At 39.1% G+C, this 144,179-nt stretch overlaps 5 protein-coding genes across 5 annotated transcripts in view; 2 read left to right on the top strand and 3 right to left on the bottom strand.

Moving 5' to 3' along the window:
* Positions 1-3,595: 3,595 nt before the first annotated feature.
* Positions 3,596-15,410, bottom strand: cep126 (centrosomal protein 126; the record flags this gene model as incomplete). Its single annotated transcript, XM_083913327.1, has 11 exons — positions 3,596-3,679; positions 3,777-3,841; positions 4,433-4,642; positions 4,912-4,987; positions 5,324-5,439; positions 7,622-9,584; positions 11,754-11,925; positions 12,040-12,151; positions 12,251-12,396; positions 14,507-14,626; positions 15,376-15,410. The coding sequence occupies 11 exons, from the start codon at positions 15,408-15,410 to the stop codon at positions 3,596-3,598; spliced, it is 3,099 nt and encodes a 1,032-aa protein (XP_083769453.1).
* A 3,856-nt stretch (positions 15,411-19,266) lies between these two features.
* trpc6b (transient receptor potential cation channel, subfamily C, member 6b) lies at positions 19,267-25,288 on the top strand (the record flags this gene model as incomplete). Its single annotated transcript, XM_083913328.1, has 11 exons — positions 19,267-20,010; positions 20,176-20,358; positions 20,516-20,680; positions 21,474-21,690; positions 22,222-22,449; positions 22,905-23,169; positions 23,314-23,509; positions 23,679-23,897; positions 24,107-24,163; positions 24,966-25,041; positions 25,140-25,288. The coding sequence occupies 11 exons, from the start codon at positions 19,267-19,269 to the stop codon at positions 25,286-25,288; spliced, it is 2,499 nt and encodes an 832-aa protein (XP_083769454.1).
* Positions 25,289-28,596: 3,308 nt separating this feature from the next.
* pgr (progesterone receptor) lies at positions 28,597-33,826 on the top strand (the record flags this gene model as incomplete). Its single annotated transcript, XM_083913329.1, has 9 exons — positions 28,597-29,106; positions 29,254-29,465; positions 29,791-29,900; positions 30,868-30,984; positions 31,275-31,580; positions 31,910-32,054; positions 32,200-32,330; positions 33,412-33,569; positions 33,671-33,826. The coding sequence occupies 9 exons, from the start codon at positions 28,597-28,599 to the stop codon at positions 33,824-33,826; spliced, it is 1,845 nt and encodes a 614-aa protein (XP_083769455.1).
* Positions 33,827-35,642: 1,816 nt separating this feature from the next.
* On the bottom strand, positions 35,643-114,022 carry arhgap42b (Rho GTPase activating protein 42b). The gene is made up of 24 exons (XM_083914541.1): positions 113,859-114,022; positions 91,487-91,582; positions 88,507-88,568; positions 65,810-65,881; positions 55,134-55,235; positions 54,796-54,906; positions 53,430-53,534; positions 52,495-52,624; positions 52,045-52,145; positions 50,848-50,957; positions 46,311-46,389; positions 45,960-45,999; positions 45,592-45,654; positions 45,356-45,430; positions 44,125-44,209; positions 43,877-43,935; positions 43,209-43,314; positions 42,800-42,959; positions 41,253-41,403; positions 40,578-40,967; positions 40,120-40,276; positions 38,625-38,687; positions 38,460-38,539; positions 35,643-37,604 (listed from the first exon to the last, which is right to left on the bottom strand). The coding sequence occupies exons 1-24, from the start codon at positions 114,010-114,012 to the stop codon at positions 37,516-37,518; spliced, it is 2,640 nt and encodes an 879-aa protein (XP_083770667.1). The 5' UTR covers positions 114,013-114,022; the 3' UTR covers positions 35,643-37,515.
* Positions 114,023-142,104: 28,082 nt separating this feature from the next.
* The window catches only part of cntn5 (contactin 5), a gene marked incomplete at its 3' end in the record, with an annotated part of 89,254 nt that continues 87,179 nt past the window's right edge, over positions 142,105-144,179 (bottom strand). Inside the window, exons 22-23 of the mRNA XM_083914608.1 lie at positions 142,730-142,898; positions 142,105-142,208 (exon numbers count right to left, since the gene is read on the bottom strand). Coding sequence (XP_083770734.1) covers positions 142,105-142,208; positions 142,730-142,898 — 273 coding nt within the window. The remainder of the gene's footprint in view (positions 142,209-142,729; positions 142,899-144,179) is intronic.

Below are 144,179 nucleotides of genomic sequence, written 5' to 3' on the forward strand. Positions count from 1 at the left end.
ACAATAATTCAGCCCCACACTTTCTCCCCTCAGTATAATGGCACTATTTTTCCCCTTTTTTACAGTGCTCATGAAAAGTAGATCCATGCAGTTCCCACAATTGTTATGGTAATGAGGCCCCTCTTCCATTGAGAAATCATTTTGTCAAGATCCACTCTCTTTGGATACAGAGGCTCTGTTTCAACTCTTTTTCCCATACATCCACTGAATGAATGATTATGAAGCCCCATTAAATACCCGCAGACACTGTAAAGCCCCGCTGCACAGATTAAAGAGCTTTGCTCTGCCACTCACATGCTCATGTGTGTCTTAAAACATAGGCTGCACGTCTCAAGTTGAATTCGTCCATATTCTGTTATTTACGTTACCCTAGTTTCTTTTTATTTAAAAACTTTGAAACATCTAGTATGAGCAGTTTTAAATAGCAGCATGCAACAGGTGCTATCGTGGCATCCATTCGTTGTGGACCTTAAACACATTTCACTCCAGTCCTCTGTCACTGCTGCATCCATATTTTGCCCAATAGGAATTTATATTCATCCCCTTATTTATAATCTCTCAATTCAAGGCGCACAAAAAATTCCCACAACATCTTTCTGATAACTTTTTTTTTAGCTTGTGAAAAACGTAATGCCCGTGCTATAGTTGGATGTATGGATGATAATTCCTTGCACACATGCTGCCAGTCAAGAGATGCCCATTGTTTGGGCGAAAGTGGTCATTTTCACATCATTGTAACGCACTCAGACACATTAAAGAGATGAACTGCAGTGTCCCGGCGCCCCGAAGGGACCACCCACTTAGCAGAGTTTGGTCACTTTTGGTCAACATCCCTTCATCCCTCTGAAGCCGTTCTCACTGCGGTTTGGTTCGATGTTGCGGATATCAGGAGGAATGGTTTTCTAGGCTCTATTGCACTGAATATAAACTCATGAAAGGCAGGGCGGCTATTACAGTCCTCCATGTTTAAAACGCTTTGGTCTGGTGTTATTATCAGACACGGTGACGAACGGTGTTGCTACAGACAGATGGGAGCTTGAGTGCCCCCTAGAGTCTCTAATAGGTAGGCCCTACATACAGGCTGTGGGCATACTAGATAATAATAATAATAATAATAATAAAACACAGGCAATCTCTCGCCTCTCTCTCTCTCACATACACCGCACAACTTTATGTCTGATATGAAAATGAATGAATCAAATACAACCACCCAGGCCCACCAATTTAGCTTTTAGTGCTATTATCATATTTTATTTTTCAGTTTTATGTATACAATCTTGATTTTCTTTCCTACCTCAACTCTGTCAAACGTGTGCAGGTGATGTGATGTGTAAAATCTTTTTATGATGGAGTGAAAACAAACCAACCAGTTTCAACCACACTTCAGTATTTTGTCTACACATGCAATCATGTCAATAATAACTGCCTGCTATCAAGACAGTTTTATCTTTTCACATGCATCTAACTAATTGTTCCATTCACAGAAACTGAGCCAGACCAGACACTCATTCGTTGCATGTGACATGGACTGTAACAGAACATGAGATTAAGCGTCACAGCGGACCAAAGCACAAGCTTGAACTTGCATCTGTGAAAATGTCTTCCCTTATTTTCAGCACTCTTGCCCTTTCTTGTTGAGTTTCTGGGTGTTGTGCTGGTTAAGGCTTAAATGCCATTAAGCTCACAATTGTGCAGGATAATGACTCAAGTGAACAAAGGGATTCAAAGAAATCCTGCAGCATTGAGTAGAAGTTTTTAGGTGCTGTGGAGATAGATTTGCATTGATAAACTCTACTGTACATTATTGGAATGTGCATTCAGATCCATTCAATCACTGATGCAAGTAAAGGGGGTGGAAGCAAAATCATGATATTTTCTTTACTTTAGTAATATTTATATATACACACGTATGTACTGTATATGTATATATATATATATATACACACACAATATATATTGCAGTGAATCTTTGTGCAGACCTTTTTATCTATCTAGCACTTTACAATTTGTTTCTCATTCACCTACAGATGCAAGACACTGGCCTGCCCATCGGGAGCAACTTGGAGTTCAGTGTCTTGCTCAAGGACACTTTGACATGCAAACAGGAGAAACTGGGGATCAGTCTGCTAACCTTGTGATCAAAGGACAACCTGCTCTACCTCCTGAGCCACACAAAAGCTGTATACAAATATAGTAAATTGTTTTGAGATTCAGTTGATGAAAAGAAAGATGAAGATTTCTCTCTAATCACCTTATGCTTATTGGCTTAGAAGTGACATTAATGTCCATCCTCAAATAACAACAGTGGTCATTTTATATTACTGGAGAATATTTTTGCACACAACTCCTCAAAGGGCCGCTGCTGCTGCAGGCATCATTATACACCAAAGCTGAGTACATTTTATCTCCTGTTCTCAGTTTTCGTGTAAAGTGAGACACCACATTCACATCATTGTTTACAGCTTCTTGTTGAAACACTCAAGAATGTATGCATGCATAGAACCAGGAACCTGCAGTTAAACCAAAGAAATGTCATCATGGTGACTGACTCTTCAAATGAGCTTGGGGTTCCTCCACCTCTTGGAGCAAGTCCTAGCAGGTTGACTTAGGGGCAAAACCAGACATGCCAGTGAAGGAGAGGCAACTAAACTCACATCAATTATCCCTGCAGCTTTTCCCCCCTGATGCAACTATTTTCTGCCAAGGGAGATTAATTGCAGTAGCTGACAACTAAACTCATATAAAAATAGGCTTTAGTGTACTGACATTACTCTAATTCAAGGTCACTATTAAATGAAATAATACCTAAAGTAAGAGTGAAGTTCAGGATAGATGCAATTGCAACATAAGCCTGGAAGGCCTCTAGCAATGGCTCACCTTGTTAAGCCAGTAGGTTGAGTCTACTGCTCAAGATATAATCGCCATTTCTACAGCCATGAAAGAAAGACAAACACACCTTCAATGTCGCAATACCTCTCTCTACAATCCATTTCCTGTCCTAAGTCCCCCCCCCCAGTCAGTTTATCTGTACGTCGACAACAAGCTTTATTTACTTTACTGCCAAAATGTTCCCAAAATAGTTTCCATCACATCATAGTTTTACTATATTCAATAAATACACAATAAGACAGATTTTAACTAAATCTAATCTTGTACAAAACTACGTTATATATTTTGCAATCAATTCTCTCCATGCATCAATTATAAGAAGGGACTTCACTTATTTGTGAATAAAAAAATTGTTAGAGCCAGAATCATTTTCAAAGGCACTTAGAATGTGATTGCTTATAGTTAGTGCCTTAACAAAAGCAAAATATTATTTTTGTGAAAATGAGTTGTTGTAGCAGATGGCAAAAATACAGAACTAATTTCAACTAACCAACTTAAAACTTCTGTTTGGTCTAATTTTACTGGTATGTCTATTTCTATCTTAACAATCCATTAGATCTTGGAGATACTTGAGCGGGCATATCTCATTTTACAGGGGACTAAACTCATTTCACAGGGCAATAAAGTGTTTGGTTATACAGTGTGACAGGACAGGTATACTGCACTGCTGGGGGAGAAGACCACTGTGGGCCACACATGCTGTAAGTCAGGATTTCTTCAGGTACCGAGAGTGGTTGTTAGCTGAGGATGCTCGGTGCTTGTGATGGTTTGTGACTTTCACTTCCCTGGTCTGAAATAAATGAAATGAGGTAAGTAATAAAACATGTTCAGAAAGGCATTGTATGTGATTGAGGCAAGCAATGACTCTCTTAGAAATTCATACTTACAGAGGGTGCATCAGTAAGTATGAGGCCACGCTTGCAAGTATTACCCCCCACATGTTCCCGCACACCTACAAATAGAAACGGACAGGAGTGGTTATTCTTTAACACTTTAAAGGGATCGTTTTTTTGAAGTGGGGTAGTACTTATTCATAGTCAGTGTGTTAACTGCAGTGCACGCCATATATTTAGAATATTTTCACAGCTTTATCTTGACGTCAGACAGCCATGTTTATGTTTACATGGGGGGACTGAAGCCATTATCTATGCTCTCGTCAAAGCCACCAGATGCCACTGACAAGAACAGTAATTTTACCTCACAGAACACGGGAGTTCCTGGTCTACTGCTGCCTCAATGGGTTAGTTTGTTTGTGTTATTGTGTGACTTTGGTGTTTTAAAAAAGTTAGGAACAAACAAAATTACAGCCAAAAGAACCGATTGAGGCAGCAGTAGGGCAGCAACTCCTGTGTTCTGTGAGGCAAATTTATATTTTTGTCAATGAAGGCTGTTGGCTTTGAAGAGAGCCTTGATAATGTCTTCAGTTCTCTTAAAGGGCTATTTGGCAGCAAGGTTAAACTGTGAAAATATTCTAAATATTGTACACTTCATATTATATTGATATTGATATTTCTTATACAAACAGCCTTTACGAAGTGCTCACAGTACAGCTGGTGGTTAAGTCTGTCCAGAGAGAGGAGGATTTTCTGCTCTTCCAAGGAAATGGCAGTGAGTGCCTGCTGTTGGCTATGCTGCTGCACCGTGCCAGGCCTCTGTGTTTGGGCTGTTTCCATGGCAGCAACAATATCTGTTTCTTCCAGTGGGCCTCCAGCATGAACTTCAGCCAGGTGTAACTGGGCTGCACTCACCAAACCTGAGAGCACAAGTTTCATCAAAGGCGTCCATTTTCACCTGTTTCCATTTTACTGTTGTTGTTTTTATGCATTTATGTGTAAAATATAGCTGCAATGTTGTACTGTAAAAATGATTTAGTAGTATTGGCTCTACAGGATGGAAGTCCTATGAAATGTCAAACTCAACAGAATATGGACAGTTTTGTAATACTGCCAAGTTAGTATTAACTGCTAAAGTTAGTAATAACTGTCTACAAACATAAACACAGACACACAGTGAACACAATACCTTCATCTGGAAAGGCCATGTTGTAAGTACTGGTGTAGTAAGACGGTCTGACTGGCTCTGTGATCTGTTTAGTTGGCTGCACAAAACAAAATAAACACATTTAAGTCTTAGAATAATTTCAAGTAATATTTATGTGGCATAAAGTACACTCCCCTCTCCTAGGTGATAGGCATAAAGCACAATAACAGGCAAGGAAGTTGTAAACAAAAACATTATGCCTCAACACTGACAACTCAAGTCCATCCGGAAAGTCTTGTCTCGAGAGGCATAAATCATGGCGTCTAGTCAGTTTTACAAACTCTAAGGACAGCATGAAAGGGACTGAAAAACTGAATCAACAAGTTCAAACACGGCCATTTACTGATCTTTGGCAATTATTCTCACTCTTCCTCCCCACAGGGCAACTGCGTACCTGGGAGGGCTGAGGAAGCCTTCTGTTCCCTGAGCCAGGAGGCTGTCTGCTCTGCTCCACGCAGGGTTTCCTCACAACTCGTCCACTGTGCAGGGCCTGTTTTCCAAGAGTAGTTTCTGAGAGACGATATGTTTGCTGATATCATTAACAAAAAATAAAAACACATAACTACAACATACAAGATAATGTTAGTTGTGGGATGCCCAGGCTATGTGGTCCTCTTAAGAGGATAAATAACTAAGATGGAAAATTTGGCTTGGCTCCAACGTTTGATTCCAGAAGAGATCTTCTGTGATGGCTTTGACACGGCTGTCGGGACTATCACCGCTGAGCCTGACAAGGGACAGATTGGCACTGGTTTGAGGCAAGGCAGACAACAGGCCATTGTAAGGCAGGAAGTTTTTAGGGTCGACTAAGTCCACTTTTCCGGTATAACTGGCTTCCTGTTCTCAAGATAAGTAAGCAAGACTTCATTTTCACTAACTTTTTAATGTCATAATATTAGATGACGCAAAAAGAACAGTATGTCAGTGATTACATGGATCAAATTCAATAAATTGGTAATAGTGGTAAACACTTAGTGGACACTAAGAGGACATGGCATATTGATGCAAATTATGAAATATAGCTTATCACGGGAAAGGAATATCTTTGGTATCTTAAACTTTGCATAGTGGCGGTTACACAACACGTTGCAGCTCATTCACTGCATTTTACTTTCAATTTGATGTGACAGGAGGACAGTTATACAAAAGAAAAAAATATTCAAAGGATCATAATAGTATTTTGAAGGGGTAGTTCTGATTTTTCCTAAGTGGTGTTGTATGTGATACTTATTCATAGTCAGTGCATTACCTACTGTAGATAGCACACTGCACGCTCCCAGTTTGGAGAAGCAGGGAGAAGGACAGGCACGGAAGCTAAATGGTAAATGGACTTATAAGGCATCTTTCTAGTCTTCTAACCAGCCAAGGTGCTTTTTGCACTACTTGTCACATTCACCCATTCACAAAGACATTCATACACTGATGGCAGAGGCTACCTGCCCATCATCTAATCTAGCCATTCAACCCCTATTCACACACCCATGCCAAGCACAGGGAGCAATTTCGGGTTCAGTGTCAAGGACAGTTCGACATGCGAACCAGATGAACAAACCAAAGATCTTCTAAATGGAAGAAGACCCGCTCTACCTATGAGCCACACCCGTCGTGTACGTGTTTTTAAAATGTATTTTAGACACCAAAAAAGGACCACCTAAAAAAATCAATAAAAGTTTGAGTGTATGCCATATTTAGAATATTTTCACTACTTTACCTTGTCCTCAGATAGATTAGGTTTATGAGGGGAGATCTGAAGCCGTAATCTGTGCTCTTGTGAAAGCCACCACACTCTTGACAAAAACATTATTTTTATTTACAGAACCTGGGAGTTGCTGGTCTACTTCTGCCTCATTTGTTTAGTTTGTTTGTTAGTACCCAATATCTGAACCCACTGGCTATTGGTCTGACAAGATCTGACTAAGCCTCTGGTGGCAACGGCCAATACTTTGGGCCTTCCTGTGTAGCCAGCGGATATCTGGACCAAGACTTCCTCTTCTGAGCGGCAGTCATTGTTAACGGTCTATATGAAGTTGGAGTTGAGAGACAACAACAACGTTATAAACAGATATAAATGAATGCAGATAAATAATAACAAAGAGCAAATGAAAAGCTAAACAGTCGTCATTAAAATGCAGAATCTGTTTATTGAAATAAATTAGTTCCTAACCCTTTAAAATCACCCAAATCATACAATACAAACAAACTAACAGTGGTAGAGCAGCAATTCTGTATTTGTCAAAAGAGGTGGTTTTGAGGAGAGCATAGAACAGCTTCAGTTCTGCCCTGTGTAAACTTAAACAGGGCTGTCTGACAAGGCAAATGCAGCCCAAAACTGTGAAAATATTTAAATTATAGCGTACTTAAACTGATATTGAGTGAGTTTAGCTGCTGCCTCCATCCACAGCAGTACATTGCTTAGCTTCTGTGCCTGTCCTCCTGGATAAGTACCGCATTCAACCACACATCATATAATCCGAACTATCCCTTTAAGTATAAAACATAAAAGGGATCAGAGTATAGTACTGCCGGTATGCCAGTACCCACATTATTAATTTTAAACTTAAAGTTGGTTAGCTAATAGTTAGAAACAAATAGGCTTTCTAGAGACTGCATGTAAATCTGTATGACACATCTTTGCAGGCACGCAAACCAAGCCTAAACTGTGTTAGGGGCTGTCAGCCAAAATATACATTACCGTCCTTGGTGGCTAAGGCACTGCGGACACCGTGCCAGAGCTGTGAGATCTCCTCATCTGTAGGAGTGCAATCTAAACAGAGGGCTTTTTCATTCAACACCATCCCTCTTCTTCTGCTGCAGCCCTGAGTTTCCTGATGACCTGAGCTGAATGGGCCCTTCATGTTGCCCTTTGAGACGAGGCAGGTATACGAGGGTAGCAGCGGTGTGTACATAACAGTACTATCTGTTCTAATTACATCATGTGTGTAAGGAGAGAAAAATCCTTCTGAGTTGTCCTTGTGCAGGATTTGCTCTAAAGTCAGAGCTTGTTTACAGTTGACACTAGCATGATCCGTGCCATATGGAGTCTTAGCAATGCATGGCGTCTTTTCTTCCACCGACACCATTCTAGGAGGTGGGCGGGGCACAATGATCTTCCCTTGGGTTTTAGCAATCTGACACACCTCGGTGGCAGATTGAGGTCGAATGACAGTGCCCTTTCTAGTCCGCGAGGAAACAGGACCCGCTCCAGCTCTGGCAGAGCGCTCTCTCCGAGGGACCTTGAGGCCACCAGTTCTGGTTCTGCTCTGCACCACCTTGACCTCATCTGCTCTTTCCTGGGGCAAGCTGACTTGAACCCCAACATCTGCCCACGCTTGCTTTGTAAAATGATAACCCGTGGAGGCTGGAGGGGTCATGCTAGGCCCAGGCTTGGAAGCCCTTGAGACTGTAGTGAGACTTAGCTGGTGGTCCTCTGCGTTGTTATTTGACTGAGAAAAAATGCCTTTCCTTTGTTTCATTATGTTCTGTTCTTTGGCCTCTTTTTCCTCATGTACCTCATCAAACCAACGCAGCTTCTTTTTGATGGTATTGTTGCCCTCCATATCCTTGGTTTTTGTCCTAGTCAATTCAACACTATCTCTGATCGCTAAAGCTACTTGTTTTGCAAAAATCAAATGTCCTGAGTCATACCCACATGTGGCATCTCCTGACATATATCTGGACTGCTTTTTAAGGATTCCTTTAATGAATCTGACCTCACATACTGAATGAGAGGTCTTCACTGAAACAGGCAATTTCTGTACTTCCTCATTAGGACACTTAAGGCACTTAAGACCATCTGACTGAATGTTGGACAAGCATGTGTGTTGCAGGGATGCTGCATCAATGGACTTCTCAGTTTTCAACTTCTCAACCTTATTGAGGTCGTTTATAGAAGCACCAGGCTCCTGGTGGGATGACAGATAGTGGTTTTCTTTTCCTGTTTGCTGAAGAGTTTCTTCTTGTGAGGCATTATTTGTTGTGCTATCATTCAACAAAATATTGGGCTTTGGGGGAGCCTTCCAAAAAATGTCTTTGCTGTTGTCATTTTTGGAAGGTAAAAGGATTTCTGTAGCTACTGGTTGTTTTAATTCTTGTCTTTCATCATGGACCCCCTTCTGACTGAGTTCCAACGGAGGCTCTTGTTTAGGGCATGAAGACTCAAATGATGCGTTGACGGGAGCAACTCTATTTGTAACAATGTTGCCATCAGGACTGTTTTTTGAGGAATTTACCTCAAGGTTTTCTGGGACCGCATTAATAATTTCACAAAGAGTTAATAAGTTGCAGTTGTGCAGAGCAGGCTGGTTCTCCATTTTAGGTGTTTGCTCAACAGATGAGAACCCCCAAGAAGCTTTGGAAACATGCATCTTATTCTTAGGCCCCTCAGAGTCCTCTTGTTTTTTCTGCTTAGGTTCATGCAGTTTTTTTGATTTTGGTAAGTTGTCACCAAGAAGCATCATTGCTGAGAACGAAGTCAGGTCTGATGTTGGACACAACTCATTTTGCTTTCTCGGGTCTGGATGGGGCTTCTCTGTGTCGAGCAAGAATGATGAATAGGAATACTGTATATTTTTTGTGCTGTGGTTGGAAACCTCATTCTCCAAACTGTCCTTACTTGAAAGGAGTTCAGAATTACAGCAATCAGACAGTTGGCTGTCCTGAAATATGCAAGAAAAAGAGAGGTGATGAGTAGGAAATAATGATGTGATTTACATTTTCCATGTATACCTAAGGGCGGTTTGTGTTTTAGAAGGTGAAAGTGGAAAAGAGAGATTGAGGGCTATTGTGTTGATTGACCAGCTGTTTCTCTAAAAGTGCACTTGTTTGTTGTGGTGATGCTAAGGTACAGTAGGCAAATATTACATTTTATTTCCCAAATGTTTTAATTTTTCCCTACTTACTCCTTACTTTCTTTACTGTCCATGGACAGCCCCCTCATTCTGACATCTCTCCATTTAATGCACATGTGTGTATTTTGGGCCTGTGAATTTGTAATGGGATTCATTATGTATGCTTCTGGCACAAAATGTGCACTTAATGCCAGAGTTTGTTAGCAAAGCTGAGATAGTGTGACACCTTGTTTGCCTTGTTGAACATGGCATGTAAACAGTTTTTGCTAACATAATGAAACAGGTCACAATGATAAAGAAGTAAGTACAATGGCATAAATGACACCATACTTTTTTGAGATGATACAGATATTAGTTCAAGCATATCAATTCAAATCTATAAGTATCTATTCTGCCTTTAAGAATAGATGCAAATATAAGTATGCATCTATTCTGCCCTTTGCTGTATCTGTAATTAATAGAGGCAGACATTTTTCACAAAAGCAAATCAAGAATCTCTGTTACAAATAGCACTTTTTTTTTTACATAATTAACACACACACTTCACCAGAGGGAGCTGAAGGTGTTGGTAGTTAAAAGGCCTGTTCCTGATGCAGGAAAGGAATTATGCCACACTGCTGCCCCCTTCGGGGCTATTTGTGAAAATCTGCATTTTGAAAGCCCAAGATGGTAGACAAGCAAGACATTAACATCATTAATAATAAAGACTACCTGATAAATTCCAGTCTGGTTTTAGAGCAGGTTATAACGGTATAGAGACTCTCTTAAACAATCTTTTAGCAGCAGACAATGGTCACTCCATTGCCATACAATATTAGTCAGTTGTGTGTAACTGAGAGACCAAGCAGCATCTTGCGTCATAGGGCACATAGGGAGGGATGAATTTACATAAATTGATAAGTCAGATGTTTTGAAGTGGGTTTGTATGAGGTACTTAACCATAGTCAGTGTATACTTACAGTAGATGGCGATCAGCACGCCTCCAGTTTGAAGAAGTATGCAAGAGGACAGGCACGGAAGCTAAGCAATGTACTGCTGAGGGCAGTAGCTAAACATCAACTTCAGCCACCTAAAAAAAACCCACCTGAAGAAAATCAAATCCGTTTAAGTGCACGCTATATTTCAAATCTTTTCATAGCTTTGCCTTGCCGTCAGACAGCCCTGTCCGGGAGGAACTGAGAGCTGTTCTCTATGATGCTATATGATGCTCTATGAGCTGATCTATGCTCTCTTCAAGCCACCTGACTCCATTGATAAAAACAGTAATATTACCTCTCAGAACATGGAACTTGTTGGTTAGCAGCTGCCATGATCAGTAAGTTAGTTTGTTAGTGCCTAACCCTTTAAAACACCAAAGTAACAAAACCAGGTATCCAGTAAATCAGCAACTCCCATGTTCTATGAGGCAAAATTACAGGTTTTTCAATAGTCTGATGAGAGCATCGAATAGTTTCAATTATCTTAAACAGGGCTGTCTGATGGCAAGATAAAGCTGTGAAAATGTTCTAAATATTGTGTACACTACAGGTAAGACTATGAATAAGTACTTTATACAGCCCCACTTCAAAAAACTGATCCCTTTAATGTGTTGTCACGGCTGTATGATGGTGGTAAAGCAGTGACAATAACTAAATCTAAATATAGCGTACACTTCAACTCAACTGATATAGATTTTCTTTAGGTGGTCCTTTTTTTAGGTGGCTAAAATATGTTTAGCTGCTGCCCCCGTCCACAGCAGTATATTGCTTGGCTTCCACGCTCAATACCCTGCCTGGCTCTCCAGCTGGGGACATCTACTGTCTACCATCTACTGTAGGTAATAAACTGACAATGGATAAGTACGTCATACAATCCCACATCAAAAATCTGAAATATCTCTTTAAAAAAACTAACCAGGGGTGAAATAATACTGTGAGAATATGAGAATACCAGTTGTTGTTTGGTTTCCTGCACATTCATATAAAATAACCAACATACCTGAGGACTGTGATGTTGTTGCTTCTCGTGTGTCTTTTCAGTTTGTTGACTGTTCTTGAAGCAAGTCATGCTGTGCTCCTGAAGCAGTTTAGTGTAGGCCTCCACAACAGAGAGTGCTTGGCGGTGGGAGGATTTAGAAACTGTAGGAGGCTTAGGAGAGGGAGTGAAGCTTCTTTAAAGGAAAACCAAAATAGAAAAAAGTTACAAACCTAAATATCACCAGAATATGAGGTTTTGTCATGTTGGAAACGTGAGAATAATAAAATTATTAATATGACTTTTTCACCTGCTAATGTTAGAGTTGCTGGATAAGAAAGAGGATTGCCGGGTATATGAATTCAAGGAGCCTTGAATTTCATTGAGTGCATCTTCAACGTTTGGGACATTTATTCTAAAGGCTAAAGATAACATAATGGAAAGGAGACAAATAAACTGAAATGTGTTAAGACTGTTGTGCCTCTTAGTTCTAAGAGGCATATATAAGATACATCACTAACATTGTCTGCGTCTCTGAGAAGGAGGTAAATGGGCTCTTTGGAAGCGCTCAGTTGCATCCTGTACTCGCTGTCTGCGTTGCTTTAGGATGTTCTCTATCAGCCGTTGCTCATGCACGTCCCACTGCTTCCGTCTTTCCTCCAGAGCCCTGAGCCATGAAAAAGAGCAGACCATAAACCGGAGGCACCTTTTAATTGATTAAATGTAGATTGGCCATGTTTTAGATACAGAAACCTGAGTCTGTTCATCGAGATATGTTTTCAGCAGTCATTAATTAATCAAAGCTATCATTCACTACTGGGTTCACAGAGAAAGCCAATCAACAGGGTTAATCAAGTTCAGCATTAATGTGTTATTAATAAGCAAAAATGGTTGGTGGACAATGTCAACAAAAAGTGTACATTTTCAAACAGTGTTGAGAACTAGAAAAAATAACTACAGATTTTAGTTAAACCATGTCTGTTCTAGTAAAAATAAACCAAACCTTTATTATCTTATATTTATTTTCTAATATCTTTATTTATCGATCCATCTCATTAAAGCTGCAAAGTTTCGAACTCCAACATTTTGAATATATGGCATTACAACTGTGACTAATAAGGCAAACAAAACCACACATCAATATTATTTAGACATGCAAACATATACCTAATAACTCCTTGTTTACACTGGCATGAAAGGAAGCAAGCAAATATTGCTTAACATTAAAAACTTTTTTGTTGACATGGTTCAAGAATTAATCTTCAATTTAAAGGTAATTTTTCTAAATGTTCTGCTTATCTGATCATTCATCACCGATTATCTTTTTCTATTATATATATTATAAAAACCTAGGCACTATCATCACTGTGCAATTAAAAAAAACAGTATTTTAAGTTGGGACAGTCTTCACACATTTGCAGACTTAAAACTGACCTAGAAAGTACTGCATAAATTGGCGAGTTCATCGCCAAAAGAAATAGCCTTGAGCGTGTCACTCGAGGCTCTGTCAGAGGTGACTGTTATATTCCTCTATGCAGGAGCATGTTCAGTAAGTCGGCCTGGTCAGTAAGGAGTGCAAATGTGTGGAACTCAGTACCTGAGGAGGTTAAACTGCTCACAACATACAAGGCCTTCACAAAAAAAATGAAAATGTGGGTTATCAACACTTACAGCTGCCGACACTAAAAGATAAGCCTGGTGTGATGTTATGATAAAGTGTTATGTTGTGATGTTGTATTTTTTCTTAATTGTATAGTAAGTGTTTGCATATGTATTTTGTATTATATTGTACATGTATTGTGTGTTTTTTCTTCTCTCTTTCCTTTTCTTTTCTTCTTTTAAATTGTAATTTTTATTGCCTTTTCACATCATGGCCAGGGGACTACAGATGAAAACTAGCCTTCTGGCTAATTCTGGCTTTTTTAACCATGTGTAATCATGTGTTTTATGAAATTGCACTCTCCCCTTTTAGATAAACTAATACCCAATACCTATTGTTTTAGTGCATACATACGTGTTGTATGAGGCACTTATCGCCCACCTAAAACAATCAATCAGTTTAAGCGTACACTTCAAACTGATATTGATTTATTTTGGTGGTCCTTAACGTGGCTAAATATGTTTAGCTGCTGCTTCCATCGACAGCAGGACATTACTTACGCTCCCACGCCTTTCCTCCTCCCTTCTTCTCCAAACTGAGGATGTGTCCATGCCATCTACTGCACTGACTATGTATAAGTACCTCAGAAAAAATATTTTTAACTCTTTAACTGTAAACCTACATCACCTGTCTCTGATATTACACAATAAGTCTGGCCTTCACCTACAGCTATCCCTCTATTAACATACTCTTTCAACCTCTTAGTTTAAAAACAGTAACACTCACTTTTAGCCCCCGATAATACCTATGGAAATAAACATTTAGAAGATTATTAATATCTTTAAGGGATTTGAACCTCATATGGTGTTGAATTTAGAAGCTTTAGTTATCAGTCACTGCTGTGGCCCAATGGGTCAGCAGATCTATTTCCATGACTGTAAACTCCTGTCAACACAGCCCATCCATCAAAGGGGCTAATCTCAGGACAGAACCATAAGCTGTCCAGGAGGTGCATGTTGTACACCAGCAAAGCAGCATCTGTTTACAGGAAATAATGGAAGATGCTGCTTTCATTTGATAAAGAACTGGCTCTATGCGCAGGTTTGAGCTGCAGAATGCCGTTTGAACTGAGATGACACAAAACAACAATGCATAATTATTATGCACTAAAACTGACTTCCTGCGTCGGTTGGTTTCCAGGGAGAACTTGCGAGCTCGGGATCTACATAACTTTTGCTCCTCAACCAAAAGTTGTCTCTCATCTTCAAGGCCTCCATCAGTTCCCAACCTCGAATTTCTGGAAGTGAGCAGCTAAGGGGAGCACTTTTAAATGGCGTGTAGATACTGTACGTGCAATAACCTTTGACTTGAGTCAGTGAAAACTGATTAACGTTAAGTTCTCATGAGTTATACAGGATGGTTTTCAGTGGGGGGAAATAATGTCGAGGTACTTGAGCATTTCCATTTTATACCTCTACTACATTTCAGGGGGAGGGATGTATTGAATTTTTTACTTAACCACATTGATAAATTTAATTACTAGTTCAGATTATAAATACAAAATACAATCAACAAATAATAAATTATGATGTACTGTTGTGAATAAGGATAATAATTTATTGATCCCTTGGTGAAATTCACAAGCTCCTAGACAGTGTATAGACAAATAAGTCTAATCAAGTCAAATAAGTTTTTGCAACATTAAAGTAAGGTACCTTTACATTAATGTATTAGAAATTATAATTTAATCACATAATAGCCTATACACTTTTATGAAACTGACCACTTTGTATAACGTTATTACTTTTACTTTTCTTTCTTTAAGTACATTTTGATGCTATTGCTTTTGTACTTTTACGGTTGAATGCAGGGTTTTGAACGTTAGGCTACTTGTATTATTGCTACACTGTGATATTGTTAGCTACTTTAGCTTCTCAGTAACACAGGTGTAGGCCAACTAAGTTAACGTTAGACGTGTGATAACGTTACACGTTTATATAACGTTAATAACTCTACAGGATAAATAATTAAACGTTTGTAGGATACGAGTGGTAGAAGAAGTTGCCCTGAACAACTTGCATCCTCCGAGGCTGCTGTTTCTTGTCGACACCGGGCAGACATACAGGTTCAGCTCCCAGCTAACTGGGCTCGTCGGGTCCTTTTTAGCTCACGGTACTCCGTTCAACTCCTTCAACCATTTTCAGGGCGAAGATAAACTTGGCAAATTAAATGTTGGAATCCACATCGCAGCGTTGTTTTTCGTTGAAAAAAAAGTCAGAAACAACTCGGCTAACTTGTGACTTTTCTAGCCGCTTCACCTGAGTCTGTCTGCGTTCAGTCCTTCATAGCAACCGAGGACGCAGCTCCTTGTCAACGGGGACAGTGGTGGTCATACCCGCCATGTCCAGCAGGGGGCGCAGGCTCACTATGTTCATGTTGCCTTCAGGTACACCTGGGAGTGTCGTAAAATATAACTATCATCGGGATGAGAACAGATAGCTGTTTTGCAGCTTAAACATATTTCAGCCATGACCTCTTGCTCTGCATATTCTTTTACGTCATTTTAGACAGCCGATATATATTTGGAGAACTTAATCATTTGAAATATTTTATATTCGATAAAATGTTTTGCATAGTTTAGGCTGTCTGCTCATGAAATACAAAGGTGTGTTGCTGTTACACTTGATGGCTCCATGGGTTAAGAGGATTTAGTAAAAGCTTTTTTCCAGATTGTTTTCGCTTTCCTATGAACAGGGTTACTGCATCAAATAATCTATTTTCAGTGTGCCAAACGCCATAGAGTATTAGTGGGGGAATATTACCCTGCAGCACACTGACAATTGCAAATAGTTCGTAATAAATATTATCTTAGTGTTCCACATTAATTTAGGACACAACCTGTTATGCTGTGCTTAAATCCTCTATAGTTTGACAAAATGCTTTAATAACTTTTTACCGGGTTTATCGGTCATATCTGTGGAATATCAAGGAAATAGGTAAACTGAGATACGAACAGTTTGTCTTTATAATCTCCAATATATGACCTAAATATGTCCGTTAATACACCGCGTTATAAAAACACACCTAAAAAGCTGCTAGAAAACCGCCCACTGGGCGTGCGGAGGCAGCACCGTCAGCATCCAGACCCAAGGTGGGATGAAGGGTGAGAGCCAGTCAGACAGGTGGTCAGGGGGCGGACAGGATTCGGGTACAAGTGGGCTGCGGACGGTCGCATTTGGACGTAGTTTTTCTGGTCGTATAACGACTTAATGAAGTGCAAGTGAAGTCATTTGGCACATCAGGCTTTTGTGAAGGTGAGTGCACCACCCTGTTGATATGATGCTTTGAAGGTGAAGTAGTTCTGTGCTTTATTTCCAAAAAAAAAAAAGGTAAATCAGTGTTCAGGTTAAAGGAAAAGCTTCAGACCTATGCTATTCCCAAAAGGACCATCAGTATGAGGGGAGAGTACTCAGTGATCTCATCCTGCAGTGTGACATGTGCTAATAACACTGATGTCTTCTTCTTCATGCTGAGAACAATTTTAGAACATATTTTTCCAGTTAGCCTATTATACATGTTTAGTGTTAATATATCACATGCAGACGCACAGATTTCCTCTGAAGACATAAATTGCAGAAGAATCTCTGTTGTGTATCATGACGTTACAGCCAGTGTCAGGATGTCCTTCAGCTTGACAAATATATCTCTACAACGGTTTACGCTTCTCCTTGTTTTTCCTAGTGTGTCTGCATTGTCCATGTGAAGTGATGGAGTGTGGGTACATTTGCCCAAGTAGTACTTGAGAGTACAGTTCTGAGGTACTTGTGCTCTACTTGAGTGAGCATATGCTACCTTTTGCTTCTGCTCCACTGCATCTTGGAGGCATTGTGCTTGTTTTACGGTTTCTTTAATATTTTGCTTCTGGTGTATTTATGTGTTTGGATAAGAATTTTCTCATACACTTTTGCTGTATAACTAATTTTGATGTATTGTGTTTAGTATTGTGTATTGTGGGGCTCCATACAAAATCGAGTTTTGTACTCCATCATGCCAAAGCAATGTCTTTTTTCTTTGCTTTTTCATCTCCCGGTAGTACCCAGTTGTCTGATGATGAAGAAGGGCAGCAGAACGAAAACAACAATGTATTCTCAGGAAACCAGGCAGGTAAATCCACATTTTAGTTGTGATTTTCACACCTTCCCTGGCTGAACAGCAAAACACCGTTTTCATTTTATCCTGTCTCAGCTAATATAGACTAGATGCCAAAGATGAACAATGTGTCTGTATTAGAACAAATCTGCATACACTGCATGCGCTCATCAGATTGCTCAGTTAACACTAATTGTGATTGAATGAAGGGACGTTGTCATCATCTGTCATCATCTGTGCTGAAGCAATTAGCTCCTGAGATAACCACGTTATTCAAATGTAATTACTGAACAGAAAGTAGATTTTCTCGTTTGACAATGACAGAAATTAGAATTAGCATTAGAGATAGTCACTGTTTTATGGTTCTTTCATTGTCTAATGAATGGAGTTTACTTGAACCAGTAAATAAAAGTTTACCACTGCACTAATGGTAAAACACTTGACAACAGTGTTGTATAATGCAAAATAGATTTGGTCAACTATCATGTAGAGTTGAGAGTGGATGGACAATGTTAGGCCATATAATGAAGGAGAGCAGATGATGAGTCTGTGGGTGGTGTCACACATGTAGAGCCAGTTATAATCCAGTCGAGACCAGCTCTCCATTGCACACTGTAATCTAGTCCCTCCTGCTTTCTTATTCCCAAGGCCTTTTTTGGAAAATAAAGACGGAGCTGATGGTAATTTACCTACGACAGTAGTAACTATTAGTAAGTTCTCCTCCAGACAGTATGTAAAACATACTCTTCTATGATAAGTATTTTGTTTAACATGGTTTTCCCACTTATAAAGAAAAAAAAAAAACTCTGAAAAGGGTTTGGAAGCATATCTGCTGCATCTGAAATCACATACTATGCACTACTTAATATATATTGTTCAACATAGTTTTCTGTATGTAAAAAGTAGTATGTATCAGTTCCAATGCCCTGAGCTGTAGGCTACCATGTCTCTTCCTGGAAGCCATAACCATGGTAACCCTTGCCAACCTCAGCTCTGCCAGCATCATCAGATAATGCTAAAAATGACTAGAAATGGTAAGCGACCAGTCCAACGGTGGAAATAACTGATGTGTAAATGCAGATTGAAACATTATTGATGTTACAGAGCTGCCTTAGTCCATTTGTCTGTTATGGACGATGCTGTCACTAACACATTGCATCATGGGATATTTATACCGGCGTAGTGTCCAGTGTTTGCCTACTGTAATATTTGACAAGAAATATTATGCAATTTACATTCTATTGGTTTCATATTAAGGTTTCAGACATACTAAAACATCCCACATACTGATTTAACCTACTAACATGTAGTATGGATTTTCCCTACTCTACTCTTCCATTGAGAAATTCTTGATCTGGCCTCGAGCCCATCACACCACTGCTGCCATAGTTACACTATGGAATGACCCAGCCACAAGTTGAGGGGATTGGTTCTCTGGGTATGTGATGTAAGAATCCCTGGCTGTCTGGATACAGAATTTAGGGACTGATGTCAATACACTGCAGGTAGAAATCCTCAGCCATAGTGCTGACTGCTTTTTTTGGTCATGGTATTTCTTGTAGCATATAAAACACACAACACCATATAGATGTATTAATAACGTTGAAACTTTATTTCCATTGGAGCGGATCTTTAAAGTAATGTGTCTGCTTAGTAAGAATGTAATAGTAAGTCTTACTCAATCGGAATTTGTATGATTTTGAAATTTGAGTATTGCGTTAATACATTTACACATTGTCAGCCATATATTTACCTGTGTTTAGGTGGAACGATGAAGGGAGACTCATAATGCTGCAACAGGCTGTGGCCAAACCCCGCAGACAAGCTTTACGGGGAGCTGGTTACCTGTATCATGCTCAGTCCTCCTCCAGCCTTTCCCTGACAGAGGAACTTTTCTTAGATGCTGCAGAATATGGCAACATTCCTGAAGTGAGGCGGATGCTAGAGGAGCTGCAAGACCTCAACGTCAACTGTGTGAACTACATGGGCCAAAATGCACTGCAGCTGGCAGTTGCCAATGAGCATTTAGAGGTGACTAAGCTCCTACTTAGGAAGAAAGACCTCGCAAGAATAGGGGATGCTTTGCTTTTAGCCATCAGCAAAGGCTACATCCGTATAGTGGAGGCCATACTGAGCCATCAGGCCTTTGCAGACGGTCAGAGGCTGACTAATACCCCCAGCAAGGCAGACACACGTGACGACTTCTTTGCCTATGATGAGGATGGGACACGTTTCTCCCAAGACATCACTCCCATCATCCTGGCTTCTCAGTGCCATGAGTATGAAATTGTGCATATACTTCTTATGAAGGGCGCCCGTGTAGAGCGGCCCCATGACTACTTCTGCCAGTGCAGGACCTGCAGCGAGCAGCAGAGGCATGACTCATTTAGCCATTCACAGTCCCGCATCAATGCATATGAATGTCTGGCCAGTCCAGCGTATCTATCCCTTTCCAATGAAGACCCAGTGATGGCAGCACTGGAGCTGAGCAATGAACTTGCAGTTCTGGCCAACATTGAAAAGGAGTTCAAGGTGCAGTATTCAAGTTTTTGTACTATACTTACAGAGACAATAGCTTTACATCATGCTGATTAAAAATGCAGGCTGCAGTTACACCATTATGGCTGCAGTGTGCTGTTAGTGACTCATAAAAGTACAAGAATAAGGATCTTTATATGTTGCCTCTATCTGTTATAGAATGATTACAAGAAACTGTCCATGCAGTGTAAAGACTTTGTGGTGGGACTTCTGGATTTGTGTCGAAACACAGAGGAAGTGAAGGCTATCTTGAACGGGGACACTGAATCATGTCAAAGCGAGACCTTGGGCAGGCAAAACTTAATCAGGTTAAAACTGGCAATAAAATATGAAGTTAAAAAGGTAAGAATGTGAGAAAAGCACTTTCATTTTATTGGATTAGAATTGATGCACTTGTTTTCAGATTCAAACTTGTGTTTTTCTTGCACTCTGGTGTTCCCTAATAATTACTTTGCCTCTCCCTCCCTCTTTCTACTTGCATATAATGCCAATGGGGCAGTTTGTGGCACATCCAAACTGCCAACAGCAACTCCTTTCCATCTGGTACGAGAACTTATATGGACTACGTCAGCAAACCACAGCAGTAAAAATCCTCCTTGTCCTTGGTGTAGCTGTTGGGTTGCCTGTTCTGTCCTTTATGTACTGGATAGCACCATCAAGTAAGGTTAGTTTCAAAAAAGTCCATACATTGTTTTACTGAATAGTTAGATTTAGCATTCATTGTCTTGACTTTTCTTTTAGGAAATATTTTAGATATTTTTTTAGATTTTAAAAGAGCTCAAAAGAGAGTGAAGATTGGACTTGGACATAATGTTGCTGTGTGTCCTGGATGTTTAAATAGGCCAATGTTGCAGTCAATGTAGATATGGTTCATATGTCCAAAACACATAAAATGCAGGCGTGGGTCGATTTATTTAATAAAATGGAAATGTAACTGTTCTGTGAGATTAGCGAATCACGGTTGTCACAAAACTTCTTAACGCGCTCTCTGTGTGGAGCATTACATTTCCATATCTTATCCAATTATAAAGCAGTTCTCTGTGTTATGTGCTCTATTTATCAAAATGCTCAATCCACAGAAAAATGCACACAGCCTGTATTCAGCCTGTGTCTTAAAACGCGCCATCAGGACTCCTGTATGGTTGTGATGTCACAACTATACTATTTATGGGACTTGAGGGGCAGGCACTTAAACGGAGCATTTCAGACAGAGGGTGAATGCAGGTATATTCAGACACAGTATGAAAAAAAAAAGTGTTTTTTCAACATTAACACATGTAAACATGTGCCAAACCCTAAAGTATGAACCTGAAAATGAGCATAATATGGGACCTTTAAGTTTAGATGAGTCTCTTACTGTGTGCAGAGATGATATCATGTCATTTGTGAAATTAATTTGGTGCAACCCAAAATGATGTTAAGCTTTGCTCTGTTTGCCATTCTCTGACTTGTGTCAGTTAGGGAAACTCATGTGTGGACCTTTCCTGAAGTTTGTGGCCCACGCAGCCTCCTTTATAATATTCCTATGCCTACTGGTCCTGAACGCGGCAGATCGTTTTGAGGGAACATCGCTGCTGCCTAACATGACCGCCCACGATCACCCATCACAACTGTTCCGTATGAAGACCACCCCCCTAACCTGGATGGAGATTCTCATCATATCCTGGGTCATAGGTCATGAGTGTAACCCCCCACACCCCTATCCCTTCCACATTCATGTACACAATCACAACTAGCTGTTAGTTTTTTTTCTATGACGTTGGTATATCTTTTCCTTATGTTAATTTATTCCTCCCCCATCTTTCTGTAAACACCTTTACATGTACACCACTCTGCTGTGCAAGGAGGGTCAAGGACACATCATGTCACAGAAGGGTGATAAATCCTCAAGCATCTAATTCTAGGAAATTGCCCGCATAGATAATTATGTATTCTTTCCACATGTACCCTACTAACTCAGACAGGTAATGGCTTTCCAAAGATGAAAAAAGGCATGGTGACACTCAACAGACGAGACTTTGGAGCCATATCAAACACACTTTGCCAGTATACAGCATCAGTAAATCCTATGTGATTTCACTATCAATTCAGGTCTTATTTATCATGGTTATACAACGTGTTCTGTTCAAATCATATCAGCCATGTATGAGAGGGAAACACTGTGACTGCCAACCAAATGTGTGATTTTTTTTTTTTTACCTACAGGGAAGATCTGGGAAGAATGTAAAGACATCTGGTCGCAGGACATCCGGGAATACATCTCAGAACCATGGAACCTTCTTGACTTTAGTATTTTGGCCATTTTTATGACCTCATTCATTGCCAGATTAATGGCCTTCTGGCATGCATACTCTGCCCAGTGTTACGTTGACAAGCACTACACGGACCTATCCAACATGACCTTGCCCTTTGAGATACAATATTTCCAGCTAGGTAAGGGTGGACCAAATAATTAAAGTGTTATAGTTAGATAGATGCAATATTTATATTTTATTTTAAAAGGTAATTAAACGTCCATTGATCTTTTACTACCATATTTTCGAGACCCAGAACAGGAAATCCATGAAAATAAATAATTGATTTTCCCACCAAGTGTTGTTAAGTATCATCACAGCTTTTTTCAACTATTTGATTTTCTGGCTCAGGCCTGAGCCATATGATGATATCCTCGTCAAAACATTTTATATGTCTAAAACGAGTGGTTGAACTGTGTTAAGGCAATATCTAACATCTCTATCACTTTACTTTGTGATCCTTTCAACTGATGTTCATTTTCCACCCAGGCTAAATCTAGATACCTGTATGACTTCTATAGGTAGTGATCTACAGTAAATGTAGTGAAGTTTTACGTTAAAAAAAGGTCACATTTAGCCTTTGTTCATTTTCAGCTCGGATCAACTGGGTGCCTTCAGACCCGCAGCTCATTTCTGAGGGCCTCTATGCAATTGCAGTTGTGCTGAGTTTCTCTCGCATTGCATACATCCTGCCTGCCAATGAGAGCTTCGGGCCTTTGCAGATCTCTCTGGGAAGAACAGTGAAAGACATCTTTAAATTCATGGTGATTTTCATAACAGTCTTTGTGGCTTTCATGGTGGGAATGTTCAGTCTGTACTCATACTACCTTGGAGCCAAGCACAACGATGCCTTCACAACGTGAGTGTGAAATTGTGTATTGAAAACGTTCACAATGTTTTCCGTTGATGTCTTTGGATACAATATTTTTTAAATGAATATGACGTAAAACTAACACATTGGATGCGCTACACTTATTCTATTCCCATTTCTCTATTCCTCCAGGCTTGAAGAGAGTTTTAAAACGTTATTCTGGGCCATCTTTGGCTTATCAGAAGTGAAATCAGTGGTCATCAACATCGACCACAAGTTCATTGAGAATATTGGCTATGTTTTGTACGGGTTGTACAACATCATCATGGTGATTGTCTTGCTGAATATGCTCATTGCCATGTTCAACAGCTCCTTCCAAGAAATTGAGGTACGTTATAACCATCCACAAATGATTATGTTGTGTTGTGATAATGACCATTTTGCTCTAAGACCATAATTATTTTGGAATGATTTCATTTCACAAAAACATCAATTGCTCATCAAATGCCCCTCCTGGCACTTACCCCCTTCTTACCGTTTCTTCTCTGTTGGTGCAGGATGATGCTGATGTTGAGTGGAAGTTTGCCAGAGCTAAACTCTGGTTCTCTTACTTTGAGCATGGCAGCACACTGCCGGTGCCCTTCAACCTCATACCCAGCCCCAAGTCCGTCATTTCCCTCTTACTAGGGATAAGGGAATTTCTCTGGGATTTACCTAAAGACAAAAGCAAAGAAAATTCAAACGAAAATTCAAAAGATGAGATGGAGCTTAACAAGGTGAGGTATCAGCTGCTGACACCAATGATATTTCAAGCAAGGGAATGATTGAATGGCTAGAGACATTTGCAATACTTCCGGTAAAGTTTACCCATGTTCTGTGGTGCAGGTCTACAGGGCCCTCTTGTGTCACATTCATACGTTGCAGGTGTAAGCATTAACAGTGCTGCTTCTCTTCTTCTCCTTTCTGTTGTTGTTTCTAATCTTAGTTGAGGCAACATGAAGATCGGAGTGTGGAAGCTTCTCTTTGTCTAACGCATTACCAAGTAAAGCAGTTTTCATTTCTTAACTAAGCTGCTGAATCTTTTTTTTGGAGTTTTGTACACATATACATAACCTTAATATTGTGAACCTTAATATTCCAATGTTATTTTAACTTTAAACTCATTTTATGATCTCATATGTAGAGGAAACTTAAAGGAACTTACTGTACACAGTGATGGAATGTAACTAAGTATATTTACTCATTTTACTTTACTTGAGTCTTTCTTTTTGTGCCACTTTATACTTCTACTCCACCACAGTTCAGAGGAAAATAGTGTACATTATACTCCACTACAGTTATCTGACAGCTTTAGTTATAGTATAGCTGAAACGATTAGTTGATTTACAGAAAATCTGTTGGAAATTATGTATGTTTTGGGGGTCATTTTTCATGTTAAAAAAACAGAGGAGATTTTCTGCTTTCCCTTTTAATTATCTTGATTATTTTAATGTATTTTTAATAATGTTGAGGTTTGGACTGCTGATTGGACAAAACAATCATTGTGATGATTGCATTTCTCACAATTTTCCCAATTTTACAGGCAAAACCATCAGTCTAATTATTGAGAAAATAATCAGCGGATGAATCAGTAATGAAAATAATCATTAAATACAGTCCTATGCATTAATGCATGACTGATAATTATCTAATGATATAATATATAATAGTATAACAGGGACATTATTTCAATACTTTTACTTTTGATACATTAAGTATGTTTTCCTGATTTGTTATTTCCAATGCAAGACTCCAAACATGTATAATTAAACAACACCGCTCAAATCCTTTATTTTTTATTGCAGGACATAATGAATCGCCTCATCAAAAGATACATCTTAAAAGCACAGAGAGATAAAGACAACGGTGAAATAAATGAAGGTGAGAACAGAAGGCTTTCTGGATACAGTTTGTCTTTAATGTCTTGACCCCAGAATTAGGGAACATCATTTGACACTGTTTCACTTACTGCCCCACAGGTGAACTGAAGGAGATCAAACAGGACATCTCCAGTCTCCGCTTTGAGCTGCTGGAAAGGGCGAACCACGACGTGGATACACTGGCAAAGCTCATCAGGCAGCTGGGAGAATTCATGCATGTTGAGCAGAAAGAAGAGCAGAGGATTTAGCTGGCTATACTTTGTTGAAGATTACAGATGTATTTACTGTGCACACTGCACTCTTTCAGCCAGGAGCAAAGGACCCTTAGGCTCAGACTTAACACACGTTTCCCTTAGCGCGAATATACTCATAATTCCCTCTGTCCCTGTATCTGTACAGCTAATCACATGGTGGCACTAATGGAACATTTTCTTGTTGCACAGGCTCTGTAACACTAATATACACTACTGACTGCTAACATATGATGGTATTGCCTGTTACCAGCTGTTTCTATGGTTTGATTTAGAGCTGATTTTTCAATCTGGAGTCGAACATTTTACTGTATTAGGTAGAAAAGCGATTCAGCTAGAAAATACAGCAGTATATGTTTTGATGTGTGAGTGACAGGGTCATAAGTCAGACATAACACAAATAAATGAAAGCTTGCTAATTACTGTCCTCAGAGCTTTCTGTGAATCTTAAATAATGAGGTTATGTTTTGTCTGTAATGTAATGGTCTGGTTTTTCATTTTCATCAGGACATTAACTTTTAGATTTATTTGAATGTTGCTGCTTTATTAAAATGTTAATCACTTAAGCATAATATTTAATGAATATAACCAAATACATATCAATGTTGATTATCTTCACCTCATGGAGTACGCTGAGGGTTAATGGGTTTGTGTAATGGTTGCAGCAGATGCTGCTGTGCTCTCTCACGCTGTGAAGCAAGACAAATGTCTGAGAGCAGTCTGACCTGTCAGGTAGACAAACAGCCCAGTCAGGCCAGGAAAGTAAAAGCTACCACCAGACCTCAGCTGTCAAGTCTCTGAACAAATCTAGAGCTATACTTTGAAGTAAAAATGGATTATTACAACAGCAACACTGATAAAGAACCCACAAAACTTGAACACCACGAGGCTCAGTAAAATGCACTTTCTAAAAGTGTCTGCAATATTTGAAATTTGATTTTAAAAAGTACCAGAAGATTGGGTTGAACATGAATTGAAGGCAGGCAGAAAACATGAGCCATGAGGTCACAGTAACAGACCATGTCTGAGAAATAGGTCATTTCAGCATTTGAAGAACACATCATGTAGATTTGAATGTAAGACACTTATCAAAGAAATATGTAGGCCACGGCATGAGAATCCCCTCTGATATCAGAAAAATTACGTTTGAGATAGGGCCAAGGCCTTTGTGTGCATCATAAGCACATGAATCAGCATCCACACGGATTAACTTGAAGTGCAATCTCTGTTATCTACAACCAAGATAACAGCAATGTAAATTAGATAAGAACAGAGGAGGCGAGACTGCTGTATGACGAAATGTCTTTAAGGAATAAAGGACCACCGTACAGGAGACAGAACACAAATATTCAGTAACACTTTATAATAAAGGTATACTCATATACTTAACACCATTAACAAATGATCAAGTCACTATGACTTTATGTGATTAGTTCACACTTAGATCCTCAGTTAATTCACAGTGACTTCATACATTAGTTGATATGTGACCAAATTAGCTGGATTCCTCTTCATTAAAAGACTTAGAGACTTAGACTTTTCTTTATTGATCACTTTGGGATGACTCCTGCAGGGAAATTGAATTTCCAGCAGCTTATAAAAAGGTATACAAGTATGGCATCTACTATTTACAGTATAAGTTAAACAATAACCCCTAGCCAAATACATATATAAAGTAAAACAATAAACTCTCAGTCAAATATAGATGCAAGAATACAGGTAAAATAAAATTCACAGAAAATGAAATCAGACAAGCTAAGTGTAGGTTATCTTAGGACCATATATTTGCTCACCCTCTGATTAAAAGAACAGCTTTATATTTCTAAGCGATTATAGATTTAACACATGGTGGAACATCGTATTTTACAGTGGAGCTTAAACATGTCTGATCATTTTCCTCTTATTTGTCAATAGGTACTTGCTAGATGGTTTTGATTTTAGGGCATCTTTTTCTATCCTGCTACACTCCACTGGTCCTGAGATACACTTCTATGTAAGAGGAATCTAACCAGAAGAAGAAATGGTGCATTAACAGTCCTAAACTGATTATTACATATCTAATCACATAAAGTCATAGTGACCTGATTATTTGATAGTGTTGAGTGACAGGAATTCATGATGGATCCTGCATTAATTCATGCAATAAACTATTTTGAAACATATGATTTGTACCATTATTGCAAAGTGTTACCAAATAGTCTTCACTCTATCCTACTATTCATGAGCATTCTGTCAAATAAATGACAAGAACATAATGCTTTAATGGAGAGCTCCAATCAGCAGCCATTAAGATGCAAATTTGCAAATTGGAAACGTTCTGAAAATTAAACATTATTTAATATATAATATAATATAATACAATATACTATAAGCACTATGATCCTTGCATTGGATAGCTGTTCTCAGTTTGTCTATGTACACTGTATCTGTCCCTATTAAATAAACTGTAAATAATAATGTCCTAAAATGGAGAATACAACTCCAAAACCCAAAAGGGGCAGAAATAATTTTGTCCTCTGATTATTTCACCTTTCAGACTCTATTCTATTCTAAGGCTATTCTCATGGACAACTTACTCGTATTAAAGAAGTATATAAACTAATAATGACAAAATAATATTGGGTCTTGACCTTTAGTTGAACATAATTGTATCATTGTCTCATCTTCAAAAGGCGCCTAGTCTACAATAGTTTTTCATTTGGCCCCAAATGTCATCATGCTGAACCTCATTCATGAACAGTAGGGTGGAGACTAATGGCCCTTGACATTGAAGGGATCCATTCTCCTCATTGGCTGGCTACTTTACTGTAAGTCTGCTGTAAGGGTAGTGTTACTCCATACATTTCTAGAGTGGCTCTGCATCGGTTCTTCTCCAGACAGCCTTTGTCGGTTTTTTTGTCCGAACAAGGGAAGAAGCTAATGGAAATCTGTGAAATAGGAAAAACACCCATTCATCTTTGAAACATGACACCGACAACCACAACAAGGAACTATACTCCTCATTTATGTCAGATATATTCTCTTAAAGCGCTCATAATTGCGCGCTATTAAACCCTCGTCGTCATCATCATCACCACGTAAGTTAAAAGTTGGTTTTCTTTTTTTCTTCTTCCGTGCAACAGTTAAACTGTACACACTCATTTGTGAAAGAAATAGCCTACGTAGTCACAGCGTTTGTCGACGGGGAGGAGGATTACAGGCAAGACTCTGAGCATCAACTGACATACCGTCTAACTTCCTGGCGCACCCGAGTCTCCGCTGTGCGCTCCGCGTTTCAGAAAATGGAAAATAAACTAAACGGGAAAATGAGCGCCATCATCAGTACTTCGATCGTTGATTCCACCGATACAGCAGTAAATGACTTGATTGAATCTGGCTACATTAATACGAAAGTGCCTAGCGAGTCACAGTCGCTGACTTGCATGTCGTCCTCCGTGCGTAATTTTGGGAACGCCGGCGCACTGTTCCACGGTCTGAATTCAAGCGGCGACGGAACGGTTACCATATTCGATGGTTCACTTGCTGGAAAACATTTTTATGACCGTAGTAGTGAATATCTGAAATGTGACACTGTGCCATGGGAAGATTTTTCTAAAGTTCAGAGGACGAATGTGGCCACATCTGATAGTTTGCCAGGCGCAAGCGCCAGCCTCTCCTCGACACCCGGAGCGTGCAAGTTCATCAAAGACGAAATCGAGCCCTCTGTGATTATGGACCCTCCCTGTCAAAACTTCGAACCACCATCGGAGATACATGCTCTTGACAGTGACACCGACATGAAGCAGCAACTGGGGCTCAGCGGCGGGGAGTCGAGAGTATTCACGCCACTCGCGGCGGGTCCTCAACCGGGGCTGCGGGGATCTCCAAACTTTCTGCTCGACCTGAACCAGCCAGAGCAGCTTCCGGCGCTCAGCCAGGCGAGGGCTGACTCCAGGTGTGGTTTATCCGGGAAGGCTGTCATCAACTTTGATGCCAATACGCACACAGCCCAGCAACTGACGATGTACAAGAATGAAGTTCCCCGTTGGCAGATGCAGACGTCTCCGGCCGAGCCCGAGTACTGGTGCCAGTCCGCAGGGGGGATCGAGGACCCGTTCGCACACAACAGCTATGATGGGATCCACAACCAGGCCCTGACGCTGAGGAACTCGTCACCTTTCTCCGCATTTCCCGGGTATTTAATCAATTACTATTATATACTAATAAACTCTGGGTCCTCAATGGTCCTTTGTCTTTACTTACAAACATGGCAAGATTCCTCTTTAATAAGCTTTAAATTCTCTCAAACAAGTCAATCATGCATGTATAAGTAGACTGCTTTATTAAAGCAGAATTAAGTTCTTGACTTTGATCTAATCAAGTATCAAACTGATGATTTGCCCCTTAATGTTACTTATTCCATGTACTGTACATTTCACATAGCTACATTTACAAAGTTTATTCAGTTTTATTTGAGCTTCAGAGAAGAGTTCATCAATGTATATTTTTCATTTTTTCAGCATGCCACCTCAGAGAATGTGTGTGATCTGTAGTGATGAGGCATCTGGTTGTCACTATGGAGTGTTAACCTGCGGGAGCTGTAAAGTCTTTTTTAAAAGAGCAGTTGAAGGTGAGCAAAGAAAAACTTTTACCTATTAGGCTACATCTGAAGATGTTATGTTCTAGTTTACAAATCCTTTAAAGCACAAGTTCAAAATGTTCTTTTCTTTTTATATAGTACACACTTATTGTCCATGCCAAATACAATATATTAGGAAAACCTCATCAGCTACAGCAGACAGTTTAACAGCCCCCTGGTTTTATCATATCATTCATTGGACCAGTGGTAGCTGATCAAAGTGCATGACAGTTTTATCACTCCTCCCACTTTGTTTTCATCTTCTTACTCCAATCTATACTGTGACAGTGGATCTTTTTCTGTTTTCTGTTGGTGCATGTAAAGTTTCATGCCCACTGTTGTTACTTTACTACATTATACATGTTGTATAATATCTGATTTTTAGGGTTACTGCAAACTTAAAGGTGTAACTTATTTATATCTTCTGCTCATTTTTTCTCCAACCCCTCCAAAAAAAAAACCTTTAAGATGAACAATTAAAAATATTATACTAAATAAAAATACAAATGGGGGCGTTACAGACTGTAACTGAATAGTAATCTCTAATGTCTATCAGAAGTCTAAGGTGAATACTGTGGTAAGGAGTTACCACATCTAATTTGCCTGACCTTCTATGGCAGTTGTTAAAGGCCATTAGCAACAGTATCACATTGACCAGTGTTCACCGTGTTCTCCATCTCTGACTTTTTTTCTTGTTATCTTGCAACACGAGATATATAAGAGCCACTATGTCTCACCATGGCCGTGTCACTCTGTCCTCACAGCCTTGCCTCTATCTAATTTTCTTCCCTTAGATCTCTCCTCAGAACACTGCCTCAGTGTGGGAGTAGCCATGTTATTAGTCAAGAGCCCTTCCACACTTTTCCCCCTCATTATGTGCCTTTCCTGCTCCTTACATATTTGAAAATAAAGTGCTGTTAAAATTGTGTGCATTGTCCGTACTCCTTTCACTCAACAGGTCATCATAGCTATCTCTGCGCTGGACGAAATGACTGCATTGTGGACAAAATTCGGAGGAAAAATTGCCCTGCCTGTCGCCTCCGAAAGTGCTACCAAGCGGGAATGATGCTCGGAGGTACAATTTGGTTGGATTTCTTTTTGCATGCTAACATGGAGCTAATGCACCCATATGGCAGATGAAACTGTTTATACAACACGAAGTTACTCTTGGATTTAATGAAGAGCTTAAAACAGAATATTAAAAATAGATTTAAAAAAAAAAAAAGATAAAGAAAAAAGAAACCGCATCCTTTTGCAATTTGTGAAAATACTTCGCATGGATGGGCACAGCTCTGTGGTGTGTTATGGGCACAAATTGTGCTCTCTGTCATTAAATCTAACCAAGGTCCTGTACTCATGTCACAGGCAGGAAGCTGAAGCGTTTTGGGGCCTTGAAAGCCTTGGGTTTGGGCCCATCCTTGATGTTCCAGTCCCACTTGGCCTTGTCCAGCGACAGTCAGGCCTTGACCTCCATGTCTTGTATGCCAGGCATCCGTGAAGTGCAACTCTCCCAACAGATCCTCCATATATTGGAAAACATCGAACCAGAGATCATGTACTCAGGTTATGACAGCACCCAGACCGATGGTCCACATATTCTGCTCAACAGTCTCAACAGGCTGTGCGAGAAACAGCTGCTGTGGATCGTCAAGTGGTCCAAGTCTCTGCCAGGTAACTAATGGCTCTCTGCAACTCAGGGTCACCACAGTTGTCGCCATGGGGATCCACTGGCAGGTGTTGTAGAAGGTCTCTGCCTTTAACACTAACTGAGATAGAAGGATTTGCAATGCCTTGAATATCAGTTATAAGAGAAGTGGTATAGTGTTTGTCACAGGAAATGTTAAAATAAAATATTTTGTGAAATATTTAGCAATGCCGTATTCTCAGAATAATAATACTGTACTCCGCTGCGTATGATGGCATATACAGTAAGTACTCAGGTGTTCTGAAAGGATGCATACTATATAGAATAGATGAAATATTTTCTTCTTTTTTTTAAGGGTTTCGTAACCTTCACATCACTGATCAGATGACCCTCATCCAGTACTCGTGGATGAACCTGATGGTGTTCTCTCTTGGGTGGCGCTCCTTTCAGAATGTCACCAGTGAATATTTGTACTTTGCACCTGATCTGGTTCTTAGCCAGTAAGTACCCATCATCACACCGGCAATCTGAGTTTCATGCAAGAGTTATAGACATGTCAAGTGATACTTATTCATAATAAATGTTTTTGGGATGACAAAGAAGCTCTCGGTTGTTCAGAAACATGTTTATGTTTTTGCTTGTCAGGGAGCAAATGCGGAGATCTCCCATTTATGACCTCTGCCTGGCGATACAGTTCATTCCTCAGGAGTTCACAAATCTTCAAGTTACCCGAGAGGAGTTTCTCTGCATGAAAGCCATAATATTACTCAACACAGGTAAAAACCAAGGACTCAACATAATTCACTTTTTATCTTATTTCGACCTCCTTGTTTGAATTAACCACTCTTAGTATACAGTGTTGCAAACAGAGATGTGAAGCTTTGAGGATCATCTACTGTAAAGGGAGTGTTGTACAGAGTGACTGGACCTTGACAAGAATTATGTAGCCGCAGCTATCAAGTCCTTATTTTACACTGAGTGAAAAACATTGTTTTGAATAGCAGCATGTTACCTCTCAAAAAACATTGTTGACTGGCATTTCTGGTACATTTTTTTAGTGTTTGTTTAGCTTTTAATTATTGTAGGGACCGACTGGTGCAGGATTTTGACACTGATAATGATTGACTGACACTGAAAAATTATCAGATGAACAGGTGATATCATGTTTTTTTAAGGCTGGAATAAAATAGACCTTTTCCTATGCGGCTTGTGGACCAATTTTGCACAATATTCTCCTTCAAGAATGTGGCAAAAATATAACGTCACTATAACTTCTGGGTCTGTACGCCTCCATCCACAAAACGCGACTAAAACTGTCAATGCAACCATTGATGGCTTCAGCTTATCAAATGAATCCATATGCCATAGCGCATTGGGACCTTTGCTGCGTAATGCCTGTGTTTCAGACGCCCCGCCCGCCTGAGCTCCACACCTTCAGGATTAATCAACTTGATCAATTGCCTTATTGTGTTTTGTGATACAACATATCTTCTCTGTATTGCAGAGTAACCGTCAATACCCTAGCATCTGTCCATTACCAGCTATTTATTATCTTCCAAGTTTGTGTGGTTTCTCCTTCAGAACAGACGCAATTTTGGCACAAACTCTTCAAATCCTAATACTTATTATCACACTGAGTTTATATGCTAAAAGGCAAATCATTACCTTGTTATTAAACCAATATTGAAGTACAGTTTTACCAATTTATCTACACCAGGCATTCAGTAGATGTGTAAAAGCCAGTAGTTTATTCTTGAAATGTAAAAAAAAAAACCCTGTCCCTAATACTCTTCCATACTATATCATTGTTCTTTAAATATAGATATATTTTTTAAATTGAGTCTTGTTTATTCTCAGTGCCTCTTGAGGGACTCAAAAGCCAGGCAGCATTTGAAGACATGAGGCAAAACTACATCCGAGAGCTGACCAAGGCTATCCACTTGAGGGAGAAGGGCTTGGTGGCATGCACACAGCGATTCTACCACCTCACCAAACTGATGGACGCCATGCATGATGTATGCTCCCTTGCAGATCTGAGTACAAGCATTGATTCATATTTTAATCAACTGCTACTTTAATGAGTACCATGCAAACATGAATGTCTTTCTTCTGACAGATAGTGAAAAAGGTCAACCTGTTCTGTCTGAGCACGTTCATCCAGGCAGACGCCATGAAAGTGGAGTTTCCAGAGATGATGTCAGAGGTGATTGCGTCCCAGCTTCCCAAGGTCCTGGCAGGCATGGTGAGGCCCCTCATATTCCACACCAAGTGATGATGCCAGCACAGACATCACACATCCCTGGAGACATCTTGTGACTGGATCACTCACTCCGCAATTACTGGATTCTCAATGGACTATTGTAGTCATCTATACTTTTCCAAATTACCTCTAATGGTGTTTAGCCCTGTCATTTTATGAGGTGAAACAGAATGTTCTTTAAAAATGTTTAAGTACAGAACTATCTTGAATATTATAAATGTAGAGGAATCAATCAGTAAAGCCCTTTCTAGCTTGTGTATAGATGGTAGCTAATATAAAGTTTTGGAAAACACTAGAGATACTGATATTTTTTCTACTTAAGTTGCAGAAAAGAAGAAAATACTAACATTAAGTCAATATATTTAGTTTATTTAGTTCACGCCAACATTTTATTTTTTAATAAAAGAGAATTGCAGGAGAAACTGAAACCTACCATTTAAGAGAATCACATTCTTTTAGGGTTAGCAGCAGAGTGACTCACTGCACCTACTTCAGGGAGGAGAAACTGGGAAGGTAATCAACTGTAAAATATTTGATAAAAAAAAGTGACCTTAAGTGAATTAGAAATAACTCCGTTTCCAAGAAGGCTGCGCAATGCTCAGACCAGAAGTGTCCAGATCTGCATCAAAATGCACACAGTGAGTGACATTAAAGGACGCATGACAGATTTGGAGTGAGTGCAGTGCTTAGTAAAAAGTAGAACTGAAATCAGTTTATACGTTTTTGAGCTGTAACAGACCCTCCTCACCCAAAGAAAAACAGGACCCAGGAGACCGGTGTTCAGGTGTGAAACCAAAAGTAAAACTAACTTCTTTCCGTGATGTAGTTACTTTTGTTGCTCTACTGTAGTATTTGTGTTTTTACAACAATAACATTTGCTTGCCCCCTGGGGGCTGGCTGCGGTATAGTTTATAAATCCCGCCCCCCTTCGTGTTAGCAGATGGGACATGAGCCTAACTAAAAAAGTCAAAGTAAACCTCAATACATTTTTCCCCAAAAATGGTGTTTATTAAGTGCTTATGTTTCATTTTAGTTAGTTATTTGATGCTAAAATGGGGTTAAACGTCATGATTGATAGCTAAGATCTAAAAATGTTTTTTGCGCCAATGATGTTTTCATGGAATTTTGAAAGATAGCCACGTGTGAACCAGTCATTGATGAATGTGTCTAGTGCTCAATTGCTATAAAGTCGGGCGGGTGTATGGACGGGACTCTACCACCTGATCACTACTTCACAGACTGTTTGCAAAATTCAAACATGGCGGTGCACAAATCTGATATTTTTGCTTCAGTTTTGTGAAGTGGGACAGAGTGGAGCCGCATCGTTCAAAATGATATAGTCTACGGTTTAAATCTGTGATTATTTGAAAACGTTACAATAGAAAGTACACATGTTACGATCACACGTTTAAAACCGCCACCATGCAGCTGTTTCACAACGTTAAACAGAACGATCATGTACGTCGATTTGGGAGTCATCAGCAATTGTCTGTTGCTAGGTTATGAGGACGTGTTGGCTAAACAGTTAAAAAACAAAGACAAGAAAAATGTATATGACCAAAAATGTTACTTCCCTTGTGGAGGTTATTTAAAAAATAGCAATTTAAACACATTTTTTTATACATGGATGGGAAGAAACATACATCATACGAGAAGAGAAGTGTATGACCTTTCAACTGTGTAAAAGAAGGGACACAAAGAGACAGCTGTTTTGTTCAGCCTGTTTTACATGTTGGATTTAGAGTTCATCTCTGCAGTGAGCACTCGTTAAACTCACTAACTGGGACAAAGAACTTGGACCACAGGTCTTATAAATCACGCTGTTTATTTAAAGACATGTTTATACACCGTTAAGACACAGTAGATGATTGCAAGGAAACAAGCTTGCCATATAAGAAAAAAGGATGCTAAATGTTACATATTTAGGAAACAAATATCATTTCCCCCTGCAAATTCATACTCTAAGGGAGTATTACTCCAGTATGAAAGTTCAAGGCCACCTCACCACGCATTTTTAAAGATTTAGGTGGAAAAGAACAGCCTGATCTTGGCATGTGCAGGATCTCAAATACCTTACCAAATGCATTTAGGGAGAAAGTCTTTCGAGTCATTTTTTTCAGTTTGTAATAACTGAAGAGCTAAAGTGTTGTTGATTATTTTCTTACTTTTATGTTTTTCTAAAATAGTATCACTGAAGTTACATTTTAAGATAATAATAGAACATTTTATTTGAAATGGTATCTTTAACATAACATAATCTGATACATGTCTTGTTGCCATTCCTAGTACACCAGTGTACCAGTGAGTACAACAAGAGGCATTAAAGGTGAACGATCCCCCCGCTGAACATAGCATATATGAAAATATTCAACACATTTTTACATATGGCATATATTTGGTGAGATAATTTATCGTACTAAACAGTTACACAAAGGTAATATTTTTGATTAGCACCTACAGAAGAACTCATGAGCATTAATGTACAGTACAGTACTGTGTAGCTAACCAGAAAGTGCACTGCAGCAGTGAGCAGGTACAGTAATGATCACAGGCCATACACATGAAAGTAAAGGTGCAAACCCGTTATGCTTTTTTCTATTAGATTCTAATAGATTAGATTAGTATCATTATTTCAAATCACAGTTTGTTCAATTGCAGCTAATATAAAATGTTTATGAAACTACAGATTTATATTAAAAACTCGATGAAAGGAAAGTGTTATGTTGATATAATGGGAAGTTAAATGATAATATATTTCTGAGAATAAAACTTGTGTAATTGGATGTGATTGTTTTGTGATTCTGTAGTTTAATACTGGGACTAAAAACATCAGTGCAGTCGATGGGTAATATATTTATTACATCTAACAATAATGTCATATCTATGTCTTCTTAAAGGGGAATTGTATTATTTCTCACCTGGATTTTCCCATGTATTTGTGTCTAAGTGGCTAATGGGAACATCAACTTTTGAAACTGGTCTAGTATTGAGTGAGAGTGCTGTAACCGCAGCAACAGTCTGCAATGTAATTGAACAGGGCAACAGTGCACTGTCAATGTACATGTACATTCACTAAAAGTGTTTGTTTTTGCCAGTGGCAGGCTCAAATTGTTATTACAAGTGTCTGTCTTCATTACGGACAAATGGTTGGACAAATGGTTAAGTCTCATTCTGAAATCAAGCAAGGTGACTTGTTTCCGGAAGTGCGCCGTGTGGAACATGAGTGAGAGAGTTCGAGAGCCGGGAAGAAAGTACAGAAAGTTTAACTTTGTGTTTTCTAAAGATTTTCAATATAAACAATGGTTTGTTTGCCCCAAGCAAAACGTTGAGCTTCACTTCCCGCAGTGTTCATAGATTAACGTCACCTTTGGATATGGACAGGCACAAGTTGTAGCTAGTTAACTCCACCATTCTATTACATTGCTGGCTGCTGCGGCTGCTGGGTTCTCGCTCAATACTGGACTCATTTAAAAAATTGTAGGTCCAGGTTTAAAACCGAAATTCCTCTTTAACTTCTGAATCTCTGCAGACTCCCCAAACATTTCACAATGAAGTCGTTCTTGAAAAGGTACATTATTGATTTAGCAAAAAATGCAGAAATGTCAGTTACCATAAATAATAGGATTATGACAACAATCAATGACTCGTATTTTTTTGACTTTCATGGATACCATGAAAAAGATGCAATGTTTACGGGCCTATTAGAGGTAGACAACATAATTCTCTGGGATTAAACCAGTCTTCCCCTCGTATGTTGCTTGGAGCCAGCCTGGTTCAACAGAGGGGTAGACTACAGAAGAAAAAGAGAGAAAAATACTTTAAACGAATAGAAGGCAGAAGCAGCCTCTTGATCTAGCATGACCTGATTAGAATCACTGGGCTTGTATTTAGTTACGCAATTTCCCAGTCTTAGAGAAAAAAAAACGATGCTATTAGGCAGAGAAATAAATATTTAGATCAGATTGAGAAAGACTCTGGGTCAAACTGCTCTTTGAATTCCGTCCCTAAGGAGTATTTTAGCAGGCTTGAATGCAGGATTGCCTGGCTTAATCACACACATACACTATAAGCCATAAAAACAGCAAATCATTGCTCAGATGCACCAAAATTAGGAGAAACAGCTTTAAAGACTATCTGCTAAAACTACCCAGCAGAGATATGCTGAATAAGGATGTGGAGAAAACTGCCCTGTTAATGTTGAGAGCAATAAAAGTACTCTGTCTGCTGGTAAGTGGTAGGGAGCATTTGTTGACGTTTTTGCATTTGGCTGCTGGCTCTGCTGCCTGTGTTAACAGGGAACAGGCGCTGGTGCCTTCCATCACTAGGTTGCAGTGACCTGTCTGCACTGGTTGTAGGCCAAGTAATCTCATCATGGAAAAGGCAACAGGCAATAAAAAATCCTGGGGTTGTTTATATTTTAGCAATTCATATGGGGGTGTCATGTTAAGAGCAAAATCATTTTATGCTTCTACTTAACACTGGGAATTAGCCAAGTCCTTACAGTGTGCTGCCATTGCACAAGAGACAGTCTGTGTACACTGTTCAGAGGTCCAGTCAACCTACACCTGGAGGCTTGCGTACTGTTGTGAGCATGTCTGCAGTAAGTTAAAGCATATTGTGTTCGCCTTGTATTGACACTGCTTACCGTTGGAGAAGTGCGCCCCCTGGGGAAAGCTGAGCTCGTGGCTGTGCTCTGCCTCACAGGAATACATCGCCTTGGCATCTCTATAACAACAACAAAATTTCAGGAGATGAGAGTGGGATTAATTAGGTGAAACAGTTGTAGACAGTGTCATGTTTTTTACAGCACCTTCCGACTGGAACAGATTGTAGGGAAGAGGCATTTTCAAAAAGCATTGCTCTGGCTGCAACCCTGAAAAAGAATATAGTTATTTATTAATATAAAGGGATAAAATAAACACCTGGAAAACATTAACATGTGTCTGGTAAATTGCATCATCCAAATAAAAGTATCAGGCTATGTACATACTAGTGTTACCTATTTTGATATATCATTTAATCAGCAATGCTGTCTCTGAGAGAAATCAAAACAAGTCTGCCCAATTTCTCTTGGACCTACCAGCATTCCTCATTGTTTAGAAAGAGGTGAAAGGCGTAACAACCCAATACGGGAGGTTTCCTTCCTCAGGGTGGACCTGGCTCCAGCGGGGTGCTAAATTGAGTTAAACTGTATAACAAGGCTGCACTTGACCCTGTGCGTAACAACCTTGGAGTCAATAGAGCCTAGGGCAAGCTGGGTTTGCGCTATACAAGGAAACTACTTGAGAGACTTTGTGACTGGCTTCCCAGACGTGACAAGTCAAACAATCTATTTGTCCCGGGAGAACGAGTGCAGACTGGTGCTGGGTCACATCAACCCCAGAGCAGGCAGAACGTAATTAAAGCCTGCTCTCCCACCAGAAAGGAAAAGACATAAATCTCCTAACACATAATCATCTGATCTGATAGACCTCTGGATGCTCAGTGCTCATAAGCAGATGAAGGAGGAGGCTGATGACCCACAGGGGAGAGACAGAGAGGGAGGAAGACGGAAAGAAATTTGCTGAGCTATTGTCCTCAAGCCTGATTGACTTGCAGTTACTTTGGGGGGGCACATGACACAAAACTTTCAGAGGTATCAGACAACCAGTATTTTCATTATTAATTGACAGGGTGACCCCAGGGTTATCCGAGTTAAGACTTTTTAAGACCTTTTTAATATCACTTGGAATTAAATTTAATGGAAACTTTACAGCCATACAAGTAAAAGTATGAAGGATATAAGAGAAATCAATTTTAAATGATTGACTTTTCTGCATCAAGACAATCTTTCATGTATATAATAATTGCCCCCCCCCCCCCCCCCCTAACTGTCCTATAACATCAACGTCATACCATCCATTGTAATGTTAGACACACAAATGTCAACGTGGTAGTAATTAAATAAATATAGGTTCATGCGAGCATTATCATGTGTGCAGATTCTATTTCAACATATTTTACATATTATTTTGTCCAGTGCCTAGTATTTTAGTCCTTTGTAAACAGAATAAAATACTTTTAAGGCCTTATCTTGAGAATATTATATCCCATTTTTAAAAAATAATTGTTGGGGGGCATTGCATTTCTGTATAATGTATAATTCATAACGTCAGGTGTGCATGAACTACAGATAAGTTAGAAATGATCTGTTATCTATTGGCCACAAGAAGCAGGTTATCCCTTATCTGTAAAAAATCCATATTGTGTGTTCCTAAATAAAAGGGGTAGGTTAAAAACATGATATGCTTTTTAAAATGAATTACACTGAGCCAGGTCTTTGGTAGCCGTTACTGATTGAAGTGTCCATCCTGTAGCGGATCATTTGTTTTGGTGGAAGGTCTGGGTTTTGTGCAGGCTTCAAACTCTCATTGGGATCCAGTGTTGACAGACTTCGGAATGAACCAGAGCAGCTCCTGTGGTCTTAAGGGAGACACAAATAAGAGGCCTCCTTATAAATGACACAAAAACATTCAAGTTTGATACTAAACCAGCTCACACACTGCACCAAGTAACTGAAATGAGTCATGTAAATATTATTTTACCACAGCTGTTTAAAATATGCTTGAGTCAAGGGGGTGCTGTCAGTCTGAAAGTATTACATCGTGGAGGACAACTTGTGAAAATACAACTATTTAGTTTATGAATTCTGTCCTGAAAACAACAGTTGAAACTAAATCAATGAACTAATGCCAGGGAGGCTTAAAACTGGTGATTATCCTACCTTCAGATATATGCAGTGATTTCAGAGAAAGACCAGCTGAGCGGTTCAGCAGTGCCGGCCTGAGGTCAATGCGGCAGTGTGGGGCTTTTTTGGGGGCAGGAGACATCCTGGGTGTCGTGCTGACTGAGGACAGGCTGAGAGCATCCTCTGACTCTCCATCTGTACGCCCTGCGTCCTCTCTGGAGCTGGACTCTGGGCTGCTGACACACATAGCACTCCTGGGGCCATCTGAGAGCTGCGATGGCGTTCTGCGGAGGTCCAAGAGCGACTTATCCTTGACCTGAGCAGAGGAAGCCTCTTTGGAGGGGCTATTTTGCTCAGAGGAGTGGGAGGACAAAGACTCCATGCTGCCCATGGGGGTGCTGCTTGGACTGCTACTGAAAGTGTCACCTATGCAGGGACCAGAGAAGAGGCATACAAGGCCCTCATTAAAACCTGCTGAGTGAGGATGTGATTGTGGTTTCTCCATGGCTTACAGAAAATGCCCTTATCTAAGAGATAATATTAATCTGGAAGCTATACTGGCTTTTCATTTTACAATAATTGAAAAAAAGCAACACATAATATGAGCTAAATCTTTCAGGAATTTGGTGAAACAGTGTGAGCAGATACCTGAGAGATATTAAAGGTAACCAACTGGAAAATTGTGGTGTAAAGACCTGTGGCGGTACTCACTTTCTGCATCTGCCAGGCACAGTGTTGGGGTGTAGAGGCTGCGGGGCTTCCTGGGCCCCGTGGACAGACAGATGGCCCTGCTCCTGCGGGAGCCAGGCCGGCTTGGGGGTTGAGGCAAGGGTACATTGGGGTCTGGAGGCTGGTGAAAGATCTGGAGGTCCAGGAACAATGATTACTGCACAATCAGGTTATTCTAATGTATATCAATGCAGACTGGAATTTTAATAGTTTTTATAGTTTGTTATATATTTTAAGACCCTCGCTGACCACTATAGAGGTGGGAGAAACCAAGATCTATATCATGAGACTCAAGAGGGGAGGAGGGCTGCCCACAGATTATGACCTTTCCCTTGCAACATAGTCACAGAAGTAAATATTGGACCCATTTTTGTGGGCATTTTTCAGGCGGACGGATTAGGAGAATATTTAGTTAGTAAGAGACCTGTTTCAGCAACAAAGTCTTGTGAGATCTGTGAACACAGCTAAGCTAACATCAATTAAGTTTTGCGAACGACTCAGATGAACAAGTTTTGCAATGCCAAACATGGCTGTTAGCTGTGTAAATATCTAATGTTAGCAAAAAAAGAAAATACAAATAAATTATGTACATATAACTTTTCATCCATCCACATGATGTTTACAACACAAGAAGTGTACACCATTTGTTTCCTCTGCCACTGCCTGAGATGCAGATGTTTTGTATAGAGATTCTTTGACTACCTCAGTGTTGGACTTGCAAGGTTAGGGCTGATTTTAAACATTAGGGGGCGTGTTGAGCCATTTTCAACCCAATAAATGCTTATTTTACAGCTTTATGGCTCTAATAGCATGTTTAAGTGTGTACCTCTTTAACCAGAGCAACTCACATTTAACATGACAGACAAGTCATACATGAGGCAAAGTGTGAAATAGTTTGGAAAACAAAATGTAGTATATCTCTGTTTAAAAGAAAAACAACAACAACTTGAGTTTCATTGAATTCTTATTTACAATGGCAGTGTGGCAAAGGCTCTCTTGAGGGAGGGGGGTATAGGAGCAAAAAGACAGCAGCACACATCCAAATATGTCGAACACACCAACTATTTACATGCAATCATAACAAGCATTACATGTGACAACAAGGATTACGTTAATGACTAGCACACAAGCAACAGGCAGGTAGCCAGTGTCTGGCAACACAACAACAGAACGAGAGTAGCATACACAAGCAGTTAGACAAACAGGCAAAGCAAAACAGCAGCAGCAAGAATATACATGGGACAACAGTAAGCAGCGGGCGGACCAAGGATAGGGAAAATGAATAGGTCAGGAAACAGCTGCATGTATCAGCAAGCATGTTCTTAATCTCGAAAGCTGACTTGGGGATGCAGTGTCATGCTCTGTCTTTTTGTCAAATATTAAATTGCACATCATCAGAGTTTTGCTTGTGTTACAGTAATGGTAGGGTGAACTTCACAATAAAATACCTTTCAAGTAAGAATTGAAGGTATAGGGGAAGAGAAATCTACAAGCATACTGTTCGTCCAAAGCCAAACAAAACTACTGACCTTGTTGAAGTTCTCGATAAGTATTTCCATCACAATGTTCTGAAACTTGATGTTCATCATGGCGGCCACAGTTTCCTCTTGTGACCGCATCAGGGTGGGCCCAAAGATGACACCCAGGTTGGACACCGTCATCATGTTGAACTGGCTATGTGTAGAAACTCTGCAGTAAGAGGACACTGACGTTACACAAGATGCTGTTCTCTCCTGATAATGAATACTCTTTAACAGTGTGGTGACATTTTTGTTCTTTACCAGGTACTGGCAGTTTTAGAAACACCTACAAATATATTAAGGTGTCCTCGAACAGTGAAGATAATTTAATCAGTCTCACATATTTATATCATCTGTCATAGGCCTGTGAGGTCTTTTAAAGGCTGCAGTGTAACGGATTCATTACAGGAATACGTACGTGACGAGGTGTTTTATTAGGAGCTCAAGCATTTCTTTGTTCCTCTCGGGCAGCTTATGAACCAAAGCATGGACAGCACACACCCTGTAGTTCTGGTCGTCTGACTCTGACAAAAGGCAAATGGATATAAAATGATCAAGAGACTCAGATACACAAAACACAAAAATGCCGAGCAACCAATTATTGACTTTTAGACAGACTGATTTTAGATATGTCAAGTATAACAAAGATTTAACAAGTATTACAGTTGGTGATTAATCAGATTAACATAATATTCTAATGTAATTTAGAAAAAAATCTACTTTGATTAAACCTCACCTGGATTCCATGTATATACTGTAAAATTAAAATTATGGCAAAAACAACACCAACACTGACTGCAAGAACACTTTCTACCAATATATAGTATAGCTGTGACATCACAACTCCCGTACAGAAGTCCTGACGACTGATTTAAGTTTACAGTTTCTGAATACAGGCTGTGTGCATTTCTCAGTGTTTTAGTACTTTCACAGTATTTAAACAGCACCTAGACCTGCTTTATAATCAAAAAAGATGGGGCAGTCTCACTTTTACAATGTGGGACCATGAAATGTTACCCTGCTTTGCCAAGCTAAGAAATTCTCTTTCGTGTAAAATAATACATATTATAGTGACTCATAACTTACTGACAGCCAGGATAAAATCTTTGTGGAGCTTGAAGGTCATTAGGGGCTCAGAGAGACACCTGGTAAAAAAAGAGAAAAGCTGTCATGCATTTCCTGAGTGACATGTGTTTTTTGAGTGTAGCCAGCTTTTTATGAGTCACTGCAGCGTTGCATGCACGACTAACGCCAGAGAGCTTTCAAAGAGGCATTATGGAGATAATGATGATTCCTGAAAAGCTAAGAACACACAGCCGGTGGGGCGAGCTGACCTGAGATAATTCTTCAGGCCGCTGGTGATAGTTTTGTTGTCCCATGTCTCTGGATCCAGGTCCAGATCCACAGGTGCCTTGGATGCTATTGGAAACACATTTTGTTTTTATTGCACCACAGCCCTAAACTGTGTGAAGAAAGGCTGACAGGCTGCTTAAATGAACATCAAAAATATTGTCCTTACTGTTGAGAGACTCAGGAGGAGAACTGGAAATAAATAAAGTGCAAGTGCATTGTCACACAGCCATGAAGATCAAGCTTTAGAGATGATTTAATAAGTCATTCAGACATATCCTGCGAAGATGTATGAAATGAATGCAAAAAGGATCACTTTGGGTCACCTAATAAGGTAATGGCAAGGTAATATGAGGCCAGATGACTGTTACACTGTCACACCACAAGGAGGACCTCTTTCCTCACTATGCAGGGTCACATTATGTTTTCAAAGTTCTAGATTCGACTTGAGATGACTGTCAAACATGAGCTGTTTATACACTAGAGCTATGAGAAAATGACCAATTAGGCCTTTGGAAATTAAAGAATTATGTATTTATATCAGTTTTGCCACATGGCATGTGAGAATGTACAGAAGTGTAATGCGCAGTATGACATTATAACATGAAAGTTTATTGTTATAACAAGATCTTTTTTTTTTTTAAATCTTCACAAAATATTTTCATGCTATAACATGAAGTTTTCCTGTTGGAACGACATACTGCACAAACTTATCACGTTATAACAAGAAACTTTTTTTGTCAGAACAATACTGTATATTATTGATCTATACCGTAAATCTTTTCATGTTAAAATTTGATAATTAGTTGTTATAAAATGTTTCAGGTCATGATGTGATAAGTTATATCGTTTTACCGCAAAACATTTTAATGTAAAAACTCAGGTTTGAATGAGGAAACTGCGTGCAGAGAACGGATAAATTGAGGATTATGGCTCATTTACACGATTTGATTAAGTTCTACTTGGTTTAGTTGATAGTGAGATTCTGCTGTTACTGAGCGCAGCGTGTGGAATTACACCATAATTAAACCAATCCAGGCATATTTGTGAAATTTACAATGTAATTACTCTAAACATTTGAGTGTTGTAATTCAAACCTTAATGAACACACATAATGCTTACAACAATATATACATACAGTCCTTTTAAACACAGACTGCATTAGTCTATGAGAGTAGGAAAATTTTGTTTTTTTCTGATTTGAAGGCTACTTACAAAAGACTGTTGTCATCAACTTCTGTACTTTGGAGTTGACCCCTCCAATTCTGTACAGTCCCATTGTGTTAATGCCTGCGTGGCAATGAAAAAGAAAATTAAATAAGTGGAACAAAGATTTTCTGTTGTGAAAATTCAATGTCCACTGATGAATGAAGCTCACTGTCATTCATGATCGCAGCCAGGACTAGTCAAGCCTTTTGACAGATGAAAGATGAGAGATTTAAATGCCTCACCTCTAATCTCCACCAGGTCAATGCATTTCCTTACGAAGTTAAAGCCCGCCTCATTAAGAAATGCTGTAACACAACATGGGAATAGGGTTGACATGTCAATTACTGCCTGGGTTTACCACGCATGATGCAGGAATAACAAGCTCTCCCCAGTGCTTGTCTGACTAATAAGATACAGCACTTGTGCTGGAAGGCTCCGCTATATCAGCTCAGTGGGTGTATGTCAAGTTATTGTGTTAATGAACAGATAGCTATAGGTAACAAAATGTGTTTGATATATGTATGTGTGTTGGGAACTTTATTCCAAGTCTTTAAACGCTAAATTTATGCAATTTTATAATGAAAGGGGTTTGATAAAAAAAGACACTTACTCTCTTCCTTTTTGCTTAATATGGCTGGCAGGTTGTAAATCTAGAGAAAGTAGACACAGCTGTTAGGTTAAGGAACCTTTGGTGAAAACTGAACAAAATTCCAGACAGAATATTATATAAGACAGTTTCTCTGTAGAGATTCTAAGCTTTAAGTGGACTGTCCTATTATTAGTACAAGTGGATAGTGAGGAAGAAAGACTACACCTGAACCCACCAGAAGAGGGGGCCAGTGACACATCATTCCCTTTTGGTATTGTTTTCTTGTCGAACAAACAAACTAAAAAACATCCTGGAAAAACAGCAGCCAGCTCAAAATGAGGATTTCAAAAACAAACAGGCACAGTTCCTCACCGGCTCTTTGCCATCCATGGCCTCCAGCCACAATCTTCTGTTGGACTCTGACAGTGCCTGCAGTGTCATAACGCCATGCCTGGAAAGATTTCAGAGAAAAGCTGCTCTCAGTCTGATCTCATTGCCTTGGGGCCCCTGGACAGACCTTGTTTACATTGGCTGAGACCACTATAAAAGGACTAGTGTGACTAAAATAGCTCATGTGCAAATGCTTGACTTCAAACTTTGGCCTCGGTTGGCTCTGTGTATCACATTCCTCTCCCAATTTAATGCTACGTGTGCTTAGTATTAGAGTGATTTGTCTTTTATGTTGCACCCAACATGCATATACCATCACAACATCTGTGTGTTACCTCACTATGCTATATAGCTTAAAACTGCTCTCTGAGCATTATCAGCAGTTGAAACACAACACTGCTACAGGGTGTAGTCATTTAATCAAAACATTAAGTGATGCTACTGGCAAACACAAACAAAACCCACCCAGTAGTGATAGTTAGTACTAGCATGGAGCCATGTCAAGTTGCATTTGTTGCGATTACAGGTAATATTAACCAAATTTTAAAAACAACAACAACTAATTGTTAGTGTTTCCTCTGGTTCTATCTAGCCACAAGGATAGTTCTGGATGTAGCTTTTGAGATATCCGTCCGATATTAATGCCTCTAACCAATACAGTGGGAGTGGAAGGAGTTTCTTTTGTGATGCTCAAAACATTGAAAACATTTTAAAAGATTAAACAGCAGCATCAGTTTCCAGATACAGTGACACAGTGTTATCAGTACTTTCTGCTGAAGTCCTAGGGCTGGGAGTTTTCCTTTTTATTAAAGCTGTAATCCGTAAGATTTGAGATACGTTGTTTGTAGTGGCCTCTTTGGCGGAAAGATGTAATTCCAGGCGAGCCTGTAGTTTTAGAGCCTCAATCTTGCCACATTCATGGTCGCTAGGTGTGTTGACTTATTTTTTTTGCCCTTTTGTAAACTTTACTAAACTCTCTACTTCCAGTCCGTCCCCTATATGTTACCCTCTTAAAGCCATACAAGCCTGACGCAGACGTTTGAAGTTCCCCATTTCCGATTACAAGTGAATGCAGCATAACCAGCAGTGACGATCCCACAGGGTAGTCCAACGGTTTTCAACAGCGTCACTAACATGGCGCCGTATTTTCTTCGGAGGGAATGTCACCACAGACACACAGATTGGAATTCTCGGCAGAGAGGCAACAAGTGCTTTCATTAGTGGTCATATGATCGATCAGCATTGTTTTAACTCACTCTTTGATAGATACAAACTTAGCAGACAATTAGCTAGATAGAAATCTCAGATTATAACTTTAAGAACTTTAGCTCAAAATGAATTTAACGTGCGAGGATCAGATCATCAAAGCTTCGTCCAAATTCTGTAATTATGTAACGCAGTTTGACCACAGTTTTTTCAACATTGTGATAGAAACTATATGGAAAAATATACACAATAGACATTTTTATATTATTCTGGTGATATAGTGTATATCTGGGTTCCCTACTGGGCGATATTACAATTTTTAATCGTAAAGCCAAACTGCAACATAATTGTATAACACAAATTTGTTTTTTTTAAATATCGATTCCATTGAAAGACGATAAATTGTCACACTGAATTACTGCCCAGCCCTATGAACTCCCAATGAAAACTGTTGATAGTAGAGTCTGTGGACTTTCCAAAGTACCAAGGACACTTCACTGCTGCTTTATATTATTTCATAGCTTTGAGCACTTACATTAAATTATATGAATTAATCTATAAAATGTGGTCAAATAAAATAAAACCATTTGCATGGCGGAATACCCCTTCAGTAATTTGTGTGAAACAACCCATTAAAGATGAGGCTCTGAGCTGGATGGCCTGATTCTGACGGGGCTAAAGGTGTAACAGCATCTTTATTATAATGAGGATGAATAGATGAGCTTGAAGCTGACTGGAGCTTGGCCCACATTGTCCTTGTGGTTGGAACAAGCACCTTGGGGCATCGCCGTTTATGATAAATGAGAGGGCCTACAAATAAACTGCAGTTATTGTCCATGCTCAGCAACACTCACCAAGGGTGAGCAGTGCTGGACCTGCTGTGCTGTGCGACAGTAACAAACACTGATGAGTTTGCTCTATATTCTAGTACACATCCCAATAATGAGCATATATCAAGCTTCCATAACATTTGACCTAATCAATTCAACCATTGTTAATCAGGGTATTTAATTTTCAGTATCTTCTTCAATAGTCAATCCCTTATCCTATTCCCTGGTACATCATTAAATACAAATCAGCTATGTATGTTCCCATACAGCCAGAAGATTTCAAACTCATAAAGAGAGGCAAAATGATGAATTGATTCTCGCAATGATGTAAATCAAAGTATTATTTGAGTAACTGCAGACAAGTAGAATCATTGAAGAAGATGTCTGTGTCCTTAAACCCATATTGACCAAATGATTGTGAAGTGCTAAGAAGGCAACAGTATTTCATTAAAAGGTTTGGATTTTAGATTTGAGTGAATGATATGATTAGCAGCACACATGCAGCACATGCAACTGCTCTGGAAGGGCAGCACTGGTCAGTTCACATACCGGACTTTACAGAAAAACTGAAGCGGTCTGAAAAGAGTTCCACGACAGATGTCATTTCTACATTGACATGAACACAGAGAAAATACGGAATGGGTTCAAAAATATCGATGTTGTGGACATACAACAAACAAGAGCTGGGGAGGGAGAGGACTTGAGGGACATGCAGGATACAAACAGAGCTGAAAACATCTGGTAAACAGGGAGTCTTTGAAGATGTTAATTAAACCTGAACAACTCTGGCAATGCTGAGTACTCCCATGGTAATCTGGGTTAATTGCTAGTATCAATTGAGTTCAATAGAACACAAAATGCATGAAAACAAAAAAATCCACAAGGGCTTCCTAAATCTCCAAACTGATTAGTTGTAAAAAGAAAACATCAATTCAGTACAATTTCTATGTAGGTCCATTTTCTTTGATAGACAGCTACATGAAAAAAACTTTAGCCTTTAAGGTTGAATATGAAGAATGTGCAGAACACCGCCATCTGTCTCAAGATCGTAGTTGCAACAACAAAAAAGAATTCCAGCAGTCGGGTTGCCAGGGTCGTTGCCGAGTGTGTCAAGCGATCAGCCTGCGCCATTTCAAGTGATGAGGCATACAGGGTAACGATTAATTTGGACTAATTCATTAACTTCTTAAAAGAAGTCTTTCTTTGAGTGGTGTGAAATCGATTAACTCGCTCAACTCAAAATGATTCCTTGTTTCTGTAGCCTAAAAACAGACAACACTGACAACACGCAATGCCAGCCGCTATTGGCTGGTACAATGTAAACAGAACTTGATAGAACTTCATTGTCAAACCCGTCAAAATAAAAAAAAATAAAAAATTCGGACTAAATATATATTTTTCATGGAAAAGCAATACTTACATTATCTACCCCTCAGAATGCCCCATGGGTGTACTATTTAAAAAAAATATATAGCTTTTAATAAAGATTCTACATATTCAACCTTTAAATTCCACTTTATGTTAACTTCAAAATGTACAATTACCATTTAGGCAGAAGCCAGTTTATTATACAGTATATTGAAGGGATAGTTCAGAGATTTTGAAGTGGGGTTGTGTGAGATTCTTTTCCTAAGTCAGTGTATTAACTACAGTAGATGCTGGTTGCCACGCCCATGACACAGAAGCCACAGCAGAAGTGCATGCTATATATCGAGTATTTTCACTAATTTACCTTGCTGTCAGACAGCCCTTCCCTTTGGCACTACATTTTTTTTTACTGTAGAACATCTGTATCCCTATGCAGAAGCGCAACTGTGCAGCACACTGTATTGTACCACAAATCAGCTGCTGGATCAGACATTCAGCGGGATAACTTTATGAGCCGGAGTATACAGAAGAACTTTTGCAGAGGTCAACTAAACAGCCAAAAGAGAGAAAGGGGAGACTTCTGTGGAAACTGGAGGAGAGAACGTCTGATGCAAAGGTAAAGCGGTAAAAATACTCGATATATAGCAAACACATAAACTGATATTGATTTTGTTTTAAGTGGGTATTGTTTTAGGTGGCTAAAATACTTTTAGCTACTGCCCCCATCCAAAGCAGTACATTTTTTTGCTTCTACCTCGATGCTCAGTCTGTTTCTCTAAACACAGGGTGTGCTGACCATCATCTACTGTAGGTAATACACTGACTATGGATAAATACGTCATACAAACCCACATCTAAATATCCAGACTATCCCTTTAAGATCAAATGGAACAAATTGCAGCATGCTGATTTGTGCATATTGAATTTGATGATATGCAATTCTTATCTTTTCCTCCAAATACACTGTTCTAAGTGATGATGGGAAAGAAATGTTGCCATGCCAGAGGTGGGGGTAATAGTGCTAAATATCATGTTTTATGCATGTTTTCAGTCCGTGTTTAGTGGTAAGACATTTTTGGGAACATGTACTGTAGATGATTCAGGCGATCACAGACCTCTCCACCACTTCAATATCAAAGCAGAAACGCTTGTCGATGGAGTCTGTTTTCCTCCGAATGCAAGACTTGAGCTTGAACATCTCTGGCTGGTTCAGGACGAGACCATTCTAAAAATAAACATATACATTAATAAAAGTACATTGAAACATTGAAAAATGACATGTTAAAGGAATTTAATCATCTTATCAGTAAATGCAAAAACCTATGGGATGAAGACAGTTTGTTGATTTAATACAGAAAGTATGACATGATTATAATTTGATTGTTTGATCTTTATGAAGTCTAATCTCATTTGTAAGAGCAGATTAAGTGCATCTGCTCAGTTGATCGTGTACAAAACAAGACACCCAAACTTTCTAAAGTTATAATCCGTAAGATTTTCATCTAGCTAATTGTCTGTTAAGTTACTGCCTATAAAAGAGCGTGTTAAAACGATAGTGATTGATCATATGACCCACTAACGAAAGCACTTGAGTGACTACATTTGAGTGTCCCACGCAAAATTCAGTCAGTCAGCAGCGGTTGGTCTGCCCTAGTGGAGCAAGTCACTGAGGCATATGCTGCGTTTCATTGTAATCAGAAATTGGGAACTCCCAACTTCTGAGTTAGGCCCGCCCTAACTGACCGGCGCAGGTCCATTACACTACTGAAGAGTCACAATGGAGGATCAACAGACAGAGCGACAAGAACAGTCAACTTCCTGTCCAAAGAAATAAGAAACAATAAAAATGAATGAAAGTGAAGAAGGGCAAATAATCAAGAAGCATAGTGACTGTGAACGTGACACGATGGAGGGTTCTGAAAGAAATAAAAAGTCTGGGGAAAGGGAGATGAGGTCCCAAAGGCTCACCTGCAATTACATCTTACTGTCAAAGAGGCAGCTATAAACAATGCATCTCAAATCTTACGGATTATGACTTTAAAAGGTTATTCTTGTGCATATAATATAATATTTTGTTATCTTTGAATAACAAAACTGCTGTGCGTTAAAAAGTCTTCTGTTACCAAGTCACAGTCCTGTCATCTTGACTACCCCCCCCCCCCCCCACACACACACACACACACACACCCTCTAGAATGAGACTTTCTTATAAGCCTCATGGGAGTTCTTTGTTTTACCCACACAGAATATACTTGCTCAGTATTTTCTCAGCCTTTACCATTTGTATTTGCAGCTAAAGTAAACTAAACTACCTGTTTTCCGGCAGATTTATTTTCAGTGTTGCTCATGGTGAAGGTCTTGCTGCCTTTCTCATATGTGCAGTAGTGACGTGTCCAAGTGCATCCAAGGGGACCTAGGACAGAAAAATGAAGTAAATAGCCCAAATATTTTTCTCTAAATCAGAGTTCTGGAAAGACTTCAAATCATTTTGCAGTTAAAGTGTGATAAATCAAATGTTGTTTATCACTGCTGATAAAAAAATCTACCATTTGGGTATCTCCCCCCTTGTTTGAGAGCACATCAAAGTGAATCGGTAAACAGGATGAATTATGAGCTCTGTGAGAGAGGATCTCCTCCGCAGAGTCCTGGGAAAACTCAAGACATGTTTATGATGATGGATGTAAAACCATGCACTTATAAGGGAGGTGGTGGTGGTCGTGGGTGGGGGCTGGCCAGTTTGGAGCTCAGCTAGAAAGACTCACGTTTCTCTTGGACGTACAGGAACCCTTCCATCGTCCACTGGCCTGGAGGTTTATAGTCCTGATCTGCAGACCTTATCCTCTTCATCAGCTTCTCCACTTCCTGCTTGGTGCTCACAAAGTTGTTTCGTGTCTGTGCAGAACATGCAGGATTTGAATTATAATTGCATTAACAGAGTAAGTCTTGTGTAGCGGCATTTTTTCCTGCAATTTCTCATCTCGAGAACTTTTATTTTATACACCAAGAAGCAGAATAAAACAAATAAAGGAGAAGTGTCAAACATCTGACAAATATTTCAAATCTGTGAGAACACCTAGGGAAAAGAACACATTGGCACACCACTTGGAAATACAGACACACCATCTAATTCAAACATACTAAATTTATATTGGAAGAATACACTTGAGGTGATCCCAAATTAGACTCAATTGTTTATACTCCCAGGAATCCTCTTTTTTTGGAATTAAAAAGGTCAGAATGAGGCCATTTTATATCCACTACTAGAGAGATGCTGAGACAGCTTCACCTTCTCCAGCTCCTATTAGAGCCCTCTGCATCTGAGGACATTGAGAGAGGGTTACCGAGTGGAAATTGTCAGGGCAATGGTGCTGACATTTCGGGTCAGAGAGAAATTTAAGCCCTCAGGCTGTGAGTGGTGAGGTCATGATGATGGAAGGAGAGGGCATGGCAGCAGCTGTAGTTTAACTCCCAATTCTAACTTTTTTTTCAACACAGTACCATTAAATGGCCTGCAGTAACTGCCTGCAATATAACAGTCTGAAAATATTGATCCTCTGTGCAGCAAAGAATCTCATTTAATCACACAGCTATCCATTTGTGAAAACTCTTGCTTGTTATATCGGGGTATGATAAGCTGCAGAATCTGATTACGTGGCTGGTTGCCTTTGTGTACAACCCCTGAGGTGTTGAGACTTACGTTCTGTAGGTTGAACTGGAGCTGCTGTTTGTATGGCTCAAATTCGTGAGCCAGCTCATATCCTTCATGGTAGAATGTAAACAGCCCCTGAAGAAAGGCCAGGAGCTGGAGAGGAACAATATTTAAGGTTGATTTACTGAGTTAATATAGAGCTTGATTACTAATTCACATGAGGGAACATTTTAAAAAGGTATATTGCAAAGTAAAACAATCCATTTTGAGCACCCATAACAATAATCACTGCTATAATCATCATGCAATTATAATTCTGTATCTTCTGTATGATTTTTATTTTTCAACCCTGGATTTAATTATAATACTGTCACCTTAAAATTACATTTCCTTTAATTTACACTGTGGATATCCTTCTCGTTATAATAAACATATACCATTATCAGTCAAAAACAAGTTCACTTCTTATTAAACAGGATTCTACATTGTAGATACATGAATATGAAATATTTTCATCTCGATGCACTGAACATTGCACATAAAATGCCAAAAAATTAAAGTTTCAGGAAGTGTGTCTGACAGATATTGATCGTATCTCCTGTATAACACGAACATCCTCGACTATTGTGAAAAAAAAGCACTGACAGTATTGTTGGAAGAAAAAACTTATCCCATCTATAACATGGAGGATCTCACAAACAAAGCTGCTCTCAGTCAAATCCTCAGACACAACCACTGATTTTATTTCTAGGATGAGGTTTGTTATAGTGAATGTTCAAGGATGGACCATCTTATCTGTGCCCTGATTCATCACAGGCAAGGTTAAGCATTGTCAGTTTTTTTCCACCACTACCTAGGGCCTGGATATTTACATTTCTGGCTTTGGATCTCGGTGAGGTGAGCTGCAAGTAGCTGTAAACAAATGGGGAGGGATTTTCTTTTTCTTTTTTAAACATTGACTTTGCTTCCATCTCACATTCCCAGACATTTAACACCAGGAGATCATAATGTTTCCTGGCAACTTCTCCGCTAAAGATGTTAGAATTGACTCCACACATGTAAGATAGGGGCTTTTATAGAGGTGTTGATTTGCACTTGTACTCAGTCTTGTTTCTGTTTGACATCAACCACTTTATCTGATTTTACCCACTGCCTTCCACAAATAGATCGACTATATTACAGATAAATTGTTATAAAGATGACCTCTGATTGTAAATGCGCCTTCAAGATGCAACAGATATTTGAAAAGCCACTTCCATCAGCAGTAAGAACAAAGATTACATGCCATTTTAATTACAGTCCACTTAAACTTATCTTTTAACTAAATATTTAGTAAAAAGGCAAAGTAATCACTGCATCTTCAATATGAGTTTAGCACTAACAAAGAAATATGTAGAAATTACACTTTTCTTACCGGCTCAACAAACTCAAATTTCTTCTTTTCTTGCACTTCTTGAATTTTGAAAACATACTCAAGGGACGCGTCATAGAAGAGCTGTCTCTCCTTATCAATCTGCGTGTCAGCCTGAGAATGAGCAAACAAACCAGGGTCAGTGCCATAACAAAGGCTGGGGTCAAACAGGGAGAGCAGTGGACAGCGGGTTTATCACCACCTGGAAACAGTGTGTGCTTAAGGAAGTAATGAGCAATGAATATTGCACAAACAATAGCTTTGTTTTCAGGGAACACTCAGCCGTAAAATAGCATTATTCAAAGACATGTTGGAGGATCAGAAATTCATTTTGGTTTTACCTCCTGCAGATATCCTTCCTTCTTTTTGGATGATAGGTTTAGGTGTCTCTCAAGCGTGGAGTAGTATTTCTCTGTTTCCTTATCAAATTTCTTCTTCCCCTCCTAAAAAGGCCCAGAAGACACATTAAAAAACATTAACCTAAAAATGTGTCATGTATTCCCGATGTGGGAGTGTAGTTGTTTCACCTGCCACTAGGTGGAGGTCTAACTACATTTTGACATGCCATTTTAAATCCCTGTCAATAGATTATTACAGGTCATGAAAGGGGCATATGACTGTGTAATGACAGCAGACAATGTCGGCATGGTCGATAAGGACTATTCAATATCAATAGGGCAATATACGCTTTTATTATCACAGTGGGGACAGAAGTTCACGGAAAAATGCATAACAGTATATATCATCAATAGCATAATGCATATGGCACCGTCACTGATGGGGCTGGCTGGATGCTGTTTACATTATCCTTCCTTGTTATGCTCCACCTGCAAAGACAAGTCAAGCTCTATAATCACGAGTCCCAGGATTCAGACAGGGTTTCCCAGAAGGCTCTGAGTGAGGAACAGGAAATGGATTTTTCATGCCAGATGCCCATCTACAAAAGCATATGGACTAAGAGATTGAACATTTCGCCCCAAAAAGATCCACTTCACAGGCCTTAATCAAGCTCTGCCCAAGCAGAGAGAACCTGTTTGTGTGTGGGTATTCAAGTGTATCATCTGCAAGTCTGACCTCTAAACCAAGCTTTGCCCACTTAGTGCCCAGGTTGCTATGCAAACATTCATAAAAGGGCTAGTGGAGGGATAATATATATAGGGCGGTGTGGAAAGTGTGAGAAAAGAGTCAATGTAACCAGATCCTGCTTGTTTGTTTTCATTCCCATGGCCCTGAAATTTAGCAAGTCTAATCTACTAGCTACTGATATGACCTAGAACAGTGTTCTGCCTCACTAACTCCCACAGCAGTTAAACACACTGGAGGAATTCACCAAGAGACACTGTAACCCTCCTACATAACTATTACAAGTACACCAGAAAAATCAATACATAATTTCATGTAGTAGCATCTTATTTCCATCTCTTGTCATATGTGGCCCGGGAATGATCTTTCCAGGAGTGGGGAGAAAAAAAAAATCAATTGTGTCTATGCCCACTGTTTCTCTTCCACATAAATGGAGAGAAAATAAACAGGTGTAGAGTAAAATAAACATATGATTAAATATGATATCACGCTGACAGGAAATGCATTTCCCTTAAGGATCAAGTTTTTTTTTAATAAAGAACAAAAGAGAGCTTAATGTCATTGTGACTGCTGTTGACATTATTTTGTGAGCATGTATACAACTGGAGCCCTGGGGAAAAAATACCAACACAAATGCTCATGAGTACTGCAGACACACACACACACACACACACACACACACACACACACACACACACACACACACACACACACACACACAGGGGATCACATTAAATTAAGCTTTAGGTTTAGCTGAGCCCCGCAGTCACAGCAGGAATCTCCCAGCAATGCTGACCAGTGTGAGAGCGTGCCAACACTCCTCACAGAAAAAAGTAATTTGTACGTCTGGACTAACTCTTTCACACTTACAAAGAGTGGGGAATGACTCAGCGCTGCAGTGAATCTGTGAGGCAGAGCCAGCCTGATTAAGTCACCTAAAGTGTCTTGCTTTGTTTTGATCCGGGCAGGACGTGTATAAACTGGCACTACCGTAATGATACCCTAGCGGAACACCAGGTGTTTGTTGGTTTGTCCATGTGGCGAATGGAACACCCCCTGGATATGTTTGTGCAATCAGAGTGGAATATGAGCGACTTAAAATGCAAAGACTCTCTTAAAGTAGGATGGAGCAGTGCAGGCGAAGGCTTTGAAGCCCAACGCGTGGCGGCAGAGGACATAGATGTGGATAGATAATACCCCCAAAGAACATGAGAAGGGAGTTTCTGACACAAACTAATGCCAACGCCCCAGAGTAATCAGCTGGCTGGCAATGGATGAAGCCGAAGCACTTCCCAACACTCCGCGGTGCACAAAACACACATGAACCTACCACTTGGGAGATTTCCTCATCTGATTGCTTTGTTCACCCTCATGAATAAATCAGATGCAGGAAGAGAATATTCTGATGCAGATTCCTCTGTAGTAGAATTTATAACTGGCAAATCTCATGTTGCTGTTAAGAGCCCTTTGATGCCAGCTGTAGGTTGGGTGAGTTTGCTAATTGCTAATATAACTTTTCAGGGAGAAAAATGATGCGAAAAACTGCAGGCAGCTTTTCTTCTGGTCATCAGGTGTTCTCAGCGTGCTAAAGAAAGGATGCTGAGAACAGGCAAGAAGACGGTAGGAGGAATATTTGGAGACTGGCCGTACATCGCCAGTTTTGACACTGGCCCTAACAAGCCTCAGGGCCGTCATTTCTGAGCCTCTCGTCACCATAGTAACAGATGTAAGCAGCGAGGGCGGTCGAATGTGCCTGTGTGTTTGTGTGTGTGTGTGTGTGTAAAGAGGAAAGAACCCCAGATATCACACACTACCACACTACAGTTCCTCACTTCCGTCCAACACCCTGGATGAATGCAAACATCAATGGCTCGCGAGGCATCACATGCAGCATATTTCACCACATGTTCATTTTAAATGGATTCTCTGAGCAGTGACATGAAAGGGAGAACTCTCCAACCTATCTCGATGAGCTCATTAGAGAAAGCTAATTGGAGCAGGGGTCCAGGATGGCGATTAAATAGCAATAGCTGGGTTATTTTGATGCTCCACCACACATGAGCTGGTCTCGCTTCCACAGGGCAAGAAGAGAGAAAACAAGGCTTCAGCTTTAGTTAAATTACTTTGCAGAAAAACGCCTTCCTTACCTGAAATCCCCATTCCTGAGGAGACATCACAGACAGCAAGAAGCTGGCCAATTAACATGAAATAATTGTAAACATCTGCTTCTGAAGAGTTGAAAAATAAATACCCAATCTTTAAAAAAAAACATAGTGTGTGCAAGGCAAACTGCAAAGCTTTAGTCTAATCACTTATCGGTCTCTGCTCTGACAAATTATGTAGTACATGTAAAGTAATAAAAATAAAAGTACAAAAGCCTCCACTATGCATACATTGCTGCTAAACAGGAGGTTATTAATGTCAGCATAGCTATGTTCTAATACATCCAGATCATAGACTGTATAAAAGAAGTGGATGCAGCTGCTAGGTCTGCATTAATTCTTTCTTTCTAATGGCCAGCAGGAAGCAAACTGAGCACTGGTTGCTCAAATAAGACTGATTGTATATGGTCGCCATGGTAGCGACATGATAGGCTTAGCAATATATATATCCATGGTGTACATTTAAAGGGGACCTATTATACTCTTTTTTCAGGTTCATATATGTATTTTGGGTTTCTATTAGAACATGTTTACATGCTTTAATGATCAAAAAACACTTTATTTTTCTCATAGCCTACTTCTCATGGGTGCAGCACCATCTGTCTGAGACGCTCTGTTGCAGTGCCGGTCTCTTTAAGCCCTCCTCCCAAAAAGCCCAGTCTGCTCTGATTGGTCAGGCACTTCCTGGTCTCCGCTCTGCTATTCTGCTGTCTTCACACTACTGCAGAAGACTGACGGCAACTGAGTGTATAGTGGGATTTTCTACCGTCAAAAGTCAAATAAAGCATTCTAAACCAAACACAACTCAACCTGACATGTTGCAGCAGGATTGTGACTGTACTGTCTCGTTATTAAAATAAAACTGTCAAAGTGGAAGTATAAACAGAATTCTATCTGGTTTCAAGTTTATGTGAAAATATTTCAATATACATTAAGCATTTCAAAATGATGCACGATAAAAATGCATAATACTCCTGAGTGACTATACTTTCAGGACATGGAAATGGAAACATGGTCAAGGGCACGGCTGTGTAAAAATCGTGCAAGAAAGAATTCACCTTTCACCGGAGCGCTTCAGCCCCCGCTCCATCCCAATGCCGAACATGTTGCAGCTAACGTTGGCACAGACAATACTGAACATGCTGCAGCTAACATTGGCACAGACAACGCTCCCAGGAGGGACTGTCATTAGTTGATGGATCATTTTTGTTTCTGTGTTTTTGAAAACATGGGAGAAAAAGCACTCTATGTTTAACTGTTTTATGCCAAGGATATTATTCTAAACATTTTTGCAATGTTAGGTTTCCACTTTTCTTGAATATGCCGTACTAAGCACTGTTTTATTTTAAGTCAGATATCAAAATCCATTTAAACTGAAAAATGTTGCTACTTGTGTCAAATATTGATATGTGATTAATCGCGATTCATTAGTTACAAAGCCTCTAATTAATTTGATTGTTTTTTAATCGTGTCCCAACAATAGTTTGTATACAAACTGATTGAATACAACTTGCTTTTACAAAAATCCAAGAAGCTAATATATTTACAGTGGATGGCTGCTGCCTTCAAACAGGTAAAGACCGACCTCTCAAGGTCTACTTTGACTGCTTCATGAAATTCTAGTGATCAGGAGAAAAAGTAATTACTTTCGGAAAGATTGTTTTAATGGTGTTTCTGCTTTACAGAGTAAGACAGTGGGAAATGACAGACATGAGAATAATAGAAAGAAGTTTAATTTGTATCACCTTATTCATGGATTTTGTTGTTTATGCAGCATAAAGTTGCTGCAGTTTTTTCTCACTGTTAGGTGGTGTTTTTGTAACCTGACTCTCGCCAGATGAATTTCGTTCCCATCTGGGATCGTTCCACAGCAAAGTGATTTCAGGAAGCTGGGCCTTATCAAAAATCCTTGCATATTACTGGATAAACCACTTGTCCGTCATCTTTATTGACGTACTACTTCAACTACTCACATCGAAAACAACATGTGACGCTAATGAGAGAGACGGGCGAAAACATCGTTTCCACCAACAAAAGCCTTCAGAGCAGTTCTCGGGTGTTCTTTTAAAGAAGAAATATATGCTAGATTGGACAATACAAATGAAATAGCAGCATTGATGTTGACGCATGCTTCCTCAATGCGAGCCGCCATTGTTGTCTGAATTACAAACAGTCGCTTCTTCGCTACGTCACATCTATAAAACCCCGCCCGGCGGTCCTGATTGGTCTGGCCATTTTTTGCGGAACCTGAAATCCCTCTTCAATGGAGCGGATCCAGATGGTTGAGTGGAGCTAGGCGGAGTCAAGACGGAAGCAAGGCAGAACGAAAGTCATCTGGCGATAGTCAGATTAGTGTTTTTGAAAACTATTGCAGTTTTATTGTCTTATCACAGTGTGCATTTCTTATTGTTGTATCTCTGTTTAAATCAATAGTATATTAACTGACAATCTTAACAAAGTCTAGGTAACATGTTCTTTAAATCCCCATTTCATCTATTCCATATTGACCATCTGATGTTTTAAGTACAACTGAGATAACTAAGGTCGCACTCACACTGTCCATCCGTACCGTGCCCAAACAGGTTTTACGGGTAAAGCCTAGTTCGTTTGACCAGTGTGAGTGCAACTGCACCGCGCTTAGCTGCGGACCGCTTGCCGGCCACAGACCGTTTGGGAGAGGTGGGCTTTTGTAAGCGCGTTTACACATGTACGAGCACGAGCGTGCACATGTGTACGAGCACAAGCATGACGCCTACGGTGGCTCTGACGTCATTTCATGTGCACCTGTTCGGACATAGAAAAAGAAAAAGAAAAAGACGGACCATGTGCGGACACTTAAAACGATGGCGGTGAAAGGTTCACGTTGGTGTGATGCGGAGGTGGAGTGTTTACTGCAGATTTGTTCAGATGAAAATATTCAAAAACAGTCGGACAAGACGCACAAAAACTCTGAGGTCTATGGAAAGATTTAGAAACAAAGCGACGCATCGCAATGACGTCAATCAATGCGTGTGACGTGTTACGGCGTGATGATGTATGGACAGGCAAGAAGCATTCGCACGAGGCCCAGGCAGTGTGAGTACAAACGGGCCTGGCCCTCAGGGGAGAGGGAGGGGAAACAGTCTAAATAGTTAAGTGCTCAAAGTTGGTAGGGTTGGGCGAACGGATGAATATATCGGCAATGGCTGAGTGGGGGGCGATTTTTTAGCCATTGTTATTTTATTTTGATACTTTAATGGTCTGCTTTGGAAGAACGAGCCACCACTGCACAGAGTCAGACAGCTGCTCAGCAGGAGGTGGGGAGGTGGCAGGGTAACAGTGAGGAAAAACAGTTTTTAGAACCAATATGTTTACACATCTTACTCCTTACCCCAAGTGAAGGAGTTCAAGTACCTCGGGATCATGTTCACGAGTGAGGGGACGATGGAGCGTGAGTTTGGCCGGAGAATCGGAGCAGCGGGGGCGATGTTGCAGTCGCTCTACCGCACCGTGGTGACGAAAAGAGAGCTGAGCCGGAAGGCAAAGCTCTCGATCTACCGGTCAATCTTCGTTCCTACCCTCACCTATGGTCATGAAAGTTGGGTCATGACCGAAAGAACGAGGTCGCGAGTACAAGCGGCTGAAATGGGTTTTCTCAGGAGGGTGGCTGGAGTCTCCCTTAGAGATAGGGTGAGAAGTTCAGCCATCCGTGAGGAACTCGGAGTAGAGCCGCTGCTCCTTAGCGTTGAAAGGAGCCAGTTGAGGTGGTTCGGGCATCTAGTAAGGATGCCCCCTGGGCGCCTCCCTAGGGAGGTATTCCAGGCACGTCCAGCTGGGAGGAGGCCTCGGGGAAGACCCAGGACTAGGTGGAGAGATTATATCTCCACACTGGCCTGGGAACGCCTCGGGATCCCCCAGTTAGAGCTGGTTAAGGTGGCCCGGGAAAGGGAAGTTTTGGGGTCCCCTGCTAAAGCTGCTGCCCCCGCGACCCGACCCCGGATAAGCGGATGAAGATGAGATGAGATGAGATGAGATCTTACTCCTTAAATTAAGGATTTATTTTGACAAAACCAGTGTTGTTGATTGTTGGAACAGTGGGAAGACAGTTTTGGTGAGTTTTAATTTGAGTCTGAATAAACTGTGTTTTACGATAAGTTAACAAGCAGATAAAGCTTCTTTTGGTGAGACTGGCAAAATCTATCGCTAGTTGACAGTTACTGGGCTGACAGTGGCCGGTTGGAACATTTTAACATTAGCCCAACCATATCAGTTGTCAACAAAAAATTAATCAATTTCAATAATCAATGAAAGTCACTCTGTGTAAGATTTGAAGGTTTCCTACTTTTGCACTATCTGATGGTATTATCCCAACTAACCAGTGGCCATTAATATCCCAAAGAATATTATAAAACAATAATACAATACAATCAGCATAATTAAAGACAAACATGAAAGAAGGCACAGCTTTCAGTCATGTCCCTGAAATAGGTACTTACCTAAGTCCACTGACTTATCAATACACCGTGAGGTCAATCAAAGTATAAAAATGTACCATATATTTCTGGATGATTGAAAATCTTAGTGTAGCCCACAGCTGGCGTGCATATCTCCAAACCACTTAAATGCATCCCATTTTCCACGGTGTCTTGGTTAGCATATTTTGGAGTTTCATAGCAGGAATGCAAATGTCATTTCTGCCTCTGGAGACCATAACTAGCCAAGACTCATCTGATGTCTGTGCACCCTTTGTAGGATGAGGACAGCTCAAATTATCGTGACCATCTGACTCCCATCTGGGTCTGTTTGCACTATTTCCTCACACTCAGCTAGAGTGAGGACCCCTATGGTGCCCCTAATGCTGAAGACCCTTAAAGGGAATATAATATTGTCAGGAATGCCACCCACCAGTTAGACAGCCCCTGCTATTTTCTTGAGAAAGTGTCCCTGGGGTCTTTTTAAATTTTAAGGCCTTAAAGAATCTGACTTCCAATAAACACCCACACACCCACACACCCACACACACACACACACACACACACACACACACACACACACACACACACACACACACACACACACACACAAATAGTGTGGAACCAGCTTTAGGCATTTTAGTTTGTGAAAAAATCTATAGCACTTAGAACAGCAGGACGACTTGAGAGTTCAAGGTTGAGGACTAAAGGTAGGCACACACCAAGCCGACATGAAAAAATAGTGGCTACAAGGCCGATTGTTGCTTCACCTTGCCTCGCCCAAAAAGTGGAACTTGTAGCCCCTAAAACGGAGACATCTGCAAATGCTGCTTACCCCTTCTTTTGAAAACTGTTGCAATTTTGTCTGGACGGAATACAGAGACTTTTTAAAATGATGAAGCAGACACCCATGTTCGCATCAGCCTTGACTACCTGTGGGTAATTTAACATGGAAAATGATGAGCTATTGCTGACCTTGTTGATGTATCCTGCTGTTGTGCTGTTAAATTCTGTATTTCATAATGCTACTAAAGCCTCTATGAGCAAAAGGCAAGCTATCGGCATACCCCATGTTTACACTGGCACATGCATGCTCAGTATATGAATGGTCTGGGATATGCATTTTTAGGCATGTTAGTATGGACAGAGATTCTGAAACAGTAGCAAAATGCTTGTGCGGATAGAGATTGTTTTCATCTTAAAACAGTGGGGGTTTTATTGGTTTTTATTATGGTAGTGTGGATGTAGCCTAAGTTGTAGGAGATCAGTTAATTTAGTGGAAGAACAGAAAAGCTGACTCTGTTGATGCAGTGACACAGTAGATGTACCCTGATACCAGGACAGATTTTGATTCCTTTTTTCAGTTCTGAAAGTATTGTTCTTTGCCTGGGAAGTTTACAGCTTTCAGCTCACAAAAATGTATCTGAAACTGAAAAAAAAGTGTTACAAAAATTCCACTTCTACATCCCGGTTTGGCAGCTAGCACATACAGTATGGTAAATCCATGTTCCAGTGGAAATACATGATTGTTTGAATTCTTGTGGCCTTCTTGATATGTATTTGTTATACGCTGTTTGAGGCTTTTATTCGAAAACATTTGGTTCAACCTTGTGTTAAGCAGACTGTGCCTAATATGTCCTGTAGTGCTGCAGTCAATCTGTTGGTGTGTTATGGCCATGGGAGTGTTGTGCTTGTGCCTAAGAAGCTGATACGCTGGTACGTAACCTCAGTGGGATTACTTGCAGTATACCCAAATAAGGCAAGGGCTCCTCGTTTGTCCATCTGACGTACTCAGACATGAAGCGCAGTAACTGGAAGGGTCAGGCAGCCTGCAGATCTCTCCAGATTCTCGGAACAGTGGAAAGTTGCTCGGCCACTCGTGATGTCTGCCTTTTATCTCACTCTAGTTGGGCTAATGTCTAGCGGGGGATGGGCCGTAGGAAGAGAGAGCCATTAGGAGGAAGTGGTCGGAGGAAATAAGAGGTAGTGAGAGTGACGGGGGCTGTGGCTTTTAAGAAACCATTTTATAAACATAGAGTCAGTGCAATAAAACTGAGCACTGTGATGGGGGACAGTGAGAGAGAGATGGCAGCAAAATGTGCTATTTCATTATGGTAGACATAGTGATGGTTGAACCATGAAGCGACAATGGTTATTTAGTCCAGGCAGTAAAAAGGAGAGTGATTGATGTCCACACCTCAACACTGTGAAGAGAAATAGTTCCTTTGAATTGTAGCTTGGCTTGTAAAGTCACAAATGAAGTTTGGTAAAATGACTACTTTTGCAGACCAGTGGCTGTCAGGTCATGTAAAATAAATCAAGATGAGGCTGGAATGTCCCTCACAGGGTCTAGGGCTATGTAAAGAAGTGCAAATGAGTCACAGAGTCCAGTGTAGAGTTAGCACTGCACTAAGAAACTCAGTGGGAGATCTGTGTAAGGGCCCTCGATCCTACCAGCAGATTCATGTGTGATCTCATCAAGGGAAAAACCACAAACAAGCTGCTGTACTTTCATTTTATGCCTTTGCGTTGGCCAGGAATGAAAGCATGGCTTGTAGCAACAAGCCCACACTGTTCATTGCAGTCAACTCCGGCTTCAACAACATATCCACTGTGAAACCAGGATGCCTTCAAGCAACTCTCTGCAGAGCCCCTGCTGTTATCAATCCTCTATGTCCAATAGGTTAGGGAGGAATGCTGCAGTGCATGTAAGAGGATTACAGTAATGTGATCATAAAACATATATTATTAGAATATTAGACACTGTAAATCAGGTAATCAGGTTGTAAATGCATTCAAAAAGTCTTCATCATACAGAAATATCTTTGATTGGAAAACGGTCCTCAGACGTAACACTGAAGACTGTCTTTGCACATTTTCATGTGGGATTTAGCATGAGGTGTTTTTGCCTGGCCGTCAATGTGACGGCTTTTCTGTATAAAAACACCTATAGAAAGAGAGTAATAATGTGGTTTTCACAATCAAGTATATAATTCATGTGAAATGAAAATTGCACCTACAGCTCCATTTGTGAACAAAGACAGATAATCGTTTCGTTAAAATGGTGCCTTAACCTTGACTTAAACTAGCTGCCCTAAAAAACGGATGACTGTATTCACAAGTCCTAATACCTTTTGCTATCACCCTCACAAACTGCATCTTTTTTGTTTGTATCAGTCCGATTAGAAGTGACACGTCCCACAAATTAATAATTGAAATTCTGTAGGAGAGATGAATGGGGTGAAGACGAGAAGCAACAGTGCCAGAATAAAATATCCTTTGCTGTTCAGATGATAATTGCATGTGTAGGTTGTCTCCTACCTTTGCAGCACCGATTTGCTCCTTCCGAAATTTTTCCAAGGGAGTAATCAACACATCATCTGCATTCTGAATCTGAAATTAAAAATAAAGAAAAATACAGACAGATGTCAGACTAAGAGATGTGATCTAACTGTTACCTTCTGAATAATTCAAAATAACTATTAGATGGAAAAATATCACAAAGTTTAATGTAGTCCATTTTACTGAAAGGGTATTGCTTTACCAACGAGCAGAAAGTGTATGACACAGGAAACTGTAGCACAGAGAATTATCCATCCCAATACATTGAGTCCAAACACGAGTGGAGGACAGCGCAATCTCATTCATTAATATCTCTTAAGCCTGTGACAATGAACAATGTGTAACCGTGAGGTACCTCAAATGAGTACAGGAGCGATAAGAGATAGAGCACTCAACAATGGTTCTACTAGATAGAAGAAAATGGAGCATTTGTGAGCTGTGAAGCACCAGCATTATCAAACCCCGCTGAAATATAACACAGCACAGCAGATGAAAGAGCTTTACAGCTATAGCCTGTGAAGCATTTAAATGTTTGAGGTATGTCTCCACATATTGGTGACCTCTCCTGCGTCATGACTGGAGTAAAAGGTCTCTCCTGGAGTCTCTTCCTTCTCATTCCAGACAGAAACAGATTAGGTGAGATATATTGTGTCAATTACAGTCTACGCCCAATCCTTGCGAGTGAACATTTCGGAAAGGTGCCATTAAGATGATTTCTGAATTTCCGGAAGATGGGCTTTCACCCACCTGAGATCAGATGACATCAGAATGGTGAGGCTGCTCTACAGGAGGCACTGTCACAAATTACATGGCTCTTAGGTTGATGTAAGGTGTTATTCTGTGGGGTGAGTATATGTGATAAATTCAGAGCTGAGGTCTGTAATACTTCTATGATACCAGCACTAATTTAGAGGTGTCGGCTCAGATGGACTATCAGCTCCCCCAGTCCTCCGAACACACACACTATCTCTGGATAGAGTTTTTGTTTTGGACCATTAATCATGGTGCATTTTTATTGTCCCAAAATAACCCTGTCAGCTCCATCACCCAACGAGAACAAGGGACTTCAAAAGGAAACTACAATCTGTCTGAGACTGCACTGTTTCTGTCTCCTTTTATATGCAGTGTTATGGGATGTTGAAAGCTTGTAGTGTACATTTGTAGCTTTGTTGTATAAATGTACTTCAAATACACTGTCATATTTGTGGTCCTTGAAATATAGACGTTTCACACTCAAGGCCATAATCTTGTTCAGAGTATTGTGGTTACACTTTATCATAATTAATTAACACTATAGTGAGCAGTAAACTGACATTTCAGACATTAAGAATCATGAATCCTCATTTTGCACCATCACTGACAGTTGCAATGTTGCATATAGATCATTTGCCCATTTAGAAAAAGTAAAGTATTGTTTTCACCCAGCAAAAAGTGGAGGACATGCAACAGACAAATTGCTTTTGCTCCACTTTGGTAATCTTGATTGCACTAACAATCGCATGCATTTTACAATGAAAATTTGCACACAATAAAACAAATGAACAACAACAAAAGTTAAGTGAATGCAAAAGTAAGTGAGTAGAGTGAAGTCATGCTTAAATTATTAAGTGATTAGTTTAATTTTGGTACCGTTAATTCATTCAGTACAAGTGGTCCTGTCGAGCAAAAACCCCTGCTGGACTCACTTCCTGGCAACCTTTACTAATCTTATCCATTTGAGATCCATGCCTATCCTTAACCATCTTGTGAGACTTTCGCAAATTTTGGTTTTCCATCTCGACACGACCAGTTAGGCTGCAAATTTTTTTTATAAATTGAGAACCGTTTTTTTGAGGGGGGAGGTATTGAGGTCACGATTCTCACGATCATCAGTAAAACTGTCAATTTTCTTCTGTAACCAGAACAAATTATTTCTACTTTTACCTTGGCATTTTTTTGCCATACAAAGAAACAAAGCAAGCATATGATTTTTTTGCATTCATTGACCACACAATAAGCAATCTGATATTGTGTTTTTTAAGCCTACCTTGCATGCCATTAGTGTCAGAGTAAGGCAGAATAATACGTATACTAAAATGTTGGGGATGGTCAAGTTTAGCCAAGTCCATGTTACTTTGTTAATGCTAAAAAGGGGATCAGGGCTGGGCTGGGATGCCACCCTCTCTAAATAGCTAGAGCAGAAAGTGTACATAAACATGATGTGTATAAAATGAATAAGATAATATGAAATGATGTGCACAATCTGCTTGGTAGTATGTCAGCATTAATAAATTGATTGATTTATCGTTGATTTCTATGAATACATAGGCCAAATGAGAGGATATGCAATTCCTTAAACTTTTGGCAAGCAGGTCACTTTATTGTTTTTGTCTTTGTTATTGATTGATTGGATAATTCTCATGGTCACGCCTGCCAATAATAAAGCTATGGATGTCACTCCTGCTCATGCCCCTGCTAACTAGCAAGCTGACATCAAATGTTACCTTACTTTCAAAGATCTTAAAGAACTTAAAGTAGAACTGCAGGAATCAAGGGCAATTCAGTTAGTTCTTTAAAAACAACACCCCTTCTTAAGGTGTTCACTGGAAGAGAAACCAGGGTAAATGAGCTTGGACAGGACTGACCCAAAATTACGAATTCAGCAGCAGGCAAGTGATCGAGGACGAGCTTACACCAGGGGCTTCTCCTGCACTTGTTATGATGCGGTAAGTAAACAATGCCTTTTATTGCTTTCCCTGTTTGGAGTTGGCAAGTTTTGTGGACAATGACGGGGGTACAAAACCTAAAAACACTTGCAAATGCAAATGGCACAAAAGTAGTCGCAGCCATCTTGAAAATTGTATGAGGCTACACTCTTTTGGTGGGCTGAGCATCACTGAACAGCAAGATAAAGGCTGCAGGATTGGCATTAGAAGGCACAATGAAGTGGGGATAAAAAATCAATACATTCTGTCCAGAATAATAGGCTGTGTGAAGTTTTGTGGAGTCTTTGGGTTGGCTTTGCGTGGCCATGATGAGAGGGAGATCAGATAAGCCAGGGATACTCCGCGGGTTGGTGGATTTTGTTGCTTTCCTTGATGGAGTGTTGAAAGAGCACCTGGAGAACACCGCATTTAAAGGAACTTCAAAAACTGCAGAACGGACTACTGGACACTATGTTGTCTGTTGTGAGGGAACACATCATCAAAAAATGCCAGAGCAGTGATTTTTTTTTTTTATCTATCCAGGCAGACGAGACAATGGATATTGCCACACAGACCCAACTTGTGCTTGTGCTGCACTACACTGATGGCAAACACAATGTGCAGGAAAGATTTTTTGAGTTCATACCTCTGCAGTCAGCATCAGCTGAGTCATTGCTACAGTACGTAAAGGAAAATTTCTGCATTTTTTTCAACCTATTTCCCCATGTATATCTGTGCAAGTGACTCATGGCAACAACTTTTTTTGAAATTGGTATTGCATGCGAGCATTGCAGCCTGGCTGCTGTGAACCGAGCTGAGATGTAATCGAAAGAGGCAACTCTGCACCTTCAATGTACATCTACTAAGAGTGTTAGTTTTTGCCACTGAGGCTCAGATTGTTAATAATTATTATGGAAAGATGGAGAAGTTGCCATTATCCTGCCTGACTTTGGTGTGTAGCTACCAATGCAGGTCAGCACAGTAACTTTTGCTAATAGCATGTGCCTACCTCAGCTCTGTCTACAGCTCTGAAAAAGTTTTTTTTTTTTTTTTTCAGGAATATGAACTTTGGTAGGATGTCATCTCCTCTTTGTCTGACAGTAGTGCCCGAGTTAAACTGCAGACTCAATGATCTGCAAGGTGCAGTGTATCCCGAGGGTTAGGATCCATTTGTAGCAAAACTAACAACAGCTTCGGCCTGTCCTATCCAAAGTTTTTAATTAAAATCTTTTAAATAACACAATAAGTTACACTTTACAACAAACTCTCCCTGCCGGCGATCCTCACTTTGAAGTTCCACATAGGGATGTATTCATCTACCAACAAGTCATCTAACAAGATTTCAGGTGAGTTTTCACCGTCTTTCCATAATGAAGCCATACACTTAAAATAATAATCTGAGCATGTCAGTGGCAAAACAGTGAAATTAGGTCCACGTTGAAATATACCTCTTTAGTCCCCTTTAAACAGTGTCTTGCTTCCTAAGGAGGCATATGGTGCACTGCCCACTACATCCACTGCTACACATATTAGCTCATCCTGATAATGCAACAGACCACCTCTCACATATCCAAAGTGAGGATTTTGTTTTCTGACCTTGAGCACAGAGATGATCTCTTTCACTGCTTTGAAGGCATATGAGATTCAGGTGACTTTGACCCCAGTACCTTTAAAGAAGCAGGAGCCTTGGCTATTCGACTGCAAGATCATGATTTAGGTCGTACCAGGCTGCAGAAAAGGGACATACAATTGGTCCCTGCATCCAGCAATTCCAACAGGACATAAAAAACATCAGGTGTAAGCTGTATTCCTGTTAGTAATATGATTATTATTATTTGCTACATTTCTTTTATTATCTCCCTTTCTGTTATTACTATAAATTATATCTGCCCTTCACAGAAATGATCTCTATTCTATAGTTGAGCAAAGCAGAGCCTCTCAGCCAGCAAATATGCCTCGGATACTTGGTCAAGAGAATCGTGAGAGGATTGCACCAGAGGTGATGTTATATTATAGAAACAGTTTCTCAGTGTAGTATTTTTCATTTGAATCTCTGTGCAAAGATATTTTGCTAACATTTTACATCAATTTTGTAGATTATTGTGAACTAAATTGAAAAGCTTTAACTGCAAGTAGTTGCATTGGTATAACATTTTAAATTGAACAAATTAAACGAATTTTGTCCAGCATATGGCAGCAGGAGGCTCTAAAAAAAATCTTTGAGTTTGCTAATATTTGCCTACTTTTTATGGCGTAATAGAATGTAGAGGTATCAGTAAATAACTTTAGTAGTTCTATTTTTAGAAATTGAACTGTTGCCTGTTGGTAACTTTTGGTGATGTATGTGAAATCAGTACTATGTATATACTATATATATATATATATATATATATATATATATATATATATATATATATATATATATATATATATATATATATATATATATATCACAGCCCTATAAAGAAAAATATGAGTTATATATATACGCACACACATATGTATATACTGTATATATATATAGATATAGTATATAATATTTTTCTCCATAGGGCTGTGATACTATACTGGGGCACACCAAGGAATGCTTCTCCTTCACAAACCAATTCTTCAGTGCCACCTTGCTACAGGATGACATTTCTTGAAAAAACCTTGAAAGCCTACTTGATGCTCAATGGTAGCAAGCTAGGACAGAGCTTAGTCTCATCTACAGCAAAAAAGACTTCAAAGCCTGTTGTGATGCTGTGGATCTGTTCCAGCTGTTTATGGAGCAATCTTAAAGAAGTCTTTACCGAGAATGTGACTTCCCTAAAGATCTTCACCTGTATTATTGGCCGTCACTAGATGGAGGTTTAAATGCAATGAAAAAGCATAAGGAATGCCTTTTTAGGATAAACCAAGGCAATTTGGTTAAAAGTGACACTCCATTTGGAGCATAGAGGACATTTGACGGTCATCAAATCTAGCTGTTATAATCCTCCAGTCATATCGAAGTCATCCTGTTATCTACTGTGTCAACAGCGAGAATTATACTACTCTGCCAGTGTCATAATGTAATTTCCTCTGTCTTATCTCCCAAGCTTTCAGACTAATTTAGCGTGCAGCGTTACCATGCTTTAAATGTAGATTTCTAATACTACTCCATATTTTCTTTTCATTTTTAGTTAAATGGACAGGATAAGCAAATATACAGCACTATAAGCTTCTGAGATTATAGTCTAACATTTAAAATTGAATGGAAGCAAATAAAAAGTTATTTCAGAATGTTACTGGTACCTGAAACCAGGGTCAAGCTTCAGTTTCACATGGAATTAAAACATTATATTATCAATTGTTAATTTAAAAACAATTAACAATGGAGTACTGGTTGTGGCAGTTAGCGCACATTTTATCCAAAACAATGCAGAACATAGACAAAGGAAATTGTAATTAGCATGTCAAGAATTAAAATGCTCAAGATTTCAGATCACTTTTGATGATCAGTTTGCAATACGCTGATTCAGATATTTATACTTGAAGGAGGCCAACTTATTTAAGACTAAGAGGATTCCTTTTAAACTGGCATTGTGCCGAATGCCCTCAGCAACAGCCTCTCTAAACAGGATTAAATCCATATGAGCGAGCACAATGTGATGCTTGAAAGGATGCAATAGCACTAAGCAATTTCATTACCAGATAGGGGGAGGAATGTCAATGTGCTGTACTTCCCTTGCTCCTGCTTTTACCAGCTTAAATATCAAGTAGATCAAAAGTGTTGCTCCGAGGTTAATTTGCAGAGACAGATCAGAATATCAACAAGGTCAGACCAAACTGAACAGTGAGAAGTTTACCAACAAAAAATTTGCCTTTGATTTCTTTAGAATCTGTTTGAATGTGAATAGCTCCTCTACAAAACTCTGCCTCATCCATTTATCTACTCATAGAATGCCATGATGGATATTACACCTTTTTTTCACAGATTTTCCAACACATACAGTATATTTTGTCTGACACTGACTCTTCACAGTGTGCATACATAAAAAGGTAAGCTCTTGTGACTATACTGTGACACTCACGTGTCTCACAACACACTGCTAGAACACTTTTTGGACAGAACCATGTTTGTTTTGCAAATGTGTACATTATACAGTATATTGTGTTTCAGATCTAGAGGAATGGTTTTCATAATACTCTGTAGGTTTTATGTTAGATTGATTCCTGGGGATCTGTTTATGTAAACCTCTTCTAATAAGCCTAAAGGTTGTAATCATCACAGCATTTAACTGAATTGTTTTGTCTCACTGGTTGCAGTATGTAAGTCTATAACTTTTATAGGCCTTTTCCTTTTCCATTTTGACAATGTCCTCACATCGAAAGCCAGCTTAAATGCACCTAAAGCCCTGCTTCTCCACTGCAAATCAGATTTGATCACACATACATACACACACTCCAGTTCTGCTATTTTTTGCTGTTGAAGAGGCGTCATAAAAGCATGCTTGGTCACCATGCTGCATTCAAATAGAAAAGCACTTTTAAAAAAAATATTCTATGATTGCAATTTAATTTCAATCTTGCATACAATATCCCAGCAAACATGGATCCTTCTGACATGTTTTAAGATTTATTTTTAAAAAGTGCTTACGTTGAATAAAATAATTTGTATCTGATATACTTTTTCATACACACAAAAAAATATTTTGTTAAAATCCTAAGAATGTGCTCCTTCTCCCTCGTGTAAAATCCAGAATATATAAATATTGTTCATTTCAGAAGTTTACCCTAGGAAAAGATGTATCCCACTGTAAAAGTAAAAAACTTTTAGAGCTCTATCCTCCACCCAGCGCAATTGGTAGTTTCAGACCAATGCAGTTGACATTTTCACACCCAGTGCCCATGTTGGCTAAGTGACAATGTCCTTGCACCCATCTGTGTGTCCATGGATGTGTTAGTCTTAAAATTAGGTGTCAGGCACGTCATTGACGCATTACTATCTTGAGGTTGCAAAAAGCAATTGGGCTATTGACCAACAAAAACCTGGTCTGAAATTAGATAGTAAGATACATAAACTGCAGTTATATCCACTTCATGAACACAGCCCAGAAAATCTAAATCACATATTCAGCTGTTCGCATTTACTCATATGGAGTAACGTTATTGATTATTTCAGAAACACAACATTTTGTTCTGTTTCTTCTGTCAAGTTTTAACTACAGTTAAACAGTCAACTAGAGTTTTTAGTTTTGCTGAAAATGTCCCACGATATTTGCTGCAGACACTTTACTGCACACATGGAAAAGTTTACAGTCACTAAAAGCAGCCTCTGGTCATTAAGTAAATTACAAAAGCAATACATCACAGTGTTTCCCCTACCATTATATGAGGGTGGCACCCCACCTCCCCATCGGCATCCCCCACCCCCCTTGAAAGTCAGGTTAATTTTATTTAATTGTATTTACTGAATAGCGTCAGATCACAACATAATTCATTTAAGGATCATTTTCCTATAGAACAGGGATATACTTTGTCTTTTTACAGCCTTATGTTATTTATCTTATTTGCACCATGGCATGTAAATTCTGTCTCTAAATGGTCGTGTGTTTACAATTCTCAGAAAGCGTCTCCACTCCTACCGGGGCAGACCAAATCTGCAGTAAACACTCTAATTCCGCATCAGACCACTGCAAACCCTTTGACATCATCTTTTTAAATGTACGTTGCGGGGAGAATAGTCTCAGGACCACCGCCACCGCCACCGCACCAACTCAGGCTCATGCTCATTTTGTATATATTATTATTGTTATCGTATATTTTGCATATTTTGTTGTACATATTATTGTTTATTGTTTATAGCACACTGTGCACTGTATATATACACTATGTATATATTTGATTCTATTTATGTTATGTACAAAGTTTTTATTTGCTGACCCATTACTGCTGTTACAAAATAATTTCCCAGTCTGGGATCATTAAAGTAATTCTACTCTATTCTATTCTATACACGTGTGCGTGCTCGTGATCGTACATGTGCATCCATGCTTTACTAAAACCGACCCAAGCGTGCCGTGCCTAGGCATGGAACAGTTGTTATCACTTCGGTCAACACACCAAACTTTAGTCGTCATTCGTGCTTGGGCACGGTACGTATGACAAGTGTGAGTGCAACTTAAGATCCCCTCCCAATAGCCCAGTCTATTCTGATTGGCTCTGCTGCATCACTCAGCAAATAAAGCAATAGCAAAAAAATCCCAGCTTTGTCTGGCTTTAGCATGTAGCTACATGTAGTTAGCAGTGGACTGTAAAGCTGTGTTAACACCAAACGCGATAGGCAAAATAAAACCATATGACTGACTGCTGGGTGCACAAACGTATTGCAAGCTTATGTGAAAATCACTGTTAGCATCCTATGGATTCATAACCCATTCACAACTGCAGTTTGGGCTTTGTTTATGAAAGAGTCCTTGAAGTGGTGTAGACATGTTAAGACTTGACTGTTGTCTGCCCTTTTTCTGCTTTAGGTAAAGCAATATACATTTTCCCTCACAGCCGAAAAAGCACTTTCTTTGCAACACACTGAAGAACTGGTTTGCTAAAGAACCGGTGGGTGTTGACAGGTTAAAAAGTTTGACTTGCCCTGAACATCGAAAGGATGGATAGAGCATACGTCGCTCTACTTGGTGGGCTTTAACAGATCTTAGAACAGAAGAAAAAACACTTTAAGTGTACTTTAAAGGCTTAAGGGGCCTGTCATGTAATTCTGTCCATCTGTTTATAATTAATCAAGAATATTGAGAGGCCATGAAATCATCTCCAGGTGATTCATATTTATTTGTCGATTTAATGTGCATCCTGAAAGTGGCCTGCATCCTTTGAAGTGATTACATTTTCCCTATAGGTTTAAGTTTACTTGTTGTGTGTGAATGATCATCTAAAGCCTCAGACACTGAAATGCAGCTGATTTGAATGTACAATTGTGTCAATTTATTAGGTGTAAGATCCAGCAGTGAGACAGATTGTGGCTGAGGAATGTTAATAGGTGCAGCTGATAAAGCTTCTGAGTGTCCTTACATGAAAAAGACTGTGTAAGTGCCGGGGATCTGCATTTCTTTGTCTTGAGAAGACCTGATAATAGCCAGCAGCATCAAATAAAAAATATCAGTATCACTAGCAACAATAATTACAATGAAAGCAGCAGCCAGCAACCAAAAGAAATTGCTAAGCTCATAACTCAAAGTATGTGAGCAAAGCCCCCACAACCTAATTAATGTGTTAAATGCATAATAAACATTATTGCCCTCATCATCATGACACAATAAAACGTCACATTTCATGCTGACAGTGTGATATGACCTTTATCAAAAGAGGGAGAGCTATAAACGTGTGTTTCAGTGACTTCTGTCGGCAGATTGTTTTGGAGGTGCGTGTGTGTTTGTGTGTGTGTGTGTGTGTGTGTGTGTGTGTGTGTGTGTGTGTGTGTGTACGTGTGTGTGTGTGTGTGTGTGTGTGTGTGTGTGTGTGTGTGTGTGTGTGTGTGTGTGTGTGTGTGTGTGTGTGTGTGTGCATGCATGGGTGTGGCAGGGGGTAACAATCTCATTGTAGTGCTAAATCTTTATCCGGTGCAGCACTGGCACCTGCAACAAGCAGAAAAGTCCTCCTCCCCAAACTTGTATGAGCTATGAAATAAAAAGAAACCTTCTGCAGAGAGTCACAGAACATTTTTAGAGTGGATGTGACACATTTGCCCTCCACATTTCATTGGAGAATGAGCTGTTAAGCAAGGATATGAAGCAGCGGCTCAAATGGAGACAGTAGGTGGTTTGTGTGTCCCATGAGTATTTTCTGTTGTTTGTTTTAAGTACAGTTTGGCTGCCTGCGATATATTGTAATGCTCTTTGATACCAGAGTTTGAGGCTGCTGCAGAATAGTTGTATGTGTGTGGTTATCCTTGGGTATTAAAGTGCTTCCTCCAAATGAAGGGCCTTGGTACTCAAAAGAATCAATTGCAATCTTTTGAAACACATATTTAAAGTACATTTATAGTACTATCTTAGCCTGGCATTGCCAGATTAATTCACAAATGTGTATTAGCCTACAACCTGTGAGTTAATTTTTAATTTCCAAGAGGTGTTATCAACAATGCAGCGCAAAATGCCACTGGACACAGATAGACATATGTAACCAATCAGAGCAATGCAACCATGTAGTGAGTTAAACTTTTTAACATTTGAACATCAAGTTAAAGATTAATAGTATATTAAATAGGCAAAACAGTAACAAAATCTGAATTCATAGTTTATCAGCACTGTTTGAGAGTTTGATCAGACTTTCGTGAGCCTGGAGTGAGTTGGATGGAGAACACCACTTACATTAGTGACTATTAAGTTCCTCTGTCAGTCATTATCTTAAACGCACCCCACATCGGTGCTAGTTCCAGGCTAGTGCACTTATACAGCACTTCTAAAACCCTTTTTATTGACAATACTATTTGTAATCCTTTGTATGTGTGTTTAGTACATTGCCAAACAACCGAACAAAATCATACATTCTTGTTATCCTACGTTGGGCATTTTAACACGGGGTCTCTGGGGATTGGTTTCATTCTTCAGCCCTGATAATTGCTACTTGAGTTGGAGTTAGAGGCGCAATTGAGGTCAAACCGATACATTTGCCGGACTCTTTCACAGCTGTCAATCATGATGTCACACCCTGTTTTTAATGGCGTCTAAGAAATCATCTTTGGGAAAATGTTATTTAACTCATACTTTTTTTATGTTCTTCCCATGTCCCATCTGCTAAGGGAACGATGTTATGGCATCACTTTTTAGAGGCTGTCAAGTTGTCCAGCATTATATACAGTCTGTGTTATGAACAGATAAGCTTGCATCAAAATGGCAGCCACTTAAAAATAGTAAAACAGGAAGCTTTACTGGCAGTGAGGCGTGTGATGGGCCAGATTTTGTAGTACAAAAGTAAAGCTATTCCCACACTGCAGTCTGAAACTAAACATTTACAACACCAAACTCAACTGTCGTCCTTTTTTCATTCAATTCAATTGGATCCTAAAAAAATGTTGCAATAGCTGTCAGTAAGTTAGTAAAGCTAGCAGGCTGAGAACCTTGAGTGAGAGAGATAATTTGTCTGCTGAAGTAACGTAGTTATTTAAGCACCATATTTCATGAATTAATTAATGTATGACTGCTGAACCTTCAGGTTGATATATCGGAACATAAAAATTCTCACCTCCACTGGATTCAGTGTCTCCTTAGCAGAGACGAGCAGCAGGAAATACATTGATGTCAGTAAACCACTCTTAGTAACTGTCTAAAGGCCATCTTTGCTCTGCTCACTTTCTACAGAAACAGTGGTCTCCTCACTGACTGTTGACATCAGACGGGATCATTCTTTCCATCAGATAAATCTGTGACCTTGTTATAGTGAAGTGACACATAACAATGAATGAATGCATGAATGAATGAATAAATTAATGTATCTTTATTGTCATATACAGGATATACAATGAAACTTTGTTTGACTACTAACGACTATTCTCTTACAAGCAGAAAACAAAGACATAGTGACCTTCATCAGCTCCAACCAGGTTTGCTGTCCTGGGGTCCGTTTCACAAAGCAGGTTCAACCAACTCTGAGTCTAACCCTGAACTCTGAATAGATCTACTCTGAGATAGGAAACTCCAAGTTTTCGGTTCCAGAACAGCTGATTTGAGTTAGTTTGATCAACTCGGAGTAGTTTGACCTGGAGTTAAGCGTGTGCACCACAAGTATAAAAAGACAGCATCAATGGAGCCCTGATTTGACGAGTCACCATGGCAACGGAGAAGAGGAGGGCTACGCTACCACTGGAATTGGAAAAATGAATGTGCTCATACAGGAGTTTGAGCAGGTTTTTCGCCAAAAGTGTTACACCGCTGCAGCAGCAAAAGAGAGGGAGACGCGTGGGAGAACATTGCTGCTCGGGTCAATGCCTAAGTTTAAATGTAGTCCTGTTGCAATCACAGTAATATCACAGGGGGAACTGCTTGAGTGGTAGTCTATTAGTTTATTTCATTTAGGTGCATTCCCACTGGGGAGAAGCGCACTTGGCAGCAGCTTAAGATGAAACATAAAAACATTGTTCAAACAGGTAAAACATCGGCACAATCTCATGGTGACGCCTCATTTTGAGCATGTTTTACATGTAAAGTAAATATTACCGTAAGTGGCTGTTTTATATGTTGTATAAAAAACTCCCATTTGCAAAAAACGCAGCGCAACACAAAATATCTGCTGGGATGTGAGAGCATGACTTTGGTTGTTAATGTTGGTAATGTAAGGACGGATGAGGTTGTGTATGTAAATGATGGACTGTGACGTGAAACTGTACCGCTCAAAAAGATAATTGCCTGGAAATGCAAGAACATCTATAATCAATAGTTTGATAATCATCTCCTGACGAATATTTAATTCTCTGCGCAGTAATGCTGCACCTTCATCCACGGGATCTTTATCAAAAGGACATGCCATGGTAGTGGAAATAGTCGCCACCTAATATAACTTATAATGACTGATTTTTGCAATGATTTTCTGAAAAAACAGACGACCGAACTATACTACGCCAAAATTCGCCTGCTAACTGAATGAATGAGGAAATCAAATACCGTGTGTGGCTGAAAGAGGGCGGAGACAGAGAGAAACTCAAGGTTTGTTGAGTCCCGACCAGGTTAGGTTCAGAGAGCATGTTACCATGGTAACTGACCGAGAGTTTAAGTTACCTCTCTTTGTGAAACAGGCTAGAGTTACCCCTCTTTCTCTGGTTTGAGTTACCTCCCTTTGTGAAACGGAAAAGAGTTTCCCTCATTTCAGGGTTAACAGACTCAGAGTTTCCCTAAACCTGCTTTGTGAAACAGACCCCTGGAATGAATCAAGTCAATATGGCTTGTTTTGATGATCTAAGGTGGCACTCACACTGTCCTTCCACACCATGCCCCAGGACGTTTTGTTCTTTGCTTAGGGTGCCTAAGATTTTCAACAGATACATTGTAGAGTGAAAATAATGTGAGGATTATATATGCATATGATTGAGAGATAATGAATAGATAAAATCAATTTTTTGTCATTTTTGCTCTTTACTAAGCTACTAGTGAAAGAAACCCAGAGCCCAGATTGGCAAAACAAACCCTTAATGTGATTTCTTGAGTCAATGTAAAGAAAACATCTGTTCTTTTTTGTAAGATTACATTAATTTATTTATTGTAAGACTGAGGTATGACAGTAGAATAGGAAGAAATTTCTACTGATAAAGTTTACATATATAAATACATATATATATATATATATATATATATATATATATATATATATATATGAGCTGAAGCTTTGTGATATTTTGTGTGAAAATATGCAAATAATTATGTTGTTGAATGTTGAATATTAGATTCAAAGGTTTAGACAGCAGGGATCTAGATAGCTTTTTTATCACTCCGTAAAACAGAAAGTTTGCATTTAAAAAAATTGCCATGTTTTTAGGAATAAAATGTTCTATAAGTCACGCTATGAATAATATCTAAACAAACCACAGTGTAAAAAAAAGAAAAGTCTGATGGTCTGACGTATGTTTCGTAAGTGCTACTGAAGTAGAGAGTTCTGGCTCAGAGTATGAGAAAAGAGTCATTGAGAAAACAGCCTTTAAAAATTTCAAATTTGATACATTTTGCAAGAAACTGCAGGTGGATAGGGTAAAATAATTTAACTAATTGATATCACCACAAAACTCCCACAGTTGATTACTCACAATAAGACTTTTTTAAGTTTTCTGACATGTTATGTTTAAAAATGCAAATGATTATATCTAATGCTAACTTTTGGTGAATGTAGGAGAAATCTACAGACACAAAAAGACAAAATGTAGTAAAATAAACACCCAAATGTGTATCTTGGATGTTTTCAAAATCTCAAAATTGGGCAGTGCTTGGAAATATTTGTTTGCCTGTAGTGTCTCACTTTATCTTATATGCCAGGATTTTTACAAATAAAATAAATAATAATACTGTAATCAGAGTTTATATACAGTGTGTCTTAAAGAAAAAGTATACAAACCGATATCTATGATTGAGGTTAATATTGATATTCACAGTCACAGCTCGGCTCATGCTTACTGAGGTTCATGTTAGCTATGGGTTGGATAGCACAAAGGTATGATACTGTCCATTCCAAATACTTTCAGACTTTCATTAAACAAGCCACCATGATGGTGCTAAGAACAATGAGTGCCTTTATTTCACACTGTTGTTTCAGGGTCGACAGGACATTCCTCAGTTCACAGGCCAGCACACAAGTTACCCACAGAGCAGTGTTACTGTACTGTTAAATCCTGAGAAAACAGCAGCGCATGCCTCACCCCAGACAGAGACACTTTAATCCATTTGGTTTCAGTTCTGCGGCAGAGACAGATTATGTATAATTTAACGTGTTTAAAGGCTGTCGAAGAAAATGTAAACCAAAGTAAAACTCTCAACATGGGAAATAAACGCAACGCAGTGCAAATCAGCACTTAAGGGACTGAGAGTGTTTTTGTTGTTTATCTCATAGAAGAGCAGGAAAGGAAAGAAATTATAAGATGTATCTTGCACACATATTATTGAGAAAAATGAGGATGCTACAGCTTGTTGGGTGTTATTTGAGATGGAGAGATCGTGCTAAAGAACAGAGGGTTTGGCATGCTTTCTTCCCCCCTAATTCTAAACTTAAATGATGAAGGATTAGACAGTAAAGTGACTTCATATCATTCATATTTAACAGATTCCTTAATGAGCTGAGAGTTCATTGAACACAAAGTATGCCTTAACGTTTTAACACAAATTTTATTTTAAGCATGTGATCATTCATTAAATATAGGATTCAAAAATGAATAGGAAGTGTAAAGGCCGTCACTAGTTTCTCACACTGCTCTGGTTTGATCTTGGTCCATTCTTCTTCAGTCTCTTCCACAGTTCAGTAACTGTAGTGGGTTTCTTAGCCATTACTTTGTAGCCAAGGATTTTCCAGAGATTCTCTTTGGGGTTTAGATCTGGACTCTGGGCTGCACATTGTTTTAATTTTCTATCAAATTTTGAACAATAAAAAATAACAACATTTGAGAACAAATCAAGTATTTATGATTTGCTCTCTAATTTTGATCTCTGGTGTATATGTATTATGTGGACTTGGATATAAACCTAGGGCTTGTTCCATAAAGCGAAAGAGTTTACAAAATAAGCCAGACTTAATTCAGTTAATTTGGTCCGATAAGGCAATAGTGTCCCAGCAAATGTTGCCTCAGTAACTGAAAATGAGTCAGACTATCCACAAAAAGCCTGGTGTGCCTGGTAAACTCGTTTTACGGAACAGGCCCAGGATTTTCTTCTCTATCAATGAAAACAACAACAATAACAATAAGAAAACACTATCTGTTTTCCACCGCAGCCATAAAAAGCTCCCTCCCAAGGGGATATAATCATCACTCCAAAAGCCACAACATCAGGGCGCTGCCCTTCCACTCCTAAATGCCATCCATGCTCAGCAGTGCTGAACTTTCTCAAACCATGCAGAACTTGAACCACTTTCACTGTTTTTATGCTGCTGAAAGGGTTATCAGCAGGGGAATTATAGCAAAAATCTTTTTTTAAGGAAAGATAGATTTTTGGGAAGACATCCCATGGAATAACACACTTGGGTAGTTGGTAAGCCAATCTTTAAGTGCACAAGCAAAAAGATTTCAGGCCTGGCCACCCGCCAAGCCAACAGACAATAAAACGCTTCATGCTTGACAAGGCCAACAGAAATTGGGCTACTGGTAAAAATCAAACCAATGCAGCAGGGGGACCTTATAGTATGCTAGTTAACATTCCACAAAGGATAGGAGGCTCCATTTAAGACCCACAGGGGTCCTCTCTATCTGCTTTGAAATGTCTTTGTTTCCGTGACTCTTATCAGTCTGTGTCCTTCTATTTGTAGTTTGTAGATTCAGTCCAGATGTAAAATGGAAGTAAGGGGGGTTGAGGGAATCAGGGTTTTTATTTCAGGATCTGCTGCTCAAAGTTTATACCTTCGCAGTGCGAGTATGACAAGTTTCTTTTTACCAATGGGTGGCTACCATTGCCACATCTGTCTGCTGGAATCTATTAGCAGTTACAAACCTTACAAATAAAACACCATCTGGGAGCCATTGTGGTTTGAGTATAGCAGAAAGACAAGTCCCAACTAGTATAATTCACAATGCTTCATGTTTTGTGGGTAAACTTCCCTTGTTAAGATAGATTTCATACATTTGGTGAACATGTGTTGGTTTGAGACATGCTAATTGAGATCTGCAGACCAACTGCTTTCAAATTACATAAAGACTAGATTTAAACCTTCTGGTCATCAGCACTTTTCTGTCTTTCTCACCCAACCAGATGCACACACTATGACAGCGCTGATTTGGAAAACATTTAAGGAATTTCCTCTATGTGCTATCTCATTTGACAGTGTACAGTTTATCATAAAAAGGTGTACAGTGCAAAGTACTTTGAAATATAAGCTATTCATCTTTCATAACTTGATACTTGACAATATTTGAGCCAATTACTGGCAGCACCTCTCCTCCTGCCAATCACACATACCTCTTCTCTACATTGCAGTTTGTATGCTGCCATCTCTGATTTTGTAACTGTGTAGCTCAATGTGAGATACACAGTCTGCTGTTCGAAAATGCCATAATATGTTACATTGTTATATGTGTCAGATATGAACATAAGAAGCACATAAAAATGAAACTTCACTGTAGGGCTACAATTTGCTTTCTAAACAAATGTCAGAGTTTAAATAAAAAACACAATTTCTCCATAAATGTTTGTTTATTCTGTGACTGTGCTGAGCTTGACTGCATTTTCATTAAATCTAATGAATAGTGTGTGGACATGACCCGCTGTTAGTGAAACACACGAAAGAAGTCATGAAAGCTTTAATCTATTTTATTCCTCATGGACAATTTGTCTGTTGCCGCCAACATGTCTTTATAGCATCAACAATGAATTATTTAACAGCTACAGAACAATACAGCAGTTATATATAGCATAACATGAGCTATTATCCTGGCTTGTACACTTTAAAAGCGGTTGAACTTTTATTATTAAGTTATTTGATGACGGGAGAAGAATATAATATGCTCACAATGGGGTTATGACTACTGCATTTCCTTTGCATTTACTCTAAAAAAGAAAGGCATTTTTAATAGATAAATCTGACATTATTTACTTATTTACTTCCGAAACCTCTGGGTCTTATGAGATAATCATGATTTATATAAGCTGTTTATCATGGCTCTTGGATATCTGGATATTATAGGATACTATATGGTTCAGAAGGTTGCTGCTGAGTGCTTGCAATGCTCAGTGGATGTATTTGTAATCGAGCAGCACATAGTAAAACTCAATAGGCCTATGTACACACTATGTTAGAATACGAGTTAAGTAAATGCTCTGGGTCTTTACAGTGTGGATTCAGTATGGAGACATGAAGAGCTGTATCTCCAATATATTACAACTGAATTATTACTTGATATTCAATATATTTCATTCATTCATTAAAGGTAATGATAAATGGGGTGAGAATTCCAAAGGAACAGACCTGGAAAACACACTTTATATACACACACACAGTATATATATATAATACAATAATGAAAAAAAGATCACAGAACATAACAGGAGGTTAGGAAGCTTTTTAGAAACTTAGCTATTTTGGCTAAATCAGCTGTAATACAGTATAACACATACATATTCTGCAAAAGTCTTGATTTTCAGTGATGTATCTGTGAAACAATTTAGTTTTGTTCAATTTCCAAAGCATGTCCAATGTCGATCTTGATTCACAAGCAGGACAGTGCTGCCGCATCTGGATAAAGTTTCTGATGTCCAGTTTGATGGATGTTTAAATAGCCATGGTCGTAAAAAGTATATTATATATCAGTACCGATAAATCAGTCAATAATATCAATCCAAATTGCCCTATTGACTTAACAAGCGCAGCATCTATGCACTCTGATACAGTAGGTGGTGGTATGCAACTTTAAAGTTGGTTTTGTTCTACCAATAAACATGTATTGAGCAAACATTGACATGGCATGACTGATTTGACAGAATATGTCAAATCGTTTAATATTATTTTTGAGGCAAAATGCTCTATAAAAGCCAAAGTTTGTTTGTGATTTTATATGCAGAACTTTTTTTTTTTTTGTTGTTGTTGTTAGCAATAGTTGTGTTAGCTGAATTTGGTTATGTCAGAGCTTTGGCATATTAAATCATCCACAGTCGCTCACTACATCTTAACCTGTTTTGCCCTCTGGTGTGCATAAACTACATGTTATGATCTTCTTTTTACAATACAAAAATGTCAAATTATTGGTTATCCTCCAGGTATTGGCCATGAGAAACAGGTAATCATCAGTTATCAGTCATGGCTGAAAAAAATCCATGTTGTGCGTGCGTAGTGGGAATAATGGACAATTAATGCAGTTTCAAGGCTGAGTCTATGCTAATTTCTCCTACATAAAAGACCATTTTTAGAAATTTATGATAGGGCTCAGTTTATGCCATGGTGGCACTGTTGTGAAATATCTGAATAAAATTGAGACATAAATATGCTTGGTGTAAGTCATGGTCCTGGCAACTTGCCCCAAAATCACTGAATTTGGTATACATGGTCTGTTTCTAAAAGGAAAATGAGTATGAAAATGAGCACTTCATTGATAGTAGAGTATAAAGCAATGATAGTCGCAGTTTTACACCCCCTAAGTGAGGTGATTCAAATATTATAGCAGTAAAGGAAAAAAAGGTTGCTTTCACTTCAAAGTAAGCACCAACTCATTATAATCTTCTCAGAAAACTATATCCAAAAGTAGCCTTTCATACCATCGGAATAAAAAAATACTAAGTTTACACATGGCAGTAGTAACATTGCTGACACTTGTATCTCCAGAGATTTAAAATACATGCATTTGGAGAAAATGCTTTATTTCCTGCATCAGCAACATTACAACCAAGCAACAGCTCAGAGTGCAGGGATCAGAGCCCTGTTTCTTGTGTATCGCTGTGATGTGATGATGAGACAGAAGACTGCTAGGTGAGGGGAAGAGAGACGATGCAAAGAGGATGCCTTTCAAGTAAGTAGAGAGGGATACGGTGTGTAAGGGAGGGTGTGTGTGCTATAAATAGGTCTTTACTCATTAAATCTATCACAGCTGAATGAAGTACTGCATCCTATAGCCTCTGTGACAACACATAGCTGCTTTGATTTATTACGTTTATTTCCATTACTTTGCATCAAGCATTTAGTTTCACTCTGACTCTGCTGTGGTGTCATTTCATTTCTGTTATCAGTTCAACCGTGTCTCTGCTTGTCATTTTGATTTGTCTATGCACCCTTTGAAATTAGATGCTTTAAGAAAAAAAAACTGCAAACATCTGCATTAATATATATTTGTCTTCTTGCTGTGCTTTTTTTTCATTATTTGTGCATACAAATGCCATAAACACATCAAGCAGTAATGCACCTCTTTGTGCTATCTTGATTTATGACCCCAAAATATCGACCTTTGTGACATGCACTCAAAAAAAAGTCTGTTTTAAAAGCAATGTAACTCTGTGTGCCGAAATATGCCCTGATCACCCTTGACAGCCATCAAATGACCACCACTACACCAGAGAGACAGAGTCACGACCATATGCCAGAGCCTAGTTTAAGGCACCACGACAGACAATGAGAGCCATCCAGCCCCGTGTCACACTAAGTTTACTGGCAAGAATGTCTGTTTTTTTTTCCTTCCTGGAGAAAATATTTTCAAGCTCTGCTATCACTAGTGCAGACTGTCATGAGAGTTACAGGTGATGCAACAGCTACAGTAATTATAGTTTCTGAAAAAAATCTATTAAAAACTAGCTTTATAGGCTTTATGAATTTATGAACGGAGTCTTTATGCTTGTCAAATTGATGAGTATGGCACAATATTCCATAAAGCTACATGGGATGCATAGAGGTGACCCGTATCTTCAAAGGGCAACTCTCTCCATCAAAAAATTTAGCTGCACTTTGAATGTCAGGAGACAATAGCTCACATTTTCTCACATAAATTTGAGTCTTTATATAAACATCTATAGGAAGGTCTTGTGTTTCAGCCAACATGTCAACGACAGAATATAGAGCGAATGCCCCCAAAACCAAACCATAAGACAGTTCTATTTAATATTGTTAAATGGTTGGACGGTGGCAGTTGGAAACATGTAACGCCAGTGATCACATGACTGTAACATTTACCACTAAGAACGCCAGCATTGAATGCGTCATGCTGAGCATTCTGTCCCCCTGTTCGGACACTGCAACGGTCAGACTGTCTTATGTAATTTCACTTTTTGTGTTCACAAGCACATCAATATTGCATTTGTTTGAAGTTCCTTGAAATTATGGAAAATCAAATATCACATTGTATAGAAGTTGCCACCTATCAACAAACGTAAATATAGGTGGTTATAAGCTGCTTGCAAAATCAACCAATACAGTCATTTTTTTGGGTGAAGATGCACTGGTTTTAGCAACTACTACTGTGAAACCTCTACAATAAAAAGCTAAGCAGAGGTAGAGTATATCTGTGCATCCATTTGGACATGATGCACCGTGTGACAGCTTTAGTAGTTTAATCCAACCGTCCTGAGAATTAGTTCCCATATAACAAAACTTTGTCTCAATTACATTTTCGAGGGAAACCTTTTTTCCAGCAATCGCGTGCACATTGTGAAACGGACGCTTTAAACACCTGGTTAATGTTGTGAACTGACACAAAACCACTTGGTGATATTTAGAAAAAGGTTAGGTTTGGGTTAAACAAGTATGTTTGTTATTTAAATAAAGTTACACATGTAAGTTATGTATGTTAAGTAAGTTACATAAACAAGTCAACAATGACTTTTGGTTTTACACGTGACTGCAGCTTTCTGAGTGAAAGTCAGGCGTTTGTTTGACCCAACCATCCATCACAACCTTGTCCATATGCAGACTTTGTTTAAAAACCTATTTGTGAAAAATCAAAGATAAAAGTAATCTGGGATTAAATATGTTTCCCTCTTAACATAATTGGGGATGCAGTTTAATTGTATGGGAACATCATTTTTAAGAGACATGACTGGTTTTATCTTATTACTTTCATATTCTTAGAATTATCTTAACCTTACTTAAGAATGATTGTCCTAAAAAGTCCCATCTGTGCTCTCCATTTAAAGTAATATTCCAAACTAAAACTTCTCAATATCAAACTCTCACCCAGTTAGATGGCTGTAAAAAGTGTCCTCCTTCTCTGAGAACAGAGTCCTAATGGAAATATCTCAGGTGGCTACAAAACATATGACTTCAAACCTGCAGCTCACATCATTTGCATATCAGACTTAGTAAATCAGATGCACAGCTGAAGAATGTGGACTAGGGTCATTCCTGCCTTGAGGCATCTCTAAGTACCACCCTCTAAAATATCCACTCTACAAAATAGATGCTGAGTGCAGGGCAACATTTTGTCTGCAAAACAGAACAACACAGTGATATAGCTGAGAAAGATGGGCAGTGAACGATAAAGCTGGTAAGCCAACTGACACTCAAATAAGTAAACAAGGGGAGATAAATACAAATCATAATGCACTTGTATACCCATAAAGTACAAGGCAACCCATGTGCTGCTTATCTATGTATATCCTGTACTTGTGTTTCTCTTTCTGTTCCTACTACACTTACTTTGTAACACTTTGAGGAATTTTGGGATAATTCCAACATCATTGTAATTTGATAGAGCACCAATGTCTTCCTCCAGCCGAATAAGGTGACTGAGTGTTGTACAGTGAAAGTGCTACTTCACACCAGTCCAAATGAATACAAAAAAAGCATGTGTTCTTCAACACTTTTGTTTTACACATTTACATTTACATCTATAAAATCAAAATATCAAAATTGCATTCTCACCAAGCGTCTTCTTTCTTCTTCAACAGTGGTCAACAGCTGAGAGAACTCTTTGAATGACTGGGCTGAAATACAGAGAAAGGTTATTCCTACAACAGTATATTAAAGGTGAAACACTGTATGTTTGGTCAATAAATGCATCGACATGTATGATACATCATGTGCAATATGTTCACCACTGAGCAAATACACAATGGCCCACTGTGTTGTTATTTTCAGATGATAAAATGTATATATACAGTATATTCTAACATAGTGGCTCAGTCGTTAAACATCAGATGTTCCTGGCACCCCACAAGCACTGTAGCATGGTGCTAAAATGTTTATTTGCAGTGTAGCTTCAGAGCTTTCAGTGCAGCACATTTTAGAACCTAATAAAATCATGCAGCTGTCCAATTTAAAACCAAGACTTGTAGTAAAAAACAATACTTCAATTGAATGGAACCCACTGATTGCTTCCCTTTATTTCCTTCCCCTGCTAGGCTTTACAATACACTGTCTCAATGTAGGAGTGACTTATGTGGCTGAGATATGTTCACGCCATCTGGGCTATACTTCAGTAGCTTTTATCAAATTCTGCGGGGCCAGATGTATTCAGCCTACACTACATTGACTCTTGTCTGCCAGAGAATTGTGCCTCGATAGCCTTACAGCTTCATTAAATAGAGGGAGAGATACAGTGTGGCCTCTATTGGTCAGCCCCTGTGTGCAACCATGTCCAGCCATTTAGCAGCGGTTGAGCTGCTCTGCTTGCCAACACGGCAACATCATTATCAGTTGGACGGCCTGGCATGGAGACCAATGCATCATCTTAGACACTTTGGTCCATTTACACACCAAAGCTTTCAAAGACCTGGGAGCAATGATTTTGTGCCAGTGATCCTGTAGGCATGCTGGTCTCCTATGAATGCTACTCGGTCCTTTATCAACAGCACAAACCTCTCAGGGGGTAAAGGGCACAGCTGGAGCCATTGATGGGACAAGATTAGACTTCGAAGAAAGGAAATGGGAGTCAAAGTGAGGTTACAGCTTGCATATCATTCACTGGTAAATGGAGGAAAGGCAATAGACCTGATGAATCACTGAATGACATTAAATGAATTACCACAAATGGAGTGGAAGAATAAGGAAGCTTATATGAAAATAAAGAGAGACATTTACTGTACATGCACTTTTTTCATATTATAAGAAGATATTCTTATAATACATTTTCTGAATTTAAAGGGTGCCTTTCTGTTTGATATTTAACTTTTTAGATGTAGATCTCATCTGACTTGTTCTACCCCCAGAAGGCTCTGATCAGCTCTTAGAGACTAAAGGATTGACCTTCTGAGAGAAGAGCATGTAACTTTTCTAAAAATCTAAATTTCTTGAGCCACATCAATCTTTTGGCCCCATTGATTCCTGGATAACTGGTGTGGAATGTGAATGTCACAGCAGGAAGTCATGGAATGAAATCGATAAAAGGTCAGGTGAACCCGTCTGGCAGCACATACAGGATTTTGATGTTGTGTGGGGAAGTTGGGAGCATCAAAGTGAACTATACCAATACTGTATCAAGATCATGGTTGGCATTCCTGCAAGGGTCAAGGTATGTCAGTCAGAAAGCTAGGTTTCAATGATGACTAGATTGATTTTAACAGGCTATTTCATTTTTCCCTCAAATAGTAATCATGGCCACAATTGTGAGTGAACATGGTAGAAGAGCTTAGAGCATGAAGAAATCATTTCTCTTCTCTTGCACACTTAATGTATTGCCCCATAATGGGACTAAGTGTGTTACTTTGTATGTTGTGGATGCAAATTATTTAAAGTCTTGTGAATATTATATGGTGTTTCATGTTATTTCACGTAAGTTATTTAATTTTAATTGCCATGTTATTTCAGTGGTATTTGTGTCACTGTTGGTGTTGGTGAAAGTGAATTTATTATTGTCTGGATTACACAGTCAATAAAAAGTTTTTCAAAACTGATGCCTGTGGCTCGGCAAACTACTGGCTTCTATTGTTCCGTTAATTAAGGTTTGTAATGTAAATACCCAGCAGGCATCTACAAAACAGGTGGGCACCTAAAATATCCATTGTTCAATGTGAGATCAACACAGATCCTGAATAAAGGCCAGAGAAGGAGTGAATTATCTCAAATTAAAGTGTGCTTGATTCTAATGGCGCTTTGATTTGAGTGTGGATTTTTCCAATAAGCATAATTGGTCTGCTGCACCCCTGCCCATCACACAGCCTCTTCAGCTCTGCAAGAAAAAAGGAAAGCAGGACTACTCATTACGCATTCACATGAATATTACAGCCTCATGTAGAGGAGGTCGATATCCAGTCTAGCCCTCACAGATGTACAGTAATGCAGCATTCTCAAGCACCACAGAGCGAAAGAATCAAGCTAGGGATAATGAGCAGCGCAAAAAAAAAAAGAAGAGGAAGAAATGGACAGACTGGGAGTCCTGCCCATTAGAGCCACAGCTGCTTTCATATTCCCATTGGAGGCTAGGAGGTTCGCACCTCCATTAATCTCTGACACTGATCACAATTAGTCCCTGTGATCTTTTATAGGCCTGAAAGGATACAGGGGAAGCATCATAAGATAATCAATAACATTAATTATACATGCATCACACACAACTTTAAGATTATAGTCAAAGACAAATCCCATTCCAAGAATTTGCGAGTAGGGAGAGTAGGTTTATATTGTCAGCTCCCATTAACTTTTCCTTTTTCTATTAACTACTTTCACTGATGGTCGAATATAACATCATCATAATTTGAACAGAGGGCATTAGCTCTTATGATACGTGTCAGCACTTCAGCCGATTGTGTTCAAGTATTTCCCAAGAGAATCGTTGCGGAAATGTAAGTCAAGGTTGGGATTGAGGTGACAATCTGACTAACTGGGAAGAGCAGAGAGGAAAGAAGATGAAAGACAGCCAAGAGAGATATCTGACCCTTTCAGTGCCCGTTTAAACCAGACTTACCAATGTTCACCTCATCATCTGTCTCTGCATCACCAATGCACTCAAACTGGAACTCCTGCAGGGACTGGGAGAACTTCTGGACAGCAGCAGAAAGATCTGGAAAATCAGAGGGTCTGAGCATCAGAATACAATATTGCAGAAATTAATCATTGAACACAAAATCAAAATTGGCAACAGGGTAATTGGAAAAGGAACGAAGAAAACCCAAGCTCGATATTACAACTGCAGCAACAAAATGGTCGAACACAAGACTTTTGCTTGATATCTTCAGGGAGCAGAAGAGCCACATAATGCACATATAGAATCTGCTGAATGTCCAATTCCATGCCCACTGACATTTATACAATAGCAGTTTTGTGAGTGACTGCAAAACTGGTTAATCTATTTTCTCACTTGTCCATTGATCGTAATACCAAGATCTGTCCAGAAAAATTAACACAAGCTCAGCTGCCTACCCTTTGTGTCAACAATGATATAGTACACAATTATTTAAGAATTAGAATCTCGAGAATTTGAAGATTTAAAGATTTGCACTACAATTAGTGCAAATCTAAACCGATTATTCATACATTTTTTATGTATCTTTTTATATTGTATTTTATATTACTGTTCTGATGTGTCTGTGTGTTGTTACTGTGTGTGATGCTGCTGCTACACTGCAATTTCCCAGCTTGGGATCAATAAAGTATTTCTATCTATCCATATATCTATCTATCTATCTATCTATCTATCTATCTATCTATCCATATATCTATCTATCTATCTATCTATCTATCTATCTATCTATCTATCTATCCATCTATCTATTAATAAAGATTCTGCCTTTGGATACTCTCGCAGCTAGGTATAACTTATGATGTTTATTGCATTCCAGGAGTTTAGTTGTGATAAAGTGCTGTCCTAACTTATTCAGACTCACATTTGACTTTTTGTATTCCAGCTGAAAAAAGTGAGTGCTGCCTTTTTACGATCTCAGAGGTATTTTTCCATTGTAAATTTGCATTTGACGGTTAAACTTTTAAAGACAAATAACTCAAGATACGTCATAGTCATGCTATGATGGAATTATCCCTTACTGTCTGAAAATATAACATTCAAAGTTGGCCCTGGAAGTGACACTTAAAGTGCACGTCCCCCTACCGCATTTACCAGAACACAGAACGGTGTACCGCCGCAGCATCACATACGACATACGACATGAAAGCCAACCCCAGATTCCCTCTTGTTTTGAAACAAGCTTTGTAGAGGCTCACTAATAATCAAACCATATTCACACCCCTTTACGCCTTTTTGCATTCTTTTAGTGATGGTCTGCCATTTCCATAGCTTCCTCTTGTGTGCGTGCTTGCGTGGGGGCTACCCACCCAGTGCTCAAAGACACCCATAAACGTCCCAAACAAAGCAAGAGGACAGGGTCTCCTGGATTCAGACATCACTACACACTGCTAGTCACTTCTAGTAGGTTATAAATGATAAGAGGGATTACTTAATAATGCTCTCTGTATTAGACGGAAGCATTCTGAGCCAAGACACTGAATATCATTTTTTCATCTTTGATACATATAAGCACTCTGGAATAGAAAGGTGGAGGCTGGGCAGGAGGAGGCAAAGGCTTCCCACAGCAGCGGTGTGTGACAGCATTGGTGTGCAGAGGTCAGTGCTGTGGGAGTAATACAGTATATAAATGATCCGCCTTGTGTGGGCTGTGATTGGTATGAGACTTATGGTAATCATCCAATCAGAGGCTGTCAGTCGATTATGGCTGGGGCGTATGACTACCGTGTCCTGCATGAACACAAAGCTACGTTTTAACAACAGTTTACCAACTGACGTTCCACCTGATTTTCCATCCGTTCGGAGTGTTGAATGGCTCTTATTACAACAGTAACCACAAGCCTTCGCCATCAGTGTTGTGGAGAAGAAGCCAACTAAAGTTGCCGAACAGCTAAAGCATATTCACAAAGCTATTGGCAACCAAGAACAAATCACTGCACCATGGTTGCTCAATTGAAAATATGATCCAAACTCCGACAGAGAATCAATTCAAGATGTTGAATGTATTTAAGGATTTCTACAAAGCTGGTGTTGTTTTCACCTTGTGAGTCTGTGTGTGTCATCATGGCAAAATGTAGCAGGAACTAACACAGAGGTGGTTTTGAGTATTTTGCGGTCTGTCTGTCTTCAGATTTTGTTCCAGGATCAAAACCGTACAAGATACAGTCAATAAACTTTACAGGTGTGTAGTTTAGATTTAAAAAAATGAAGTCCAAGTTCCAAGATGGGTGTGGACCAACTAAGAAGGCCGAAAGTAATGACTACATAAGTAGGAAGCTTTTAGGAGCCAAAACCCAATACTGTCTAAAAACCTTTGTTATTCTGATTAAAAAGCAATATCAAATGCTGTGTTAGTATTCGGTTTTCAGGTGATTAATGTGAGTTTTCTTTTGTTTTATATAGCTGAGTTCAATTGCTAATTGTCTCAGTGTGAACATTTTTCAAAAGTTTATGTGGAGTATCAAAAGCTTAAACTCCACAATTAGGCAACATCAAGGCATGACTGTGGAACTGCTCAACAACTGATTCTTAGGGTTTAGGAGTTCTCCTCTCTGAAATAACAGCATGTATAAGCTCAACAAAATCTCTATATTTTGAGGCAGAGGAGCAGATTCTCTTTTTAAATTATTGAACACATTTGTATAATGACATACAGTAAGTTTGAGTTATGATAGGGAAATAAATACAAGACAAGAAAAAAGTACTCTTTGAAAGTAAAATAAAATCTAAAGTACATTTTTAATATGACTCATTGATGCATGGAAACATAGAACTATAAAAGCAAATGCACCCAGTGATCTGCATGCTAGAAGTCAGACACATCGTTGGTGAGGAGATCTGATTTCAGTGAAATTAACAAGAAAATCAAGCATGTCAGGAGGGAAAGCAATTAAGCTGCTTTTTAACGTAAGACATAACTGCACTGCTGACCTGTGAATATGTGACCAAGTGCCTGAATCACTCCTGATTTGATTTGTAATAGTTCACCTGATTTCGATTTATTCCATACCTCAGTAACATAAAGGTTAGTGTGTGGGTCTGCTGTGTTAGCACTGTGAGCATATTCTTGCGTAGGTGAAAATAAACTATGTTAACAAGGACTTTTAAGAGTAGGATGAAGCTTCAGCGAGTAATGGAGGTTTTTAACATTTCATAATTCAGCTGAATTTGATTAATTTTAAATGGCAACGGCATGGATATTCTAAAATACTCTGACATTTTAGTTGTCAGCCCACATAATGTAATTTGAAATGTACACATTTCTCTCATATCCATTGTTAACAATGACTCGCTAATTGCTTCTCACCTTCTTTCTTTTCTCAACGATGGTCATGTCTTAACTTCAAAGAACTGCCAACTTAAAAGACTCTTACCTGGAATGTAAGAAAATGCAAACAGTAATATAGACTCCATACTGTGAACATTCAAATTGATGTTTTCATGTAATAGAAGATTCATATGAATAATAGTTATACATATAAAACCATAAAAATGGTTATGAACTGTACTGCAGTAACTCAGTTTTAAAGCTTTGCAGGGTTGTAACTGTAATTATGACACATGACACATTTTTCCATACATGTATGTGCTTCATATCCTGGTTTTACACATTAAAGAGTAGGGATGCACCGATCTGATACTGACATCAAAAACCAGGCTGATACAGAATCAAGCTGGATCAGGTATTGGTGACAATGGAGCCGATCTATTCAATTCAGTTCGATTCAATTCACTTTCTTTTTTATCCGGACTAAAAAAGCTAGATTGATGCATCCCTAAGTGAGAGCCGATGCTTAAGATTCTTAAGAACGATTTGCATACATAACCGTATTGACTACATTAACAATAGAATCAAAAGTGTAAAAGTATAAATTGTGACACTCTGTCAAAATATAAACATTGTTGTTATTGGTAGTACTCATCCAAACATAATTACCACCTTGCAGTTGTATGCCTACATCAAACTGTCAAGTTGAAGTTTACATCAATCTGTCAATATTTATAAAAAAATTATGAAATGAAGACTATTTTGAAGGAATTTAATTAAATATATTACGTGTATTTTAGGTGTGGATACTTCTTGAGTTATGGACAAAAATGTGTTTTGTGAGGTTACACTGACCCTGACCTTGAAAAAATGGAAAATGAAAAAAAATTGAAAAAATCAGTTCATCCTTTTGTCTAAGAGGATGTTAGTGCCAAATTTGAAGACATTCAATGCACGAGTTCCCGAGGTATCACATTCAAAATGGGATGTCCGAATGTCCGAATATACGAATGTACGAATGTACGAATGTACGAATGCACGGATGGACGGATGGACGGATGGACGGATGGACGGATGAACAGTACGGACTTACAGATTTACGGATAATGCCTCCAGCTACTGCACTTTGATTTATTTTTAATTGATACTAAATACTAAAATTTAAACGTTATAAAATCACTGAACTCAAATGGCAGTTTTTTTCACAACTTGTCTGTTTGAGGTAATGTTTGAAAGTCTATAATAGATATGGTGTTGACTCCTACTGTGACAAAAACTGTTTATCTAACAAGTAGAAAACCGGCCTTAAAAGCCCACAAAAATCAATGCTCTCATCTCCACAGGAACATAAATTGCTTAGAAAGCCTGATAAAAGAGAATCATGGGTGAGTATTTTTTTTCTTTACCCAAGAGCAAGCATTGTTATCAGTGTGTTTTAGTTATTGGTAGGGACAGCGTAACGAGACTTTTACAGAATAAGACCACAGAGTGAAAGTCTCTTAAAGGCATCTACACTATATTGAATGAGTATGTCTGACCACTTGTAAATGTTGCTGAGTCTGCCCCCAGTGCGACTCAGTGTAACTTTTACAGAAGATGCATTGTGCCAGTGATGTGGTCCTATCATCCCTACTTTGGCTCAAAAGCTGCTGATTTAAAATCAATAGCTAGCTGCAGCTGTCTGGAAATGCTCGGAGGGCCATCAATAATGGATGATCTTTTAGCACTGACGTTCAGACAGGCCCAAACCTAAAAAACAAAGCCATGATACTGTCAACAGAATGCAGTTTGTTTCTTACAGCCACCAAAGACCAAGGGAATGAGTAAACCTTAAAAAACATATGTATCAATTCTGCCTACTCAGTGCCAACTGAAAAGTGTCTGCGGCACAGAACATCTCAAACTGTTGATTACCAGAAGTTCATATGTAGTGTTGTATAATTCCTGATTTATATCAAATTAATTTTAAGTTAGGCACCCTTTTTGTATGGCTGCTTGTATTAAGACAACATTTACCTCCTTTTGTTAATCAAGCAATAGTTCATGACAGGCCGTGGTACGTTGTGAGTATATCACAGCTAAGGGATGTTGTTCAGCCTTACTCCCAGTGAAGTGATCTATTGCTTTAATAAAACATGTATGGCAATATGAAAGTTATAGACACATATAAATCTAAATAGTATAATAATGTTCACAGTTTTATTCATGAAAAACATTTAATTGCAGAAAAAACATTCACAAAGGTATCTGCAAGTGAACTTGATGGTAAATTCTGAGCCCCATATTATTAAAACAAAGGAAAAATATCCATTTAGCATTTAGCATTAGCAGTTCACAGCTCCCATTTGGCTTTGACAGCACTCCAGGGCTCATGGGAGATGTGGTTGAGACAGCTACTGGAGCAGAAGCTAGAAGTGGGACAGTACTTTGCTTCTCTATTCTTGTGTATCAAAAAACTTAAAGCCCCCTTCAAGCTTTGGCTAGTTACTCACTCACCTCACGTTTTTTGACTGACAGGGAACGGGTTCTTGAAGCGGTTCCGTTCAGAATTCTTTGAACCATGGTGCTACCTAGCGAACAAGCCCGCATTTTACTTTGGAGGATTATAAGACAACAACAGCTGTGTTCAGACGGAAAACTATTTCTCTACTTTAACCTCGACAAAAGCAGCGCAGGTAGCTTCACTTCTTTTATCCTTACATTTCAAAATAAAACATTTTTGACACACACTAGGTAGTTTACTGTTTACTAGAGGGAACTGAGGGAGATGAAATTCAATAAAATATCTTTCAGTAGCTCAGTGTTAGCTGTTCCTGGTCTGAAATCACAGGAGGAGACACTTTTATTTTGTCTCCTGGTCGGAGTCTCCGGAGCAAACTTCCATCACTTCACTCAGCAGCAGAAACAACACATGGGACTCCTCTGCGGGTCTTTTTTGTTTTCAAACTGAAAACTGTAGCTGCTCTCCATTCACTTGATATCTCCTGTGATCGCTCTCTCATCCACTGAGAACACATCAACTTTCACATTTTCATGTCATTTATTGGTCAAGCCCCTGGAGAAGAAGGCTGTGTTATTCTCTCTTTTGATTGGCGCATCTGCTGATGTTGTCACGGTTGAACCGCTTCGGATTGAAAAAAAACCCAGCTAATTTATGGTTCCGGTTCGTAACGAACATTCCAGGTTCTGAACCCATTTATTTTTCATCGAAATGCTCCAGCCAGTTCAAATTCTGGTGCGCGAATCGGGACGGAGCCAGTCGCTGTCAGTTGAAAAGGGCTATTAGAGTAGCAAGGTAACTGATGACAAGCAGTTGATTCCATCTAAAATAACATGTTGCATCATCACTATCAGTCAAGCTCACTGTTTTTTCTTTTCAGCTAAATCCTGTGCATGTACTGTAACTATGCTCGCCAGCTGCTTTCTGGCTTTAAGTCAAATTTTGTAGGATGAAATAAAAAAACATAAAATTTGGGTTGTGCCTCTTTAAAATAAACAGAAACAGGCTAAAAGTTATATGTCGTACAGTAACACTTTAATAACTTTATCCAAAGTATCCAAATGTTGTTTTATCCTCAACAGGAAAGATGAGTAAACTAGACAGAACAGACATACTCATTTTTGTGTCTCCACTCTAACAGTCTAAGTATGGTGCATGATTTCAGACACAGCTTAAATTGGCTAGCCTCTTGAGACATTCCTGATCTTGTGAGCTCCATTGTATTTTACTCGCAGATCAGTCTGATAACGTGTGACAGAGAAAATTTGGAGCCGTTTGCAAAACAAATAACCAATCAGCGTTGGTTTTAAGGCAGATTTAAGTGTGACGAAACGAGAAACTACTGTTCATTGTAAACAACATGGCGGCTTCGGAGGATGAGATGAGCGCAGCTATTGTGCAAGTTGCTCGCTAAAACTTTTTTCTCCTGGATCCTTCTGTTGGAATATGGACCGGGCTCCTGAAATTGTGCCTTTTATCCGTAAATTGGGGTAACACAAACGGCAAATGTCATGTTGTTTACTTTCTGAGCTTTGCCTAGGCACTGTTAGTACATTACTTCGTTGATCTGATTGGTTGATTTTTCCCATATGTTAGACAAATAGTTTATCCAATCAGCAACCAGTAGTTTTGCCCCTTCCCAAAAGATCTCCAAACGAGAGTTCCCAGATGGCTATGCTGAGCAAATGACAATCATGCGAATCAATCCATCTGGCAGAGTCATGTTATAAAACAAGCAGAGCTTGTGAAGGCAACCTATTTCCTAGGTTGCCTTCACAATGAGGCTCTCTAGTAACATCTAGGTTGCTGCTAAACCTCAGTGTAAACATTTTCCTGATTTCACATTTACTATATTTTAATTAGGACAATGCTCAAGAAAGAACTGGTACAACAATGTTGTGTTTATTTTCTATTTATATGCATTATTTACAAAGTTTGGGAATCATAAATTATTTGGGGTCTCTGCTCATTAGTGGGTCCTGCAGAAAATATTACTCAAGCAGTTACAAAGAAACCAACTCACTTGAAGTGATCACAAGACCGAGACATTAACAAGATTAATGGAAGAATAATCAGTTTATAGGAAGATAAATTAACAGATTACATTTTTTAACCTTAGGCAGGCCGTAAAGGAATGATCTGTGTGCCACACACCATTTAAAAGTTTTTGAGGGCTGTTTCATCAGTTTAAATGCCAATGCTTACTGTTGGCATTCTGCATCCAGACATTTAAGTCTTCTGATAAATTAAGGTTTATTTTTTATTATTTTAGAAATAATTATTTTTATTGAGCAAAACAAAGAAGAGTAAACAAAACAACATGGCAAGTGCGTTAAAAATTAATAGTGCAAATTCCATATTATGGTGTTCTGTACAGGCTTGTAATGCTATAAATGGATATATTACAATGATTAGAATAAACAACACTTCACAAGTAATGCTAAACAGAGACACACAGCCACAGACAGATAAACTTTCATTCGAAAAGAAAGGGAAAAAATAAGTAATAAAAACCAGAAAGGGGCACCTTCATTGGGTTTATAAGAAGTAGAGACTTCTTGTTTCCCCTGATATTTCATCTTACACCTCTACATCTCTTCTGACAGAAGCAGAAATTTGATACATTCCACTTTGAGTATGTGTGGAGAGAAAGAGATGTTCTGTTCAGGTGAGTAATAAAAAGAAAGAAGTGTAACTTTCATAAAGGTCTGACTCTGAAGATGTTATTTACCACATGAAGTGTGACACTGAAATAAAAAAAGAAAGAGCTTTTGCAGCATGAGTAACAGAGGTAAAAACATTTTTTTTAAAAAGCTACCTATTTTAGAAATTTTGACTCAGGAATACATAATTTATACCACAACCTTAAATAGTGCCTTCTCATTGTATTATACGCAGCAAACATTTTACACACCGTGTTTGACCTGCAGTAATGATTCGTCACACAGCAGGCATGCACAAAGGGGAAAGAGAAAGAACAATAGTTATGGTGTAATTGTCCTCCTTTGCAGGCTTTAATCAAAGAAGAGCGCTGACAACCCAGCCAACACATGACTGGATAGTGCAGCAACCTCAGTGAGTGTCCAGTGTGTGAGAAGTGAGAAAAGACTATGGCTGTCAGTCACCACACCACAGAGCCCCCTGGGTACACCCTTTATCTCGTCTCCAGGGCAACCACATACTACCAAATTCCTTCTGCTGACACCCCCTGACAAAACACCGACAACACTGCAGGGAAGTCTGCAGTGCTTACTTCAGTAGCTATTATATATAAGCAGTATCATTTAAGGAAATGCATATATTCTGTAACAGCAATTTGGATTTTCAGTTTGATCATGTGCAAGCACTGAGGTTTTATGTAACATTTGTATAGTACAAGTATCTAATCAGATTTGACTATTTTACCTATAATGTCACTGATTCTACACCATTTACTTTTGCCTCACTGTCTAATCATCTAACACATTAATACATCTCTACATATATATGTTTACATATACAAAAGCAATGGTATTGGAAAACTGTTAGTATCACAGATAGGGCTGAGACAAATCCGCATAAAACAAAAAAACCTCAAGTAACTCGACCACTTTGTTTAATCACTCTAAATACACAGCAGCCTTAAGCTGTGGCCACGTGCTGTGGAAGAAAGTGGAAGAAGAGAGAAAACAGAGAGGGGTCAAGAGAAGAGACAGCCGGAGAAAACAGAGTTGAGAGTGCCCCGTGTTTTTCTTAACAGGAGACCAATGTTGTTCACTTTAAAAGACCTGTCTTATTTTGTCTTCTGTACATTGCTCTTTATTAAAGCAGAAGTATTTCCTATATAATCAATCAATGATTTAATTAATCGATAACTTATCACACAGCATTGCCAAACCCTAAACTTATAGAGTCATAACGTAGCGTTACTTCAAGCTTTTGTAATATCATTCAGCTAAAAATAATGCATAACACTATATATAATACACAGTTGACCCATCTTTTTCCAGTAGGATATCAATTATTAGAACTTTAATGTCTCAGAAATGCACTCCAAATCTTTTGCTTCTTTTAGGGAGGATATTTTAGGGAGGATATTGTCTTTAATCTTGATATCGGTCATTTAATGATAACGTTAACAAGCTATAGCATGTTTTCTGGTAATTCAATAGATATATAGTCTGTATGAAACATCCACAGGGTAAAGACTATACACGTGAATTTAATATTTTTCTATATACTCTATTATTTTATCATTTTATTAAGAACGTTAGTGCAAAATGTAAACTATTTCACATCAGAATTATAGAAAATGTTCACTTAGTATGTACTTTTTTATTATCAAATTGGATGATTTAACTGTACAGTATATCGTGACATCTTGATATGTGATTTAATCACAATACGATTCCAATGAAAGAAGATAAACGGTCATATCGAGTCATGGCCCAACTCTAGCTTCATGTTTCAAATGTAATGTGAGAAAATGCCTCCCAGGACACAAAGGCATTTGGACCTTGATTATTGGTCACTGCTAAAACTGCTGAAGGAATAATAGAAATAAGAGTTTCAAGTAAAGCAAATTTGATATGACATATACTTGTATGCGTAAAACAGTAATTCCAAAGTGTTTTTTCACAAAGTTTTCATGGCATTTTGTATACAGACAGACACTTTGGCTGGAAATGTTTCAAAAATGGCACACGTTGAGGCATGCTACAACATCAGTGTACTGCACTCCCAGCAATCTGGGTTATGTGACTGACATACTCATCACAACACTAATTACTAAGCAGCATCCCTGTTGTGCTTTCACACCTACGAAAAATCTTAGCAGTTTTAATGAGGCGCTTTAATACAAATTAGTGCAGAAAAGCTTTTAAAACCTCAAGTCACTGGCATAAATATATTCCATTAAAAAGCAACCTTCTGCACAAAAAAATAACTTATCTTAACAGCTACACATTTAAGCTTACCCTCATGACTCAAAATGCACTCAAGGTATTTTCTGGTTATTATTTACAGAGCAAATTCGCAGACTCCACATTACATATTTGTCTTTTTTGAGGCAAACAAATGAAAACAAAGGCATACTGCGACAATGCGCTTCTTTTGTGCAGGCAATTCACTGTACATCAACACTGAAGTGAGAACATTTCATCCCGCCTGTGAGACACTGCCGATTTCAGATGAAAAGGTCTTCAAAGGGGAACGCCTTTATGCACGCAGCTTAACAAGATGGGGAGATCTCACTGATGCAACAGTAGGGTGCATTGTGCCACTTTGATTCCATTTGGAGGGATTGTAATGGGGGAGCAGCCCTTCAGGTAAGGACTCTTCCATCTGCTTACTATTAGGTTCGCCTGACAGTTGCCCAGCAGGGGAGGGAGAAGAACTGTAAGGCGGGCCAACCAGACGAGCCCTCGTACTCCCAGAGCATACCAAACGTTTTCTGCTGCCAAACGTTGCCTGAAACAAAGCCTAACTTATAATTCCACATTTGCTGCAGCTGTAGTTGCAGACAGTAACTTTAAACCTGTGAACTAATTCTTAAGTAAAATAAAGCGCTTAATATTGCTGAAAAAAAAACATGAAAGGAAGAGACTACATAACACATCCTCTGGGATGGTGCAAAGACATGTCAGGGATTAAGACTTGGAACTCAGTGGCATTTTAGAGCCATGACACTCAAATTATGTCTCTGGGATTTTGATAGAAGATACATAACCAATAACATAACAGCAATCCGCTGTGTGTTTGCTGACTATTGGCTACTTAATTAAATCAACAATTTGAATTTGTTGTATACATACACAGAACACGACAGGATACATTTGGTACCCACCTATCCCTGAAGAATACACTTGAGCATTGTTTTCATCTTTCTAAATTGTGTAAAACTACAGGTGAAATTGAAGAAACCAGATCTCTGATGTGAGGCTGATGCAATGCTACAGCCTATTCGTAAGCTCCACAAGAAAGAAGAGAGTTATTAGCTCTGCTATTCTACTGGAATGAAAATGCCAGCCAGGCCAGCCTCCACCATTTATCACCAAGTCTGCAGCCTTTAGCCTGAGTTGAGGGATTTTCTTTCAGAAGACACACAGTCAACCCATCTGACACATCATCTGACAGAGATGTAGCTACCTCTGAAAGAAGAATCACTCAGAAATAATATAGAGGTTCATATTGGTTAGTAAAAGTTGGCATTGGACTTAAATAAGAGTTTAGAAAACAGCTATTTTGAGAGAGGCCTTCTTGCACGTATCAAGGCAAATTACAATTAGAACTTCAGTGTAAGACAATTAAAAATAAAACTCTCTAATGTGCCATCCAAAGTCTGAGTTTAGCTTGTGAGTAGGCTTAGGTGACATGCCAATTCCCCATCTTTTACCACACTCAATTGGTTCCTCACAAGAATGTATCGCACACTCATAATGTTTGCCAGCCAAGTCTGCATGAGTTGTTTTTAACAGGTAGCCTACACAAATCATGTTTACCAAAGCAGTGTTACTGCAAGACAATGTGAGCAAGTACTAGTCATCTAACTGTAAAGCGAGTGTTCATATGCATGTAATTTGCATATTCTAAGAACTGCTCATCTGATCTGCTTCACTTGTGCTGGGAGTATTGATGCGAAGCCAGTTTTTTGTCAAATTTGGTGCAATTTTGCCTGATGTTGGCATTATAAAAACCAACGTTACAATTTAGCCTGTAGCTTTTGAACTGTAAGATCCATAGACAGAATTCACACCCATTTGTGTCTAAATAGATTTTTTGCCATTTTGAATTGTGTCCAAATGTGTGTTTATTTTCGTAAGGAACCCAAAAGAATTTGCAACTGCAACCAGCATCACCATCCAGTCTGCAGGTCAGTTCCATGAAACTCAGATAAAACTGTCAAACTAGGCAGCGCTGATCAACTATGACTCAATTTTCTGTAACTGTATTGTCTATTTCTCCCATAAAATGTTTTCACAAATGCATTTTAGTGTACTGTTTAGAAGTAATTTGAGAAAGTTTGTGACCAGCGCACCATTGTTTTCCACTGAGAAAGCATCGCCACTCTGTTGTGGTGATTGGTTGAAGGTCATGTTTCATGGCTCTGATTGGCTATGGGTCTATCCAATAGTGCCCAGAAGCATTTTGCTCTACACCATTGATAAAGCCCCTTGGAAAACGAAAATCAACTGAGAGGCTCAAGGCTAATACTGATTTGTGATTAGTGTGGTGATATATACTGGTACAGAACATCTCTGGACCCAAGATTTTTGATGTTCTATACAGTTCTGCTATAGCTGGCCCTCAAAGTTTGCTCTAATACTGTAGACGGGGCTTATATTACAAAAAAATAACATTGAAATTCATCAGGTGGACATGTTGGTGCCATATGGCCAATAAGTGGCGCTATAGCAGCAGCAGCATCTAACCATCAAGGAAGGAATATCTGTCTGTGTATGTATGTATGCATGTATGTCTGTCCTTCACATACCTCCAGAAATGTTCAATCCAGTCGACTTCACACTTGGCAGGCGTATTGCTGAGGACCCATGGGAAGTGTGAAGTGTGAAGTCGATCAATGAGCAGTTCTCGAGACCGCTGCAAGCAGCACTATCGGGGACCAATCGGCTCGCTCCTAACAAGCACACATTCTGTACGCCCCCCCCAACAACGCTGCAAGCAGCAAAACCAGGAGCCAAGTCATTAGTTTAACCTTAATATACTAACATTGTATTCTGGGATAGACAGCATTTAGCTCAAATGAAAGGAGCCTTTCTTCATAGTGAATTTTGAAGGTTGTGGATTCATTCTGAAGAAGCAACAACAGCACTAGCGTGGAATGCCAGGCAACTAGCATGAGCATGGTGTGTGCCTGGTGTGACAATCACTTTGACTGACAGTTTAACAACAGAGTACTTCAAAACAGACCTCAAATCTGGAGTCTAACACATTTCCCTGCACAGTCTGCAGGGAAGCAGCTTTTAGGAATACAACGTCTAATCCTTTTATCAAAATCTGTCCACAAAAACACCCGAGTCCGCTCGCAGTGCTGCATGAGCTATGCTTACAGCTTTGCTCAGCTTTATTGCCAAACAAGTCACATAATGTACTGTATTTCATTTCCATTACATGGGTTCAAATTCATCAAAGTTGTCAAAGCAGCAGCAATACATTATAAATGGTATAATCCTACAACACACAGCCTGCTTTATAGTCCGACACACACGCACACAGACTACACATACATACACACAGTGAAATAGCATCATGTCCGGCCAAATGCTATCTGAGGGAGGATGGGGGATGGTTATACAAGCGTGTTTACAGGACATTTCCTGTGGCTGAGCCTTGGGAGCATCATCTGTCCTCTAGCAAATAAACACTCAAGAGTTCCCAAAGCTGAACGCTATTATGAAATCACTTTTTCACAAAAAGCCTACACGTCATGTCATCATTTAATAACCTAAAAGTCAATACCTCAGACATAAGAAACACACACAGTGAGAACAAGGATACAGTTTACAGACTTGCTAAATACTGCTGTTTTTATAATAACACCCATGCATGTCAGGCATTCATTACCGTATCCCAGAGTTGAAGCATCACTAGCTGGTGAACAGGCGTGGGCATGAGGTGGTGGCAGAGACTCACATTCAGCCAACATAATAATGGGCTGTCATCTAGTTTAGAAAATGTGGCTGCATTCTTTAAAGCTTATGGAAATTAGATGCTTACTCAGGTTCATCAATTTTCTCTAGAAACAAGGTTCTTTTAAAAAAAGGTAATAATAACAAATTTGCAGTGAAAAAAAACTTTTAAAGCAATGCTGCATAACCACTTTAAATTAAAACAGCAGCTTCAAAATAATTTTGTATGCTCAAATTATCACACAGCCGTACCTCTTTTATTCCCACTCTGTGTCCAGATCGCCGGTTCTTGCACTTTGGTGAGCGGGTCGGATCTCCAGGGAGAAGTGTTTTAAGCTTTACGGCACTACCACTGTTTTTTTTTTGTGAAAGTGGATCAAATTTTATGGAGAAAATGTTTTCTGGTTTTGCCTTCTTGATGGACAAAACACTTTACTATTTGCTAAAGTGGCTGACTCTGCTAACGGCTGCTAAATGCTGGAGGGATCAGCATAAGTGTTCTACCAGAACCAGAGCCTGGTGAGTGGGCAACGCTAAAAGGTACAGCATTCTAGAGACTTAACAAGATGTTGACGGAGAAAGCTAAGAAGACAAAATGAGAGATAGAACCAGCAAGAGGCTGGCAGACAAGAGTAAATATTAGACTGGCTTTTAGTTGCTGGCAAGCTTCATGAAATAAAAGGGCTGCAAGACAAGGCCAAATAGCAAAAAATACCAATGCTACAGAATGTTGCTTTAAACGTGCAAAACACCTTAAATGTATTCAGTTTTACAGAAAATTTAAACTGCAGGCCTAAACAGTGGGAACCCAGCTGAAGAGCTATGGACCAAGAACATGCCCTACCTGGCTACCACGGTGAGCGAAAAACAAGCAGTTGGCTCGTTATCTTACAAATGTGTACAAATTATGCGTGAAGGACACAAGCCATCACCCAAAGCCTGCCTGAGCGTGTCTCTGTGGACACTGGGTCCAGCTGTCAGGCTTTAGTGGAGAGTGTTTTACACACACATTGATCAATGACATTAGAATGGGATGTATAGTGTGTGTATTCTAAAGCAAAAATTCAATACACCAAATAATAATAGTTGGTGGCTGGGCAGTGCCACTCACAACAGCTTTTAACAATACTCAATCTTTGCCCGCAACTCAGTTTAAAAAAGTCCGTAGAAAATATGGATGAAGCAACTGTGACATCTACCATAATCTAGCTAAATAAACGGTCTCAAATACTTTTCTTGGGAGCTGGTCAGTCAATCCACAGCTAAAAGGCTAATGAATGTTGAATTTACAGTACATGACAGGCGGGTGAGAAAGAGGACTGCAAATGGGATACCTGTAGTGCTCTGTGTGTGTTTGATGTAAGTGATAAAACATGATGAGGTGTTCTAATATACAACAATGATGGATGAGGTGCAAGGGGAAATGTATTCCTCTGTCATGTCCACTGTTTTGTACATGTGGTACATACATGACTGTATGTGTTCAAATGGTCCTTTTCAGTTAATTCCACAGCTATGTACATAATTATTTGCTAACATGAACCATGAACATCTTTAACTGCTTATAGCTGCTATAATAGGGCTAAACAATTAATGGAATATTAAATGGTCCCACAAATAAATAAACTTGATCGACTGCGTTATAGATGTTTAAAATGCGTGCTCAGCTCATAGAAAATCCTGCTGCATTGCAAACAAATTGCTTCCGAAACTAACAGCCAGCCAGCCATCAGGGGGCAATCAAGATGTTTTGGCTTCACTATTCGGGAGCTTCGTGTCAATTCTTACTAAAAGAGTAATATACAACAGAGAGCAGAAGGGCAAAATGAAAATAAAATATCTGAAGCGTATGGTGAAGAGCTAGTTACTTTTAATAGGGTTTGATTTCTACTTAGCTTCTTGGAGATGCACTGAATTCAGCTGAAGAAGAACCTTATTGTTAGTCTTATTCTAATGCAAAGACATGTACATTAGCAGAAATGTAGCACAACATGGAAATTAAAGCGCTGATGGGTTTATTTAAATATGAAAGTGCCATAAAAATATTTTGTCTGCATTAATCGTGATAAATAATCATGTCAATATTGAAAAATCATGCAGTCCTATTGTCCACACATGATAATGGTATCCATCTTCCACATGGAACGCTCTACAAGAAAGAGCATTAACACATTTCCCTGAGTGTTAAACCATTCATTTAAGAGGCTTCCACATCCGCTTCATTTAGTCATTGTGATGGTCCCTTCTCAACAAAATAACTTGACATTGTGTGCATTTTTTTTTTACCATTTGAATGTTATCAGATAGCCTTCAATGATGGCTGTCTACCTACTACCTCCAAAATATATAATTGTTTGCTTAGTATCTGTAGTTTCTCCCACCCTACTCACAAGGAGATAATTAGTACCTTTAGTGTATACAATTACTGCTGTCGAGCAGAGGGATTAATAAAAGTCAGCAGTTGTTATTGACAACAGGTGTGAAGAGTCAGTAAGGCAAAGCTATTTACGGCATCTGCAGATGGCTGTTACTAACACCTGGAACATATTATCCTTACCAACAAATAAACTAAATTCAATGTGTAATTGGATTTGGGAATGTTCAGACCACAATCCTTATCATAAGCATTAAAACATATCAAACTAGGGAGATATGACTAAAACTGCAACGTTTTTATAACCATGTTTCCATGTAGAGGAGGCAAAAATGTAATACATTGATGAATTATATATAGATCAAGAGCCTCTATTTTATCCCCAAAGCCAAGTCTGATCCTTCTTTCCTTTGCTTCTTGGAAAATGCTGGCATCGGCGTGTACTTTCTATGCATGTTATACTGCATTCATTCTTGTAATTGTTCATGTTATATAAAATGTTTATTTATGTATTCTTCACGGTGGTGTAGTGGTTAGCACTGTCGCCTCATAGCAAGAAGGTTACAGGTTCGCATCCCGACCTCGGCCTTTCTGTGCGGAGTTTGCATGTTCTCCCCGTGTCTGCGTGGGTTTCCTCCCAAAGACATGCATGTAGGTTAATTGATGACTCTAAAATTGCCCGTAGGTGTGAATGGTTGTCTGTCTCTGTACGTCTCTATGTGCCCTGTGATAGACTGGCGTCCTGTCCAGGGTGTATCCCGCCTCACGCCCGATGTCAGCTAGGATCGGCTCCAGCACCCCCGCGACCCCGACCCCGGGATAAGCGGTTGAAGATGAATGAATGAATGAATACTGGTATCAGGTATCAGAATCGGGAAGGAAAATATATTGGAAAAGTATTGGAAAATCTCTGCAAAGAAGTAACTAAGAAAGAACAATTTCTAACCATACCCAATTATCTTTAAACATGACTGACTACACACACACATTAAATACAACACACAATATTGGAAACATCGACCGTTTTAGTCTTGTGTAAAATCATTTTACAGGTGATGTATTTACATGAAAGTCAAGCTTCATTCACACAGAAGCATGTGAAGACAGCTGAATTATGGTATTATATTTAATTTTGAAACATGACATAATTACTATTAGAAAAAAAGGGTCTATTAAAGGTCTTCCAGTAATGTCACCACTGATGGCGGGTCATAAAGGGTCATAAACCTCTGTGGCGTCCTAAGTTAAAGACCATCAATAATTTACTTCTGTCTCCTTGCTTCCAGTGAACTCACTCAGCCGCTGACTGAAACTGGGCTTTCCAGTTAAAGAACTGTTCCACTCATCACTCCAAAGACAAGACAAATACAACCCAACATTCTTCCATATGACTGGTTTAGTTGAAGCCTAGTTTCTGGCTATTTATTGTAATAGTTTACACATTGAGGTCCATCACCAGTTGATTTACATTCCTCTTTTTTCACCTTCTAATTATTAAAAGAAACCAGACATATTGGACATAAAGAATGGGATCCAGTAGGGTCTTTAGCATTCAGTTTTTCTGCATCAATAAACCAATCAAATACACCTCTGGCTGTCTTATATGCATAGTACAAACTGTAGGTCCAAGGTCTTATTTGGTATTTAACTGCATGGACCTTTGAGATCATGCTACTGAGCATCTTCCATGAATAAACCAGCAGTGCATTCCTGTCCTCCTGCCCTGCCTACTGACAGAACGGCTTCTCTGCAATTTCTTTGCAGTTTGTTACATGAGGACATTTATTTTTGTTTCCATTGTCAAAAGTTGTGGATGGTACCAATGGGACTGCTCCATTCGGTCCTCTTTTGTTGTTAGTTGATCCGATACTAGGGCTGTGACTTTTGCCCAAAAATAGTATTTGAAGTTCAACTGTTTATTAATATTAATATTCAAATATATTTGAATATTTATTAATAATATTTTGACCATTAAATGCATTGAGTAAGACCTATATTGGTATCAAAATTAAGTTGTATATGTTCTGTCCACTAGAGGGCAGTTTATCAATGACAATGGGCTGGCAATGATGTTTTCAGAAGAAAAACACACTGTCATGACTGTTTTTAATTAAAAGTCCAGGCCTCTTAAATGTCACGCATTGAGCATGACAGTCACTCTTTTCGGTCTTTGGTCACGTGATCCCGCCAAACATTTTATTTCTCACTTGTAGAAAAAATATATAAAATGCTACAGCTTCCAAAAAGTCTACAGCTTCCAAAAAGTCTACAGCTCCCAAAAAGCCTCTGGCCGCGGCGCAGCAGCGCTACTCTCACTAGGGAACCAGCAGGAATCAAGAGATGCCACTTACCAGCGGCCAGCCAACCAATAGCCACATCGCAAACCAATGAAAAAAAAAGCATAGTTATCCTGGAATTATTCACGTGATTCTGCTACCACTGGAGCTCTCAGCATCAATTTGAAAACCAGAGTAAGTCATCTCATGTTAAATGCTGAGTGAAACACCCCTATTCCTGACTGACAGTAATTTCACCTACAGGAGCCCTGATGGCCAATAATAGCCTTGCTGATGAGCTTGCATTTCACAACTTCAACCGGCGTGAAAAAGCCTCAGAATTCAAATTGAAAAGGTCTACAAGCAAACGCATTTACAAAAAATAATGCCCATAACAGGTTCAAATATTTAGGGCTGCCTAATATTTGTTCAAATTTTATTATCATTTTTTAATATTCGAAGATCGAAGTTCGTAGTCAAAGCCCTATCCAATACCAAAATGTGGAGCTAGAAACACTGCAGTTTGCGATTGGTGCAGATGTTCCTTTGCATCGTAAGTGAAGACGAAATAAAGCAAGAGCTGAATGGAGCAATGAGGAATAAAAGGTTTTTCAGAGTGTTGCTGAGCGCATTCACGACTCTTGCCATCAGAAAAACATTTATGAGTTCAATCTGTGTTAGAAATGCAAAACAATTCTAGTGGTAGGTACATGACATGTCCATTAGGGTTATGTACTATGTACTATGTATTATGTTCTATGTATTATAACCAGGAAGTGTATAATGGAAACAGCTATAGAGACATGGCGCTGAAACAGTGTAAACACAACCTCAACAAGCTATTGCTATCTTAAATGTCACCTCGGTTAACCAATGTGGTAAAAGTCAATTATTTACTCTGCAGTTGTCTAGGTGTTCATTTGTCTATCCATCTATTAATCATGCTGTAGAAGAAAAAATATAAAGGGGATATTGTGCACATCATTGTTGCATTTGTGAAATGACTGTGATTAGTCCAGGGGACTTGATTCTAGAGCAGAAATGATTAGCAGTCTAATCAATTAGTCAATCGACAAACGAAAAAATTGATCGATGATCAATTAATCATTAAAGTAATTTACTGTGCACAAATGGCAGACAATGGGTTTTCAGCCTCTCAGATATGGAGATTTCTTGCTTTTCCTCGGTTTTATATCATGTTAAACTGAATATATTTTGGTTTTGGACTGACAAAACAAGACATGATGTTACCTTGGATGTAAAGAAATGAGGACAGACTTTAATGTGTAAGGACCTTGGTGGTAGAGAAATGAGGACAGACTATAATGTGTAAGGACAAAAAGATTAAGTTACTTTCTTTTTTTAAATTGTAGTGCTTTGCTTTATTACAACTACATTTTCCTGGTCGACCGTATTCGTAATTTATGTCCACATCACACTGTTCAAGATACAGGTTAATGACCGTGTCAGCATTGCATTGCCAATCGGCACAACCCAATTGAGTATCTATTTTTAGTTTATTTAGCTATTATTGAAAAATACCGCCTCAATCAATCAATCAAATAAATAAATATATAAATAAAGGCAAAATGGGACTGGTAGTTACACATTTCCCTGGAATCCCGAGTGCCGATGAGCAATGAATGTGTAGAACAACTAGCAAGGAAAAAATATAATGACATTTTGTTGATTTTCAAAAAAATGCACACGCTGAGCTGCTCTGGCTCCGGAATTTTGGATTTCGTTCCTCGTTTTTTGCCAATGGCTGCCATCAGTCTTTGTTCGGTGCTCCAAGTGTGTCTCGCATATATATGCTACGAGACAATGGCAGGTAGGCTACAGGCAGGCTGCTGCTGAGTGTGCCCAGCCACTTCCTGTGTCTATCCTTCCAGATGAAATTCCCATATGGTCGAATCACATCGGTTTTGATTTATTTTGAAATGGCGCAGTTCCTAATAAACTTTATTTTTTTCTTTTCTTTTTTTCAACCAGGCGACCAACTAAATCTGGTCCGAGCAATGACTGTTCTTGTCAACTAATGTTTGGTCGACTATAAGTGGGCAGCCCTAGTGCTCACTACACAATAGGTCCATACAATACCCACCTTACACCCATATACACTCCATCATGTCCAAACATTTATGGCAAAAAAACAATTTAGATGTGCACACATAGTCACAAACACATACAGACTAATACTGCCTGTTTAAACTAATGAAATGTAAATATTTGATGTTTTTTTGTGGAAAAAAAAAACAATACTGCAGATTAAACCACTGTCAAATTTCCGGTCCTTAATGTTGATGACTGATAGACAGCCTCATACACAAGAGCAACAAAAACCCAAAACATGCCCAGTACATGTGCTAGAATGAAAACAGTGAAAGCATTAAAGGATGATGCTTTTTCGCAGTAAAGGGTGACAGGACTATGCAAGGTTGAACCTTGGAAAAAAATGATTACTCCACTGAGTGATGGGTTAGTGAGTGCATTACACTACAACACACTGTTGTGGACTTCATATCCTCTTCCATGCCAGCTATTTTCCATATTTATTAGGCCTATATTTCTAATCTTTCTCCATTTCACAGACACATTTCTGACATGAACGGACCAAACTCCCATCCTCCAGGGATACAGAAGAACAGGAAGTCCGCTTTAATCAGCAGAGTGGAATTTGAGATTGTGCTTGGAATTTAAGAGGACAGTGACCCATGGCAGTGTTTGCATCCTCTTTAGACAGCCATACACCTCTCACTCATACAGAAATCACAGAGCAGTTTTTACTCACTTCTGATTGTTGACTTGAAAGCCTCTGAAGGTGAAAGTATCTTTCATTAATGGACACAAGCCAATTCCACCTCTGCACTAATGATCTCCATATGTCTGGTTGTCGCCTTATGACAGGGTAATAGAGTAAAACCACTCACACCATAGAGATAGTTTGGACTCTGGTCATTACTCTGTTGGACAAGCCTATGCATGCATGCATGCGATGTAGCAGGGAAACAAAATATCCTGGAATTACAATAATGAATAATGAATTATTGTGCACCTTTTAAACCTTTTCACCAACAAATGAATGGTTTCCCAGTGGAAGACTGCGGGGTTATTCGGCTCCGGTGGCTTGGCTTCAAGGAGGGACGGAACCATTCACCACAGTAACTTAAATAAGCGGTAATTACAAGTCGCCTGTGGCTTTCAGGTAGTTACAGTTATACAATATTATTTCTGGAGCCGTAGGAGGGAGAAAGGCCGTGTAGGACTACTTACTCTTGAGCGCAGTGATTAACATATTTCCATCCTTGATGAGCTCTTTGATGAATTTATTCGTCCGCTCGAGCTCTATTTCATGGCATTTGAGACGCTCTCTGAAGTCCGGACTGTCCAGGAAAGAGTCACTGAACTCCAAAGTGGGGAGTCCCATGGTACCTCACGGACAATGTTGCCTCCTAACTTAACTTCACTTAACCTGGCAGAGAAAAGTTTTCACTTTGCATCACGTAGCGCTGATCTGATACAGCCGTCTCCAAATTTCCCCCAAAAAAGTTTCCTGCTCCGCTTAGTCCCTCACTTCCGCTTTGATTTTCTCCGCTTTTTTCGGCTATCTATCATTAAAAAACAGCGGTCGTGTGACTCCTGCTGGTTAGTTTAGGATAGTTTGAAACAGTATCTATAAACCAGCAGTCGTCCAGTTCATCGACGAGTGCATCGCTGACTCAAACAGTGGGACTATTTTTTTACGCCAACCTGCCTTGTTCAAAGAGAAAATACTGTAGGCTACAAAAGGTGCGTGTCACATAAGTATAAGCAGAATAATAAAATAACATACAGATATACATCAGGCAGATATAGATATATTGGCACGGTGTGATTTGTAGTCGAGTTAAAGGTGAACTACGCCCATTTAAAAAAAAATGCATGTTATTCCTAGGGTCTCAGAAATAATTATCTTAACATGAACAACTATCTCCTAAATCTAAAAACTACAGTGCTAAAAGTAAAATGTGTCACAGATCATCCAGGGGAATGTTCAATGGTATATGTGGTACAGTTTCACAACTGAGGACGCTACAATAGAATACAGCTCATTTGGGGTATACAATGGAAACAAACATCTTGTGGGTTCACAAAATCAGTCTCCTGCTCATTGTCTACGGATCAGCTCCAGACTTAATGACATCACTAGTTTAAGACTTAGCCTACTTCTCTGGTTTCTGTCTGTGAGAGAGAATAGCCCATGTTCACACATTGATTGAACATTCACGGGCCATGGAGATGCTTTCTTGGTGGTGTTCCCCCTCTGAACAGGGATGGAAGAGAGGAGATGGAAGAGTGCTGGTGTGCCTATGTACAACTTAACCCCCACCCGCCGTCCACATCACTTCCCATGGATTTCAACCAAAAATCATTAAGAGAAATAAAATGCATCAACAGTTAAGTAAATAATTAAATTAATGATGGCTGAATTCTATTTAGCTGCTTTGATTTCAGATATTGTTGATTGTTCATGCTTGCTCACTGTTACTCTCAATGAGTTCAATTAAATTCAAAGCGCATTCTTTGTCCCTGGGGGCAATTTGCAAAGGCACGTACAGTAGTAGTCTACAGGATTTTTTTTAATACATTAAAAAATGCAAGGATAAGCTAAACACATTACAAGTAGTAAGACAAGTGGATTAAATGTAAAAGTTGCACACACCACAATGACAATCACATGAGAATGATAACATTACTGCAAAAATAAGCTGTAGTCTACGTATTAATAATGATAATGATACTGGAAAAATATATACTTTACAAATTATTACAAAATGGTAGTAAAATGATAATAGTTCAGCGACAGCTGCATTCTACACATGATAATAATATAATAGTAGCAAATAGCAAATAGTACAAGGCCACGAGATAATAAATGTAAGCATATAATAATCTTATGACAGAATGGCCATGATGCCCAAAGTATCGTTGCTTATGCCTCAGACCACCTCTGAGCTTTTTTAAAATATTCAGACCTTTATTGTTGGCATACAAATTGGTTTCTATTTCCCATCCAGACACAGCAACCCACCCCCCACCCCCCTCCACACACACACACACACACACACGCACGCACAAATAGTACTCAGTGCAGCAATTAAGCACATAAAATGATTTTGTGCTATATTACACTTTCTTTCTTTTTTTTATCTTATCATTACACCCTCTGAGCTGTGCCTCTGCCAGATTTCTGGTGAAATGATGCCAGCGGGTTTACTTTTAAAGTAATGAACTGTATGCTGTGTAGAAGTTATGGGTGACAAAGCATCATACTGGAATTAGTGAGGGTTTGAGGAGAGGGATCTGAATTAATACTTTTAAATGGAAATAATTAAACTAGAGCCTAATTGGTGTCAGTGGGATTTGTAACATTCTCTTCATGCAACAGGGAAGTATATAGTGATAATGATGTCACACACCGAATTAGTATTTTTAGTAGGCGTGAAGCAGAGGCTCTGTCACCAGTGGCACTAAGTCTTTTGGATGACTCTTTTTACTTTGGTGCTTTGGAGCGTCATAGGGCCAAGAAGAGGCTTTATCTTTGAGTAAAGTGCAAAAACAATCTCAATGGAGAAGTGCATGTTGCAGCAAGAACCGACACACACAAATAAAATTACATTGATAATTGAATGCTTTGCTATCAAGAGCAGAGCAGACCATAAGCTCTGTGAGTGAGGATAGGCTTTTGCCCAGTGTCATTTGGAAGGTAACCTTTGTAGACGTCTTCCTCAATAACTAACTAGAAACCTTTCCTAATAAGATACCAGCTTTGACTGTAGGTAGCACCGAGATAAATCACTGGAGACAGATAACCTTCCTGGGCAGCGTCATGTGTCTGCAGCTGAGTTGTTACTGTGTGTTAGTATCATCTTCCAGCTGCAGCCAGTAGGCCTATGGTCAAACTGCCTTTTCAGAACAGATAACAATAAATCATATACTATATGCACTTTTTTTTCGATTCAGCATACTGTATATGCAAGCCAGGATGCCTCAAATGACAGGGTAAAAAAAAAAAGTATAAGCAGTATACCAGGAACCTTTTGTCAGAGCTTTGACAAGCATGTCGTGCTGCACCCAGGGGACCACAATGACATTATGAATCTGCCAAAACAAGAGGGCTTAAAAGGTTGTTTCTGCGCCCCATGACTGAATGAGACAGGACCAGCTTCAAAATGTTGATGTCCAATTTAGAATATATTACATAAGTGGAACATTTCCTAGGATGTGAGACAGGACCATTGTGTCCATATGTAAGATATTCGTATTGAAAACCATACAACAGAATATAGGACCTTAAGAACACAATAGACAGTATATGATCCCCAAATTTAAGGTCATACTGTTTCTCACCGTAGGTCTGCCTGGATAATTAAACAAACAGGATATTCACCCCGGAGATGAGTATCTGGGTCCTGTTTGTGTCTGTGTCCATCTGTGACCTGTGTGAAACCAAAAGTCAATGGTCATTTTTTTTAAGGGTATGTTAAGAAGTACTATGCTAAAACAATGTATAAACTAATACAAAAGTAGTCCCTCTTCATCAACACCTATGACCCATTAGATGTGTGTGATGGTATCTTCAGAGACCCTGCCCTCTGCCTGTTTCTCGTTTTTCTGCTCATTTTGAGGTGGACAGGGTTTGTAGGTATCGGCAAAGAGCCTTTGAGCCCCATGTGGGTGTTTCCATTCAATAACAGCGTGAAGGATGAGTAGCCCTCTGATTCCTAACCATCGCTTTGTGATGCCCCTCCCCCTCAGCATCTCATACTGACACACAGGGCACAAGGAAGGGTTTCTGTTAGGAGGTGTGTTTATTTGTGCTTTGAACGTTCCCGCCATGAAACTATCAGAAAATACTGTTTTATTCCTCTGATTTACTGCTTTGTCCACGCTTTTGCCTCTCCCTCTCTTTATTCACTCCCTCTGGCTGTTGTTGCTTTGTATGTTGTGTGTTTTCAAACAGTCAGCGATACTTTCTACATGTTATACTATAAGTTAATCAACAGGTTTAGACAACACAAACATTTGGTTAGGGTAAGGAACAGATTATAGATTGGATTAAAATGAGTTACGGACATGGAGGCTCTTATAAGTCACCTTACTTTCTCATTTGCCCCCATGATAATTACTACGGCCATTTGAGGGTGCAACCACAACAAACGTAAATATAGGTTGTTATAAGCTTTTTGCACAGTCGTTCTATATGACCATTTTTGGGGATGAAGATGGTGTGGATTGTATAGTAGTCTATAGGATTGGCTCACTGTTACCCTATTTCTTAGTCTGGAACACATATAGCTGGATGCCTCAGCTGTGGAGTGAGCTATAGTAAAATAGCTGTGAGGACATCGAACTGGAACAAAGACTGGCCTCTGGCTACACCTGAGGAATCAGCAACAATAGCTGCATGTGTTTCCTTGCAGAAATGCATTTACAGTACAGTGATGCAATCTAAAGTCTGCTTATGAAACCCAGTGAAAAACCCTGGGTGATTCATTGGGAGGTGTACCCAGCTCATGGTCACCACTAAACTCATACTAAACCTGCCTGTGACAAAACTTTGCCTGGGGATATGTGATTACTGCAGCTGTAATAATGCCCTTGCATGCAGTATCCATTTGGTGGGATATGACCGTGGGAAAAGCAATGGTTCAGTGAACAGGTAATTCTACGAAAATAAAACTAAATATGCAGTGCATTCCAGCTGTATGCTGCTTCTGGAGAAATTATGCAGAAAAGTAGTCTGAAATATTGCCTTAAGAACACACCAGTTGAGACTTGTGAACGGGCGGTTATCTGTATGAAGCATGGCTAATTGCAATCTAAAATAGCTGCCTGTAGAGTCTTTGAAATTTGGTTTAATTAAGATGATACTCAAAAGAGACTGTGTCCCTGTACTCCTCTCTCATAAAGGCATTCACACATTCATATTAGTCATGCAAACATGAGTCTACTGAGAAGCACTGCATGTCTTTCTCTGGGCCTGCACCTATGCAGACCAACCAAGAGCCATAAAGAGACTGGCTGGGAGAACACATCCACAAACAAAATTCACACATGCTCGTACCCCACAGGCTTTTTGCACACACTAAATGTGTGACACATCTTTCACATATTGTACACATGAGGGAGGAAATTAGATATGAGACACACGTCTTCCCACATCCTCAGCCTCGTTCTCACTGCATTAAACAGGGCTACTCTGGCCTGGCTTGGTGGAGAATCAGCAGCTCAAATGGAAAAAAGGCTTGGATTTCACAACAGATATCAATAATCCATGCAGAATAAGCATTGATTAGTTCTGCAATGAATTATGCGCAAGTCAGGCAGCTTCTGATTAGATTTCCTCTGGTATCACTGCATCACACAGAGGGGCAGTCTGTGCATGGGAGAAGATGTCTGGTATCCTGGTGGTGGATGGGGTGGGGGGTTGTTGTGTTCCTAACATGCCCCCGTCAATTCCAGCTCTCGTGCCATCATTCTGCAGCAGCAGCCCTCAGGGGTGCAGTTTGTTACATCGACACAGCGAGCAGAGAAATGTGATACATTAGCGGAAACCCTGTTGCTCCAAGTTAATTGCTGTGCGCACTCTGCAGTACTAAACTGGGTTATTGGGTGAAAGATGATGTCTGCGAGATGGACTACGGGAATAAAGTTTCTACTGAATGCACAGCTCTCAACTTCCCATCTGAAAGTGCAGAGATGATAGAATTTAAGATGTCACGCTTGACATGTGTATTAGTGGCCGGAATGCAGCAGTTCTGACTAGGCCAGTGGAAGACATTATATATGGCATACAGTATCAGCCATAGCTAAACAGGGTAGGACAGCATCAGATATACACTGGAGATCAAAATTAGAGACCAAATTATAAATACTTGATTCATTCTGAAATACTGTTATTTGTTATTGTTCAGAATTTGATAAAATATATATTCTGGCTATACCACTGCTGTATTAGCATGTTGTTGTTTTTTAAATAACCAAGGCCCTTCCGCAAAAACCTCTATTGTGTGAAAAGCTAAATTAGAGAACAGGAACTGCCTCACTAGTTTCTCACACTGCTCTGGTTTAATCTTGGTCAATTCTTCTTGCAGCCTCTTCCACAGTTCAGTAACTATAGTGGGTTTCATAGCCAATGATTTTTCAGAGATTCTCTATGGGACTTTTTCATGCATGAACATTGCGGGCTGATTGGGAGACATTTTCAGTGGACGTATTGCATGTTGCTGAAGGAGGTTCACATAAAAAATTGCATTCATCCTGCCATGTAGCTGTAGAGGCCCAACTCCTGCTGCAGAAAACATCCCTAAAACCATGGCACAACATTGCTAAAGTTAAATTTATTTGAGTCTGATGGGAAACATTATGTTCAGCGTAAGACTGGGGAAAGACTGAACCCAAAGTGTCTAAAGAAGTCTGTTAAATTTGGAGGAGGTAGTGTCAGAGTCCAGATCTTAACCTCATAGATAATCTCTGGAAAAACCTTGGCCACAGAGTAATGGCTAAGAAACCCACTACAGTTCCCAAAAACATGCTAATCCAGCCTTGGTATAGCCACAGCGGATACCCTATCAAATTCTGAACAATGAAAAAAAACAGTATTTCAGAATAATCAAGTTTTTATAATATGTTCTCTAATTGTGATCTCCAGTGTCAGTGAATCCAAGGCAATAGTGCATTAGAGACAAACAGATGCATCATAAAAAAGACAGGATTAGATAACTCGACTTTTTGTAATGGCAATTACCTCTAAATAATATGAGCTCTTTCCCCCAATTAACAATTGACACTGCCATGCATGCTCTTCATTTAAATCAGGTATTAAGGTAATTGCACAATTTCCGGGTGGCACTCAGCTTAGTTCCAGAGGAGAGCTTTTGAGAACAAGACCTGTCAGTGTTTTCCCAGCTCATGATTAATGATCCTAATTTAGAAGTTTTTTTTAATCCAATCATGCTCTGACATTTCCTATCAGATGAGTCCTTCCTCATACTTTCCGTTGTTTACCTCCTGACAGTGCAATCTGCCAAAGTGGCAAGTGCTGGGCTCTCATTTATGACTCCCATGTCCATATGACGTTTGAGTAGTTATGCGTGATTACCTCATCTTTACACACAGAGGCATCTCTAAAGCATGCAAATGTCCACAGAGATTCCATTTATGGCTTTTCACTGCCCACTGAAAATTGGGACGTTAAGCTTTTTTAGCTTGAAATGCCACGGCTGCATATGAGTTGAGCCTGGTGTCGGGTAAAGGACACATCCTTTGGAGAATGCTATATGAGCAAATGCAATCCAGCACACTCGAAAGTCTCATCTGTGTCTCTGCATCTGTAGCTTTTGACGTACAAATCTTATCAGTACACATAAGAAGGGCTGTTCTCAGGAGCAGAGCTGTTTTATTTATTTTTTTGCCTCACTGACCTTCATAAGGTAATACTTGTCCAGGCGGACCCCAGGCACAAATTTAAGTCTGGATGATAAATTACAAGGGATGCTCCTCCAGCTTTGTTAGCAAACAGGTTGTGTGCTTCACTGGGACTTTGGCTTTAATTTGGAGCAGGATAATTTAAAAAAAGGGTCCCTCAACCGCAGTGCACCCTTGTCGACCCAAATAAACTACTGTTTGGCACCTCCATCTTTTGGCCCCACACTCTGAGATGTTTTGGTACATTGCTGCACACTGCACTGAATGCGAGGGAGACAGAGAATAGCGCTCAATATATTTTTTGAGTTACTACGCTAGAGAGAAGCCTTTGTTCTTATTTTTAAACCAGATGTAAGATGCAGGTTACAACTTTAAGTGCTGACAGTTGCTTTTGATTTCCTCTGACTCTCAGAAAAGACTTTTATTCCATTTTAGCTCAAAGAAGAATATTTCACATCTAATACATCAATGAACAATGGATGATTCACTTCTCTTTGTGGCACAAAGAAACAGATTCTATCTACCTTGCTCTTTGACCATGAAAAATAAAAAACATTTTAGAAAAAAAGAGTTAAGCCAAATTAATAGTCAGAATATATGTCCTAAATATGATGTGAAAATGTGACTCCTCCTTATCAGTTTGTGCTAATAGTCACAAGAGTTGGTCTCGCCTTCCTAATTAGTTCATTTTCACGTCTTCACTAATGAAAAAGTAAAAAATCCACACAATTCTTTGTAGCAGTTTTTGATGCTGTCGAACATGCTGGTTCATTAGTTTTAAAAATGACTTCAAATAACCATAGTTAAAAAACAGTCATGTGCAATAACTGGGATAATTTATTGGATAATTCATTTTAACCATCTGGGAGTTACTAGCAAAGGATCCAGTTAATATTCTCGTCCCAACAGAAAACAACAGATTGCATGTAAAACTGGATCATTCTCTCTGGCAGCTAATTCCATCTGGACACCATGCTTTTGACCAGGCATCCTTTTTGAGTGCCATTTTCTGTGGAAATGATGCCATGGCTTTTTTCTTTTTCTCATCAAATACTAGGCATTTTGTAAAAAAATATTTGTTACAGAAAGAAGTTTGATAAAGTGTAGGGATAAACCTTTTTTTCCCAACAAAAATAAATCTGAGCCAGCATTTGATTTCACATAAACATGAATAACATAAACGGAGCATGACTTGGTTATACAGTAAACCGTGCTCTTCTTTGTTTGAGCGAGATATCATATTTGCAGCTTTATGTTTTTGAGACTGCCAATAATAGTTAGTTAGTTAATCATTCAAATCATGTTGGGATGCCTCTCTAAGATGTTTTTCTCTGAGACTTTTTTTTTTCGATATGGTTTGTATTTCATTTTGCAGGGTATGCATTTATATTAAAAGCATATTAAAAGCATAAATGTTGGCTAAAAGTGATTACAAAATCTATTATTAGCAGAGACAAAAATATCAAACAGCAGTCACAGTTATAAATCGTGGATGATCAAATATTGCAGCCTCAAATGATGCTTGTAAGGGCCGAGTCGTATTCAGTTCTTTGCCGAACGAGGCTCTCATTGACTGGTTTATTAGTATTCCTCAAGCAGCCTTTAGATAGCTGTTGAGGCGCTCTTGATCAGATAAATCAGTATTAAGGGTTTTCATCAGAGAGAGAATTACACAGGTCCTCTGATGCATCAGACTCTTCCTCTGGGACGCTGAATTATAATTTTTACATTCTTCAGAAAGTTTTCCAATCATCTTTCCTTCTTATGGTTAAATTTAAAGCCTACTAGTTTTATGTCACCTGACATTTCTCTACCTAATATATTTCTTCCGCTGACAGAGAGAAAAGGGGCTAAAGAGATTAATTTCCAAAGAGCATGCTTAAGGTGAAATCAAGCAAACAATTCTTCAGAAATTCAAAATTATCACCACTGTGATACTGTGAGTTCCCAGAGGCAAAGAAGGGGTATTATGTTTCTCAGGGAAGCAATAAAAGCACATACAGTTAATGAGCAGTTACATGTGGTAACACTGGGAGGCTGATGAAACTTTTAGGAACAGTAGAATTATTGTCTAAGATAAACTGCTAGACTGACTCATTCAATGTTTTCAGACTTTTTGTATAAATTAAAGTGGCATATTGTAGGTGCACATCACATTCCGTAACTGACACAAAGCCAATCTTTGGAAACTGGTGATGAAACAAACAGTACTTTGGAGCTCAGACTCAGGCTGGAGCTCAGCTGTTATTGGGTCCATTTCATGTGTGAAAAAATATCAGTAAGTTGAGAAAAGCTCCCCCAAAAGATATCAGTTTTTCTTGCAGAAGAATGGGCTTTGCAGGAGAGGCTTAACCACGTAGCCACAAATTTTAAAAGGCACACAACTACATGCCTCCACTGCTGGTGATTGACTGATAAAAGCTTTGTTTGCTCTCTCTGGGATCCCTAGCTTTGAGCCAGGTAATTGAAAAGGGGAAAAAAAGTCTCTGTGTGGGTCATACCTAAAAAGGAGCCCACACAACTAAAAGCAATATGTGCCTGAAAGGAACACCAGTCAGCGCTGGGTTTTTTTCTGTTCAACTATTAATATAGTGTATGCATCGCTGCATTAAGATTTTCACAGTCCATCAGTGTGGTGCATAGAATATCATCTGACAGGTTAAATGCTGCCATAGAGCAGAAAGAAAGGCTAAATCCTGAGCACTGGCACAGATGAGAGACAACAAATCCATAACACTTCCAACCTCATCAGCAGTTACATAATCCGGAATGGGCTCAATAGACTGATGCCTCATAGACCATGAACCATACTGCATCACAGCTGTGATTTTCAATCATGCAGGCTACTCTGGATGTTTTGGAATAACTGCGAGAAACAAGAAATTTGATGGCAGATTATTACAATTTCCAAGTGGTTTATTTCGGTAATGCAAAAATAACAACGACACAGCTACACTGTTGCTCCCATTCTAGTATAGAAATGTATACCGTATAAACACAGAATCTTTAAGAAAAATGGAAGCATGTTAAAATGTGTACATTATAAAAAAAAAATATAACAATATACAGAAGAACAGAAATATTTAAAAATGTGTACATTAGAATAAATAACAACAGTGTGAATAATAATCAGGCTATAAAATGGAATGTAGAGTCTTAAAATGTAGAGATTTAGGTGGCAGGCAGTAGCTCAGTCCATAGGTGACTTGGCTGGGAACTGAAGGTTGCTAGTTCAAGTCCCTGTGTGGACCATGAATGGAGTGTGGACTGGTGGCTGGAGAGGTGCCAGTTCATCTCCTAGGCACTGCTGTGGTGCTGTTGAGCAAGGCACCAGACCCCCAACTGGGGCACCAATTAATTTGGCAGCCCCCTTGCTCTGACATCCCTCAATTAATTGCATGTATATAGGTCCTGTTTGTGCATGTGTGTGTATTTTGGGCCTGTGTGTGAAAAAAAAAAAGAATAATATAAAAACAGAGTGAAAAAATTGAATTCCCCCTTTCGGGATTAATGAAGGAATTCTTTTTGTTATTTTTTGTTTTCTTAAATAAAGAAGAGTGCAGGCTGTGGCCGACAGTAAATTTACAGATGGCTTATTTGTTGGTGAAAATCTTGATATTGATTTGGGGACATTAGCAGTTAGTTATTGTTGTTAAACATACTGTCAAATTATATGCACTGTTTGTGAACCATATGTTTTTGAGTTTGAATTCCACTTGCTCAACATGGAGAGAACAGCCAGTTTACTGAAAGACTTTGATAGAGGACTGAGTGGGTACTGGGTAATGGATTCTCATCAACAGGTTTGTATCTTATTCAAAATGATCACCACTGTGATACTGCAAATTCCCAGGGGCAAAGAAGGGGTATTATGTTTCTCAGGGAAGCAATAAAAGCACATACAGTTACGTAATGAGCAGTTACATGTGGTAACACTGGGTGGCTGAGGAAACTTTGAGGAAGGGTAGAATTATTTTATAAGATAAACTGCTAGACTCGACTCTATTCAATGTTTTCCGACTTTTTGTATCAATATGAGTGGCATATTGTAGGTGCATGTCGCATTTAGTAACTGACACAAAGCCAGTCTTTGGAAATTGGTGATGAAACAAACTGCTCAGACAGCTGGTATTGTAATGAGATGAGAATATCAACAGGTTTGTGTCTTATAAAAAAGTTATGCGCAACAACTCAAATAATATATTGTACGAAATATCACACTTTTAAACACTATGAAACAGTGGAGTAGTGGCTCAGTGGTTAGAGCAGGTGCCCTACATACAGCGGCTAAAGGTCCTTGAGGCAGTGGCCCAGGGATTGACTCCAACCTGCAGCCCTTTGCTGCATCTTATCCCTTCTCTCTCTCCCCTGTTTCTTGTCACTCCTAAGCTGTCCTGATAAATTAAAATAAAGAAAGGCCAAAAAAATTATTTAAAAAAAACCCCACTATGAAACAGGTTTGTATATCTTACGAAATATGGGAGCAGATTCTTATGATACCTTACAAAATATTACATTCTATTTAACACTGTGAATTGGCGACTGTAGTGAACTGCAACAGTTAAGTTTAGGCACCAAAACCATTTTATGACTGGTTAACTTTAGGAAACAGAAAGTGATGCTTAGGGTCAGGCATCAAAACAACTTGGATAGGATTACAAAAGAAGTTGCGGTTTTGCTTAATACTTCCGTAACACAGTTATTTGTACAAACAGTGAATGAGAACAGTCTGAACTGGGATATTGTCAGGAGAAACTGGATCTAGGATTGCATACATGTGGCCATGTGCATGTCTGTTTGTGTTTGCATTTGCAGCATATAGTATATGGGATGTATTTCTATGTATGCATATGCATGTTTATGAATGCTCACATGCCACTATACATGCATATCTGTACAACTATGAACTTGGTAAAAAGTATACCATATTTCATGTGTGATTGTTCCAGGTATTAGTCAAACCCCCAGGTGTTACCAGGGAAACTGAGTTAATTTTTTCTTTAAATATATAGATTTAATGCAAAACAATGATGGCGTATTAGGGCCAAGTGTGAAAAAAAATTAAAAAATACAGACCCAGGGGAGGGGGGTAATGTTGCAGATTTATGAGATTAAAGTTGCAGATTTACGAGTTTAAAAACTAGCAAATCTACGAGAAAAAAAAACTTGCAGATTTACGAGTTAATCTTATTATCTAAATAGTGACGCATGGATGGATGAACGAGATTCCCACTGTCCCATCTAGTGAAACCTGGTTACAGTTCTTTTAAGGAGTGTGACTATTGCTATTAGTAATAGCTTTTGTTCAGAAATGCTGGATTTCAAGGCTTACACTAAATACACGGATCATAAAAAAGAAAAAAAAAAAAAACTTCTGACTTTAAATTTAATAATTTTCTCGTAGATTTGCCACTTTAATCTTGTAAATTTGCAACATTTTTATCTAGATATTACCCCCTTCCCCCGGGTCCGTATTTATTTTTATTTTTTTTCATACTTGGCCCTAATACGCTGTAGTAAAAACATTCATTATTATTTTTTTCTTTGGTAAGTGACCATGGTAAAAACAGGATGATGCTTTTTGATGAGTCCATATTCAGGAATTAATGAAATGAATGGAATTGTGCCTTTGTAAAGTATTCCACCATTTCTCACATTAAACAAATCCAGTGTTTAATATCTGGAGAAATTAATTAAATCAGTAACAAAGTTAACTAGGCATCATGGGATTTGGACCCAGCTATTTATCAATATTGTCAAAAACCTTCACCCAAAAAGGACAAAGAGCACATTTCTCACCACAGGAGATGCTGCTTGCAAATGTCAAGTTATTTTCACTCTCATAAAGAATATGCAAAACGTAGAAAATATGCCTCCCAGCCTATGTCCGAGTGCCAGGTGCGGTCATGACTAATGACAGTCCTGAGTGTCTGTAAAGACAGCTTCAGAACTGTCATCCATCTCTTCAACAGAATGTCCTTACACAAGCACAAAGCTGGTAAATAAGCAATGGGGAGTGTAGACTGCAGTTGACAGTAGCTCAATAATCCAAGGTCAGGGCATTTAACAGACAAAGACAAAAGGCTTATCTAGCCGCTTTTCGTTTGCGTCACATCACCAGCAATGCCAGTCAAGTGAGTGACAGCTTCCACTTTAAAGATTTATGCTAATCTAAAAGGTTGTGTAGAGCTCGCCAAGTCGGCTGTTTTTACCGTGTCAGGCTTTATGAGCATGTCACAACAAAACATGCACACAACAATGAGCACTTCTCTCTGATAGTTAACTGGATGTAGTTTATCATACGGAGAAAGGCTTGATATAACTTCTTTGTTCAACATTTACATAAGGAATACTATACACAGAGCTACTATACTATCAATACCTCTTTTTGTGTCTGGATTTACCACATTTCTTAAAAGCAATTCATACCCTTAGCTTTAATATGACATGTGATTTAATGTGCAGCATTTCCAAACATCTCTCTTTGTGTTTTGTAGGAGGGCAGCTGATATTCTGATGCTCAGGTGTGACAAATCCCTCTGGGGATTTGTTGTAAAACAGCTGCAGATTATAAACAGGCTGCTCAGAGAAGGATGTGAAACAGCTGAATGATATAAAACAATCAAGTTATATGATTCATATGGTTATGAATTACTCCTTCTGGACATTAAAATATGGGTTGCTTTTAACAGATGTTTTACAATCTAAGGGATGAAGAAGATGATACAATTTTTTTTTTTTTGTTATTGATACATTCAGTGAATATATTGAATTAATTAATTTTAGGATAACAAATAAGTAAGATTAGTATGATTGCCACTAAACATATATTTTACTTGCTCTCATGAATGCTGTCTTAATCATGAATACCATGTATGTGTTATGCAGATTGTTCAATAGCAGATAATGCACATAGATTATTGAGGCCTTTGCAATAATGCAATGTTTAGCTACAGTAGTTACACATTTAATGGCTAATCAAAGAATCCCCACAATAACTTTAATTTAGAAGTCTACATTAAAAAAGTAATAGTCTATACGTAGCATTCTGATACTATTAAAACATTGCAATATAGATTTTGAGACTTTTTTTCTGTTACAGAAGAAAAGGATACTATTCTTTGTAGACAGCCACATTGATCCACCTCTGCATTCATTAGACAGCCAATAGTAGAGCAACATGAAGACTGAGACAAAGAGGATGATGTCGAAAAGTTCCAAGATCAGATTTAATCCCAGCACTCTGAAGACTGATGGTACATTTTAACCCTTGAGCCAATGTACAGTATGTTCTTGCTATGTGCCCACTAAATTACTAAATCTTTAATGTGATGCTTGTGTTTTTCTCTGGAAATAGTCCTACAGCTTTTTTCTGTTATTTACCGTATTTCCCCCTCTTCTTGGATTCCAGAACTCTTTCTGGTGTTGTTTCAGTTTTCTACAGTATAAACCTCTCATCTTATATCTGAGATCCCGGTAAGAGTTATAAATAGCCAACAAGTACAAGATTCGTCGGTTAGCACAGGGTTCATTAGTATGCATTGCATGAATGATAAACCAAGTATGGATCTCAAGAGGGCCCAGTGGAACTGCAAAGCATGTTATAACATTTTGCTAGCACTGCATAGTTGCTGCACAGCACTTCCAAGAGCTGTTAAGTGTGTGTTTTGCCTGTTGCAGTGTCTGGAGTGAAAATTGGTGAGATGATCAAGTCTGCATCATCATTGAATCAATCATCATCCTCTATGCAGGACTGTAGTCAAGTCCAAGAGTCCAAGTTAAGACCACATCTAGAGCAAAACGAGTTCTGTTCAAGACCACAGTAACGTGATTCAGGAATTAGGATGGATCTATAAACAAGATTGAGTTATATTCTAACATCAAACTAATCTGATCTGAGGCACGAGACCAAGACAAGACTTTAAAAAAAGTGATCCCGAGACTAGACTCGAGACTGAGACTGGCCTTGTGTAATACAGCCCTGCTTCCATGCAATTATGCAATGTTGGTCTGACCTCCTGTTTGCGGTCATGCTCCTGCTTTTCACTTTCATTTTCATACTTTTAGCACTTCTCTGTAAGACATTAAAAGTCATGTGAAGCATATTGGGCAAATAATATGTAGAAATATATCTGTCACTGCTGTCTGTACAAAGTGACTCATAAACATAGCAGTGTTCATGCCAAAGGATCAAGGCGTCTGGGACAGTCTGGTGGGAGACGACTTAGCTGCGGCTTACATGTTCAAACTGCCGTTTCAGGAAAATTAAAACTGAGGGTTACATATCATTGTTTTCACAAACGGCCTGATCAGAGGCTTCTAGTGGTCTGCCATTGTTTGAGTAACCACAAAGACATCTTTTGTGTGGAAATGCTAAACTAAGATTAGCTCCAGCAGTATAGCAAGCAACACGGAGCCTCAGAAGAGCACATAGTAATCACAGAGTTGCTCGGACGCTTGGAAAGTCCTGTAACTGAAACCCAAAGGAAATCTCTAAAGATTATCCACCAATTGCACAAGTTAAGACGTCCAACAGGATATTTAGAAAACCATATTACATTGATTTTGTGCCAGAGTACTACACAGTAAACATATCAGTGGCTCTATTGATTTAGTGGTTCTGCTTTTATAGGATTAATGGCCGTCTTGATTTCAAGTAAGTTCATAGGTTGAAAAAATGCCATGTTATTGTTGCACTTTATTACAGTCATCTATCAGTACATGGGGTTGGCGTTGGTGCTGTCATGCAGTGCCTTTACAATAATTCCAATTGTACTGCAGCATCAGATCATTTAGATTTTACTAACATAAAAAGGATATCCATAAATCACTTTTCTTTGCGCAATCAAATTGTTTTTCCCATCCCTGATAAGAATTCTTGGTTGTTAAAATGGATAAATGGTCTCAACAATATGCTTATCTTCTCATGTGCGGCATCAAACATGTGTGCATGGCCATTTTAAAATGAGAGGCATCTCATTTACTGTGAGGAGTTTGCATGCTGTGATGTGTGAAGACGATAGCTCCGACAGCACCCACTATTATTTGATGATTTATTGTAATTCTCTCAGTATGGGCATCTGCTTTGTTTTCAGATCTTTACTTTCCAGCTCCCTGTGGCTCTTTCCTGTCGGGTATTTTTGCCTACGCTTTGTCACAACCATAAAAGAGCTGTCTAACATGTTGATTTGTCGCAGACAACGTTAATCAAGAAACCCTCTCAACAGTAAAGACCTTGATGTCCAGTCCACCTGAACAGACAGTACTGTACCACCATCTGTGGCCCATCCCAGCTGTTTGTAGTGCATTTTTTAAATTAATTTGGCTTGTTTTCCTCTGCACAGGAAAATTGGTTTGACTAATTTGCCATCCAGGGAAACACAATCTGCACAGGTGACACACTGGTCTGAATGAAGGTTAAAGTGCATCGCTCTTGAGAGCAATTTCCTCATTTGAGCTGAAAGTCGATAAGGTCAAACAAAGGACATTAATCACAAGGGTGAAAAAAAGGAGAGAAAATCTTTGTACAAGGAAAGGGGATCTCTGTTCAACCTATGAGTGTAAATGTAGATTTCTGCCCTACAGCTCATTAAATCTGAATTGAATTTCTTTTCAGTCGCCTGTGTTGCAGATCTGTATTCACCTCGGGTGATAAACTTCTTCTGGCTAACAATTAAGGGGAAACATTTACATGCACAGCCCAATTTAAATGCACCACCATCAGAGTAGACATGCTCAATCACCTCCAAGTCCGTCTCATTCATCATGGTCTTACTTACAGCTACAATCTCCTTGTATATTGATTCTGCAGCACCTCTGAATACCTGTTTTCACTCAACAGTCTAGGAGGCCATTGTAGCCCGACTGAGACTACACTGTTGGGCTTTGATGGTGTGCAACTGTCATACAAGGAAGATGCATGGAAAGCACCTTGTGCAAGACATCACAGGTGAATGATTTATGCCTTGGGCGTATTGGCAGCCTGTACGGTATCGATGCAGGCATTGATTCTACAAGTATCATTGTTGTGTCCAACCTTTAGATGTTAGTTGCCTGCAGGGCGTTTGAGGTGTACACCGACATGACCTGCTGTAACCAGCTAGTGTATACTGTGAAGTATTCCTGTGGTCAAAAAGAATGAAGTTGTATTCAGAGTTGGAGAAAAGGTTGGCTCATCAAAATTACTATTTATTTCCTCTCACTTACTCTTGCTGTAGTTTTGAGTTTTGAGTCTATGAATATTCTGCTGCAATCCCAACATAAGGGAGGTTGTTTTGTTTGTGCACCTGTGAGCATTGAAAAATTACATTCTAAGAACTCAAAATAGTGTCTTCCCCACATACTTGACCTCACTGCCTCACTGTTTTCATAGGGACTATTTCTTGGACAAAAAGAAGTTCCAGTGAAAAGGTCTGTGGATAATCCAGAGTAACTGACATTGCTGTTGGAAAGACCAATTCATGCTGAGATTTGGCTTACTGTGTGCAAGGATGAAGGTGGTGGATAGGACAAACAGATACAAGACTTTCACCGGGAGACCATTTAGGTCCTGTGTGATTTGACCACGTGAATTTAAATAGATAACTACGTAAATAAATTCTCGCATGACCTTCCCTACATATCCTTCTTAACTAACACCACAAACCCAAACCACAATCTTTTCCTAAACCTAACCGAGTAGTTTTGTTTGAATTCACAACGGGACTTCCAGAGCTTTAACATCAAGGGGTCCTGACCAAGCCAGTGCTGACCGTTGCCATCTGAATAGATGATAATGGCCTTAGGTTTAGCATGGCTCCGTCTAACCCATATCTATGAGGCTGATAATCACTGATAACACTCTTTCAATGGGTTGTTAACATTCCAAACGACTGGAGACCTACAAACAAAGTTTTATTCACTTGTATTTGGGCTGGAAGTCTCACAGACAGATATCTCAAAAGTTGCATATAAATCTGAGAACTCTCTGACACCAATTGACAGAGTATCCACTCATAAATACCTTGGTTTATGGCTTGACAAGCTGAGCTTTATTATATTATATATTAATATAACTGACCAAGTCCTTACAAGCAAAACTGGCATTTCTCTTCATAAATAAACCATGCATTACACAGAACTGCAGAATGCATTTGTACAGTCAACCTTTTTATGTGTTTTGGACTATGGCAATGTAATATATATGCGCTAGCCTTTTTGATGCAGTCGATCATTCTGCTGTCAGGTTCATAACTGGGAATGGCTTTAAAACACATTGACGTTTACTTTATGAAAAAGTGGGATGGCAGTCGTTAGCAGTGAGAAGAGAACAGTTCAATTCTCTATTTATTTAAAAAACCCTTCATTGAAAAGTACCTGGGTGTCTTAAATGTCTTCTTAACTATAGATAATGTTCACACTGCATCAGGTCCCAAGACTATTTAGTCCTTGAAAATCATCACGTAAACACTGAGATGGGGAAAGTGGCTCTTAAATACTCTAAATGCTCTGCACAAGTATAAGGATCTGCAGAAGCTTGTACAATACAATGGCCTGTTTGAAATAAAAGGTTTCAATGAAAAAACAACGGATTTAGTAATGATAATATACAGTCTTTATATATGACAATGATTAAATGTACATCATGGGCACCTAGAGAACAACATTTCATTTTTTGCTAGAAAATTAATATCACGCTCAATGAGGATAAACAACACAATTAGTTTACAATATTTCACTAATGTTTTCAGCTTAGCAGAGTTCTTTTATCAGTTTTTCTGCCTTTAAATGTCTATACTGTACATGCCTCCTTTTTCCATCTCACTTATGCTAATGGTTTCCATCTTGTTAGCGTTTACAAACCTTCTGAATGACATTAGCTCATTCATCTTTTTACAATAAATACTAGCTCAAAGGAATCTTAGCGGCTAATTGAAATAATTGAATAGAGTGAATAGACACTGTTGTTCTTGTTTTCTTTTAAACTGAGATCAGTCTTAATGAGTGATTTATGCTCAATACATTTCATTTGAGTTATCGGATAATACATTTTGATTTCATGCATCATGCATCGAAGAGTGCTTCACTGAATTATTTGAATTGCTCTTTCAGCAATATCCTTAACCAAAACACTTTGGTGAGTCGGAATCATTGCCGCTATTTTGGTAATTGAGTATTGAAATGACACAGCTGTTTAAAACCAGGCGCATTTCAGGCAAATCAAAATCAGAAAACTGCCAAGTGAAGTGAAGGGTCTTCAATTTTCAGTCATTGAAATCCTCAGATCTGTTCTACTGCAGAGTCTGAAATGGGCAAATATGGGTCTTTCTGATAATCCAGCCAATTTAATCTTGGAGAGGAAAAAAAAAAAGGAGGAGGGAGACAACGAGAGTGCGGCCTCTTTACGGTTTTATTACTTAGTTTCACTTTGAAGGAACCCTCAGATTGCCTCAACTGATCCAGGTTTTACTGTGGCCTGCAACCCAGGGAATCTTTAAATCAGGTAATATGTCAGCCCCATGAAAGGTTCGCTGCACCTGGCTTTACTGTAAAGTAGGCAATGAAGCTGTAAAAGGCCAAGCAATGAACTGGATGCTCCCTTGCACAGGCAGGCTCCAGACCAAGGATAAACCCAGCATTTACCTTTCTCTCCTTTCACCATGGAAAATGGAGGGGTGGGCATTGCAGCAAGGTCTTAGCGACAGGTCAGGAGAGTTCAATCCGGAGAGGGGCCAGTGCATTAAAGGAGCTGATTAGACTTTGATTTATCTGAATCTAAAAGCAATGAATAAAACATTGGCCATCACCTTCAGATCAACTTGTTATGAAGATCTGAATATAGTCAAGATAAAGGTAACTGAAGCTGGGCTGATTCAATATAATGTTGTATAGGCAACAGGAAACCTCTGAGAACGGTAACAAAGAACTCCAGCACCAGCATCTTTTTTTCTCTTCTGAGACAGGTAAATCCAACAGGATTCAACACAATTAGATGTGATCATCTGCAGAGACCCAGCATTCCCTGGCATCTAGATGGGTAACAAATGTCAAAAAACTCCTGACATTCTATTGATTTATTTGTGGCTTTTTTCTGTATATGCTCACATTTTGTTATAAAATATAAATTAATCTTTTTTTCCCATTTAAGAAATAACATATCTGAGCTTTTAACTAATATTGCAACAAAGTAATTGTTTCATCTTTGCCCCCTCCTAGTGGAAGGGGGAAGTCAAATGTCATTCACTTAAAACAATGTAAGCCTGAGTCTCAGGATGGTAATGCTCGTCAGCCTGTCGTCCCAACACTGGTCGAGAGATAACCACCATCAGAGCAAAGTGACCTCAGCAGCAACGACAAAAACACACACACACACACACACACACACACACACACACACACACACACACACACACACACACACACACACACACACACACACACACACACACACACACACACACACACACACACACACACACACACACACACACACACACACACACACACACACACATACACTAGGATTAGTATGTAAATTGGATGAAATTTGATTGGCCCTGTGGTGTAGCATTGTGCCTTTACTCTTCACTGCACACTCAACACCTCCATCTGTCTCTGTAACCAAAACTTGTCAAATTACTGTCCACAGACAAGCATCACTATCAGGCTCAAATTGTATCTGATTAAAAACATCTGAGAGAAAAAGTTTATTTTGAATTTATGATTTCATTAGGATTTCCTCTACAGTGCCACCACCAAGTTAGAGAGTTTATCACTTTCATATATACGTACCTGTTCAGTAGGGATGTAACAATGCATTGTGACACGAATAAAAATCGGTACAAATACTGGACAATTCGCACCAGTTGACAAAAAAAATGAATCGCAAATGCGAGAGAAGTTCATTTTTTTTGTTAATTTGTTCAATGTCAGACGTCAAGTCACGTGACTTAGGTCACTGCGTAGGTACGCTACAGGGCAAAAAATGAGGCGAGACATGACGGCGGTAGGCAACACCTTTTGAAATAGAGGATGCACCGCACAGTTTGAAATCACCTGTGTGGTGGCATTTTAGATCCCCCATATACACAAATACAACCGGTGGGAAATGGACTGACAAGACCAAAACAGCATGTAAATATTGCAAGAGACTGCTGACATATAAAGTTGACACGAGCAGCATGCGGCAGCATATTAGCCGTCACCACAGTGAGAAGCAAAGAAACGTTACTCTACCTCCTCCCCTCTCTACCATAACAATACAAGAGCACATGTAATTACCAGGGCAATTGGTTATTTTATTGGACAAATTGGAAAAGAGGCCATTTTCCGTCGTTGAAAACGGGGGCTTTCGGTTGTTGATGAACACACTGGAGCCAAGATACTGCATCCCGTCACGACAGCACTTCACTCAGGTGGTGGTGCCAAAACTCTACCAGGAGGTAAGAGTTCACGTGGATAAGGTTCTCCGGAGGGCTGATTCTGTGTCTATCACAACCGATGGGTGGATATCTAGAGCCACGCAAAGTGATTATTATTATTTTGATGTGGGATTTGTTTGTGTTATGTAAGTGAATAACTACTTAAGTTGCACTTTTTTATTAGACACAAAAACAGTGTTTAACTGTTTCTGTAGAGAAATTACCTCTTTTTTCAAGTTTTATATTCTTTTGTCCATTAAGAAATTGAATTACACCAGTTAACACCAGTTAACTTGTGAGACTGTTTTTAAAGAAAGGAGATCTTTTTCATGTTTCATTTTTTGTTGTTCAAGAAGACCATTTAAGTTGCACTTTTTACAAGAGAACACAAACTCAATCAAAGTTTCTGTAAAGATTTTATTTCCTACGAATAAAATACCATTTTATTTGATCACAATTTGTCTGTAGCTCATTATGATTTAATAAAAGAACAAAAAATCGCGAACCGCATAGAATCCTGAGTTGAGTGTATCGTTACATCCCTACTGTTCAGTTAACTACATGGTACAATTCTGAATGTTAGTGTTAACTGGAAAGATTATAAGGTCTTGGCAGAGCTGACTGCTTTCCTACTTGACCATCAAATCTCCTTGTGCAGCCCTCTTCCTTTTGTATACATCACACTTTTTATTCTTAAAATTATCCCCAGATTTTCAAATCCATCCCACTATATTTCCTCACACAATGGGTCTGGAGAAAAGTAGCGTGGATCTCCTAATTGAATCACCCCTTCAGCCATCTGCAGGGATTAGGCTTAATTCCAAGATCTGTATAAACAAATCCCCATCATTTTTTTGAATGATTCACATTGATTCACATGATTGAATTCACATTTTTTTTGGAAAATTGCAGATAGACATTTTATGGTTCACCAACAGATTTTGCATACCGGGTAGGTTAGTACACCATAGCCTTGCAATAACCATAGCTTGTAGCTATGTTTGGGAATAAAAACAGGGCCTGAACCACAAGGGGTGGAAAGTTTAATCAACAGTATTTGTATTTTTCTTCTCAGATTTACTCTTAAACGTGCCTCTCCAACGAGGCCTCTCAGCAGGGCACATCTACATTTAATTTCTTATGAGGGAGGGTTCAGTGAATCAAATTAGCTGTTTCTTAAGAAGTTCCTCTCTAATAGTACACCATCTGTCATCACACAGAGCATGTGTTTTGGAGAGAATATAACCAAGTTCTGCAACTAGTGCATCTGCAGTTTAGCTTTATATGCTTTATGTTTGAAAAACTGTGTTTTAAAATGACTGCTTCTTATAAAACCTTCCTTGCATGAAAATGTATTTATAATGCAGCAACAGGTCTAAATAATGCAGTTCTTTCTTCCAAATATATCAGTTAGTATTTCAAAGACGACAGACAAACCAACACTACTTTTACAGCATACTTTCTTACTGAGCCCATAATACAAAAGTGTTGTTGTAACAAAATATGAAAGCAAAAATAACAAATAATAAAGTGGAGCCAGTGAGTGTCTAATATTGAAAAGACCCATTCTCTGGGGAGCTTAAAGTTGGCATAGGCAGGTTTCTAAAAACGGCTAAACAAACACCAGAATTTGAAAATACAGTCCCCCCACTGCAGCTCTCTCCTTTTCTTTTCTTTCCTAAGCCCCTCCTACCATAAGAGCACATGCACACGCACTGCATCCCAATCGTGACACACATACTACGTTGTTGGTGCTTAGGTTAATGTGTAGGGACGCTTATCCCTTATGATGGTGCATGATGCTCAGGGTCTCTGCAATCAACTGTCTTTTGTTTTGTCTCCTTAAGCTGCTAAGGTGTGCATATGTGTGTGTGTGTGCGTGTTGGTGTGTAAGCTTGTCGTTTTGAATGTGTCGTTTAAAGGTCTAGCCTATTCTTTTTGATGCTTTTAATGTTAAATTATTTCTGCACTTTAAGGGATTGTACTGTAAATTCTGTTGCACTGATACAATGACAATAAAGACATTTCATTCATTCATCATGCTACTGCAGAGGTTTGGTGTTATTTGGAGCAGTATTAGTGGTTAAAAAAGACGTTTTAATGCGTCCAACTTGCCGCCTAGAGCTCATCCGTGTTAGCTGTGGCAGGATGTTAGCGACTTGACTATGGTTAGCAGAGAGCTTAACTATTAGAGAGATAGAGAGAATCATCTCATGGGACATGTGTATTTGTAAAACAGCCAATAGGAGAGCTCTCTCGCTGATTGGCCAAAGTCATCCTGTAAACAGAGGCGAGAGGTCCAGTTCTCTCAGTCCACTTGAATAACAATATGCTGGAATGTTCTTGTGGAATTCTTTGCCTGATGATACAAAATACGCCAACTGCCGACTTCAGATTTAAATGTACTCATTACATTTCATTGCAAAACAGCTCATTAGTTTTCTATCTTTCTTGAACTACAGTTTTTTCCCTGGTGTGGAGCTTTAGGAAAAGTCAGTAGATTCGCCAAAAACACAGGGATTTGGATCTGGGAAAATCCATACATTTGCTAAATGGAGAGTAATTTGCTAATTTGGATGGACTGCCAAACCAAAGGATATAATAATCTGGAAACTAGTGGAGAAAAAGGGGCGAAATTAATTGTTGATGGTACAATGAGGGTACTTTAAACAATCAAATAAAAAAGGAATGATTATTTTATGTCCCATAAAAGCTCAACAGCACAGCACATTGCGCACTGTGGCTTCTTGACAGTACAGCTGGTTTTAGAGGTCAAAAGACAACTTCAATTATAACTTCAATAATTACTGGGCCGGTGCAATACAATGCTGAATGTTGACTCTCTCCGCAAAGCTGCTTCTTTTAATCCCTCTGTTCACAGTCTTCAACAGAACATGGCACACTTCCCTAATTCACATTCACTGCCATTGCCTGGCGGGTGGGGGTGGGGGTGCGGGGGGAGGGCAGGCGGAAAATCCAAACATCACAGAAATCTCCTACAGCAAACACAAATGATCATTTGTTATATTTTTACAAAACACAAAATGCCCTGTACCACAGTAAAGATCGGATATAATTCAGTTGAAATGTCATTACACATAATGATGTTATCTGGAGAAGGTTTCACATCACACACAAGCTCTTGATAGTACAATGAGACTATTAATAAGACATACTGTACATTGGTAGTCTATTATGAATCTAGGACAGTCAATTAATGCTTATTGAGAAAAAATGCAGGCACAATTAAATTAGGGTGAAACCACAATTATGTTTGGAATCTGTAAGTGGTACTGAGAAAGATAATTTCTTTTTTCAATGTCACACACAGAGACACAGCATTACTGCCATTGTACCTCAATATTTTATATATTTTAGAACAATTGTTTTCCCCTTCTTCCTTAGGTGGTAATAATTTCACAAGTTGCTGGCTCCTGCCTTGACTCACAAGTTAGCCCCTGGGGGCACAGGCTAATATTTGGGGCTTTCTGGTGTAGCCAGCGGATGTCTTTGATCCTTGACTTCCTCTCCCGAGCGGCGGCCGTTGTCTACGGTCTGATTATCAAAATCATCTTCACAATCCCAAAAAAAAATTCTCCCATTCTATTTTACCACTTTAGTGTCATTCACAGTATCAGCTTCTGAAATGCAAGACAGAAAATTGCAGGCTGCACAGAAAGTCTTTTACTGTATGATATTACAGTTTACCTCTTACTGTAGCAGCAGCATCTGTTGGAGGGCTCTACTCTTCTAGCAATTTCTGGATGAGTATTAAACTGTGACCCGCATGAAAAGCAAAGTCACCGCTCAGCTCTCAATCACAGAGCGGATCCTTTAACAACAATACCACAGAGACAATTTAATACTCGACTTTGTTTTAAAAGGGTAAAGGACATTTGTGGATGGATGAAGACAGAAGTAGTATCAACTGATACTTGCTGTGATATCATATTTAATGGTTTCTTTTGTTGTAGGCTACATGGTTTATGTTTCAGAATGACGAGTAAAGAGAGGAGAGAAACTTTATATTCCATGGTGTCCTCTAAATAGACCATCTCTGTTAAATAAATCGTATTTATTGCAACAGCATTGGATTATAATAAAGTATATGTGCATATGTCCTTGCTGACCTGTTGAAGTGTCCTTGGAGCAGAGATGCTGAATGCCTCAGCTTCAGGGTTACTCTTATATTATGTGTGTTCCTAACCATATCAGGGTAAAAAAGTTTATTAGATTTCAGTGCAGTGTGCCTCCTTAAGCCTAAAGCTTGAACCGATTTGACTCTTTCCCCTTCAAAAACACAAAGGTATTTAAACATTACATTAAAGGGATAGTTCAGATTTTTTGATATGGAGTTTTATAAGGGTTGTATCCATAATCAGAGTATTATCCACAGTAGATGGCGGTTGGCATGAATCCAGTTTGCAGAAGCAGGAACTTTATATTCAAGTCAAATAAACAAAGAACATTTCAATGCCTCTTGATTGCAAGTAGGGCAATCTAAATTGTAAAACTGACCCTTTGTTGATCTCCAGCAGAATACATTACCCCTAAAATTGTCTAACATACTGTAGGAAAAAAAACCAACTACAGTATATCCCAGCACACCCTCACATGCAGACACAGACGCTGACATTAACCTAAGGGGGAGTTCATGTTTTAATTGCTGACACTATAGCTTCTGGCTCTCCGAACCAAATGGGTCCTCTTGCAGGGTACATAATCCATTATCATAAATCAGATTCGCCAACACAGACAGGTGCTGCATGAATAATTAAAGGTCGGTACATTAGCACTTGTGTGGAGGTATGTGTTTGGGCCGACATCATTGAACAGGCTAAAAGCATCAAAAACCCTCCTCTCCAGCCACATGAAACAGTTTAATGCTTTGCACTACAGACAGAAATGATGTACAAGTTAGAAAGAGGAGCTCACCGTTCTCCTCCTCTGAATGTAACCAAAACAGAGAGATCTGAAAGAAGACGAGTTTCCATAGCTTGAAGCAGTGTTTGTCCTCTGTTTTGCTGTGTGGTCCCATCTCTTGAGGATGAGCTAGTACCCTTGTATGAACCTAAAAGGGTGAGCCAGGTTACTCTGATTCTGTAATGGAGAATCCAGGGAGCTGGAGGCAGAGTAAGCAAAAGGTCTGCTCAAGCAAGCAGGGTTTAGGACTACAGATCTCCATTCTAACATTAATTACACTTGAGGCAAATTCATTTGGATCTCTGCCCAGTGAGAGATAAGCTTTTACTGCAGACAAGGCGAGAAAGGAGCCTGAGAGGGAGAAGAGATACTCTTGATGCTGCCCTATTTGGCTCTGCAGTGGTTCTTTTATCACAGAAAGTTTTGTGGCCTCGAATGCCACGTGTGTGGAATTCAATCAAGCCATACTTTACATAACATTTGGGAAAGGCTTCTGAAAGTGCAGAACTGTCTGTTAGACCAGTGACAAACAAGTACAGATGAAATATAGAGTGAAAGTGCTAAAGTTGATATGTCAATTACTAGTGGATCATCTATTTTTTATTATCCATTAATTGTTTGCCATTTATCAAGCAAAAATACCAAATATTGTCCATATCCACCTTCTAAAATGGGTGAGTGTGATGCTTTTCTTTAATTTGTTTTTCTGTAAATTTAATCTCTTTCGATCCTAGACTGCTGGTCAGACAAAGTAAGCAATTTGAAGATGTGCCATTGAGCTTTAGGAAAAAAACTGTAAAGAAAAAATTATCTGATCAATTTCATCAATAATTCTGAACATAATTATCATTTGTTGCCGTAGTCTGTTGTCAGAAATTTTTCTTTGCTAAAAGTTAGAAAATAGAAACAACAACCATTTAAAAAATATACATCACATTTATTTGTACTGACATCAAGAGTCCGTACAGAGTTGTCTTTGTCTATTGATGTGTCCGGGCACTACAGGTAAGAACCTGTTTCCTATCTCCATACATCCAACAGTCAACAAACTGTATTACCAAGCATCGCTTAATCACTACCAAAAACAGAGTTTGATATAGCTGACACACACCACTGTGTTTTTCTCTAAAGGTAACACAATGTACAAAAAGCAAGTCTGGAAATAGTAAGATTCATGTTTCCATAAAAAACTTTTTTTTCTCCTCAATGTGTGAATAAGAAAACAATGCACTTATCTCTACTGAGCTTCTGCTGCATTGCTTGTTAGGCAGCCAAGGGGTAAATTGATGCAGATAAGTAATGAAAAGAAACAGGCCGGCTGATCCCTGTATTACTACCACAGCAGCTTTCGAGGAATTGTTCATGCTCTGTAGAGCCCCAGAGCTGTAGGAGCCGTCTGGAAATGGTTGGATGCCAGTCAATGAGAGGAACACATGATGTTAAAGTAAATGATTAAACAAATCTTTCCACACAATGTACACTACAGTACAACACTACTGTGATGTTGGAAAGAACTGCACAAATCAAATGTCCAGGGCCTCAAAAGACACAGGAAATGTAAAAGGATGAACTCTGAAGAGCCACATGACAACTGGCAGACTCAACCCCCTTTGGCAGGCCTCAGGCCGTTTGGGATGGGTCAGGCCAAAGCGAGCAGGCAGTCAGAGGGAACGAGGGAGCGGAAGCCCGGCGGCTCCCTCCATGAAAATGAGGATGGCACAGTGGCCTCACCAGGAAGCTGAAGGCACCAGAAGAACCAGGAGCAGTGCTGCCCATGTCAGGCTCTGTGGCAGGCAGTGCACTGAGCACTGGTTGCTTTTTGCTCGAACACCTAAAAGAAGGGAGGGGAAAAAGTCAATACTGATGAAATTAAAGATGCTAAACAAAATGGCGGAACTGTGTTCATTTTGATGCTAAATAACTCCATTGGTCTTTTTAGGAATTGGTCTCAAGAAGTGTGATGCTCTAAAGAAATAGTCTTTTAAAAAAAAAAATAATAATGATTAAAAAAAAGACAACGAAGGAGAATGGAGACAAAGAACAAAACAGTAATTCATTGCCTTGAAAAGCTTGCAGGTAATGTCACACATAGGACTGCAAACTTTTTGTTCGTCCTGTTGCATGGAAGTTAATTGACTGTGCAAGAGAAGGAAGGTTTGTGTGGGCGAGGTAATTAAAACAGTATTAGCCAAAGAAAACTTGGCTCACACAACAGCTGTGGTGACTCAATTAAGGGCGGAACATAAGATCACTACAAAGAGTAAACGGCCTGTGCATAGAGATTGGATTTAAGAGGTCATGTAATGGAGCGTCTGGCTGAGAGGGGAGGTAACTAACCAGCTTTGAGCTTACCGGAGGAGGTGACCACTCGAACTTGGGAGCTGACCGCTCCCTCTCCCCCTTCGCTGAGGGCGCGCACCTCAATGATATAAGTGCCTCCCTCTGGCAGTGATAGCATGGTAGAAGGGTTTATGGTTCTTGTCACCTGGTTGTGGCCTCTGCCCTCCTGTTTAAGTAACACCTAAGACATGTGCAAATTACCACTTTAGGTTTACATGTAGATACTTTATACATATTGAAAAACACAGTTTGACTTTTAAGGAATAGTTTACCCTCAGAACGACCATTTGCATATCAATTACTCACCAGGTGTTGCCCTGAATTCATTAAGAAAACTTTTTTTTGTCAAAAAACAGAGAAAAGTCTTGATGCATTGGAGAAATAGGGGTCCCTGTTTAATAACAGCAAAACTATATCGAAACATCTGTTTACGGCTCTTACAACATTTACAGCAGTAGACACACTCACTCGCCTGGATGAGTAATGTGCCTAGTAGTGGCAGACGTAGGTAGCAGAAGTTTTGTAAAAAATAAGGTTTAGTACAAAGCATACGAGAGGATGAAGGAGACTTGAATTATACTGCCCAAATATTGTGTGGGTTTTTTAATGGATGTTTTGATATAGTGTCCCTGTTGTTGAACTCGGACCCCTATTTCTTCAATGCATCAAGACCTTTCTCAGTCTTTTGGGTCTCTGTTCACAAAGTTTTCTTCATGAATTCAAAGGCAACCCTTTGTCACAAATGGTCATTTGAGGGTGAAGTACTCCTTCAAACAGTAATAGAGTAGACAAACGTAAGGAGTTATATCTGGAGTTTTTCTGCAAAAACAATAATAGGCAAAATAACAGGATTCTTTAAATACAATACTGTGTATAAGAGTCAACTAGGAATACCAAGTGACATTTTAGATTCTCGGTCAATGTTAGATGCATTCATAAACTTCTGTGATATTGTGTTTCCAACTGTGATGATGAAAGGTTCTCATTTGCCACTCTCATCGGCTGAAAACCATGGATGTCCTTGTATTTAGAGCTTGTTGTCATACCACATTGACAGTAAAGCAAGATTTCTCAGACAGAGTAAAAATAATTCAAACTAAAGGCCATAACATAAACCTAAAGCATTGACTCCGGTGTTTATGTTTATAGTGCTAACGGTACTTCTGTAACTAGTAGCTCCTCTCAAAGAGTAAATTATAGTATTTGCATGAATCGTTTTATGTCTTAATAGAATTCCTTCATTGTCATTTCACATCTGGTGCATCCACACATATAAAACTGTCATTAAATAGACATACAAATAAAGTTATATAATCTGAATAAAAATATGTATTTGCATTGACTTATAAAAGTAGTAAAATAGGTGGAATACTGCACTTCTGGATATTACACATTTGCTGAGTTGTAGTTGTATTACATTTGGGGATAAATTCGTACAAAGCAATATCTAAAATAATATCTA

Source organism: Echiichthys vipera (genome assembly GCF_963691815.1).
Source record: "Echiichthys vipera genome assembly, chromosome: 5".
NCBI lineage: Eukaryota > Metazoa > Chordata > Actinopteri > Perciformes > Trachinidae > Echiichthys > Echiichthys vipera.

Excerpts from the sequence above, each read along its gene's own strand:
- arhgap42b (XM_083914541.1), bottom strand. The coding sequence starts at position 114,012 with ATGGGACTCCCCACTTTGGAGTTCAGTGACTCTTTCCTGGACAGTCCG. Across the intron at positions 40,968-41,252 it reads GTGCCTGGCAGATGCAGAAA|GTGACACTTTCAGTAGCAGT; the intron begins GTGAGTACCGCC and ends GTCCCTGCATAG. Across the intron at positions 37,605-38,459 it reads GGGGGCGCACTTCTCCAACG|TCTACCCCTCTGTTGAACCA; the intron begins GTAAGCAGTGTC and ends TTTCTTCTGTAG.